We start from the raw sequence: 124,206 nt of genomic DNA on the forward strand, positions 1-124,206 counted from the left end.
TACATGAGTTACTGGCAACAGAGGGTCACACACTACAAGATCTTTCACATGGAGGGATCCCTAATGAGTATGACATGTAATGCACAGGTCAAACCACAACATGGGGTCTGGACTTGAACAAATGATGAGATATTTGGCTCCTGGGCACAGATATGCAGAGGGCCCCACCATCTCTTCTACGTAGTAGCGAGACACACAGACATTGTTGTGGTTTTGTGTCTCCTTGTGGTTGTTATGTGTCTCTTCGTGATCATTTTTGAGTCTCCTCCTCGCTGTTACGTGTTAATTTGACATTTGACATTATGCAAGGGAAGGTCAGTGGGCCCCCTGACACCTTTGACCCCTGCATAGCCCTGTGCCCAGGAACCCAGTCAGAAATCTACCCATGGGTCTGGGGAGATCTTAGTAGAATATATCAAAGTCAAAAAGTGACTAAGCAGCATTTTAGATAAGTTATTAGGCTAATAACATTGTATGCAATAGTCCACCTTCCACCTTGCCTTCTCTCTGTCACTCTCTGTCTCTCCCTCTCAAACACACACACACACACACACACACACACACACACACACACACAAACACTCACCTTGGAATGTGCAGCAGCACCATTTGTCTCTGTCCTTACCCCGTCTCTCACACTCTCATTGGCTTTAGCTTACTGACATAATGATATTTAGCATGCTAGATATCTAGGGAGCATCTGCAATGCTTCAGTGAGCCTCTCAGCTCACATGTTTGGACAGTTCCCACATAGCGTTCAAGCATCAATTTGCAAAAGTAGAATTGCTCAGTGTCAATGCTGATTTGCTTCTAATCTGGGGCTTTTGTTAGGGAGCTCCAAATAATGTCAGCAAGCGGAAAATCAGGTCTAAAGTTGTGTAGTGTGAACACAGTATTAGGATAGCAGCTCAAGGCTACATTAGCCACTATTAGCATAGCACACCCAAATTGCAGACCAAATTATTGGCAGCTGTCAGAGTTTACTAACACGGGCACCAGGTTTTAACAAGTATGAAAAATTTGTGGAGTAAAAAAATACTATATGTTATGATTCTTATTTATTTTTATTTTTTTAATTTGATCAACTTAAACTCATACAAAGCAGGGGAACTAATTAAGAGGGGCTCACAGCTCATTTTTTGCCTAGTGCCTTCTACTGGGTTAATCCGGCTTTGCTAAAAACAAAACAATCTCTCTTCTAGTGACTACAAAGCTGTTTAATTTACACGTCATCTTGTTTAGTGAGTTAGTTGTTGGAAGTTCACTGACCCCGAGCGAGTCATCAGCAGGCTGCAACATCAGGAAGAGATTGACGGGGTTCAGGTCAGACGATCAAGTCTGATGTGGGGAAAATCATTCACACAAGAAAAGAGGAAAGGAGGCCATGGCTGTGGCACCACACACCAGGAGCACTGCAAGATCAAGGAGGTGTCATGGGGAAGAAGGAAGGATTCATCAGCACATCAATCAATGGGTTTGACCTTTGGAAACCCCTGCACAGCTTCCTCATCAGAGTAACCTACGACACCCTGACCTGCATGCACCAGTGGTTCAGCAAAGGGGAGTGCTGAGCTGCCGCTCTCTTCACAATGCAGACCTTCAACACATCCTATCAGCAAAACAGACACGCTGTCTCAAGAGCGGTACAGCTGGTGATGTGTCCAGATACTGAAAAAGGAGACCAAGACACAAAATATGTAGGGAAGAGGTGAGCAAGAGGAAGAATGTGCATGCCCAAAATTATTTTCAGATGTTAGAAAGAGGAGGCATGCAAACAAGAAGAAGTGTCACTGAGGGGCTATTATTGTTGAAATTTCTACTTTTTATTGTGAGCACACAAACAACAGTGACTCTTAAGTAAAAAAAAGAAAAAAGAAAACACACACACCACTTCCTCAGGATAAGAGGGAACACTGGAAGTAGCTACATCAACATTCCTCTCCTGGGGAAATCACCACATCCCTCTGACATAGTTGTGTGGTCTTTGGCCACAAAGACGTCCCCATTGAGCTCATCCTAAGGCTCCCTGAAGAGGCAGCTGATTGCAAGCAGGCAGGCTGGAGGGCTGACAGGTATCCTGAGAATAACCGCAGCAGGGTGTTATCTCACCCACAGGAGAGTAGGTCAAGTACTGAGGTTAAAGGATCCAAACATTTATGAGTTGTCGTCCCCATGTGACAATTCTGCAGGAGCACAGTTGGAGGTGAAACAGACACCAGAGCCACATGAGACCTATATATCGCTCTGAGCTGTTGGAGGTATATTAGCGCTTGGTACTCTAAGTCACATTTCAACCCAAAGTTCTCAACTTTAGTCCCAAGGATGGCTTTTCAATTAACTTAAAGGTTCCCCCACCCTACTGTTACCTGTTTCCACCACAGCCTAAAGACACATTAAGATAAGGTAAATTAGTCCACTGGTGTATGAAAAGTCATATGACAGGTTGAGGGTAAACACACTCTGTGACCTGCAGTTCAGTGTGCTCGCGGGTTTCTTAAAAAAAAAAAACACCTAAAAAAAATACATCCTAGGTTTTGTCTCATGGTGATGACATTTACTGCTGTTGCGGCAAGCTGGATGTAATGAATGACACGCAAAGAAGAAAACTGAAACTAAGAGCATCTGTCGCCACAGTGAATCATCTGTTGATTGTCTGATGGTTATTTACTTGTGCTTTATGATGTAACTGCCATGACATAATCAAACAATCAACAGATGATTCACTGTGGCGACAGATGCTCTTAGTTTCATTTTCCTTCTTTGCGTGTCATTCATTACATCCAGCTTGCCGCATTGTGAAGACAATACAAAATAGCACAAAATACCATCTTAAGTCTTGTGTGTACTTTATCCTTCAGGGATTTATACTTCAGGATTTATCCTAGCTTTGTGTGAGCAGAGGAAATCTCCGCTCGTTGCTAGGCTAATTTATACAATGTAAAATGCCATAGGCTTGCGCTAATAACGTTAGCATGTTGTATTTGTTTGGAAACGTGTTTAGTATAAGACAGTTGTTTTGTCAGTGAACCTTGTGAGTTGTAATGGAGTTGAATTTGTAACGTTACCTTTGTTAAATGTTGCTGTTGTCCCTGGTTTTATAGGAGTAGGGGGAAAGTCCACTAGCTGCTAGGCTAATTTTTACCATGTAACATGCCATAGGCTTATGCTAAAAACATTAGCATGTTGCATTTGTGGGAAAAATGTGTCCAGCAAAAGACAAGTGCTTTGTCTGTGAATGCTGCGAATTATAATGAAGCCAATTTGTGTACTTGTGTTTGAAACTAAGCCATGTTAAATGTGTGTTTAATGTGTGTTTTGGGTGTGTTTTGAATCAACTAAACTTTACAGCACTTCACAGAAACTGTCAAATGGTGTTTTGGAGGTGTAACTGCAGAGTGACACAGACACACCACAAGTATAAATGCCCAAAACGGTGTAGCACAATCACCTCTCTCTGCCTTTTTCTAATGAGTCGAAAAGCTGACAACAAAGTGCAACTTCACTTATATGTTATCAAACAAAGAGAAATTTTCTCCTCTCATCCTGAAATGGTCCTAAATTAATAGCACTACCTTGTTTTATGAATGAAGTGGGACACGAGTTGAAGCAGCAGCACTGTATGTATTTGACCAATTAGCAACAGTCATCCCTGTAAACCCTTATCCAAGAGCTCCTGTACTGTGTGTGTGTGTAGAAAGTACCACACCACGATCAGGAACTTTTTTAGGGGGGTAAAAGTGGGTCCCCAGAACTCAATTTAGACCCTGGTTACTGCGGTCGAAATGCAATGAGTGTCTCAAAAAGTTCAGGAAAGTTCCTGCGGTCAAGAAGGGGCTCTGGTCTCACTAAATAAGGAAAAACATAAATCTAACTAAATTATGTACAAGATGTAAGAGAACTAGTAGTTTAAATCTTCTCATCTGTTCAAAATAAAATCTCAGACTGTGCCTTTAACTTGGCAGGAGTAACATCCCGTCTTCTTTGTGCTGTCTGAAAGAAAGTTGGTGTTATTTAAAAACATGCATTCTCTTTCACACTACGTTGTAGCCTATGTTTTATAACTGAACCATGACTTGCCCGGAGAACAGTGAATAAATCACGACAGCTGGGATGAACCACACAAAGTGATGTTATGTTTTAGCTGGATGAGTTTGTTTGTCATGTATGAAGTCAATGCCTCACGTAGAGCAGTAAAAGCATTTCCAAAACACATTCCACTGGAGCCTCTCACTTAAAACACATTATTGGAGGAATCCGGGGGCATGGAGGATGTTAAGTTGTGACATTATTTTGACAAGAGCCAAAGAAACTGAGGCACTGAGGCAAAACATTTTCTCTGTATTTAATATATATATATATCAAAACACATGTTACACATTACATTACCAAAGGAATGCCTGTTCTTGTAGACACATGTTCATGTCTCCAGTTTTTTTCTGATCGCAACATGAAATCTTTTCAGTGTAAAAGCTTACATGTGTAACCAATCACATAGCACAATGTGCTCTATGTCAGCGTATCAAAAGATTATGTTGTTCCCTACAACAGACAGTGAGGAAACTGTATAACTCAATGTTAATGAAACAGAAAACATCCGCTCTTGGTGTCAAGCTGTGGCACACACACACACACACACACACACACAAAGTAAAGCAATGTTTTCTGTTATTTGGTCCCTAATAAACACTTGGTTGGTACACACCACAGCTGCTGCTTACATGAGAGTACTGAAGCTATGCATTCATGTTATTTGGTCATAAAAGCTTGAGACGTCTGTGGCCTTCGTGCTGACACAGCAGGATTAATACCACATGGACATCCTTACTACTATTAGCACTGATGAATAATATAATAACAGCACAGTTACGTAATACTGTACGTTTTAAGAAGATGCTGGAGCTACATCTATCTGCTCTTTAAGCTCAGTAGTCCCAGCTGAAGCCCCCAGACAATGTTTGGCAATAATTAGAACCAAAAGAAAATGGACTTACATACGACCTGAATCATTGGCAAGCCCAACATCTCGGCCTTCTTTAAAGGAACAGCTGAACGTTTTGGAAATATGCTTGTTTGCTTTCTTGCAGAGAGTTAGATGAGTGGGTCAGTATAGCGCTACTCTTATGTTAGTATGCTGTGAATCTGCAGCCAGCATGCAATTATGTTAGTTTAACTTGGCGTAAAGACTGAAAGTCACTGTGTAAAGCCAAAATGTAATCCAGCACATAATCCTACCTAAAAAAGTTGTGTTTGTACTTATTGAGCAAACAAATATAATGTGTTATGTAAGAGCTTTGGATGAGTTCATAAACAGATTTTTTTGCCTTTTTGGCAAGCTCTCTTCAGTCCTTTTACTAAGCTGAGCGTATCAGCAGCTGGCTGTAGCTTCAGATTTATAAGAGTGGTATCTAACTTTGCAAAACTTCCAATAAAGTTGAACTATTCTTTTAACTTAACACAGAACACACGCTTTTTAGATCACTTACAAACATTTGCTGCAGGAGAGACTCAAAACTGATTTAAATAATTTGTCTGAAGGATTCAACTGACATGACATGAGGTTTTGATTAACAACGAGACAGCAGGACTGACACACTGAGCCAGTCAGTGGCTCGACTAAAATGACGAAGCAGCGTTGTATGAAGTTGAGCACTGAGCGGGCATCAGTGTGTGAAGACTTTGATTTACAAAAGAGGCAAAACAGTTAAAATGTACAGAATATAAATACAATTTCATATAAAAAAAAAAAAAGATTAACAATATTACGCTGATACTATCCATGTTCAATGCCTGTCAGATGTACACACCACACACACACACACACACACACACACACACACACAGAGTACACTCCTACATACACAGTACAAGCTATGATTTAACACATTTACAGCCACTGTTTTGGCTTTACAAATGAGCGACATTATTCATATAATTTCAGTTATGATAAAACTGCTTTCTAAGTGCTGTTATCAGTCCGGTAAATTTGACATTGGCTGGCTTTCAAGCTTTTCTACATGACTCAGGAAGATTTATGTACAAAGACTGCAGGATTGGCCTCTTCACTGCCAACTAATGTCAGACATGATGCTGATAGCGGACAAATTCTGATAAGAACAAATCAGTTTTAACATCAGTTTACATTGCATTATAGTCATTAGGATTTATAAACAGTGTTCAGGAAATGTTTTTTGAGTCTTGTAGGTTTCAGATCTGTGGTGGGTTGTCTACAGCTACAGCAGAGTATTCAGCCTCAGACATGTTGGACGCGTCGATGAGGCGTGCCAGGCCCGTCTTCGTGGAGTATTTAAAGATGAAGGCCTTCATGAGGTCATAGCGGTAGTTTCTGTTGATGAAGTTGTAGAGGATGGGGTTGAAACAGCAGTGAAGCAAGGACAGGCACTGGGTGAGGTGTAAGGCGACGTAGATCACATTCTCCAGGCCGCAAGTCAGAGGCACCAGGCCCAGCTGGGACAGGGCATCAACCAGGAGGACACCGTGGTAGGGCCCCCAGCAGCCCAGGAACACCACGATGTACGCCAGGATCACCCTGCGACTCACACGGCGCTCCTGCTCCACTGTGGAAGACGACGAAGAAGGAGAGGAGCGGGTGAAAGCATTGGCGAGCAGGGCATAGAATACTGCAATGACAGGGAAAGGGAGAACAAAGCCCAGCAGGATGAAGCTCAGCTGCACGCCCACCATCCACTCCCTGGGGTTTTCCTCTGGATACAGAGGCCTGCACAACATGGAGTCCCCATGTGTTGACTTCACAGTGCGCAGGAAGTAGGTGTCAGGCAGGGAGGCCACCAGAGCCAGAAGCCACACCCCTACACACGCTCCGTAGCGGATTAATTTCCTGCGCGCGCCTCCATCGCTGTCTCTGTGCTGCGTCACACTCAGGTAGCGGTCCACGCTCATGCAAGCCAGGAAGAAGATGCTGCTGAAGAGGTTGACGGAGAACATCAGGTGCGTGAGTTTACACGCCACCTCCCCGAAGGGCCAGTGGCCGTGCTGGGCCAGCGAGCTCACCCACACAGGCAGGGTGGCGCACACACACAGGTCTGCAACTGCCAGGTGGACGATGTACATGTGTGTCTCATGGCGAGGGGTGGAGACTCTCTGTGCACGGACATTCACCCAGAGGACCAGAGCGTTAGCAGCCAGGCCGATGATGAAGATAAAAGTGTAGAGGACACACATAGAGTAGAGCAGAGCGTTGCGGTTGAAAGCGGTGGCGCACACCATTGCATCCACACTCGATATGTTGCTGAAGCCTTCGGAGAAGTTGAGGTACCCCAGCGACTCCCACAGGTCCTCCAGCTCACTGGTGCTCAGACTCATTTTTCAGCGTTGGGAGAGGACCACTGGGAGGTAACACACACCACCTCTGACTGGGGTAGATCCTGTAAAAACATGACATCAACTCATCATTTCTTGCAGCGTACAAGATAAAAAACCAACAACTAAATGCTACCTTCTGGTATCATGTTTAAGAAGCACTTTTCTGGTTATAAAGCATGGCTTATTTTATCCATGTGGACTCATACTGCATGAGCTAATAAAACATAAAGCCGCTTGTGGTATGCCACCAGATCCTGAAGAATCTTAATGCGGTTAACTTGTTAAAACACTGCTTTCATGAGTTAATAGAGGCTCTCTGTTGCCGTGTCACAAACGTAGGAGTTCTCTGTGATTGATGTGCAGTCAGGGGGCAGTACAATAAATGTTTACATTAGCTCGACTAGCGCAGAGTGCAGATTAGACATAAGGAAGTGGGATCGAGAAATCCAAACAGGGTGTATTTCCGGAGCGTTCCGGGCATTCCGAGATAAAGCGTTGGTCAGGGTGGGAAACCTGATGCCATTTTAAAGAATGTTTTCCTTTAACATGCTTGTTATAGTAAAAAAAATCTCATGTTTCTCTTGTGCTCTTGAAGCAGAGGGTGAGAGAGGAGCTGTCACCACCCAGATGATCAAAGAAAAGGCTGCTACAATACGTCATTTTACAACATCTGAATCATATAACGCAGGAACACATGCGCACAATTTTAAATTCAGAGTACATTAAGGCTGTGAGTAAGGTGACTGAAGCAATATGCAAGATCACAGAGGTGTCTGGAGCAGCTTGGCATGCTAATAACCTGGCGTGATCCTTTTGAGCCTAAAGGGCCGCTGAAATGCACTCCCAATTTTTTTTTTTTTTTGTTGCTGTGATGTCTTTCTTAGCTCCCCTAACTGGCAGCCTGCCACAGTGTGAAAGATCAGAGGTGAAAGGTAATAGATCAAAACCAGAACACGAGTGGCTTAACCCCGCTGTTGCCCCCGACTGACTTGTACGCCCACAGAGTGAATTGTGTGCAGAGATCAGCAGGAGGCTTGACGCCTGCAAAATGGTCCGACCAAGGTTAAGACGGGGGTCACCGACCACTGGGTGACACAGCACGCCGGAAAGCAGTGAAATGTGACTGTGTCAGACATCTGTCTGAGATGGAGACTTGTGCTGTACACAGGATAATTGCCACAAAGTCACTGTGGATGATGAAAGAAAAAAGGCAAAGCCAAAATGTATACAAGGACACCTGGAACATATTAGGATGTGCAGCTGTCTGGTGTGTGTTATGTCTGCCTTTGGTATCTGTTATCAGTTTGCTTTTGTATCTCCATTTTATGCTACTTTATACTTCCACGCTGCCATATTTCAGGGGCAAACATTGTACTTTGAACATTTATTTGACAGATACATTACCGCTTAATGTGCAGGTTCAAATTTTATACACACAAAACACATAACTTGTAAAATATGATCAGCTGTTACATATTAAAATACCCAGTAGTATGCAGAGGTGCAGGACGTAGTCAGATATACTACTTAGCCTCAGTAAAAGTAGCAATACCCCAATAGTCATTATGCAGAATGGCCAGTTTCAGGATAATAATCATTGATGCATTCATGTGTACATCACTTTAAGCTTAGGGTAGTAAAAGGGAGTTACATTCTACTGCTGGGTAGCTTGTGAATATCTTGGATCTTATCATAACCTGTAATATGGAAATGTATCATTAATCTGAACCCATGTGTCTAGTTATCAATTTAATGTGGTGGAGTAAAAAGTAGAATATTTGCCTCTGAAATCTAGCGGAGTAGAAGTATAGCGGAAAATGGAAATGCACAAGTGAAAAAAGAGTTCCTCAAAAGTGTTCTTCAAGTGCAGTATTTGAGTTAAAGTACTGTTTTCACTTTGCAAAGTAGTTAAAATAAGCTCCATCAGCTGCAATATTACAGATCAATACAATACAAAATATACTGCAATATAAATTCAGATACACTGTGATAGAACATGGGCCAAAGAGGAATTCTACTTTGAAGGCATCTATCTATTAAAAACTTATGTGCTCATTTTAAATCCATGACACTGCAAATATTGCTACCTCTACTGAGCAAAGGATTTCCCACCACTGCCAGTGATAAAACACTTTCAAGACTTGTCAGAAATCTGACTACTTTCAATTATCTCAAGACACTGGAGAGCGCTGTTCATTCTAATGGAGGGATTGTCTATGCTGAGATAATCCCTCACAATGGTCACTGTCTAATTCCCTTATATTATATGGAAAATACCTGGAGGTGCCAGGTAGCCCCACAGGCTTCAAGCTAATTAACCTCTTAACACCCACACCATCAGATAACAGAGGCAGCACATGCAGCCCATCTCTCTCCCTCTTTCTGTCTCTCTGTGTCAGCTCAGCAGCATCCAGTTACAAATTAGCTGAAACAGCTTTTGTTACTCAATACACAGAAAATAAAAGCGACTGAAGGCGATTTTCATGTGCTAATGCAGAGAACAATAATGGTGCAGGTGCAGCGTGTTTGTCAGAGGTTTCTCCCGTCCGTCAGTCCCTGCCTACATGCTTCACTTTGGGGAGGATAAAAATCTTTGGCTTTCAGGCAAGGACATCAGGTTTCCGCGAAGATAACCACTTAAAGTCTTTCCTTGTGCGTCATTACGCACAAGTACCGAATCCAGTGAAAGGATCCCAGGCTGCTCCTGACGGCAAACACTCGCATTGTTGTCATTGTTGTGATATCGCGGGCTGGAAACACACTGGCCTTATCAGATGTCAGCTTGGTATACAGTGGTCTCACTTTGTGTTTGAGCGGGGAGGCAAATAAACAGTGAGACGCGCCGGGAAGATGGAGAACTACAAATAAAGTCACTTAAATGTGTTAGATGATGTAATATCTTTCAGTTTCTGTTCAGCAACTAAATTTAGCATATGCATCTATCCCGGTTTTGTATCTGGGATAATCGGAATCAATAAAGTTGTTACATTAAATTAAGCTCTTGTGTTTTCATACATGCAGTAAACGCAGATTAACGCAGGTATCGAGCATCTCTGAGACTTTCAAAGTGTTACAAAGCCGAGAAACTAACTGCACACTCGCTTCTCTTGCCCCACATAAGCTCATATAAGCATCTTACCTGTTTCTGACTCCTGCTCCCTCGCTGGTGTTTAAACAGCAGATTTGTTTTCGCTTAGTTTTCGGTGCTGGAGGATAACTTAAACTCCACTGCTGCTGCGGTGGTAGTAAACTTGTGTGCGCTTCCCTCCGCCTCCTTGAATGAATCTGAGCCTGTTCCTTGTTCTGCACTTGCTGATACTCAGGAGAGCTACGCCTCCAAGGCTGGTCTTAGCTATGCGTATTGACATGGCATCGCCTCGGGCGTTCAGTAAACAGCAGCAAGCAGCCAGTTTCGGCCAAGATCGAGTGGAAAAGGAATGCGTGGATGTTTGTTGCTTACGACGCCCCGTGTATAAAACATAATGCAACATTTTCACAATACTTAAGTTTGCATGTGTGACTTCATGCGAGTATATGGCTTGCAGGTCCACACGTCTATAACGTGGCATGCAGCCTATTGCAGTGCAAGTATAGGACAATATTACCAATGTATCATACAATGCATTTTAATAAAGTGGCTATCATGTGAGAAAAAAGCAATAACTTAATACTGCCTGTATACAAACTTGAGCAAAAGTACATCCCAAAGCTTTTTAAACGACTGTCCTACCTGTTTAATAAATGCTGCAAATACAGTATGTTCTGTAATGTAATTAAAATGTGTTTTAATGATTTACTGGCTGCTACATATAGCTCAAAATACATATATATGCATTCTAAATATTTTAATTGACCATTATACTTTATGTTGCCAGGTTTTATTAATTTATTTATTATTGGGGGGGGGGTTTAAAATTTATTTATCAAACATGCAGTCTATTCTACAGAAGCGTATTGCATTCACTTGACAAATAAAAAAAGCCCTGTTTTTCTCAGTATTTTTTTCTGTTTTTCTGGGCAATTTTTCCCTGTTTTTCATGGTAATATTTTCTGTTTTTCTGAGCAATTTTTCCCTGTTTTTCATGGTAATATTTTCTGTTTTTCTGAGTATTTTTCCCCCTGTTTTTTTGTGGTAATTTTTTTCTGTTTTTCGGAGAATTTTTTTTTTTGCGGTATTTTTTTTCTGTTTTTCGTGGTAATTTTTTTTTTCCTGAACGAGGAGACGATATACTTCAAAATCTCGCAAGAAGCTCCCACCTGGCACCTGCAAGTGACCCCTGCATCCATGGTGACTCCTGCTCATGGATGTATTTTGCATCCGTGCTCCTGCTCCTAGACAGTTTCAACCCAGGGGTCAATAAGGGTAAGGCACGTAATTAGTTACACACAGGGTATGATAATCTAGCTATGTTTTCGACTGCATACTTCTAGTGTAGGCCAATCGCTCAATGTAACAGGTTAGGTTGACAAACGTGTATGAGCATGATTTTACAACCTGTTACTAACCTAACCTGTTACACTGAGTGATTGGCCTACACTAGAAGTATGCAGTCGAAAACATAGCTAGATTATCATACCCTGTGTGTAACTAATTACGTGCCTTACCCTTATTGAACCCCTGGGTTGAAATTGTCTAGGAGCAGGAACATGGATGCAAAATACATCCATGAGCAGGAGTCATCATGGATGCAGGGGTCACTTGCAGGTGCCAGGTGGGAGTATATCGTCTCCTCGTTCAGGAAAAAAAATTACTCAGAAAAAACAGAAAATATTACCACGAAAAACAGAAAAGGAAATTACTGAGAAAAACTGAAAAAAATTACACAAAAAAACTAAAATTCTATATTAATATTATTATCATGATGACATTTTTGGGAAGGTGACTGTCATGTGCTGTGATGCAAAAATATTGTATATACAGACTTCAAAATAATGTACATTTTGGCACTTCCTGTTTAGGTGCTGCAAACGAAAAATGATTTTTTATGATTTGGTGACTATATACAGGGTAACAATACATAATAAAGGATGGTACATGATAATAAATCCATATAACATTCAAAATTACCATATGCTATTTTGTTTTTTTGTGGCATGCACATTATGTCTGTAACTTCCCCAGTCACACTCTTCATGTAAAGTATCTATAACACTTTATTATACAGCATAATATTCCATATTATCTGTAAGAAAAGCATATAGTGTAATGTATGAAATCAGTATAAAGTGGGCTGTAATCATGTAAACACAGTAGTAATATGATATATTGTATGCAAACTTGAGAAATTGTACAAAAAAATATTATACTTTTTCAACCTGCACTGATTTTTTTGCATGATTTGACCATTATTAAATAACGCCAACATTTAAACCACAATGTGCGGGATACATGTTTAATATAGGTAATGCACATTAACCACATTATACCGTTTTACAAGGGCGCCTCCTTTGACCCCGCCCCAGCCACCTAAATATGAAACCAGAGCTGCAGACAGTTGGTAAACCACATCCACTGTCTTCTGCTTCCACCGAAAGCCAACAAACGGGTTAAACCCAACACCCAGTGCCACAGAGGTAACTGAAAACACCCTCTGAATAACGACCAACACTAAAAACCACATTCATGACTTGGCTTAAATTTTCAATCTGACAGCACTCCCTGTTATTTGGAGTTATTCTGACCAACTTCAGGTGCAAAGTGGTCGATTGTTAATTCTTTTATTAATGCGATGCTTGTCCTAAAACTGAGAACAACATCAGCTGCAGGAGCCTTGTTGTTTCATTGTTGCTTGAGCATTGTTGTGCTGCATCCTCTGGAAGCAGCATGAAGCATTGTGGGAGACTCATGTGTTTACTGAGCCGTTGAAAGCTCACCTGCAACACTGGTGGCCTCACAGCTGCTCCCACCAGGGCAATTAACCCCAAGTTCAATACAAAGACAGAGTCACAAAAAGAAGGAGGAAACTGTGGACTTTATAAAAAGCATTCACATGAATTATGTTTGTCAAATAAGGATAATATACTTTGATTGAGCTCATTAGTGAAAATAATTCTTTCAAGGTCATGTCCAGTGATTGAAGTATTGACATAACCAGGTACAGTATGTCCGGCGTGTTTTCATAGGAAAAAGATATTGTTGACTCGTACAGGTCACCCCACTGAAGTTTGTTATGACTGTGTGCTCTGTATTCATTGATGAAATGCAGCCAGCAGGCTACTCTGACCTCATTAAAGAGCAAAGTAGTGAAGTCGGTTTCAATGAGGCTTTAAAGAGAGCTCCCACTACGCACGCATACCCATTGTCCTCCATATCAGGAGCATCAGGGGGGATTTGTAAGCCTTTCTGATAAGCATCCGTAGCCCAGCAGACTGCTGCCAACCTCTGCTCTGCAGTCCTCATTCACAGGGAGGCCGGGTTGGGAACAGCAGAGGTGTGTGTGAGTCAGTGAGTGTGTGTGTGTGTGTGTGTGAGAGAACCGGCCATCCGGCTCCCATATACTCGCTGCTATAAAAATGTTCTCAAAACGAATCTCAAAAGAACTGGATGAAACAGGATTACAGTTTGGGAACAATTAAAGTGATGTAATAGTTCAGCAACAAACATGAACATACAACAATAAGGATGCACCAAATAGCTTTAAATGCACAGTGCAAAATTAAATTAAGTGAAGTGAAATTAAATTGCAAAGTTTATTTCATTCCACAGTCTTCACCCAAAAACACCTTTAAACTTTACCTGAACTTGTTCAAAGCATGGACAACCTTCACATCACCCACTGATTTCTGGACTCCTGTTTTGAAGCCTTGAGAGTGTCATTTCGATCTGCCATCTTTGTTTTTTTGGAGCCGGAGGTGACCATATTTGGATGAGAGGGTGAATCTCTGGAGGAGCGAGGGGTGGATCTGACTCATAGACTCTTTTTCCACCAAAATTAGCACATATATGCAGGTTTTTTTAAACATCGGAAAACCCGCTAAAAATAATAAGCTATTCACCAGTGTGTCACGTTTGAAGTCACGAACAGGCCAGAAAACAGGTTAATAAACAGTTGACAGCAGCATGTAGGCCAGTGAAAATGTTACAGTGGTTACTTATCTCTGACTTACTCAGTCTCTATTTCAAACTCAGTGCGTTGCTTGGCATTTTGTGGCTGCCCAGCATTGCATCTCGCTGTCAAAGGGGCTAAAATTAGCTTGTGCACCCAGGTGTTGTATTTCCCTCACTGTTGATTGGAGCTGAGAAATACCCGTGACTGCCAGAGTCATTTCACTTGGGTGTGAATGCCGATGGTAAACTCTCTCATTACATACAAGCCAAACGTTAGTGGTTGGTAGTGGGTTTTTTGTGCAGTGGGGAAGGGGCTCTACACTGTAGCTACACCTCGCAGACAGCCTTGTGGCCATTAGAGGAAGTGCAGTTTATAGCACTTCAGCCCTGGTTGCTGCTTCGTTCAAAGTTAAGTTTTACTAAATATTATGTGACATACTTTACAACAATTCTTCTAAACACACTGAGAATTCATTCCAACATCAGCTCATTGCTTTGGTTTTACGGCAATTTTACAGATTCTCTGTCATCACTGAGTTGTTTCCAAAAGTAGCAGGTGGCTGTTTCCAGTGTTTAAAAAAAATCCACTGTACACTACTTGTGTTGCACCAATAAACAGACAGACAGAGTTATGCTTCCAGACATTTACCCCAGACGCTGGTGGAGCCAGAAGAAGTGAATGCTGGATTTTTATTTACCAGGCAGACACAAACACAACTTGACTGATGCCAGTGTTGCTCCTCATCTGCTGGATGTGTAAATAGGCAACTGTTTGCGAGCAAGTTAGCCATATAAACTTAAAAGGTGAAAGGTCAGTGTTGAGTTGACAGCTTGTTTCCCAAAGTAGCCAAAAAAATCAATCAGTTAATGCAGGTTTAATTATTTTAATTCCATTTTTCAGTACTGCGTTCCACCACTGGTGCATCTGTCTATGCTAAAAGACACCTACAGTTGCTCCACATGTGTTCATGAGGAGTTTAATTCGTCCACAGGTCAACACAAGTGTGACTACTACAGTTATTCCTACAGCTTCAGCTATTCCTACAGTTTTTAGACAAGGCCAGGTTTGTTGTAAACATTTTCACACACAAGATAAACAGAACGATCACGAGATAAGTAGCTGGAAAAGGGTCGGCGACTGCCAGAGGAAAACAGAGTGGCGATGACGTAAAAGAGTGAGACGGAGGGATGGGGGTGTTGGAGGGAAAAAAAAAGTTGAGGAAAACAGAGGAAGAAAGATTGAGAGAGTTATTCCTAATGACTGCTGTTCCTATTGTAGTCTAGGCCTGCATCACAGTGGGGGGTCTGACAGACACAATCTATTTTGGTGCAAATCTCCATTCAGAGGGTCCCTCTCCAATGCATTCTCAACCACATCTTTACCATCAACTGTCGCCCTCCCTCCTACTCTGAGGCGCCCTCTTTCATTTCTCTTCTCCCTTACATTCCTCCTTATGCGCTGCTCCTCTAACCTCACTCATCTTTCACTTAATTACTTATTCATTTGCAATTATCTTTCAGGAGGATGAGGGTCTGTGTGAGCGAAGCTGAAAGCAGAACTCACAAGGAGTGGATGGAGCCTGTGAAAGTAGTGTGTGAACATGAGGAAGCAATGGAGCTTTTTAAAATTCAAAGGACAAAAGATTGGCAGCTATTTGTTCAGTTGGGCTTTGTCTCTGGTTTTTCGAGCCAGCGTTTTGTCACCGATGATATTCGGCAAGCTTCGTGATGAGGTGATCTTTTGTGTTTCTGAGGGGATATGTTCATGCAGGTGCGTGTTTGGCACAAAGAGTGCGTCCCTGTCGGGGAATGTAGCAACCAAGGCATTCTTCATGTTGACAGAGCATCCCTCACACTAGCCCACGAATGTCAGTGAAACCTGAGAGCGGCTTCAATGTCAAACATGCAAAAAAGTGACAATATAGCAAGAGGCTTTGTGTTAAACAGGAATGTGAAATGAATAATTTCTTAAAACCGATTTTTTTGGCAATCTTGTGGTAGCAGAAACAGGATGTTCTGACATACTGTCATCTTTTAAGTTGATATGGTGAAACTTAGTGGGCCACAGAGTCATGTTAGCATGGAGTTGCATGGTGTAGCATCTGATGAATGTCAGTCCAAAGGCCCGTTTCCACTGCAGGAACTTCGGGGTAATTTTATGGGGCTGGGGCCGTTGGTGCGTGTCTCCACCGCAGGAACCACCCCCGAAGGACAGAGTTCCGGAACTTTTACAGGGGCTAAACAAGTCCCTGCCTCGGGGTAGGTACTCAGAACGGCCCCGAAAGACTCCTGGCTGGGGCTTGGGGTTTACTTGGTGCTGATTGGATATACTCAAGGAGGGATGTGACGTCAACAGAAAGCAAAATAGCCAGCATTTTTAAAACTCAGCAGACAAGGGTTAACTCGGTCATATAGCTTCCGCCGCCATGTAAAAAACCCTCAATAAATGGCCTGTGAAAAAAATATTTTTTCCAGCAGACCTGTTATAACATGATTGAGCTAGCAAAGGAGTTTTGTGTTGATATGTGTGGTATTTATTCAGTTTTGGGAAATCACAATGTCTAGAAAGCATCAGCTAACAGGGACAACTAACAGCAGCAGCAAAGCTAACATCAGGACGTCATCTCTTAAAAGCCTCCCGTTGTCGGATACAACATGAAACTACTCCAGTTAGCTTAATGATGTTGTAACTAAGACATCCGCTGGAAAAAATATTTTTTTCACGGGCCATTTAGTGAGTTATTACAGACACTGCTATCGGCTAATGTCGTCCCTACGTCGCCCCGGTCAAAATGGTCGCGCAACGATTACGTCACATCCAGAGCCCGTAACTTTATAGGAACGGAACCTTCCTCCGACTCCGCTCTCTCAGTGGAGACACGGCGGTTGAGAGGACCGAGTGAGAGGATGTTCCTGTAGTAGTTCCTGCCCCCCAAATAGTACCAGGAACTTCTTCAGTGAAAACGGGCCTCAATATTCACTCTAGCTTTCGGGCCTTTTTCACCCCTGCCTCACTTGGTTGAAATTTTTGGGCTCTCCATGTTGATCTGAAGCTTAATTACAGGTGTGTAACCTCTCTCGGGCCACAGTCTGGACCAAATACCCAGACTTTGGTCCGACGAAAAGAGGTGGCCTTGGTCCAGATTGAACTGAACTATGGTTTGTTTTTTTCTGGCGTGAAAACATTTCTTGGACGGCTTGGACTTTCAGACCAATTACAGAAAGTTCTGGCAGTCTATAGTCAAGCGATAAGAGTATTTTAGCAGCAGGGAGATTGATGGTGGCTGCACACAGAGCAGACAGGTGTTGGCGTTTAGAGCAGAGGAGAAATTAGCAGTGAAGTTGTTAAGTGACATTAAAGGCACAGTGTAGGTTTTAGTTTGTCCATGAACAATGCAAAATAACATAATGAGCCATGGTAGCAAATGGGAAGAGGAAGCGACATCTTTATAAAGACACTCCTATACTTAGACACTTTAAAATTATTTTTCGAGAGGATGAGAGAGAAGGGATGCGAGAGGTCAAGTATCCAGAGACGCCACTAATGTAGGTGATGATGACAGGATGTAGGTATGTCATGTATGATTTATTAGTGCGCTCATATAATTGCAGTGTGAAACAAAAACTAATCAAATCAAATGCATACAGTGAAAGAAAAATATTAACTTTGGTTTGGGCTTTCATGTGTAAAAAGGCCCTCATATCTGCATTTTTTGCTTCATACTAATTCCGAGGGAAATATCTATCGCTATCTTCATCACCTAGTGCTTAGCTGTTGTCTGCCATTTGGTGCTAAGCAGCAATGGGCTTTTTTATGGTAGAGTTTTGGCAACAAAAACACATGGTTAGATATAGGCAACAAAAGCACATGGTTGGGTTAAGAAAAAAAGAGCAGTGTCACCCAGCTCTCTAGGGTGACAGTTGGTGTTCGTTGGACCCATCCACCACCCCTCCCACTTTCACTGCCTTAACTGTCATTCTTGTCCCACTGCGGTTCCTCCTGACACCGCTGAGCACCGTTAAACTAAAACAGCGACACATCATGCCAAAATTAAAGGACGACTTTTTTCGCCAGTGTCTGATGCCGCAAGTCACTGCTCAAGCGCTGGATTTCAACGACGTCACAGTGAGACCAGGTTGAGGATACATATTCAGGGAACTATGAATGCTTGTGCAAAGTTTTGTGTCAATCCACACAGTAAAATGCTTTGTCATTCTTGAAGCATAGTAGAAAAGATATTTCATCATGAACTACAACTATCAACCTCATGTTGTTGCTAGAGGAAAAGTCAGGAGATCACCAAAGTCAGTAGGATTCATCCTGAAGGGACCTTGAATGTTTGCACATTTCATAGCAATCCATCCAGAGATATTTTGGTAGGTATGGGCCAAAGTGGTGGACCAGCCGACAGACAATGCCATCCCTAGAGCCATGCCACTAGCATGGCTAAAAAACACACCGATTATAGCAGCTTTAAAATCTTGCCTTTTACATATTTTTTCTCTGCCTGCCTTGCAAAGCTCTCTCTCTCTTTGTTCTTTTATTTTTTTTCGTCTCTTGCTCTGACCTCACTGAATCTGTCAGTGAATTCATGATTAGCTTTTGGCCATGACCGGCTGTGGCTCATACAGTCCATTGACTTCGTCCGTCATCTCTGCACGCAGCAGTAACTCAAATAGTGCATGTTTTGCTTTTTCTAAGCCTTTCAGGTTTCTGTTCACCCCACCCCCTAACCACTATTGCACACACACATCCACGTACTCACACACACATCATGTTCATGAATATGAGCCAGGTCATTGGGATCATGCAGAAGATGGGTTAAAGCTGAAGAAAAGTCTTGCCCCAGGGGACAGTGAGTGTCCAGTATGGATTAGTGAATGACAGAACCTGTCTACGGGCTGCACGAAAAGGTGTCCGTCTCAGTGTGTTCCCTGGGGGCTGTAGCTCTAATCTAGTAATCCTATCCTGACAATCCTGGTGTATGCTTCACAACACACTGCCTCTCCATGCTGCTGACATGGAGTTCACAGATAAGGTGGCTAACTTTCACCCCTATTGTCCTGTCACGCTGAATGAAAAATGGAACATCAGCACTGCTGGAATGCGCTGGTGTTTTGGAGGAGCCTGCAGTAATCGCCTCACCAGCTACATTATACCTGTAGGTGTTGGCTTGCTAGCCTATGGCTGTGCAGAAAAGCCTCAGTGTTGACACACTGTCACTGGGATCAGGTTCATGGTTTTACTTGAGTTTGAAACTTTGCATCAGTGGTAAACAGGCGTTTAACATAGACAAAGTGACGCTCCATTTGCAAACAAGAAATGTCAAGTTTTGTACGAGCGTGAGCACCAGGGTAAACCAAACACTGCAGGTTTTATTGGATGTAAACACAACTCCCCAGCACTCAAACAAGATGACGGAATAAATAATGTAGATAAACATGTTAGCAGAATGAGGCCTGACTCGCTTTAATGGGGAAAGATCTAAATGGAGATACACTGTAAATATCATGTCCTTTCGAAATGACCCTGCGGCACAAAATGATCTAAATCACCAGGGCAACATGTGATGGAAAATTACCTCAAGCCATTTTTCTCTGTCCCAGGTGGTTCTCATTCACGGTCTCCCCACCGATTGCATACACACAAGTGAACGTGGCACTGCGGGGGGATTACGGTCAGGATGTGGCAACCCAGGCAGCATCTGGAGTTAAGCCCTGTGCGCCTGGAGCTCCTGGTGAGGGGCACTCTCCCATTCATCTAGTCTTTCCTTACAGTCTCATCTGCAACCCTTAGCTTCAGCTACATCTATAACTCAGAGACAAAAACATATGAGGCCATTTGTAGTCTTTCATTGTTTACACTGATGTGTGACAGTAGGAGAAATCTCCAAGGGAGATGAATGAAACACAAACCATGAAGAAGATTGAATCAGAGATAGCAAGCGAAGAAGAGTCAACATGAGAGCACGGGATCAAACAGAAGTGAGGGACAGGATGTACTGTGTTCACCATGTGTCTGTTTCTCCCATCCCTCTGCAGGCTGTGGCGGAGATAGCGGAGATCTGCTTCTCATTAGAATATAGAAAAGGATTTAGAGAGGAGCATAATGGCTGACTGCAGTTTTAACCCTGTCACTCTGACGCCCCAAACCACCAAGAGCCTAGCCCGAACCTCCCAAGCACACTCAAACATTGGCTTGTAAATACGAAACAGCTTTGCTGCCTTATGTCAGCTTCCCAGTACCAGGCACTCCATACATCAGAGACCAAATGGAGGCCAATAGCCTCATGTCCATCCATTCATCAAACCCACGGTGGCAGGCCTTCCGTGTAAGAGTTTCAAAGTTGCACAGTGCAGACTTGCCTGGGCCCTGTCACTGAGTGAAGTGCATGTCAGGAGTCTGATTTGTGAAAGTGTTTACTTATATGTGGTAAAATACAGTCAGTTCCCCCAGAGGAATACGCCTTGAGTGCACGTTCAAATCCCTAATGAGCAAAAGATGTGTGAAAAGTCCCATTGTGGTAAATGTTTCCTGTGCATTTTCACACTGGTGAGAGGAGAAGACCAACACAAAAGAAGGATGGAGGTGAGGATGAAAAGAGCGAGGCATGAAAGACATATCCTGCAGAAGTTCATGAAAAGAGGAAGGAGGCGGTGATTGTTATTATTTTTTCACCCGTGTTATTCTGTCCTTTTTTGGATCCTGCATTAAGAGCTCCTTGGCTCTATTTGTGATTGTGTTCCTCCACAGCTGTTTTAGTCCACTGTTTCATATCATTTTTCTAACCAGCTGCTCAGGCTGTGATCACAAACAGAGAGCCATGGGAGATTTATCTTTGATGCACACACGCACACATTTTCAGATACTCGTTTACACCTGAAATTTATGAGAACAAAACCACTGAAATACTTTATCTTTTGTCCTGCCAAAGGTAGATCAACCTGAAATATTTTGTCTTAGGTATGGGAATTTAATCCCCGAAGTAAAACTATTTTAAAAATGTTTAAGAAATAAAAATGTAAAGGAGTGTTTTATTGGACCATCAATCTCATCATTTTTCTCTGCGACAAGGAGTGTGGGAACGTATCTATGTGCTGCAGGAGAAACTTGATTTAAGAGGCCACTGTGATTGGTCTTGTTTGGGGGATGATTGTACTCAGATGTCAGAGTGAATTCCCCAGTTTCATAATGATGGGGAACACACAATGGACACTCTGTGATACAAAGGTAAAGGGGGCAGCTAGAACCTCGGTTTAAGCATAAAGGGAAACGCCGGCGTAGTTCTTCATTACAAACCTTTCCTGCTGCCAATCTTAATATAACAGCCTTAAACTGTGCCTCACGTTTCCTCATGTATATGTGCACATGGACTCACTCTCTCACACTCTCTCACACACTCACATTCACACAGGCAAAGTTCAACAAGCTGTGGTTTTCGTTGAAGTATAATTGATTGGATTTTAATGTAGCCTCTGAAAGAAAAGAGGGTGGTGGATACACCAGTAAATAATTTTCCACATTTCTCAGCTGAGCTCTTTCTCTCCTGCATTTGCCATCTCTCTCTTTCTCTTTCTCTTTCTCTTCCTGTGTGTTTTGAGTCATAGTGTTTAATGGCTGGCCTGTTGTTAACCCTATGACATCTGGTGCAAACACAGGGACCCATTTACAGCCTAATCAAAACACCCAAAAGTCAACGAAGAACAATCAATCACATCTGGCTCAGCACTGCACACAAGAAATCATACCTTTATCTGCATATGCCTGTTTATACTTTTCATATTTTGGACTTAATTGATTTTCTAAAAGGAATAGTTTGACATTTTGTGAAAAATGCTTATTTGTTCTCCAAGAGTTAGATGAGAAGATCAATACCATGCTCATGTGTGTACAGTACATTAAGCTACCGCAAGCAGATGTTAGCTTATAGTTTGTTAGAGCAGGCTAGTTCAGTGGTTCCCAACATGGTGTGGCCATGGGGTCCAGATTTTTCCTTAGTCATTTGTTCAAAGTCCACACAGGTTCAAAATGAAACCTCTGTGCTGGAAATTCTCTGTACACACCTGACACATTCATGAGTCACTTACAGTCCTTTCAGAATGGACCAACAACCTACTTTTGGTCTGCGACCCACCAGTTGGGAACCCTCTGTTTCCAGTCTTTGTATAAAAGGGGCTCTACACTATTTTCAGAGCATAAATATGGCAGCAAACAGCTATTTGCTATGTAAAGATATAGTGGAGTAATGGTGTCCAGAAGTCACACTCAACTTGTGTGTGTTGTAATCCGAGCTTCTGTTTGCTGGCTCATGTGTATCCCACTGGATAGCTAATCAGTGCACTGTGCACTGTGCTTATATGGTGGTTAGCACTGATACTGGGACAGCAGGAAACCACCTGGAGAAACCGCTACCCAACAGCTAGATCAAAGTTGGAGGGTAGTTATGAACACTGCTCTTTTGGTCCTGCAAGTGTAATAAAAGTTGATTTCTTGCTGATCCTTGTGGAAGCTTTGATTTGAATGTTTGGGTGGGCTAAGTTGTGCGCACTTTGTTTTGAAGGTGAAGCTGTGGAGGAGCAAGGAGTGGATCTGACTAATAGACTGTAGCGGCACCTCGCAAACAGTCTGTCACTCCAGTGGTTCTGCCCTTAAATATGCGTAACTGTAAGCCTTGATAAAATGTAAACTGGGAAGTTATATAAAAATGTCATGAAGATGGAAATGGGGATTGACTTGCTTCTGGAGCCAGCCTCAAGTGGCCATTAGAGGAATTGCAGTTTTTGTCACTTCAGCATTGGCTTCATTCCAAAGCCCCAGAGGTGGCTGCTTTCTCTGACAGCACTGTTGCCTTTGTTAGCACTGTTAGCACTGTTAGCTGCTGGCCGGCAGCTATGCCACCTCCACGTTGAGAGCCTTGTGCAGACAACCTCTGAATCATATGTTCTGAATATTGCACAGAGTTCCTTTAAGCTAAGCCAACAGACATCAGTGTAGTGGCGCTTTTTTTCCTCGGAGAAACTTAGCTTTTACATTTAATTGAAGTTAAAGGTCGATGTTGATTAAAATCTCCAGGCCCACTCTTTGTCTAAACATTATACTGCTATTTTTTATCTGAGTGATTGTGTGTATTTGAGCTTTCAGTGAAGCAGGGCAGCTTTTCCGGCGACTCTGTCCCATATCTGGTATAAAACGGTGCCCACTTCCTCCCATTGAACCAGCCAAAAATGGCCTTCCCTGCAGCCATGGTGGGAGAACTGGGATGGACAATGGGAAAGCAGGATGGACACCAGATCAGAGACTGTGGTATAGCCCTAACATACATAAACACTCAATGCCCCCAAGCCCTGCAATACAAACATCAACTCTGTGGTTTTCTGTCTGGGACAATGACGCATATAGAAAAAGCAAACTCCAACAACTTCAAACTGACAATAGTAGGATTTGTGCATGTTACTGTGTAGATGTACTGATGCAGAGTCTGTGTATTTAAATTATAAGGATGAAGTTAATTAGTGCATAATGATTCACACATTTCAAACACTTTACACTCAGACATTATTTAAGCATACTGTCAGTGCAGCTCCTCTTATGTGGGAGGGTGAGCGTGTTTAGCAGAGAGGCCTTGATTCTTAGCACAAAAGAACAGTAATTAAATGTCTCACTTTGGTTACTGGAAACTCAGGATCGCTGCATTATTATTTTTTTTGTTTTGTTTTTGTCTTTCTTTCTTTCTCTTGACAGCAAAGTAAGGAAATGAACCGATCATGTTCTGGCTGCAGAGACAGGTGATTATGAAACTGAACCTGACTGAACATAAACAAACACGCCGTGACCTTGTGAAACCTCAGCTGTGAAACATGCACACTGCGGAGTCCCTACATGTCACAGGCTGTGGTCTGGACATCAGAGCACAAGGCCATTTCCGTAAGTGTGCCCCCCCATCTCCACCCCACCCCCTCAATCTCATTTCCTCCGTACCCAAACAAAAGCTGCCTCTCTGGGAAAAGTCCTCAGCCACTTATGTTTCAGTGTGGAGGCCAAACCTGCTTGCATACAGACTCTTTGGTCATCAGCGTGTCTGTAAACAAGGTACAGAGCACTTTAGCTTCAACAAGACGACATGCAAGATGACTGATTTGTTCAAAATAGTCAGTCCAAAACAAAGCATGCAGAAGCCCACCCAAACATTTGAATCAAAGCTTCCACAAGGATCAGCAAGAAATCAACTTTTATTACACTCGCAGAGGCAAATGAGTAGTGTTCATCACTAAGCTCCAGCTTTGATCTAGCTGTTGGGTAGGAGCGGTTTCCCCAGGTGGGTTCCCACTGTCAGGGCAAACTCCTTCTTTAGCAGGTTTCAAATGGACTTCAGCTGGAAACCCTTTCCCCATCAAAGCAGTCAGAGGAAGGGTGTTTCTCCCAAGAGGCCAAGCAGATCTCAGGGGTCAGAACGAGGATACTATTTTAGAGATGGGACAGAAATGTGTGCTAAGAGAGCTACAAAGGAGCTATACATAACATTGAACAGTTACAAGTTAGACCAATATGTTCAGCAAGGCAGGGTGTCATGATCTTTTGAGTTCGACTAAGAAGCCTACTGATGCATTTTGTCAAAAGACCAGAGTACGAAACTGAACAGAAAGACCTCGGAAAAGTGTTCACTTTAAGAAACTTCAGCGAACATTTAACCTGCTTGGCAGAGCCAAAAGTTATGAAGAGAAAAAAACTTTGCTCAGTGTTTAGTATACAAAAATATCAGCAGGAGCTTGATGGACGTCATGCGGCCTAACACTTACCACTCGTGCAGAAAATTGCCTGTAGCACTTCTGGTTGCCACAGTGACATGTACTGTGCATCGCCACTAACACTGAATAAGTCATAGGACAACTCAGAGGTGAACATTAACTACGACTGAAATATCATGGAAATGCTGACCACTTATTACAGGCAGTCCTTTAGCTTGATTTCTTGGCTTTACCTTTGTACATGCAAAACCCAGAACATGAACTCAGCAATTCAGCTCTTGACTGAATTGTTATCACACAATGCAATACACTCAACTCTTTTAAAAAAAAAAAAAAAAAAAAAAAAAAAAAAAAAGGGTGTTAAACAGCATCCAAAACAAGGCTAGAAGTGTTGCTTGAGCTGCAGTGTTGGAGGGTTACAGCAGATCGCACTAGATTTAAAGCGATGGTGTCCGCTCAGTTGCTGTTTGGGTGCACTTTAGCGTTTTTGGGTTTGCCTAGCTTGACAGAACTTGAGGTGCCTGATTACAAAAGAACAGTTAATATGGAATGAATTTGTTTTTGTATCAAAGACCATGTCAATTATGGCAGATTTTTAATCCTCACCTACAGTATGTATTGAATAATATATTCTGAACCAAGGTCAACTGTGGACATCAGTGAAATAAAAATCATCCATGTTCTTTCACAGCACACCAGCTATTGAGCCCTTCTGCAACTGCATATGAATTACCCCAGTGACATGATGCAATATGACCCCAATGACTTGTCTTTCACCTCCGCCCCAAGTGGTTCTTTGGCTCATAATCACAGGAACCTGTTTTGTTGCTATATGGCACCCATCTTCACCTTTGTCAAGTAGTGCCACACAACACTCCTTTAAAAAAAAAGTGAGCCTCAGGCCCCCTTGAATGATGCCAGATAATGATTTCTGTGATTAAGGGATTATTGGACAGGTTCTCATGTCCTCTCTCTAGGGGGCACTGAAATATACAAGGGGCAGGAGGTTGGCCACTGCTATGAATTAACCTCTGGAAACAGTTGTAGGCCATTTTAATGCCATGTTGTAAAATTCCCAGTAAGCAAAACCTCAAATACACAGGCTCAAAAGTTCTGTGTAACACAGAGCCAGCACCTTAAACTAAAAATAACTGCTGAGAAACATCAGCAGGTACATGCAGCCTTTATTTTCCACCACATAAAGACTTGCTTGACATTTAGACTCCAGCTTTAATTTGGTTGTTAGGTGGTAGTGCCTTTCCCAGGTGGATTCCCACAGTCAGTCCAAACTCCTTGGCAGCATGCTTCTCGTGGACCTCTGGCTTCAGCTGGTAACCCTTCTCCTTATCAAAGCAGTCCAAGGGAATAAAGGAAAGTGGTTTTTCGCCTAGGAGACCTTGCAGTCGTGTACGCCAGCCCTCCAGCATGGCGCCACGCACCTCAGGGGCAACATGAGACGGGGCCCAGAAGATCTGAGGAGCCAGAACCTGGAAGCCACAGTAGTGCAGGATGCCATTCTGGAAGGAGAAACACATTAGTGTTGATGTAGTCATTTGGAATGTTATGTTTGCCACCGTTAACAGCTAATTTAACGCTTGGTTAAACCCATTCATCCTGATGCAGTACCTGCAGGGGCCACAGTGTGACATTCATGTCTCCATTAATGCCATCAGCACTGAACATGGACTCCTGAGACCCAGTGGTGAAGGACAGCATGGCCATCTTGTCCTGGGAAGAAAGCCAACAAATTACAGGGAGGGGGAAAAAAAAAAAAACCCCTTTAAACCATAAAATGCAAACCTCTATTTTGACCTTTACCTTGAAGACTCCCTGGCTGTATCGCTTCTCTTGTGAGTAGGCAAAGCCCAGTGTGAGCACCCGATCCATCCAGCCCTTCATGATCGCAGGAACAGTAAACCAGTACATGGGGAACTGAAAAGTAGGGTTTAAAATTTAGTTTTACACAGAGGGCTTCACACAAACACATTAGTCACTCCGGCTCTACCTGGAAGATGATGAGGTCTGCCTCAGTGAGTTTGTGTTGCTCTTCGGTGAGGTCAGCAGATAGTTTTCCTTCCTCCCACGCCAGTTTGGTCTCTTCTGCGTAACGGAAATGATCCACATTCTTGACTTCTCCTGCAGTGACAAAATACATTCCTGTAAGTCTGAAGGCCAACTGAAAGCATTTTGTATGCCAGTGAGATATTTATATACACCATTGATGTCCTCAGCTGTAGCAGTGGCTTTAAACTTCATGGCGTATAGGTCAGATACTGCTACTGTGCAGCCCTGAGCTGTTAGAACCTCCACAGCAGCATTTTTGGCTGCAGCGTTAAATGAGCCAGAGCTCTGGTGGGCATACACGATCAACACTTTCTTTGCTGCTAAAACAAGAAATAAAGATTAGAGTTAACACACATTAGATCAGAAAGCTTGCGAGTGAAACACTGGTGCAATTTAGGAGCTCCAACCTTACACATACTGTCAAAACCCTCAGCAAATACAAGAGCACAGAGCTGCAAACTCACCCATTCTGAAGCAAGATGTCAAACTGTGAATGATGAGCTTTAAGTTAGCTGGTGTGTTGCTGGAAAGGGAAGCTCATCCCAGAGCAACACTCAGCACGCTGTTTAAATACACCAAGCCCTCTGGCTCATTTGCACTCTCACAGGTGCTGTCAATCAGTAATCAAGGTCATCAATCAGCTGGCATCTTCCAGGACTCATCAACATATCTACACATCTTTTATTGAGCTTGGACAGCATTTTTTAAAGGGGAGTGGAAAATATGTGCAACTAAAAGCCAAGAATATTTAGGTATGTATCAGTGAATCCAGCTGCAAAATCTTCCTGTTTTAACTACAGGATTAACTTACAATAACACTCCTGTATTTACACCATCTCATTCAAGGCAATGTCTGCTTTTCCCATTTTAGTCTAACCAGAAGGAGACAGAGATGATGCCTGTCTCCGTTTTTTGTGTCTTTTACACAGCGATCGTGTGGATATTTGAGAGCATGCGTGTCTGTCTGTGTCTGTCTGTGTGCAAGATGTTTGAAAATTGTGTGCCACTCCTGATGTCTTCCAACCACATGAAGCAGATGTGGCTGAGTGATCCTCTCACTCGACTGTTGCTGGTTTCCAGCTCTGTTTTCCTTTACATTACTTTCCTCTAAAGAAACAGTTGCCTGCGGTCGAGTCTGCTCACGAATGTTGCCCTGTAAAAAAAAAAAAAAATGGACTCAGCATTGGACATCAAAGGCGTGAGACATGAGCTGGCACACATCTGGGACCAAAATCACCCCCTAAGTCCCATCTATCCAGCCACTGTGGGGCGGTGGGGTTAATAAACAACTGCTACATATTAGCACATAGGCGCACATACATGTAAGCTACCTCATGAGTGAGACATATGGATGCACTTTGTCAGACTTCTTCCTGTTGTCTCCTTTTTCTCTCTCACTGACATTTTAAGTTTCAGAGGTCGGTAGGTATTTGTCACATTGCTACATGCATTGTTCAAATTCAAAATTATGAGGCATTCTGGTGTTTATGAGGCCTACTCCTTTCATGTCTGCGGCCTCTGTGTTTTTTACACCATCCCCACACCAGTGTTGGTCCTCGCTGTGCTTCACATTAAGCCTCTGGCCGCATTCCCTCTGTTGTGACGGGAAGGGATCATGTGTTTTGCCTGGAGGTGTGTTTTCACACTTTGTGATGTATTGAGCTACGTGATCCCAGACTGATTTGTTGCAACATTGCATGAAGTGCTCCCAAGTATGTTTCACACTTTCTACATGTGTCAGGTATTTGGCGTGTGCTGCTCGAGGCTTGACGGAACATCTGCAGCCCACCTTTAGGTGATGCTTTACACAAAACCACGGCCGTGCATTATAGAGTATATAGGGGCTTTAAGAAGGTACATACACATATTGTATGCACAGAGGTTTTAAGCTTGTTTGTCATTAAATAAATGCTGGATAATGATGTGAAAGTGTAGCCCACAGTGCCCTCATGTGGCTAATTTGGGGAATTACAGCTATTTGCTCAATATAATGCTCACATCTATTGCACTTACTGGATAAGTTGCTGCAGTATTCAGATGCTACAGAGGTAAAATATATTATTTTTTGGAAATAATATATTGGAAATATGACAAGCAGAACTCAGACTTATTTACCAAACTGGCCTATCAGGGGCCTTAAGGGTTTAAGAGGCCCTTAAACCAGAGCATCAGTTGGAAGTGAGTGTCGTTAACTTTGTTTTTATCTTATTTTAGTTTCCATTTTCCAAATATGTCACCTGGCAATGTTCCATGTAGTATCAAAATATTGTCTTTATTAAACTTCTGTTGCATGGAGAAATGTTGCTTTTTCTTTGTTTACACTGCTCTCTAATCATCTTATGCTTGTCATGTGCATATAATTACTGTGGAGGTGCAACCAGCAGCTCTCCAGCTCACTCTTTTGTGGCTTTTTGGTCAGTCAACAAAAATTTCTCCAGCATTTGTTGGCCACAGTTTTTCTGGCCTACGAGGCTGAAATTTGACTGCTGCAGCCATTGCGAATTCACACTTATTTCTTACAGCTGTTGAGTACATGCTTGGGCTGCAGAAGACTTACTATAAGTTGGTAAGGAAAACCTACAGGTTTCCTTTGAGGAGTCTAAAAATATGCTTCTATAGTATCCTGCAGTTCCTTGTATGATATCCATATCACTGTGGACTCTTTATCTTTGCAGCGTGAACAGAATACTAAGTTTAAGGTGCAGTGTTTGGTTAACCAATGAAATGTCACGATGCTGAGTGCCTTTTTTTTGCATCTGTGCCAAAGAGCTCATTACCCCAGGATCCATCCATTTTCTTCCTACTTTTCCCCACTAGATGGAGACAGTACCCAGTTTCCCTTCCAGCAGAGAGATTGATTTGATGCTGTTTATGGTTTAATCACAGTCGGTGAATATCTGCCAGAGCTTGAGGAGGTTAAGGCCAAAGTGAGTAACAGCCATCCAGATGGTGCGTCATGAATTGTGGCTGTATATTGGCAGAACAGAATCACTGTAAAGCATGCAAACTGCAACCTTTAGCAGATTAATGTCACGGATCTAATCACTGGAATGACCAGAAGCAAACAGAGCTCCAGGATTTACTGTGTGTGTACTTTTGGTGCACTATCAACACTGCTGCCTGACAGGGAGAGGAATTAAAAGTCATTCAAGTTGTTTCAGATGGAGGAAGTTTAGGTATGGCAGAGAGGGCTGTTAAATATCCTCAAAATATTTGCTGGACCAGACACTTCCTCACCTGTTTCACTGTCATCAAACACATTAATTATCAGATTATATAGATTATACATAGATATTGATTATATATATAGATCAGATAAATAACGAAAGCTGATCTTGAAGAAAATGTCACCATCCCCTGCTGCACTTTTTTTTCACTTAACTCTAGATAATAGTTGATAGTGAATTTATCATCAGTGCATGACAGGCAAAATCTCCAGCAAAGGAGTTATACAGTAGAGCAGCATACACCAGCAAGCGCCATCTTGCATCACCTGCAGGGAAGACGTTATCATTCATTATGACTTTGGCATGGCAGCAGCTTGTAAGGAAGTTTTAATGGGCCCCAGTGCACACTATTATGCATGTATTGTCCTGACACAAATACAGACTTGACATTGGACACCATCAATGCAAATATTACCCAACAATCATCATTAATAGATTTATAGCTTATGTAGAAAAAGCATATAATTTTGTTTTGGATAGCGACTGACTGTTAAAAAAAATAAAAAAGCAAACCAGCCTTTTTGAGGACATAAATAGCAAATGGCACCATTTTTATACTAGGAACATTCATTCTTCTGAATGAAGCGGTAACTAAGAGTGCTAACAAGCAGGAGTCTGTCACCTGTATGCATATAAATGACACTGCATGTATGCAGCCATTTGCCATGTTTAATTGTAGATAGCCTTGACGTCAGCTTGAAAGTCTGACTTTTTTTTGTTGTTGTTGCTGTTAAGGAATACCTCTCCCACAAAATTGCACTTTCTAAAATCAGTAAGCCATGCCATGTTATCTTGAATTTCTCACATGCTTCTATGGAAAAACCCAGAACATATTGATTTATTGATTGGTTGAGGACCACGGTTAACAACAGCAAAACTAGAGGAGAAATGTCTGTCTAACAAACTCTCGCACAACTCATGCAGGCTAATCCAAGTGTCTTTTATCCAATTGTATTCTCAGTATTTCCCAAAGACATGTATTTGTCACAGCAGTTACTGATCTCAAAGTGGATTATGATCATTTTCTGTAATCTTTCATACTGTGGGATGGGTAGAAACATCCCCAATGAGACAGTTTTCAGTTCTCAAAATCACAGAAAATGAAAATATGTTGTGAAGAAACTGAGACGGGATCAAAATAACACTTTCTTTAAAGAATATCAAAGTATTCAACTATGAAAATCTCAAGAGAAGAAAGTGCCATCTCATCTAATCTTTCTCTCACCTTCACTTCCTCCCACATTTGTGGAAGTCTGTATTTCGATTAACGTTAACATCTCACAGTGTGGATACTTTTACGACAGCTAAATATTTTTTATAAACTACTATGTCTGTATTTCACTTGGCCTGACTTGTGACCAGGTATTTTAATCAGTTTGTGCTCATATCAGACCAATAAACTGTCCTCCGTTCACTTATGAGGAACCAATAAGTGTCTGCTATAGCTGACAGCCATGACTGCAGAATCTCCTGACAACAGATGGTCACAGAATAAGGACAGATGCACGCATCTTCTGACAACAACAACAAAAAGGAAAGAAAATTTCCAAGTTGAAATAAGCAATCTGAAAATGTTGACACAACTTTGTGACTTTCATGACTTTGTGTCCTCCAGTTTGAATTCATTTTACAACGCTCCTTGACATGGGCAACATTTACCCTTTAACATATGCACTTACTGCTGTGCTTATGCTATAATTCAGTGGACCAGTTAATGCAACTTATAATTTCACTCTCTGCTCAACTTTTCATCTCCTCCGTCCTCGTCAGGATAATAAGTCACTTATTATGTTTGTCAGCCAAGTCGGGTTTCCTGAGTCAAAGCCCCTGAAGGCAACACGATCAAGTGATGTTCACTGAACTGTGACAGCGTCTAGCAGCAAAACACCGAGTTACATTGTTAACAGAGTGGATGACAGAGAAACCTTGTGTATATTTATTTAATGTCAAGCACAGGAATGCACTGAGATATGACTCACTGTTTCCAGAGTAAATTCTCAGACTGAAGTAAATCACTGTTTCCTCGCATTTGCATTAGCATGTCTTGCGCATCTCCACTGTCCATTAACTGTCCCTGAGGAGGTAGAAACAGGTGTCCTCTGAAATGTCTTATTGAAATGGCGGAAGGAGATAATACCTTGAATTTTAACTCACATAAAACCTTATACTGGCATTCCCTCGTGTTATTCTCAGGTGTCTAACAAATCCTTCCACTCTGCTTTTCCATTTAAGCTTCACTTCAGTCAATTATATTTTGTAAAGGGTCTGTTTACTGCCTCGTCCTGCTCCTCTGGGATGCTCTTTCTCTGACTTTACAGTTGGGAAATTCGTGCCCAGGCCTGAAAACAAAACAGAGCTGTGCCAGATTGGAAGTAAACCGATTAAAAAAAAAATGTTAAGGTGTCTAGATTGGTTGTTTATTATGATGTCAATAAACAGAAGACAAGGAGACAACTCCACTAAATTAGATCATGCTGTGGAAAAGCTTTTACCTTCATTTTACTTTTGCAAAGTGCATGGCAGAAACTTAGAACCACTTTTATTTCCTTGAAAGAACAGCTCCATTTGTATTAAAATATTAATCACTCATTTTCTGTCCTAATAGAAACTTTATTTTTCATATATGTTGTATGTTCTCCTATAGACAAATTACACACTTGCTGCAGGTAATTGTATTATTGTATATTGAGTTTTTGACCCTTGATTGGACAAAACAAGCAATTGGAGGACACTCCCTCAGGTTCTGGCAGCTCACAATGTGCAATTTTTTAATTTTCATTTATTTAAAAGACTAAATAGTTTATTAATTAATTAAAGCTGTGGTAGCTGGTTTTATATTGGTGTCACCTGGCAAATATTCTCTACTAACCTGTCAGCATTTTGTAATTCAACTGCAATTCCGAACCATCTCTCGGCCCTGTTTTCACAGCACAACATGTTTGGTCGTGGACTTTACATGTCGTGATACGATGTGCAAGGTGCCCTGGGTGCATCATTGGTTGCTGACGTTCTGGGACACCGTGTCAAGCTCTGCCTGTTACATGCATTGTCTGTTGTCAAAATACACTTCCATTTTCACAGGAAGTGTACCGTGTTCATACAGTCTCTTTCAAAATAAACGCACTATGTTAGCACGACACCGCAATATATATATTTTTTCCTTCAAAAACAAACGCATGTGGTTACATTTTGCACACTCATGCGTGGTTGGGTGCTACCGGGCACCGTTAAATAATAATGGCAAATGGCCTCATAGCATGCCGATGTGAAAGGACAGATTTTTTTGTCAGTTTCTGATGCTGAAAGTCAATGACCAAGTGCAGGATTTCGACAACTTCAGTGTGAGACTGTGCTGGTTTTCAGTAGCCTGGTTCCAGACCATAGACCCCGCTCACTCAACTGAGTAGGCTTGCATCTCTGGTCTGGCATACTAGAATGAATTTGCAATTTATCTCGTCCAAACGATGGACGGACCAATGAACGCCGGGGGTGGGGGCGGGTCTAGCGATTAGCCAATCAGCGCCGCACTGATGTTAAGCTGTACGCTGGTGGGTAACTGGTGAGGATAGCAACAACAGCGACCGCTACAGATCCTACAGACCACATTAACAATGCTATCGAGGTATTTCGCCACTACTCGCGTTAATGGAGGACCAAATCAAGGAAGCTGCTAAAGTGGATTTAATGGCGATGCAGCTGGGCGTGCACAATGACGGAGACATTTTAAACGGGCAATGCTTGCTTGTTTTCGGCACCCCCAAGGCATGGATACTAATGACGTCAGATTCTGGTTGAGTTGTTGATCTCTACTGATTGGTTAGGGAAAAATCAAATTCCCTCCCCCTTGTAAATCGCCTTCAGTGGAGGCGATGTCAGACTTAAGGTTCTGGGAGCTTCAGTCTGACACTCAGTCTAGATTTGCAGGCTTTAGAAAATCTAGCCTGTGACAGGAGACTTTGGCCACCCACAGGTCATTTCAGAGAGTGGGCGTTACAATTGGCTGCCTGACAATAGCAAATGTGCCTGCTCATCCTTTAGTAAAAGCCTGACTCAATGGCTGAAAATCCTGCAGAAAAAGTTGCTATTTCAGCACTGGCAACACCTGCCTACCCTGCAAAGCAACCCAAAAAAGGAAGATGGAAGGAAGGAAGATAGCGGCTAAGCCTAAACTTAAAGCCACTGAGGGGCTGCATAGCCAGGCTACTTACTTATTGATGCGTTCGCTGACCACTGCTCATCAGGTGAGACAAAGAGTTCACTTCTTCTTCTTCCTTGATGCATAATTTATTTATCACCACTATAGTCTTCAAAGAAAACCTTGCAAATGTTCACGAATCTGTGCTCATGAACTATTCAAACGTACAAATTTTCACCATTACATTGAGCACCATACACCTGACTTAACATGGCCCAGCTATGAGGTCAAAAACTATGTGTGCTCCCCCGTCTAGCAACACCTGTCCCTCATTGAATGGTTCCTATCTATATTGGCAGACACCCATGACAATACAGTGACCCCTACAGGACAAATTAGCAGCCTGCACACATTTTACACCATGGATTGCTCCTGTATGGACATTTTAATTAGTGAGTCTAAAAGAGTCTGACAGTGAACAAAACACATGTAACTATTAGCAAAGTATTTCAGGGATGTGGAGTAAATGTTGCTAATAGTTTAGCCTTCTGTTAAATGCAGCCAAGGGTTTGCGACTGCAGCTTTATTTTTGCGTTTATGTACAAAGCTAGAGCTTAAAATCACAGTATGTCATCTCAAAGGGCTTTACAGGCACTGTGCTTCAGTCAATAGCTGTAACCAAACAAGAATTTATTAATGACAATGACTGAGGGTGGTTGAATTTGCAACTCAAAGTCAGCCAGTGCAAACCACAGTGTCCAGAGGTCTGATCCTGGACTTCCCAGACTCCCCGCCAGATCAACAAACTTTCTGCTGCTTCCTTTCTGTTGCTGCCAGCGCACTGTGATGCCCAGCACTGGGGTTTGTACCGGATGGATTTGAGTTGCGACGGCCACATATTGAAGGTCCGCCTCCAGAGCTGCTGCCCGCTCTTCTCCTGGTAGTCTACAGCAGCAGGAAGTAAGGCGGAGGGACTGCGGAGTGTGCTAGCTTGCTAATTCTTGTCTCATTTATGGTTTGATAAGAGAGAGCAGGAAACAGCAGGAAACAGCCTACCCCAGCTTTAATCACCAGAATAATTAACAATGAAAATATTGTTTCTTGTTTGAGCCCTGACCCAATACGTCAACTTCTGTTCAACTTTAACTCAACAAATGCATTATTCATGTGACTGTAATTTATTATGAATGCTTTTTTTTATTGACTTTCTGGTGTGTCTCATCTTTCTTTAATAATGAATTAGAAAAGATGAAGCACTTTTGGAAGTTGTGCCAAAAGCCTGAAGAAATGCAGCAGAGTTCCTGTAATATCTCACCTCTCCTCCCCTTATCCGATCCTCTCTTCCTCCTCACCGCTGTAGCCATGGTGACAAAGCTCATCGATTAGATGTCATCCGATTCCAAAACAGCAGAAACAATATATGACAGCAGATGGTAAGCAGGCAGAGAGGAGAGCTGAGGGAGGGGACAGGAAAAATAGGGAGCAAATTAAGATTAAAGTACTTCAGCTCATTTGAATTTACAGTGTGTGATTTGTTGGTTACACATGAGGGTTACAGAAACTGGCAAATGAACACGACAGAAGGTAAAAGTGATAGAGGAAACGAGGAGGAACAGACAGTTGGAGCGAAACTTGCAGTAATAGTATCCAAACATAAACACACAAGATTAACACAAACTTTTCAACACTAAAAAACAGATCTTGCACAGAGTCTCGACATGAAGTTTGAACTAGAAAACACACTGAAAAACATTTAGCTTACATTTAGATTTCGTACATGCATGCTCATTTCCACACGTGCACGCATGAGCAGATGAGGAGGAGGAGATGAAAATGTGAGCTCTGTGGCTCTGGCCTTTAAACAGATGGTGTGTCCAGACTGAGACAGACAAGGAGTTAAACCCAGGAGAATTGGTGTAGAAAAGGGGGAGGAGAGGACACAAGAGAGGCGAGATGAAGTGTAGAAGGGCACAGAACATGACAGTCCTCCTGTAATATGTTCACAAGGAATTCGTCTGAAATCAAGTGGTTGTTTTTTTGTTTTTTTTTTGAGTGAAGGTCCAGTTTTAAGACCGCAGTACGGACTCATCTTGTTTATATTCTTGATGCATTTGGAAATGAAGTAGTTCATTAAAAATGTCTGGGTGGGGGTTAAAACCTTCAAGCAGAGCATCATTAGTCCTGGCCAGGTGTGAGAGCTTATCCTGTGTTAAGGTTCCGACAGATGTAGAGAGATCAGACATTATCTATTTATTAGACCTACTGTGATACTGTGAAGCGAGGCCGCAGTCAGAGCTGGAGCCTTTAGATAAAAGAGGTTTCTCCCAAAACTGAGATAATGAATGAAACAGGAATTTCAGAGAACAAACTGACTAATATGTGTGTCTCACCCTGAGTTTTTAATCGTGATTTTTATTTTTTTTATGTGTTTTTATTTTTATTTAAATTTTTATTTTCTTTTTATTATTTTGATTTTAATTCATATTAAATTTAAATTTAAATTTAAATTTAAATTTTAATTTAATTTTTAATTTAATTTTTAATTTAGTTAGTAGTGGATAGTGCTGGCGCCCCACATACAGAGGCATTGCCTCGCTGCAGCGGTCGAGGGGTTCGAGTCTGGCCTGCGACCCTTTGCTGCGTGTCAGTCCCCATTCTCTCTCTGTCTCCCCATTTCACACACTGTCCTGTCAATTAAAGACAAAAAGGCCAGAAAAATAATTTTAATTTTAATTTTAATTTTATTTATTTATTTATTTACTTGTTTATTCTGCATAGCTGCAGTATTTTCTTTGCTGTTTAGTAAAGGACAATTAATAAAGTTAGCCAAGACTGTCTTATTTCCATTGCTAAAAAATAATGTCAGCCCAAAGACAGAGGAAGAAAAAGATTTGGACTAATCAGACAAAAATCTTTTTTGGTGAAATAATGTGTGTGAATTAAAGACTTCTACTGTTGTTTACTCTGAATATAGTTTTCTTGGTTTTGTCGCTTATTTTCATTAATAACAAATGGCTCTGGACTTCATTTCAGCACCAGGAGCTGTCCATGCAACACCCAGCTGCATAGCTCTGTGTTATCGATGGTTAGATAGTAATACATTTACAATTTATATGATTATACTATATGTAAAGAAAAAGTTAAATGTTTTGATGGACAGAAAGGACGTCTTAATACTGGTAGTGGTTCATATTTCTCTTTGATCATTATAGTGTTTGAGGTCAAAGGAAAGGCCTGTCAGCAATACAGACAGACACTGATCATCATTGATTATGGCAAATGTATCGGCTCAAATAACTCATGACAGATTGCCTCATATCATCACATCCATTCATTTTCCCGGAAATTATACCTTACTGATGTTGAAGAAACTTCAGAGCTGATGCTTTAATAGATGAAGAAGGCCTCAGGAGACGTCAGTGGATCACACACAGTATTTCATGAAGACTCAGTCGAGGAGAATCCCAGAGTGTAACACAGTCAAGAGATCTTGCTCAGTTCCTGCATTTAACCCAAACAGTAATCCCTTGCAAATTACTCTACAGTCCCAAATTAGGTTTTTCTACAGTTACAGCTTTAAATAACAAGCACACTCGCCTGGCTCACTCTAAATCACCTTTACTGTCGCTAACAAAATGCACACATCTAAAAAGAGACTCTCGCCTGTTGAGCCTGGAGCATAGGGCAATCTATCGTCACCTTTACTTTGGGAGCTATGGCAACGGAGCCAGCGAGTTACCCTTATCCGGGCGGCTGTACTCCCTCCTCCACAACTGGGAGACAATAGATGGTATGCGTTTATAACAAAGGTCAAGTAGCCTGACCTCGAGGCCTCTTTTAGGCCTTCTGCTAACCCGACTGTTACCTTAAGCGTAACTATCATCCATTTCCTTTACTGACCGAGGCTAAAGGCTGTAACACAACAAAATTCCCTCACAGCTAGGAGCATGACAAACTGTAGATTCTGCATGAACAGATATTCTGTCATCTTAAAATGTGCCCTGATTATGATCCAACATCATATATTAGGTACACCTTGCTAGCACCAGGTTGGACTACTTGTTGCCTTCAGATCTGCCTACATTCTTGGTGCCATGGATTCAACAAGGTGCTGGAAACATTCCTCAGAGAATTTGGTCCAGATTGACATGATAGCATCACACAGTTGCCGCAGATTTGTCGGCTGCACATCCATGATGAGAATCTCCCGTTCCACCACATCCCAAAGGTGCTCTATTGGATTGAGATCTGGTGACTGTGGAGGCCATTGGATTGCAGTGAACTCGGAAACCAGTTTGAGATGACTTGAGATTTGTGACATGGTGTGTTATCCTGCTGGGGGCTTAGCCTGGACCTGTGTCGGGGGAGTCCGGGGGATCCTTCGATGTCACTTCTTCACAATACACAAGCCCTATTTTGATGCTTTTTATGGACTCTGGCACCCTACACTCAAAGTATAAAAAAATCCCAGTCTAAATCAATTAGAAAATTATTGGTGAGCCACCCTGCATTGTAAGTTGATTGCCATAAGTTGTCCTCTCTCAGAAGCTGTGCAAATACTAGTGTTCGCTAACAACATCTCTGAGAAATCATCCTCATCTTGTGATCTATCTCTCCTCCTGTGATGAGCAACGCATCCACCGTGGCATTTTCCCAGTCGACACAACAAGAAGCGGTCACATCTCACAGAGAATGATAATGATTTTACCCATATACCACGGGCTTCTCAATAACCACACATGCTCCCCACGCAGAGTTTACGGTGCCATTTCTAACAGCGTCTGAGGAAACATTTTCCACCGCCGGCACAGAGGTGGAGGCCCTTTGGTGATTTACTCACAGTCATTACATTAGTAATGATTAGCACTGACATTTCCCTCTGAGATATGAACGGATCAAAAACAAAATGTCAGAACAGGAACACCACACCAACACCAGCAGCCTACAAATACAAACTGAACCACAATATCAGGCTTTGCTCTCCTGTGGTACATAAACAGCACACATGTGTTGCAATAAAAGGCACTAGATTGAGTAGCCCTTATTAAACTTGGTGCCCATCTCTTTTTCCCTGCTTGGATAAATGAGGTTTTGACACACTCTCGCCTTAATTTTCCCACCCCTGTAACTCTATCAGCACTGGGCCCATTAAAGTGCTGCAAATGGCGAAGCATGTGCTCATGGTGAAATTAACAGCTTATGACCAAACTGGATGTTGTGCACTGTGGTTTACAGATTCCCAGCTACAGGCACACTGGGCTTTTAAAACTCTCATCAGCAGCTCAGTCTTCACAGATATGACCCAATCTTTCCTCAGACAAACAGTGCAATGAGCTGAGGACACATTTTCTTTCCATTTAGACACAGGTGCTCACTTGACCTTATACTAACAGGATCCAGGAAAGTATGGCATCATTGGAAGTAGTTTCACGACTATAATCAACTTACCTTCATCGACATTAAGGCTGCTAATAAGTTCACTGAGTTGTAACCTTTAGAGTGAAACATCCTCACTTCAAACACATCTAGCCCATAAAGCTCTACGTGCGTTTCATTTGCTGGGAATTAAGGTGAAAGCTGAGTGGAGTTTCAGACAACAAACGCTCATTATCCCGCTGTGTCGTCACTTTTATGGGGAGATAGGGGTGTGTTATCTTGTATCTTGCGCACAGCCAGGCGAGGTTGGAGAACCAGGCAGAGCAACAAGCCAGAGCGTCACTTGCTGCAGGATGTGATGCGCATCTGACACCATGACGGACAGGGACGAAGACGAGCGGGACTGCAGAGCTCTTTCTCCAGAGGTCAGACCAAACCCCATGTCCTGTTTTGAGGCACTTTGATCTATTTTTATTTTGAACTAAATCCAAACAAAAACAGGCTGATGGAGAGATAGCTTTACGCACAGGTACCTGCACTGACTTTAATATGTGCCACTCTTAAATCAGTTGTCTCTGTTTTCTGAATGTGCAAGGTAAGTTAAATTTCATGTTTAGCTACTTATGCATTTCTGCTCAGTCTTTGCTCTGCGGCGCAGTTTCGGGGGTTAAGCTGTTTAAATAGACTTAGCGTTTTGCAAGCGTAAAATGCGAAACTTGAAACATAATGGAATTCAAACACACACAAATTAAAACAGAAAATAAATCCTACCCTTTAAGCTCCTGCTCGTTTGAAGAAGGCACTCCATCTGCTAAATAAGAAGCTCGGCGCAGATAAAAGATTTTCCTTAAACAAAAAGGTAAAATTCTAAAAACATCTCCATCCATCTCCACAGATGAAGTGATTCCACCTGGCAGAATATGTTCACCTAGCCAACGCTTGTTTATTGCATTTTCAGCTGTTTTGTGATGACAAAAGCTACTGATAAATGGTTTTATAAGTCGAACTAGTTGTTGTAGTCTTAATATTGTTTCAGCACCTCGGACAGCGCTGATTTCTGCCAGCAGCAAGTGTGTAGATCCGCCACCAGGGGGCAGCACGAGCCCCTCATATTTCAGAGTCCTTTGTCCCTTATCTTTGCATTAAATCTAAATCTCGTTATTAAAGAGGTGGCAACCAGAGATGTAATGAGCACAAGCAGACTGTTATCATAATGGATTTCAACAGCTTAATTGTATATTTTCGAAATAGCCCATCATATTAATTCCTGTCTTATAAAATAATATATGTTGCAGGTAGTGTAAATCAAGCACAGACTAAATTAAAAGTTAAAAGTAAGCCACTGTCAGAGTTTAAAAGGTGGTTAAAGTTTGAGATCCTCCATCTACGTGAGATGCCATCAGTGGAGGAAGAACTCGGAACTTTTACTTTAATTCATTAAAACTAGTAATACCACACACAGTGTAAAAGTACTCACTCAAATACTCAATACTTAAGCCATGCCTTTGAAATGTTACTTTAATAAAAGTGCAAAAATATAATAAGAGAAATACAATATTATAAGAATATAATAAGAGGATGTAACTGCTTCACTGATTTGGATATGTGCTGTATATTGAGGTATTTGAAGGTACAAATAGCCCTTACACACTTATACCATTTCATTTCCACTGAATGTAACATCACATCTAGACTCTTAAACTATCAACATCGCATGTGTTTATATTGCCGTTTAAAAAAAAGGTGAAATAGCAGTGGTGACAAGGAGACATGTCTTTATTTAAGGATGTATATGATATTCAGTATATGATGTTGGATCATAATCAGGGCACATTTTAAGATGACAGAATATTTGTGAATTTTGCTTGTCTTTTTGATATAATAGCAGCGTCATTTAGCTTTTGATTATCGTTTGTGTTGATAACTTCTGTTTAGTGGCAGCTAAAGTTATCAAATAAATGTAGTGGAGAAGAACAAATATAATGTTTATGAATTAGAGGTATAAAGTAGCAGAAAATCAAAATAATCAAGTAAATACCTCAAAATTGCACTGTACACATCTGCCTTAAATAAATGCACTGATGCAGAGCACATTGTGCATGAAATAAAATTGCCTTGCCTAATAGTGGTATTGTATTTGTCCACATTAGTCATAAAGCTAAAACTGTATAATTTCCACGCATCTCTGGAAGTATTTTATTGACTTCTACTATTTTTTCTTCAGGATCTTTCCAGTCTGAGGTCAGAAGAATGATGCTCAGTCCTGACCAGCCTGAGTCCGACCTGCCCTGGGGACAAACAGACACAGAGACCCTTCTGGACACTTTCAATGTGCAGTGTGGGTCTGTGCCAGCTGAACCTAAGGATGGAGAGGGCAAGGCGCGCTCCTTGCACGTGCCCAACCTCAGCAGAGAGGAGAAGAGGAGGAGGAGGCGCGCCACAGCTAAATATCGATCAGCCCACGCCACCAGAGAGCGTGTCCGTGTGGTAGCCTTCAACATGGCCTTTGCAGAGCTGAGAAAACTGCTCCCAACACTTCCACCAGACAAGAAGCTGTCCAAGATTGAGATACTGCGACTGGCGATTTGTTACATCTCCTACCTCAACCATGTGCTGGATGTTTAGGACCAACGGGAGGACTGAGGCAGGATGTTTGGAGGAACGATACTGGATACTGATACCAGGAGATCTGAGGAATGCTCAAATAATAAGATTATAAGGTTCTATTAAACTAATATCACATTGCCGACTACTGTATACATACCAATTACAGTGATGTCACACTGATTTTTTTTATCATGGGAAACAGTTGCAGGACTACAGACACACTGTCATCTAAAAGATGAAAAGACGTATGTATTTGTGTCGCCAAACTACTAAAACATTGCAGTGCTTGACCGTTAATTTGCTGCCTTGTCTCTCAGTGTGACTTCCTGTTTGCACCAATTTGTAAATATATTTATTTCAATTACACAAAAAGGAATCTATTGGACTTTTTTTGTGCTTTCAGTGGTGCAATTCAGTCACAGCTTAAGTAGCATTTGAATTCCGTATGTTGAAAATAAACTGTGACAGCTAAGAAATTTTTAAGGAACCTGTTAGGTGCTGCTTTGATCTCAGTTATCGTACAGTATGTGTCTGATCTGATTTGTTGGCTTTATCAGTTTTATTTTACGTCCTCTAAAAGTTTTTTTGTTTCCCCTTTTTATTTCAAATAACACCATTAAAGGAGCAGTTTGTAAGATTTAGGTGGATTTAGTGACATCTAGTGGTGAGGATTGCACATTGCAACTGGCTGAGACTCTCCAAGTTAAGCCTGATTTATGGTCCTGCGTTAAATCAATGACGTCGCTACGTCGTAGGGTACGTGGCTACGCAGAAAGCTCGCCGTAGCCCCCGGCGTAGCCTGACGTGCACCTCCACAAAAATGTAACTACACGTTGAGGCGACGCAGACCCAGCACAGACCGAGAGGGCAGTGATTGGTTTGCTTGGTAGCAACGCATTTCCGGTTCCGTATTTCCAGATTTCGCCATCCCCGCCATCTTTAAACATCTTCTGTTGCGATGTAGATGTTGCAGTATTAAGGCCCATTTATGCTCAACGTTCAATACGGATACGGATACGGATACGGATATGGACCGATACGGACGGAGCCGTCTGTCCGTGCTCCGCGTTCATTTCTCTGTGACTGGAAAAGCCGGAAGCTAAACAAAGAATCAACTAGAGACGACGATAACCATTCAGGAAAGGAACGCAGCTTCCTACCGCTCTGGCGGTGAATTGCACCGCGACAAAATGGAGTGATGGAGAAGTTCGAAGGGTTCACGACGGCGTCACAGCAACGACGTAGGTACGCCGCAGGACCATAAATCAGGCTTTAGAATTCCTTCAGTGTTCATCTTTCAAGAGGTTTTTACCATCAGCCAAAATGTCTACTCCTCTCCACAACAAACAGATGTGTATACCAGTAAAAACACAAAATGCTAGCCCAGCACCTGCTTATGTGTGTTTACCTCTCTTATAACTTAAGATCCAGACATTCAGGAGGTGTTAACCATGAGCTAATTTAGTTGTAGAGGTCCCTTCCTCTCCAAAACAAACACACCCAGCGATTTAAACTTGTAAAAACACTGAATAAAGCAGTTTCACTTTTAAAAAAAATCAGTGTTTTCCCCATGCTACTTGTCACAGAAGGGCTGCTAACTACTTGGGTTGATTTGAAAATGCAAATGGATTGTCCTTTCTGGGCCACTGTAAAAACATGACAATGCAACATGGTGGACTCTGGACAAGGACCTGCTCCCTATGTAGATATCTATAGTTATTACATTCAATTTCTGCCAGTATATCTGCCTAATTCCTACACACTGGACCTTTAAGGGAAGCTACCACACAGGCTGTTCCTCAGCCTCAGGTTAGAGGTTTCTCTCCCTCTGGATGGGGCAGGTGTTTCTCCAGAAAAACCAAAACAACCACATTACAGCCACCCGTCTGCTCCCTCTCTTGGGACTCACATGCACATACATACAAATGAGACAGTAATGTGAGCGTATATACGTATATAACAACCACTTATCACTGTGGACAACAGTGGCCGTGAGAGTGGGCCAAATATACATTTTAAAATATTCTGTAAAACATTTTGGGTGATGTTAGATGTGCAAGATTGTCCTACAACCAGCAGCCCAGAGTCAAAGTCCGAATTTTTCATGACAAGTCTACGAATTTCTATTTTAAAAGGAAGTAGTTTTGATGATTTGATTACGATTACCAAGCGACATTATGAAAAGCAAACTGCCATTATATGTTCTGATGCTTCACATCAGCAGCGTCTGTAAAGCAGCACACTTGCCCTTTTTGTCATTTCAATTAGCCACATGAGAATATACATAATTTATGGTCACACTGAACATTTGAAGGCTTCCTCAGTGCTTTGACACACTGCCTCTGCTTTGCGCATTACCAAAATATGCCTTTTATATTTTTTAAATATGACATCAGGCAGTGGGCACGAGTTCCCGCATTTCCCTTTGATTTCTCCCTCCATTAGTCAGGAGCTGTCTGCGCTCCCTCTCCCGTCCCTTTATGAGAGTCTCTGCGGTGTAATGTGGCCCAAGGGGTTTGAGGTATTGTTCATGTCCACTCCAGCAGCAAGAGTGACAGCCCTTTGTCTACACACCGCACATTACACACACTACACACTTGGTCTACACACTGGATACAATAGGTATGTTGGGGAGTGGAGGCAGAGAGGCCGAGCCTAACATCAGATTTTAAGATAAATGGGGCAGGGAAAGTTGTAAAGGAGACGGTTATAAATATGCTGTGTAGTTTTATCCAATGTGGGTCAAATACTAGAACTAGGTGAGAACTGTAGGCTATTTAAGTCTACATGCAGCTCTGTCACACACCACAGGCTGTGTTTGGAAGGAGCAACACTGCCCTCTGATGGAGCCTCATCAAGGGAAGTTTAACTGTAAAAAAGTTTATCCTCTTTGCATAAATATATCATAGGAAATCCTGCACTTTTTTTGTTGGTAAAAGAGGCCTTTCCTAAAATATATTTGAGACACTTGTATGGGCATGTTTATCTGTAATGGTTGCATACTCTGCTGAGTCATTTTTAATATTGGTAGTACGTTTATCAACAGCAAAAATATATCAGAACATCTATTTAAAAACTCACACAATTCATGTAGCATAATCCAAGTGTCAGTTATCCAGTCATATGCTCAGTATTTCCCTAAAAAAGGGAACCCTTTCCAGCAGGGAACTGAGCTGAAAGTGAGACTTAATGTATCTACACTCTCATGAAAGCCAGACTCCACTGACAAAAACAGTAATTTTACCTTACTGAACAAGAGGAGCTGCTGGTCTACCACTGCCTCAATCAGTAATTTTGTTTGTAGTTGTGTGACTTTGATGTTTTAAAGGGTTAGTTTGCACTCGCCAAGGTCACACAATAACACCAAAAACCTAACTGATTGAGACAGCAGTAGATCAGCAGCTAATAAGCTTAGCAAGGTAAAATTATTGTTTTTGTCAGTGGAGTCTGGCTTTGAGGAGAGCATAGACTTTCCCTTTCTGTTTAGTTCTAAATACTAAGATTTTAGCAAAAATGCATGTGTTTGGGAAGTGCTGAGCATACAACTGGATAAATGAGACTTGGACTGTACTACCTTACCTGAATTGTATGTTTTTGATATTGTTTTCCTGTTGTTAAATACAGACCCCAATGACTTAAATTCATCAGGGATGTTGTCTGTTTTTGGACTCTTGCTTCGCCATGGAGACATGTAAGAAAAGCAAAGTTTTCTTCACAAATTCAACACAACACAGGGTGAGTAACTGTTATACAAATGGTCATTTGAAGTTAAGCATTCCTGTAATTTCATCTGGCATCTGAGGTGTAACAATATTTATGCCATCATTATGCCTACATCAGTTACAGTGGGTCCTAAGCCAAGTCATGGATGAAGGGGGAGTTATTTCCATTCAGATGATATTAAAGGTTATAGCTACATGTTTTTTGTGTGCCTTGAGTCATTGAAAACACTGCTTTTTTTTGCATTTAGCAGCTGCTCTGGAGCTTTTGATCATATCACATGAAGATCAGAAATAAATTTCAAGGCACAACATTGCTAAATTGTGTATGACTGATACTAATGACGCAAACATCTTTTAAACACTTAGGGAAGTGTTTATTTTCCCTACAAACTGCAACCTGTTACCACCGTGACCTATCTTGGCCTTTTTCCGAGGTGCAAAAGTGACTGTTTTCATTTTTAAAAAATGGTGTTGGTCCCTTAAATGTTGTCTCTGGCCAGAGATGGAATGTCCTAACTTAGCCAATTTGTCTGAATCACAAGGAATTTAGGGCAGATTTTGCCCTGCAGAGCCCAGAAGTGACACATCTTGACCCCTTACTGGCTTAGTTCTGCTCTAATATTGTTTGTCACCAAAGTTACAGAAACTACATTTCTTGGGTGACACTTATCAGGTGAGTAATATGGTAATCAAATGCAGGTGGGACCCTCTTCTCAAGACAGCCTCAAAATCAGGGGCCGCATTGATAAAGAGGTGCTCCTATTGACAAAATTGACGAAAGAAAATCCTTAGAATAATGACATCTTCTAAGAATTTCTCCTTAAAGTTAAGACTAGGTCCTGGTAAAGATAGAAGTTATTCATAAAGCATCTTAGCCCTAAAGGTGAAAAACTGTTAGGAGCAGAGAGGAGGGCTTTTAAGAGGCTTGGGAGTTTCTTAAGCAGAGGAGAAAATGGTGGAAACACACAGAGATAGGAGAAATATTCTCCAAACAATGAATGACAGTGGGGAAATGAAATGCCACAGATTAGATCATGCAGGAAAAATATTTGTGGTCGATCTCATTAGGGATACACACACATTTCCTGCCCGGTGCAATAAAGCTATGACGCCAGAAACAAAATGATCACAACACTAAGATATTTGGAACACTGGAAAAAATGCAACAGTGATGACTTGGGTCTGTTTTAATCTATCATCAGAAGAGTGATCGCACCAACAATGACAACACTTTCACATTCAGCAGTTCATTTGATTTCCACTGGGTGTCCACACCTTGCAGGCTCACAAAGGGGGTGTGTCTCTGACAACCAATCACATCTGTTGAAAGAATGCATCATACCTAGCGATGGGGTCAACCACACCTCCGCAGTAAGGTAAAAGTTTCTGCACGTCCTTGCTCAGAGTCGCTCTGAGAACTTTCCTAAATCACTCCTGAGCTAGGACTCCTCACTAAAATGGTTAGGCTAAGTTCGGAGCTCTCTGGGAGTACTCTCAGAATGTTTGTGAATGCAGTCCCAGGTACTGAAGCAGGACCCACCTTAAGGCTGTTATTATGTCAGGAGATACTTTGCTTTAGTAGTGTATACTCAACGTATTCCCAAAACAAAATTACAACAAAACAGCTGCCATACACTGAACTTGGCGATCTTGAGTTCCAGGGCACTTACCACGTTCTCAAATATTTCTTTTATTATTATCCACTTCATGCATCTACTTGTTTTTCCTTTTTGAAAAATCCAGACAATGAATATGCAGATTTCAGAAGTTAAAGTGCTGGACACAAGATGTCTGCTTCACAGAAAAGTCAGTTTTCTGTGTATGTGCATGACGGTTTTAAGTTTCCACATCATACATGTTTGAATTGCATTTTGGACCACACTGGCCTCCATATAGAGCTCTAGAGCAACTAGAGCTGGAGCTCACTGTGAGAACAGGTTCTTTGTTTACTAATGAATTTATGATCAGTGAGAAATATCTCAGATTGTTTAAATATGCTGATGAAATGGTCTTAGTTGGTCTTTAATAGCAAACAGATCCATCAGGTGTAGTTGCCCACCTGGCCCACACTACAGCCCTTCAAACATGGTGTCGCATCAGCAAATTAGAGATTAATGTGGCCAAGACTAAAGAATTGATGTACCCAACGATTGTTAAGAGTGTTCTACCTTTTCATCTTCCTGTCTGGTATGCTCACCTTACCTCTACATCCAAGAATAAACTCTCTAGGATTGTGACAATAGCAAGTTAAATAGTTGGCAAGCCACAGAAGCCCTTGACCCAGCTCTTTACAGGAAGGACAAGGAAGAAAGCGATCTACAGTATCTTAGCCATCTTGGCAGATAGCTCCCACCCTCTCTTTAGCCAGTTGGAGCTCTTCAGCTCCGGGAGGCACTATAGAGTCCAACCAAAGGAAAGGCAACCAAAAATGTATTTAAGAAGTCCCTCATCCCAAGTGCCATTGGTATCCTTGACTCAACAAAGTGACTGATGAGTTTTGAACCACAGACAGACAATGAGCTGATCTAACGTGTTAAAGTGTTTTGTCTTTTAAGGTGAGCACAGAGAAGCTTTCCCCCTTCAGCAGATGAATGTGATCTTCTGTTGTCAAACTCTGCACATACATCATTCGGCAAAGCAAAGCTCAAACATCCAAGTGACAATAAAACACATTTTTATACAGAGGGTGATCTTCAACTTTGATTCACAGGAAACATGCACCAACTTCCTGCTTCTGACAGGTCAACATCTCTCCTAAAGGACGACCTCTTGTGGGCTGCAGCTGAAAACACTCGTTTGATTGCACTTGAAGAGTATTGTACCTCCATGCTGCCTCTCTCTCTGGTGCTGGGAACCACAATGGCCAGGCTCGTATGAGGGAGCTGCCCCTGTCACTACAGCACCCTCAGCAGCAGCAGCAGCAGCGGCGGAGGCGACGGCGTCACCGAAACACTGACACCGAGGCGCAAGCGGAGGAATATGACACACATCTGAGAAAAGAAAGGTAGGTGAATGAACTGATCATCGCGATGCTGCGTTCATTACACCGTGTATACCCTTGCCAGAAGCCTGAGACGCAACCCCTCGCAGGAATTACTGATGAAGTTCAATGCTGCCGTCGTGGAAAAATGGTTTCCTCCTCATCAGACAGATGTAGCCTTTAGTCCTCCTTACCTATATTTATGTGGGGCTGATATTGCAGTTTATATTTATAAACTGCCTCAGTGTCTGTTATGTGTAGATAAATATATAGAATCATAATAATGCATGCATTATTTGATGTGATAGCAGCTTAGTGTGGTTAATGGTGATCAGGATGCGACTGAAACCAGATCTATTGTAACCGAAACTGCAGCTGTGTAACAGAGAAGTAACATCACATCCCATAGCTCCTCTCTCTCACACCCAGGAGCCTTTAAAATAAAGGGCGTATTGGATGCAGCAGGGTGATGGTGTGTATCGCCATCATCAGCAGCTGTCTGGAGAGCGCGCACAGGACACAGCTGGATGAGGTGTTACTATGACTGCTTCACGTGCCTCCTCTGACACTGCCCTCCTCACTAAGACTCATGATGCTGCAGTGAAACTGTGCAGCCCTATTTATTATTGATCAGAGCTGATAGGTCCTGTGCAGAGAGGTGTAAAGACACTGGCAGGTATGGCAACCCCTTGTATAAATGAGTCATCCCCCCCTGGAAGCTGTTCTCGCCACGGATGATCAAAAGAGAGTCCCAGCAATGCTTTTTGTCATTGTTCTCCTTTTAAAGCATGTTTTTCTGGCTGGCAGGGCAGAGTGCCACAAGAGCGGTGGAAAGTGGAGCTACCTTTAGGCTACAGAGGAGCATTAGGATCCTGCAAAGCTTGGATAGCACGCTGTAATGCATGATGCACTGTAGGGTAGTGTACTGTAGTGTATTTACAGGCATAAAAGCAGTGCTCTTAAAGTAGGAATGCACCGAGGTATATCTCTCACCACCTCGCTCCCTCTCCCTCTACTGTACTTTTATTTAGTTCCACATGAGCGGATCAGGGGGGACTAAGTTTGCATTCCAGAGAACTGTGTCAGGTCTTAACTTTCTCCTTTTACTGCGGGGTGTGTGTGTGCATGTGTGTGTGTGTGTAAGAGCAGCAGGGTGGGAGTGGCTGAGACTCTTTCCAGTCACTCAAAGGTCACAGGTTTGCTCTCTGAACATATCTGACAAATACCTTTGTGCCAAGAATCAGATGTCACAGCAAACAATGAAAGGAAAATACACAGGAAGCGAGCTCCTAATGAGGTCCGCTAAACAACAAAACATGACGTTTCCATGAGATTTTCATCTCTCTGCATCTTCGGCTCCATTCATGAGATTTTTAGTCAGTTAACAGGGATGTTTTGATATGTTAATCAGCAGCTGCTCCCCTGGGTTATCTGGAGTCCATGGAGGGATTGGAGATTGTTATCACTATAAATAACACTGGCACACAGTGTGTTTGATGTCAAAGAGGTCTTATGCAGCTTACTGGACTGTGTTACTCACATGTGTGTCTGTTTATGATTTATTTGCCACTTTCAAAGAATATTTCTTATCACACTAAAATAATAATAATAATAATATAATATAAGACCATCTTAACCAAGACCAGAAATGTATTGAGACTGACAAGACCAAGACTCTGAGGGGTTAAGACGAAGTCAAGACCAGACTAGTGCGAGTCCCACACTGCATGACACACTTACGATAAAATGTGAAACATGTAAACCAGGGGCACTTCTCAAATTGATCTGAAAGATCCACAGTGAAGATTCCTCTTTATTCATGTCTTTTATTGGGACATATGTGTTAATATAACACTACCATGAAGAATAAGATAATCAAATAGCATTGCAAAGGTGATTTTATGTCCTTTATTTTCTATGAGCAAAGAAATACGAACACTAAGGAGCTGAAATAAACTCAACCATCTTTATTCAACACACCAGACAATTTAGTGATATCCCCGCAGTTGTGGTAAAGTCTGCTTTCTCTGACAATGAGACAAGACCAAGTAAAAATGTGGTCGAGATGACGACTCCGAGACGAGGCCGAGATCTTAAAAAAGTGGTCTAATGTCCAGTTTCAAAACCAGGAGTGATCTCAGTTACTATAGCACTGCTATTTGTGGGTTTTCAAAGTCTCCCGTGATAGTAAATTGATCATTGTTGGCATTTGAACTGTTGTTTGGATGATACAAGTCATTTTAGGATGTTGCCTTGGGCTCTGGAAAACTGTGTCACTATAAATAACAGGGCATAGACCAAACAGATAATCAGTCACTAAAGAAAATAATCAGCAGATGAATCGGAAATGGAAATAATCATTAGTCGTGGCCCTAGAGTAATATCCGCTGTATATGTTGTAGATGAGGTTTTGTAGTTTGTAGATTGCTTTGAAAAAGGGAAATAAACTAACACAGCAGACTGCCAGCTGCTGCATCTGGCAGATTATGGCATAATGCCACCAGGGCAGGGCGCACATGAAGGAAGGAAGGCACAGGGGCTAATGGGTGTGAGGGAGGGCACAGATGCCATGGTAACCAGGCCTCAGCATGTGCTGTAGATGAGCTACGAGACTGATCCATGCCATTTAGGGTGCCAGCACTGCATCAGGCACTTCAACGGAATCTCATATTCCACACCTCTTTTCTCTGCCCAGATTGGAGGCCAAAGTCTTTGCAGCCAAGGACATGGAGCTAAAATCCCACATTCTTATCTTATGATTAATTGATGAGTTGAGTCAGCGGGGGGGAAATGCTGCAAAGAACCAAACCTATCGGATTCTACAGCTCTCCCCATGCACTCCCACACATATTTGCTGCGATGGTGCTGTCTTGTTATATTCTCCCTTTTGGATAAAGCAAAAAAATCCATGATACTATCCATGGGTGTAGTTACAGTAGCTCCCACTGTGCCACAGCCTCCATCCACTAAACAAACACGTTAATGAGTGTTTGTTTTACATTAGTGTCACTTTCTGCCCTTGTGAATCTCTTCCTGGTGCAGCCAACCAGAACGGTCTACTGTGAGGCTACTACGCCTCACTAGAGAACCCATTTTCCACGCAGAGTCCCTCACAGGGGACTACTGCATTTTTTGGATGGACCGACTCAAAATAAGCGTGCAGCCGCTCATCTCAGATGCACCTTGTTATGCTTTATTCATAGTTATCCGTTGGTTTGTAACTGATAGTTTTTCTTACCCCGTGGCTGCGATTTTCCACATGGCCTGGTTCACTATGCCTCTTCATGCTCGCCTCGTGGATGAGTGGCTTCTCAGAGGAATCATCTTGGCCCACATACCACTGCCACGCGTTCAGAGATCAGCACTCAGGGGGTTAACAGCTTTTATTCAAATCATTGGCTTATTCATTTAACCGTACTGGCGCTGGATGTGGTGAGAAGCCATTGTTTGCTCTTTGTGCCCTCTCACTGTGCCACCCCCCACACTCACCCTCTCATACACAAATTTACTCTCAGCGGGGGTGATTGATTATTGCTGCTAGATGGGGCCTCCTGCTCCTGCCTCCGGTGTTGCCAAGGCAACAGTGGACGCTCCAGATGTGGGGTAGAGATGAGAGATATGACTTTCTCTCTGTCAAAACTCTGGTTTGTGTTTAAAAATTGATGCTGCAACATCAGCTTTGATGCTGCGAGTGGAGTGCACCAGTATGTTCGAGTACAATATTTATTGAAGCCCTGCGTATATGTACAACCCTGCCTCGTTCAGCATATGTTCCCCTGCTCTCAATAGCATACATGGCTGTATCAGTGGAGACTGATGTCCTATGCATTTTGTCACCACGCCATCATTTGCAAATTCTAGCTCCTGTCTGACACATGTGATCCCACAGACAGACAGTGGTGATGTTATTACATCATTTATATGCATTGTATGACACTCCTTAATGGAAAATCTGTGGTTTCTCATATGCGCTGTCCACAAGTCTCATGATGGGTAATGGAAGGAGAGAAAAACATTCAGCCCTGTCTGCATCATCTTAATGGAAATCAGCTACATTGTGTCTTCCTCTAAACATCGTTTTCAGAGCATGATCTCAACGCCACTGCGAGGATTCACATCCTAATATGCTGATTGGACTATTTCACTGTTTATATGCACCATTGGCTCCAGAGATAACAAATAGCCTGTAAATGACAGGAGAAGAAGGAGAGTAATTCCGGTTAGTAAGATGAGACTGGGCTGTGGATGTTGATTGGCAGGCGGTTGTCAGGACAACAGCTGGGAGACAGACAGAGTGTAGATTGAGGTCTAAATGAACGGTCATGCATGGTGAAGCCCTGAGACATCCCTGTGCATTACACAGCATACATTAGGGCCCAGAGAGTGAGTCTGGTAGATTCAGGGTGCTTTTTATTATGCTTACATGTTTCCTCACTTCCCCTCATCCATGTCTCATCCTCACATCTTGGCTCCTTCCAGCAAGGATGTGACAGAGAGATGTGAAGAACAGAGGTGTGGGATACACCAGTGTAAGCTCCTCTCTCTGAACTCCTCGTCTCCTCGAGATGCATTTAAGGGATTGAAAGATGTTTGGCAGAGGGAGGACGATTTCTGGGTCACGGGAGGAGAGAGAGCTCAAGGAAGCATAAGTTAGTATAATGAAAATCACCTCAATCTGATCTTCATCATGACCTAAACAGGAATGACAGGATGGAGAGGTAGTTCACAAACAACTAAGATATTAATTATTTAATATTAAGACCACATTTTGTAAATACTTTCAACAGGCCATGGCAACACTAGGGTAATTTCCTTGTTTTATTTATTGATTTATGTATATATTTTATGGATGTATTGGCTTTAGCAACCAGAGTTACATTGTGTACAGTGGGTATTTTCTAAGTGGACTGCAGTATTTCTTATTTGGCTTGAGCACTTTCTATAAGATGCTATGTTTACTTGTCATTCTGCTCTCAATATTGTTTCAGTTATCACATTTGGAGCACATACCTTATCATATCTTCATATCTTGCTGCAGGCATGTTGTTCTTTCTGTGAGCCGATGCAGAAGTTTGTGTCACCCTGGTACCCTTGTCAAAAAGCATATGGAATTTTTTCATTGGATTTTGGATTATTGCAGAAAATAAGCTCTGCTGCAAACAAACATTTGTGATACTTGCACATTTGTTCAGCAAGATAATCTTCACAAATGAACATCACTGTTGTGATTTTTATAGCATAAATGTAATCACCAGAAGTAAAAAGCTAACGTCAGGCTACAAACTAACTACACCACAGTCGCATGACTTCACCGTCACCTCCACAACTAGGCAGGGAAGCCATGATCGGCGTGATGATGTTCTGTAGTCTCATTTAGCCACTTTCTTGAGACACCTAAATGCTTCAAAATTCATGAGTGGGGTATTTACTGATGCATTTTATGTCATAGTACAAAACAAAATCTCTGAAGCTTGTGTTAACCACAGACCTTATTTCAGGCATCTAACAAAAAACCCATTGACATCAGGACTCATTCTTGGAGCATTCTATAGTGCTAGTTGAAACTGGTTGCACGGGCCTCTGTTTTCTCCAAGTGGTTAACTCCGGTGCTGACAAATGAAGCATCAAAATGCTTCATTTGAAACACCAAAATCCCCAAAACTGCAGTTCCTCCAATGGCCACTTGAGGCTGGCTCCAAGAGTGAGTCAATCCCCGCAGACCCCTTAAAATGCCCACCTTCACAGCAGATAAAAACATGTTTACAGCTTGGTACAAAAACTGTTTAGGTCTCTAAAGTTAATTTCCACATTCATGACAAGTGTACAGGGTGTTACTTTTTATATAAGTCACCGATTTGGCCAAATATGGTCTCCTCGGTTCACCTCTGGCTCCAAACTTTCAAGATGGCAGCCAAAATGCCAAACACAAGGCTTTAAAACGGTAGTCCACAAACAAATGGGTGACGTAATGATACAGTCTGTGGTTCCCTCCCTGAAGCTCCTGCAGCATGTCTGTAGGACTCTGATGTAATCTATATTTACCCAGGAAGTCTCCTGAGATGCATTATTTTTTTTACAAGAGAGAGACCAGGACAGAGTGACATCATTAAGGCACAGTCACATAAAACACACACACACATACATAATTGATTTAAGAGGCTTAAAGGAAAGAGCTTGACTATTTAAAACAATGACTTCATGAAACATGTGAATGTGGCATTTGATTGTGTGGTTTAACGGCAGTGTTTCCAAATAAAGTTTGTCTTATAAATTATTCCAAGCCCAGTGTGCAGAGGACAAAAAACATTATCCGTCCATTACAGCTGTTAGAGGCAGAAAAGGCCATTTTACAGAGGAATAGACTGTCCATACCCTTGTGATGGATAATCTTGTGTATCTGTCTGCCCTGTCTGTGCTGAAGTACAGATAATGAAAATAGATGATGACTGTAATATTTTGAGTACTGATCATTCTGCTCTCTCACTCTGTGCAGATATATACTGCCAGACAAATGTATCTGATGCATTATCTGTTAGACATTGCAAGTTTTCTCACCCTCTGTCTCTCTATCTCTCAGGTCAATGTGGCTACTAAAGCAACTCTCTGGGGTAGTTGTCAGTCGTAGTGGATTCCTGAGCCTCGTCTCTATAGCAACCCATTCCTCCTCCTGAGTACTGCTGCCAACTTACCCTCTCTGCCACACGACGAATCTCTCCTCATCCCCCTGGCCAATCGCCGACTCTGAACTGCGTTGGAATGGACACCGAGTCGACCCACTCAGGCTACTCCTATCACTCCAGCCGCTCGGGGAGATCAAACCGACATGGGTATGCTTCCCGTCTGTCTGCCTTTCCATCTGACTGTATGCCTCTCCACTGTAGCTGTCTATTTCTCCCCTCCCATGGCATTGATTACTGCTAGATCACTTGCTGCATCTCTCCGAACACCTTCTGCTATATAAAGACTTCAGTGTACACTGAGTTTGTTGTGTTTGTATCTAGTTTAAGCTGGCCACGTGCTGGTTGTAGCCAAATACATCAGACGAGAGACTATGAGAGAGACAGAGGAGAGAACAAGCTAGAGATTGAGACAGAGCTTGTGGATTAGGGTCGTCACAGCTGAGTGGCTCTAACCTATTTCAGTGATTCACTCAGTCTATCCTGCAAATGAGTCTTTTGATTCCCATCCTGTCCACTCCTCAATATTCTTTTCCCTCCCTTTCAACCAGCTTTTTGCCAAGTAGGCCTGCAACTAGCAATATCTTTCATTATCAAATAATATGCCTGTTATTGTCTCTATGTGTTGAATAATCAACTGGCCTATAAAGTGTCCCCAGAGTCAACTGTGACATATTCAGATGTCTTAATTTGAGAGAAATAATCCAAAATCCAATATATACCAACGCCGTACATTTTGGAGGGGACACAAGGGACACGCTCCCCTCCATATGTAGAACATGTGCATTTGTGCCCACCCAGTAGAGTCGAACCCGGACCACTGTGGCAACAGCCTTGTACATGGGGCGCCTGCTCTACCACTAAGCCACCGATGCCCCACTCCTAAATGATTTAAATGAAAAAATATTATCATAATTGTTTCCCATTAATTTTCTGTCAATTGAGTTATTGTTTCAGAAAATTTAAGAGCTGATATTTTGATTCTCTGGTCATTTATCAAGCAAAAATGCAGAACATTTGCTGGCTCCAGCTCTTCAAATATGGACATTTTCAGATCTTAAATATCCAGTTTTCTTTTACATATATGAGTAATGAACTAAGTAAACAGAACATTTTGTGGTTGTGGTTGTTGGTCGGACAAAACAGCTTGGGCTTTAAAGAGTTTCCAACATTTCATAGACAAAACAGTTAATAAATCATCTACATATTAATCAATAGCACATTTTTCTGCATGAGAATATGTTTTATGTGTCTATATTACTTTTGTGCTATTGTTTGTGTTCACTGTGTGTTTCTTCACCTTCAGGGATCGAAGTCGTGAGCGGCACAAGGCCAGCAGCAGCAAAGACAGCAGTCGCTCTGAGAGGTCCGTGGTCATTAACCCCCCTGACACGCCCTCCCAGGACTCCCCCGTTCACAATGGAGAGCCGCTGCCAGGCGAGCCCACGCCAGCAGCAGATCAGGGAGATGAGGCCCAGGTATTTTTCCATGGCAGTGTACAGGAAACTGTTCACGCGACAAAAATGGGATGTCTAAACTGTGAAGGAATGCAGGCTGGGTTTTTTCTTTTTTCTTTTTTTTTTTTTTTTTTAGAGAAGTCATTTAACCTTTAGAATAAATCAGAAGGCCCAGTAATCCAGCTACAGTATGAACTCGGCACCATGACCTTATAAACTCGTCCTCACAGCAGCTGGCTGCCCATCGCCACAGTGCCTGACACATAATAACAATGGTGACAAGGGATCAAATAGGTCAGAGGATTAGTATCCCTCTTGTAGGCCCAGGCGGATTTGTACGGACAGCACTGTGTTACAGCGTGAGTGTGTGTGTCTGTGTGATACTGGGTATAACTGTCATGCCTGGTCGCTTTGAAAGCAGAGCAAATTGGTACCAGGCATTCCATAAAGCTGATTTTGCTGAGCTCTGCAAGCAAAATAGGTTTTTAAGTAGACACAGGGAAGCACAATGCTGTATTGCAGCTCAAAGGCAGAATGGATACTTAGCTAAGTCAGTGCTGCAGGGATTAAAGATGCACTCTCATCGTGATCATTATTTAAAGTAGTTTGACAAATACATTTATTCGAGATAGATGAGAGGATCAATTATAGTCTCATGTCTGTCTGCTGTTATAGCCAACAGTTGGTTATCTTAGCTTAGCACAAAGACTGGAAACCAGCCTGACTCTGTCCAAAGGTTTAAAGAAATCCTCATACCAGCCCCTCCAAAATCCACTATTTAACATGTCATATCTCATTTTAATCTGAACAAAAACCAAAGTGGAAAAACCAGTGTGTTGTTTTATGGGGCGTTGTGTGCCAGACTGTTTCCTTTTTTACCCAGAGCAGGACTTCCTGGAGTCCTGTTGTCACTGTGGGATTTTGAAATACAGCCCCACATAAAACAGCAACTTGTTGGGTTAACATTTTGGGTTTGTGCTTATCAAACAATCAAGATATTACATGTTGATCAGTGAGCTATCAAGGTGCTGGTAGTCATTTTTCTTTAGCTTTTGGACAAAGCCCAGCAAACTGTTTACACTTTTAATGCTAAGCTAATTGTCTCCGGGCCCCAGCTTCATATTTAGCAGACAGATATGAGACTGGTGTCGATCTTCTTGTCTAAGTAAGAAGAAACTATTTTGCAAGACAGGAAATGAACGCATTTCCCAGAAACTGTATAATAGATGGACAATATGACAGCTCCCTAAAAATGAAGCCAAATTATCTTGATTGCCCCCTGCTGGCTGGCTGCAGTAAAGGTCAGAAACCCGCCCTCTTCATATTAGCAGATGGAACATAGTAAAGTACACATCAAGTTAATTTGTCCTAAAGATGGGTTCGGACATTTTAGGTTCTAGGTTCATATCAAACTGTTGTAAGTTTAAATTTTCATTTTTCTTATATATTTGGTTTTAATTAGCTAGATGCAAAAAGAGGGGGTGTGACATCATGATTGACTACTATGTGTGCTATTCAGTATGCTTGCAATCAGTGGTGCTACGTCGCAAAAGGTGTATAGGCGAGAACTTGAAACCAATTCGATCTCTACTGCTCAGACTTCAAATGACGTTACCAGCGTATGATGGCAACAGCCACGTCCAGGATATTTTGGCTTCATTATTATACAGTCTATGGTATTTCCCAAAATATCAGACTATTCCTGTCAGTGCAGATGGGCAGCAATGAAAGTTAAAGAAAGCTGGGCAAGAAGCACAAAGACGACCACAGAAGGGGAAAAAAGACTTATATTCAGTATGTTGCTCTTTAGAGAGAACTCTGCCTTGGGCTGCCTTTACATGCTCTCTGACCTACTTGATATCTATAGTAAATAGAGAGCATTTTGTCATTGTGTATGTACTGAGGGTTTGTGTGTACAAGCAAAATGTGGAGTGGCAGAATCCTGTCTGCAAAACATGCACCATAGAGTATTTTTTTAATGTGATTAGGATACGATCATGTCCTCAGCCAGACTTCTTGACAGTTTCTCAGAGGTCTGACCTATTTTGCTGTCTCTACTCAGCATCCCCTTCTGGCTGGGCAGCCACATTCCACGATGTCATGTGATTGTCAGCTTGTTGCTTACATCCATTGTCCGCAGTGTAAGGTAATCTGCCATTGTAGTCCATTATTGCCCTCCAGACAAATGCGTCCAAATGGCACAACACCACCACCGTCAGTACCACCGAAGTCCAGCTTTTTTGGAGGAGCTCTGCTAGATGGGGGAGCGAATACTGTAACACTAACAGGCTCCAGAGCAGAGAGACATTCTCAGAGACACAGATTAGCCTTAGCACCCAGCCAAACGCCACTTTGAGGAAAGCTGATATGAATAATCCTCCATGTTTACACGCATGCCTATGACATAAGGATACGGTCTTGGACCACAGCTACTCTGTGTGTGTGTGTGTGTGTGTGTGTGTGTGTGTGTGTGTGTGTGTGTGTGTGTGTGTGAGTGAGTCATAGAGAGAACGCCAAGTCTGTTACTGAGACTGTCCATGCTGCTTTGTGAGACATGTGACTTTGTGCCAGAAGGCAGTGGCTTCAATTCACAATGTTAGCTCTAGCAACACTAAAGCGTATGGGGAGAAGCACATACTCTTGTTTGGTGTCTCACACTTCTTTGCCCTTTTCATTGAATAGATATACACTCACAGCTTTTTATGTAATGTAAAAACAAACATCACAATTGGAGTAAATTGTAGGAAACCTGCCAGGCCTTTTAAACCAATGCCATTTGTTTTTGTCCCGTAGCTCCCGATGACTCACTTCAGCACATACACAGTGACACTAATACGCTCACAAACACACCAACGTGTGAATGTCATTTTAACCTCCACCCAGGCCATTGGGGCTTAGCCATTGTGTTTTGTAGCTGGCAGACTGTTTGGTGTGTGTATGTGTGAGTGTGTGTGAACGGTGCTAATCAGTATGTTGTTGTGTAGTCCTAACTGTAGGCCTAACTATAATCCATATTCACCCCCTTCCAGATGAAACACTGCCAAGGAAGCAGCAGCAGTCGTGTTGCCCCCTCTCTCCTGTAACCTCTCTCTGTGGCATTCTCTCTCTGTTACTCTTTCTCCTCGCTTTACTGTATGTAGAGATCAGACCTGATTAGTGTAGCATTAATCTTTGGGATTAATCCCCTGAGACTTAATGGCTGGTTTTAGTGTATTAGCTTGGTGAGACACTGTTTCTCTCACTAGATGAGACATCAGCATAAAAGCTTGTCTGTATAAATGCCTCGACAGAGGAATTGTTAAAGGTTCTAGATCCGACATTCACAGCGTTAATATATGAGCAAACGACTATTTGCTATGTAAAGGTATAGTGGAGTAATGGCATCTTGAGCAGAGAGTAAAATCACGCTCCCTCTGTGTGTGTTTTAAGGCAAGTCTCTCTGTGGTTTGTTGTGGTAGTAGATCCAGCTGCATGTGCATGTTAGTGCATGTGAGTCCTGTGTGTGTATCCCACTGGCTTGCTAATTGCCGGCAATCTGCACTTCAGTCATACGGCGCTTACCATTGATATGGGGATAGCATCATCGCAGAAGCGTAGCACCCACCCTCTGGTTCCTCCCCAGGTTAACACTGTTGGCTCTGTCAGCACTGTTGCACTAGCACAGCTACTTACTAGCTGCTGGCCCATGTTGAGAACCATGCATTGACAACTTGAATCAGACTCTGAATCATATAGATACACTACAGAGTTCCTATAAGGTGAATTAAAGGCCCAGTGTGTAAGATTTAAGGGGATAGAGGCACCTAGCAGTGAGGATTGCAGATGCAGCCAGCTGAAACTTATGGTTAGATTTCCCTCAGTGTTCATTGTTCAGGAGGTTTTTACCAGTTGCCAAATTATCCACAGAGGTCTCTTCCTCTCCAAAACAAATGGACCTGGTGATTTAAACCGGTAAAATCCCTGAATAAAGCTGTTTCATGTTACAAAGCAGTGTTTCTCCTACAGCGTTCAGCTTGTCAGAGAGGAGCTGCTAGCCAAGCACCTGCTAATCTGTGCTCACCTTTTTTCTCTGACAATGTAAGATCCACATGTTCAGAGGGTTTTTACCAGGAGCCGAATTATCCACAGAGGTCTTCTACTCTCCAAAAAAAAAAAAAAATGGACCCACTGATTTAAAGCAGTAAAAACACTAAATAAAGCAGATTCACGCTAAAAAAATAAATGTTTTTTCCGACACTGACTAAACATGATCGGCCCTATCTGGTACCAGTGGTTGGTTTGTCCATTCTCGGCTACTGTAGAAACACGGTAGTGCAACATGGTCATCTCCATGACAAGGACCTGCTCCCTTTGTAGACATTCTCATTCTAACATACTTATTATATTATATTCCATTTCTGCCAGTATATCCCCCCAAAAATCCTGCACACTGGACCTTTAATATTTTGATTAAAGAATGCTGATTTTTATTTTCCTGAACTGTTGGGTTACTAATAACATAAGGTGGCTCTGTTGTATTCAAGTGAGCCAGCATGCATAATACCAGGACATCCATTTTATTATTTAGACTTGTGCTTTCCCTGCTGCGATGTGTCAAAATGACTTCCTTGAAAAAGCCCTATTGCATGTAGTTAAACCTTTGACACCTACTAGGTGTCAATTTTGGTCATTTTTATAAAATACAGGAAAATAAAATAAGTCAAATTTCGTCTACTACCTCCTCTTTTTAACCAGTAAATACAAAACTGTGCCTGATAGCTGACATCTGGTGATGGGTGATACAGACAGTCTGGTTTCTCCTGAGCTCTATAATCACCCGTTCTGTGTTTAAATACAGCTGAACTGAAGATTAAGTAGCTTTCATGTGCATATTTTTCTGCTTCTGTTGTGAGACAACAGAACAATAAAATGCTAATCTCATGTTGGTGCATTAATACAGCCTATTAAAATAATTAACAATATTTCCAGTGCCCGTGACAGAACAGTCAAATCGTTATTTTGAGATTGTGAAAATCCACATTGTTCATATTACGTATTACGTATGGCAAAAGTCAACAAGTCAGCCATCAATGTCAATTGAAATGTTGATGTATGTCCACTTAGTTTTGCGGTGTGTCCTTCACCATAAGAACTACTCAACATTTGTCGCCTGTTTCCTAACTTGTGTCTTGAATTTGGTCGTCCAGTCTTCTGGTTTTTGAATGAGAAATACAGACCACCCCCTGCTGGTATGGAGGGTTATTTCTGTTCACACAGGGGCAGAACATACATGTTAGTTGGCCGTTGGCTGTACTCTCTGTGCTGTGTTCAAGTGCATGTTTTTGGCAAGACACAACAGTCATCTTTTGCCGACACTAGTTCTTTGGTGTCAGTTTTGTACGTCTGGACATTTATTTAATGTGATAAACAAAAGTTTAATGTGGACAGAGGGCCAAATATGAGTAAAATTCTTATTTACACAATGCATACTCTTAAAGACACAGGTCTATGCACAAATAGCAACCAAGCAATCTCTATTTGCCTCTGAATATTGTGTAATGCTGTCAACAGCTCCAGAACAGGTGAATAAATGGGCCTTAAGTGGAGAATGTAAAGTCAACTGCTGTTTCCACGGTAAAGAATGAACTGTCAAGCTAATGGGATATTGTTTTTCTGTTCCCACTTGTGCCGCTCTCTCACGAAAGTGTGGAATGACGTTGATTGTTCACAGACCCTGCTCCAGAGGTTGGACCCTATTATATGAGTCGGCTTAAGGGAGAAAGAAAGGGAGCAAAGGAGGAGAGATGTGTGAGAAATGGGATCGCATACTAAATGGAGTTGACACTGCACTTACATAGCTAACCTCTGGCCTCACACATTAGTCTGGCAGACAGTATTAAATGCTGCCTCTACATCACTCCCTCCTCTTTTCTTACTTATATCTCACACCTTAACCACTGCTAACCCCCCCCCCACACACACACACACACACGCACACACACACACACACACACACACACACACACACTTTCCCTCCCTCTCCTCTGCTCACGCTCATTCATCTTCTGGCTCCTGTTGGCATCCCCTCCTCCAGCATTTAATTAGCTGTGAATGGTAATGGAGGGCAGAATTCGAATTTATGCACCACGTTCATGCTGCATTTTCCTGATTGGAAATATGCAATGTCAATTTCATATTCCACATATAGCAGCAGGGTTCAGTTAATCTGCCAAAGTTAGCTATATTAACTTATTAATAGGCACGGTTTACAGTGGGATACACAGGTGAGAATTAATGTGACCGTCTTCTGTCTGGTTTCCCAGCAGCTTCATTCGGCCCATATGGCTCCAGTTTGAGGCTTTACCGATTGTTTGATGTGCCTAGGTGTGTGTGTGCACACGTGTGTGAAGCCACAAAAGCTTATCTGTTCAGCTTGTCTTTTTTTGTCGGAGCCCTCATCCCATTCTCTGCAGCTGCTGCTCCTGTGATTGGTTGTACACGGAGAGATATACAATGCAGTGACACTCTGGGGAACAATGAATGGCTAATTATATGAATTAATGACAAGCACACAAAAATTTAAATACCTCTTTAGAGCAGACTTGTCATTAATTTATACTCCTTGTCTCTCTTTCTTGGAATGATTTATGCTTAAAATGACCCTGTTGGCTAGAAAGAAAAAAAATGACTCTAATTTGCGATGATGGGCTTGGAAAGCTCCAGCTTTGTTGTTGTGAGTCATTGTGCGTATGTGTGTGTGTCTGTGTGTGTGTGCACGCATATGTCGGCATCTCCCTGCCAACATGAACGTTACAGCACTCCCCAACCTGTCATCTTACATTACTTCAATGGGACTTTGAAGGCCTGTCATAATGAGGCAAAACTCCAAGAAAATGAAACATCTCTAAATAGCATGAAGGATGTGCTGTGTGTGCACGGTGCATAAAATCTATGACTGCTCGGGAGTAAAATAGGATAATGGAGACATTGTTGGCTGTCAGATTCCGGTTTATATTCTTCGGTTGATTTGCCAATTTTCTATGAATTTTAGCCTGATTTGTCTAATATGTCAGCTATTTCAAAATGACACAAAGACATCTCTTTCAGCTACCTCTTGTGGTATCGAGGAATGTAGATAGTTGTGGTTTTCTTTGCCCAGGTTAGAAGATATCTGTCTCCTCTACCCTTGTACAGTACAGGTGAACAGAATTTGTGAGAAAATGACATATACAGCTGCATTAATAGGGAGACCAGGTGTCCCACTTTGTGCAGTGCTGCACAGCTTTTTATCCCTTTCTAGATGATGTCCCGCATTTTGATTGGCTCTGGTTTTCAAAAGTCGAACCACTGCTTTTCTAAAATCTGTCTTTTTTATCTAACGGCTGTAAAGAAAGCAGGAAGGCTGTCATCACAGGCCGTGTTTGATGTCAATCAAACTGCGCACATGTGGGTCAAGTGCAGGTGAACCTGTCAGCTTCATATACACAAAGCCCAACAGTCACCACAGAGTTACAAGATATGCAGATTTAGGCAGAGTATGATGGAAAGTACCACAAAGAAAACAAAATGCAGTTTGAACAAAGGAGATTGTCAAATAGTTTTGGGGGAAATTTGCTTATTTATTTTATTTTTCAGTGTCACGTTGGAGTAGGGGAATACGACATGAAGTGACACAAGAAGAACAGAAGTGTTTATATTTTACATTAGACATTATATGAACATTTTTAGTCTACCTCTCAGCATTGTTCCACACAAACTACTCTTTGTCTCATGTTTGGTTTGTTGGGATCTGGTCACCCTATGCACTGGCTGATGTTTTTACATTTTCAGTGCAACAGTAACTATATGTAATGTGAAAGGGGTCGCTCTTAGAGACAAACCACAGAAAATGATCACCCAGATTTGTGCCCCTCAGCTGTATGAAGCCTTTTAGCATCTTGCAGGTCATTGTTTTTGTTTTTTCATCCACCTTTTCCAGATGCAGCAGGAAACTGTTTTCAGCATGAAATATAGGCGAATACCTCACTTCCTGTTGGATTAAGGTCAGGGGATTCAGTCAGTGATTTGTAGGTCTTGATGAGATGAACAAGCCAGTTTTGGTTTGACCTTTCTACGACATTCCTACAGGCCGCAGAGGCCATTTTAGTGTGCCTAGGTGGCGCTAGAGAGCCCATTTTTGGCACTTTAGGAGTTCATTTTTCATGTTATCTAATTTTTCGCCAGTCCTGACATGCGTGCCAATTTTGGTGAGTTTTTGAGCATGTTTAGGGGGTCAAATTGGAGCTCAAAGAGGCGGCGGGAGAAAGAAAGAAGAAACGAGGCCAAGGTCCCTAAATATCATCATATTATTTTAGGGCCATATCACCCACCCCCTAACCTGTACAAATAACAAACTGTAAACTCAAGAATGCCTTGAGAGAATTTCTTTAAATGTGGTACAAACACTTAATTGGACACAATGATGAACTGATTAGATTTTGGTGGTCAAAGGTCAAGGTCACTGTGACCTCATCCATCACATTCTCATAAACACAATATCTCAAGATTACTTTGGGGGAATTTCTTGGCACAAACATCTACTTGAACTGATTAGATTTTGGTGTTTGAAGGTCAAAGGACGAGGTTGCTGTGACCTCACAAAACATTATCCCTGGCCATAACTAAAGAATTTATCCACTAATTGTGACAAATTTCACACAGATATCTAATGATGAGGTGATGACATTTTATTCAAAAGGTCAAGGGTCAACTTCACTGTGACATCATAATGTTTTCAGGTCATTACTCAACACTGTACCTCAGGAACAGAAGGCAAGACGTGGTTGGATACTTAATTGGTGACATCTTGGGAGTTCACTTTGAAACTGTGCTGATTGTATAGACTTTCTGTGCTGCTGTGTGATTTGGGTAAATCAACCCTTTAAGAGCCAGCACAGACAATCCAACAGATTCAAAAATACATCCATGGCTTGAGTGTACCCTCACTTAATGTTCCTTCTTTTGTCCCTCAGGATGATAACTGGGGGGAAACCACCACCGCGGTGACGGGCACCTCAGAGCTGAGTATCTCTCAAGAGGAAGTTGTTGGACTAGGGAAGGGAATGCAGGACCGGACCCAAGGCTTCCGCCGTTATCTTCCCCTGGCTGTGGGCTCATGTGTGGGGCTGCTGGTGCTGGCCACGCCCCTGGCCTTCCTGCTTCTTCCAGCTGTAATGTGGCCAGACAGGCTGCAGGCTTGTGGTGCAGCCTGCGAGGGCCTCTTCCTCTCCATCGCCTTTAAACTCCTCATCCTCTTGTTGGCCATGTGGGCCTTGTTTCTTAAGCCAGGCCGTGCGAGCCTGCCCAGAGTGTGTGTGTACCGTGCCTTCCTCACCACACTTACACTCCTGCTCACCATGTCTTATTGGCTCTTCTATGGGGTCCGGATCCTCGATGCACAGGTGACTTTGAGACTATTAAAAGTATTTTTATGGCTCCAAAGATGAGAAATATTATCTGAGGTTTTCATCCAGCAATGTTTTCACTGAACCTGTGATGTGTTCTGAGCAGGACGAGGATTACCATGGGATCGTCCAGTTTGCTGTGTCCCTCGTGGACTCCCAGCTGTTTGTCCACTACCTGGCCGTGGTGCTGCTGCAGCTCCGCCACCTCCAGCCCTGCTACAGCGTGTGTGTCATCCGCTCCACAGACGGAGAGACACGTCACTACAACATAGGACAGCTTAGGTACGAAAACACTGTTATTAAACTCCTCTGTGAGCTTCATATACCTCCTTATGAGGAAAAGAAGAAACTCTAATTACAAGCATATTAGAATGAATTAGAATTACATATGAATACGACCTTTCTATACAGTACACATTGAGACACACACACACACACACACACACACACACTAGAACTTGGTCACAGTAATTGGAGGCCAGTGTCCACAGGGAAGACTGGCACAGGCAGTAATTGAGTTACTCATCAGCCTCCTCGTCTAGCTAGCTCAAGGCGAGCTATTCTCAGAGTTTCGGGGGAGGGATGACAAAGTGTCAGACACAGGCGCTCGTCCTACGGCTGCCTCACTTTGTTTCTGTGCTGATCGAGAGTGTGACTACAACAGGGCTGGGAGACAACTGCGGTCATTAGATAAGGTTTGTGTGATGAGGCTAAAAGCTTAATGGGCTTATAATTTACATGGAGGTTAAAACCTGGACAGGAGGCAGAAACAGACTAAGAATAAACACTATAATAATAGCTTCTAAACACTTAAAGGGGAACCTCACCAATTTTACACATCAAAGTCTGTTTGCAGGTTAGGGCTGGGCGACATGGCAAAAAATATGATCATGCCAGTTTTTTCCATATTGATCGATATCAAGTAGCATTGTGGGTAAGGTAGGCATGTTGTGACAAAGAAGAATGGGAATAAAAAAGGTAATATCTCAGGTTCTGATGCCTCAATTCAGATCCCTTTTAACTGTCCATCATGAGTGAGACATTGTGCAATAGTAAATAGGTGAGGTACACGTTTAATTGAAGCAACATTTTAATTACACACCCTTGTCAGGCTTCATCATGCAAAAATAAAAAAAAGCAGATCAACAGAACCTCTTCTGTTTGTCTAAAAACTCAATGTTCAGTAGATGAAAGGACATCATTCATTTTTTTATATAAGTCAGCCATGATGTAAATTATATTTCTTCTGTCTTTCACTCTCTCTCTCTCTCTCTCTCTCTCTCTCATCTCACAGCATTCAGAAGGCCGCTCTGTCCATTCTGGAGTATTACTACAGAGATTTCCCACTCCATAACCCAGCCCTTCTCTCTGCCTCTAAGCACCGAGCTGCCAAACACCTGGCTGGGTTAAAGGTCTACAACGTGGACGGTGAGTCGCCTCATCTGTCCCAAAAATAACCCTCTATATTTTATAACATTTGTTTTGATGTCCCTCCTAGTGTTTCATTGGTTCCCAAGGGCCAGTTTTATTTAGTCTACACTTGACAGTTTCGCGTATATGAAGACTGATATATTTTGTTTTGACTTAGCCCCGGGCTGAGTCTGAACTAAATAGCCGTGTTTCCATGGTAACAGTCAGTGACACCTGCTGACCAGCGGCAACAAACAATAAGAAAGGGGGAAATCGTGGCTCAGAAGTAGTGAGCCTTGCCACATTAAGAAGCCACATGTCAGCTCTGCTACGGGCACATTTAATATTGGGCAAGTTTTTGTGTTGTTACACACCTCACTGGATTTTTCAGGTGAAGAGCTCTTGTAACAGTTGAATTTTCCCAGAAGTAAAACAACAGTTCTGAGGGAGTTAGTGTGAAGTGTTGTTACTGTGTTACAGCAAATAAGTCTTACTTAAGATAGTCAAGAACTTGACAGCTTTGTGCAACAGACTAATGGTAAACGGACCTGCACTTTTACAGCACCTTTCCAGTCTTCTGGCCCCTCAAAGCGCTTTTAACACTACATGACATATTCACACACTGGTCACCCAGGCTACCATTCAAGGTGCAACCTGCTACTTAGCCTAAATCTACTGAGCTTAAACGCACTCACACACCAATGGGACAGCCATCAGGAGCAATTTGGGACTCAGTATCTTGCCCAAGGATACTGCAACATGCCACCTGGAGGAAGCCGGGAACAAACCACTGATCTTCTAATTAGTCGACAAGTTGCTCTACTAGTCTGATTATTTGTAATATCTAAGTCACAGTCAAAGTCCGTCTGTGTGAAACAGGTCCCTGTTTAAAGTTATACTTTGCTGATTTTCAACCAGCTTTGTATCAAGACAATGTGGGTAGTATGTGTAAATGAACTATGGTAAATTTCCCTCCATCTTACCAGAGCACAACTCTCCCTGCTAATTTCCCAGCTCTTCCAGCTCACTTTCAGCTCAGATTTTCACTGGCTCTATGGCTGTTGTTGAAACTACAGATTGTACAAAGCTTTTGATTTCCTCGTCCATCTTCATCCCAACCCTCACCTATGGTCATGAGCTCTGAGTAGTGATCGAAAGAATGAGATTGTGAATATAAGCGGCCAAAATGAGTTTCCTACATGGGGTGGCTGGGCTCAGCCTTAGAGATAGGGTAAGGAGCTTTGACATCTGTAGGGAGCTCAGAGTAAAGACGCTGCTCCTTCGCGTCAAAAGGGGGTCAGTTGAGGTGGTTTGGGCATCTAATCAGGATGCCTCCTGGGCAACTCCCATTAGAAGTGGTCCGGGCACGTCCCACTGGTAGGAGGCCCCATGGTAGACCCAGAACACACTAAAGGGATTACATATCTCATCAGGTTTGGGAACGCCTTGGGGTCCCCCAGGAGGAGCTAGAAAGTGTTGTTGGGGAGAACGATGTTGGGGTGCTTTACTTGGCCTGCTGCCCCAGCTACCCAGCCTCGGATAGGCGGATGAAGATGGATGGATGCCACCACAGACAAAGAGTATGGAAGCAGATCAAGAGAGAGAACCACCCCTCTCTCTGTCTCTCAAATTGCAATCAAACTGTAAAACTAGGCAGTGCTGATCAAATATAGACCAAGATTATGTTACTGTATTGCCTGTTTCTAGCCTAAAATGTCTTCAGAAACATACTTTGGTGCACTGTTTGACTGTAATATGAGAATGTATGAACAGGAAATGGGTGCCACACTGTTTCCTGTATTGTGAGAATAGAGGCTGAAAAAACTGAGATCAAACAGTAAAACGAGGCAGTGCTGATCAAACATAAACCAAGATTTCATAACTGCACTTCTTTTACTTTCCTGTTTAATTTATTGCTTCGGTGAGGCGCATTGCATTCTGGTAGTTGTAGGTTTTCTACCTCTTGTGCAAACACAAATGCCACAGCCCTTTTTTCTGTTTTCTTTTTCTTTGTTTGTTTTTTTTTGGTCCTGTAGCACCATTTCCAGGATAGTTTTATAAAAAAGACCATCATCCCAGTCGTACAATATTTCTTTAACTATGTCCCATGCTGCTACTGCTTTCTTGTTGTGACGTTTTCTTTTCCATCTCCATCTCTTCCACCATCAGCTTTTAAGAACAAACTGAGAAAATATCTTTTGGACAGTAAGTACAGATAAAAGTCGTCAACATCACTGTACGCAGCACTTTATCACAGGAAGCCGCTGATTTCACGGCTCAGCTCACTCCATCTTTACTGCACTCTGAAGCCTCCGTCCCTGACATAATGTATATATTGCATCAGTGGCGAGCACTCCTACTACACACACACACACACACACACGCACACAGTGCTCTTGATATATAGCCTCTCAGCACCCGCACACACACATCCTGTGATGCCACATATTGCACTCTTTCCTGCAGTTAAAAGGGTCCTCCACTCACCACCCATAGATCCCCCACCTGCTACACAGCACAGTGGATTTGATGATCTATGGGCGGGATGCAGTGTGGGTTATGGTGTCCTCATAGCACCTCCCATCCACCCCACCCCCCCCTTTCCCTATCAAAGTGCAGCGGAGAGGCCTCTAGGGGGCCGTGGAATTTCAAGCCTTAAATAATTCATCAGAGTAACGCTCATTCCTCACATACTCCCACATCTCTCCTTCCTCCCGCTCAGCCCGTCTCCAGCTCGGCTCGCTCTCACTTTCCTTTTTTTTTTTTCTCCCCTTCTTTCTTTTCATTTTTCACTCAATTCAACCCCCACCCGCCTCCCCTTCTCTCCTTCTCATTCACAGTCACTCAAAGTCTCTCTTCTCATAGCATGAATATGTAGGACAGAAAGTTAAAGAGGCCGGTGTTTACTTGTATTTTCAGTGGAAAATATCTACAATGCTCTGTGTGCAAATTATCTGATGGCATTCTCTCCATAGCACACACAAGGATAGCTTTTCATCCATGTTTTACTGCTGCATTCAGCATCTCTTCCTCACCTGCACACACATATGCGCACATATGCAGATCAGATTATTAATGATTTACATCCTCACCTGACCTGCAGCGTTTAGTCTCCACAACCTCCCCCCAAACTCTGCTGATCTTCATTAATATGGACAGACCCTACTCCCCCTCAATAAAGCCCCAAGAACTCTAATGTGCTGCCGTACAAGCTGCATTAGCTTTATGGGTTTGTCACAGTAACCAGTGAATTCACACATCAGGCAAGAAGTGTGGCCTTTGATGTGTAAAATGATGAATATTTAAAACACCCTGCAATATAAAGGTTTGTGCATCAGACTTTCCGAGGAGAAGATGCTGTCTCTTTTCTCAGTGCTATAATTAACATTCTCTGTGACTGAGATACATGATCTGGCAGGGTGCCCTAGATAAGTAACAAAGATTAACATACACTCCTCTCAAGTCTTTCTCAAACCTATAAAATACATGATACTGACCAAAGAGGTTGATTCATATTTGTACTCCTTCACTGATGTGTAAGATCTTAGCTCTCCTCCCGTCTGACCTTTTCTGTCCGTGATTCAGATTGAGATACAGCCCATTAATCAGAGTCAGAGACCCCAGTGAGGTCAGAGGCTATTTCCCTCTGCTCAAAATGATATAACCAATTTGCCTCTGTCCTCGCCTTTCGGTCCAGCCCCTGGGAACACAGCAGGAGCGCAGCCTGGTAATGGGAATCAGTCACGGGCCATGGTTGCAGCTGCCGGTAAACGCAAAGACAGCGCCCACAATGAGCTTTACTACGAAGAGGCCGACTATGAGAGGAGGGTCCGGAAACGTAGAGCCAGGTGAGTCAAAGAAACAATCGACAGCATGTCAGAGGGCAACTTAATGATCATAGACCCTTTCATAACTGCAGCTCCATATGTAGATGTGAGTGCAATTTTGCTCATTGGTCTGAATGCATATCTCATTTTGCCTCCATAAGGTTTACTATGCAGGATTTCCCCTAAATAACAATATAGTGGTGGGCCTAAAGTATAGATTCATACAAAAATAATCCCACTCAGTCATCGCTTATGACCCACTATAAGTGTGTTAGTGTATTTGTCTCCAGAGACTCTGCCCTCTGCCTGTATTTCCTTATGTTCTTCTTATTTTGCTGTGCACACATCCAAGAGAGAGCTATTGCAAAGCACAGCAAGCAAGGTCAAATGCCAAGTGAAGGGAATCTGGGGTTGGCTTTCACTTTCTCTGGCGTTATTGTGTACAGACATTCATTCATTTTCTGTAACCACTTATCCTGTTGGGGGTCACAAGGGGGCTGGAGCCTATCCCAGCTGACACTGGGCAAGAGGCGGGGTACACCCTGGACAGGTCACCAGACTATCACAGGGCTGACACATAGAGACAGACAATCACTCAGAGTCACCAATTAACCTGCAAGTCTTTGGGGGGGGGGACCGGGTGCCCCAAGAACACCCACGCTGACATGGGGAGAACATGCAGACTCCGCACAGAAGGGCTCCCCCACCCTGGGTTTGAACCCCCCTCGGATTCAAAAACCCAGGGATCTCTTATAATCCAGTATAAACAGGAGGAATAATTACAGCAAACCTGTGTTAATGTACGTATGGGCACCTTAACAGAGGCTTGAAAAACTGTCCACCTATCCTTTGAGAGTACTGTCATAAACTTGAAGCTTAATTATCATCTCTGACCCATAAAGAAAATGAAATCAGTTTAATAAACAGGAAACATTGTAACCTGCCAATTATAACTGCAAACTGCAAATTATGTTGCTGAGAAGATTCTTGTCCTGTCAGATTAGTCTATAAAATGTATTTTCCCCCCTCATGGTTCAGGGCAAAAGAACTGACTGACTGAAAGACAAAAGGCCATTACTTTAACAGATGATAGATGAAGCCAGTGATATCATGTACTCAACAGTCACACTGGTAGAGTAAGGAGTAAAGTCAGAGCTGACAGTGAGCTAATTACTGTGTGTTTACTCCCTCTGTGTCAGGCTGGTGGTGGCTGTGGAGGAGGCCTTCACACACGTCCGGCGAATGAAGAAAGAGGATGAGCGCGCAGCACCGTCTGACATCATGGATGTGCGTGAAGCAGCTCTGGCCATTTTTCCCTCAATGGCCCGGGCCCTGCAGAAGTACCTCCGCACCACAAGGAGGCAGCACTGCCACAGCATGGAGAGCATCCAGAAGCACCTGGCTTTTTGCCTCGTCAATAACATGAGCCCTAAGGTGAGTGTGGCTTTGGACCTGGAATTAGATACTGTGTTATATAATATTTAAAACCACAGGAGTCAGTTTTTTTATACTTCATGTATATCAGATATTATAACATACTAAATGTCATTGCTTTAATCTGGGGACACAATCAAACAGTGCCACTTCTGTATTGAGGGTGTCTGCAGCTCCTAAAAAGTCAAAAAAAACAATGAAGTCTTGAATTTATGAAGTCTTAATTGCCACAAAGATTATATCTAATTTCATTTATCCGTCTTTCAATTTCTTTTAGTCAAAATTAGTCCATCTCTTCCATGTGAAAACCTACATTTCTGACATTACAAATCTTTAAATCTACCACTTAGTCTAACACTGTAGCTGAATCCAAACATTCACCCTCTGAACTTGCAGACTGAGCCCTCACAGACCTCAGTTGTCCATAGTGTGACGTATTTTCTGTCATCATGTAAAGTCTGCGGGGGCAGAGACTGTAAGCAGCTGATAGACAGCCCCAAGACTGTTTTACTTGTTGCTGTGGAAACATTCAACTATCCTTGCTGTCATATCCATATATATGTTATGTAAGCTGATGAACAGTGCCTTCTAATCTGCCCCTGCAGATAACAAGATATAAATTCCATGTATAGCCTTTTTTGTGTTTTAATACATCTCTACATAACAGGTGTTCAAAAACAGAAATATTTGTTACCAAGGGTAGGACTATAACTCAATAAATTGGGTATTACTAACTTTAGAAGGCTGTCCTTTGTGTTTTTCGGACATTTTTTAGCCAATTACACTGCACAGCCTGATAGGCTGCAATAATAAAATGTATTTTCAGTCCCTCTACAGCCTGTACTTCAACATATCCCTGTATCATGATGTGGTTGAATATTATTTCTGGCCTTCACAATTCAATTAACATTTTGATAGACCTATCAATACTATCAGTAACTATTTTACATGTTCATACTTTTTTTTCGGCAATTGAAAAACCCACAATGTCACCTCCATATTGCAGTTAATTGTGGGTTATTAAATCAATGAAGTCTGCACACCAAGCGGACTCCCTGGAAGTCTGCAGAAAGTCCGTGTGAGGCCCCTTGTGGACTGGTTGAATTGTGGATTTGGACAGCCCTAAGCACTCCCAGACTTCCAGGGAATGTGCCTGCAAAGTCTGCGAGTCTGGAAGTACGGTGAAGTGCGGTGAAGACTGGACATTTGGATTCAGCCTGTCTTTTTACTTTATACTTACCTGTTGGCAAAATGTAGATTAAGCTAACTCACTCTAATACCTACATAAAACCTACCTCTGCACTGTACTACATGTACTGTATACTACTTACCTTTATACTTACCCGTGGTGGTTGAATGAGAAAAATGTGATTTGTGCAAAAAGTCAGTCTTAAATTCGGATAAAAATCATCTTTAAAAGTAAGTGTCTGATACCTGTTTAAACTCCTGTTTCACTCAGAATGCAATACGCTTGAAATATCATTTTAACCTTTCAATAAATTTAAAATAAATTTCTTATCTTGGTGACTTAATACTATCACTGGCTGTTTCTGTGTATCCAGGCCTTCCTTGAGGCCTACCTGGCCCCTGGTCCGACCCTGCAGTACGGCCCCGAGCGCTGGATGGCCGACCAGTGGACTTTGGTCAGCGAGGCTTCCGTCACCAGCGGCATAAAGGAGGGCTCAGAGTTCCTGCTGAGGTGTCTTGACTTTAGCTTAGCTGTGACCGTCAAGGCCATCCCATACATCCGACTGACTGAGGAGTACATCGACCCCAAGTCTCACAAGTTTCTACTGCTGCTCCAATCAGAAACCTCAGTTTAACACAGCGGACCGATGCCGCTGACTCTGGACTCACAGGACTGTTATCTGACTGAATTTTTTCAACAACAAAAAAAAACTTTTTGTACTGTTTTTTGTACTTCTGTTTATCTAATGTGCTCACATAGAGTATCTTTGTGTCCTCTTCTTTGTCCTGAGGGAATATGCTTGGATTTCTCTGTCCTGACGTCTGCAGAACATGGTTCAGGTATTCCTCTATGCACAACAGATGACCCCTCACACATTCTCTCCTTCCTTTTGCATGTGCCGGTGTGTGCCTGCGTGGGAGAGTTCTTGATTATAGGAGGAGTGTGTGTGATTTAGGATGAAAAGGCATGTGTGTTGTGAGTGTTGTGTACACTCGGGATCTGTCTCGACCTGTCTCTTCTTTCTCCTTAGCGTTACTATAGTAACCAGGACATTTGATAGAACCTGAACCCCTGCTCTTTTTCAGTCTTCGATTATTTAACTGTCCCGTGTTACAGATGTATGTACAGTATTTATGTGTGAATATACTTTATCCCTCCAGACTTTTTATATCAAAATTGTGCATTGCTTGTATGATTTTTTTTTTACCTTGTCAAAGATTTTTTTTTTACCTTGTCAGTCTGCGCTGTATTTGTAGAGATGACTGGACTGTAAATAGATGACGATATGTTTGCAAATGTCAAATCACTGAAATCTCCTGGACTGAATGCCAGCCACAGTACAGCTGAATATAGATGGTCTAGCCAATAGATTGTGAACGAACACATGCGACTACTTATTATGTATGTACAGTTAAGTGTGTGCAGTGTACACTGATTTTTTTTGTAGGCTAGCAGAGAGATTAAATGTTCGGATGGCTATGAGGTTCATGTGGTTGACCTTTTAAATCTCGTGTCAACTTTGTGCCCCTGATTTTCAACTTAACTCTTCATGTGGAGGGTGCAGTTTTGCAGCATTTGTCTGCGTAATGTCTCGTCTCCTGGACCATCAGGTGACACAAAACCTAGAGGAATATTAATTCAGCAACTTAAAAGATTTCACTCAAATTTCTAGTCACTTATCTCATGTTTGCAACTATTTAAACAAGTGTAGAAGTTAAATAATTTAGTGTTAATTAGCTCAACCCAGTGTCAGTATTTCTGCTGTCAGTATTTTGTCTCAGTGTCACTCTACTGCCACCTATCTGCAGCTACTGGAACAGCAACACTGCCTTGAGCTTCACTCAAACTGTTGATTTGTATGAATATTTGATCTGTGCTTTTACAACCTTTTGTATTTATGAAACCTGTCATGTTGTAAATTTATATTTACACGAGTGTTACTGTGGTCACTGACAGTGTAGTTTGTTTAGGCTTTTAGAGTGCTGATGGTTGTACATAGCTCTTGACTACACATGTGCCTCAGTTATACATTCTTGGGATGTGTTCAGCATACATGTGTAGTGTTTTTTTTAAGTGTGTGCAAGTGTGTGTGTGGATGTGTGTGAGAGAGAGTGAAGAAAGGAGACCGAAAGGGAACTTAATGAAGAAAAGAGATTGCTTTCCCAAATGCTTTGTCCCGGTTTTCTTTTATACAACAGAACACGTAAAACCACAGCAGCTGTGTCAAAGTCACATTTGTAAAAAAAATAATAAATATTTGTATCGACCTTTTCAACTCATTTGATTGTTGTATTTTTATGCAGCAATAACTGATAAGTGGGACACCTTGTATCCTTTATTAAAGGGACAGTTCACCCCAAAATCAAGAAAGCCTCCTCTTAGTGCTAAAAAACCTCTCCTGTTGTTTAAAATTGTGTTTTTATTTCACTGTGTGCAGAAGGAGACAAGAAGAGAGCAATGAGTTACAAAAGAAAAGACGACACAGCAAAGCAAAGTGAAACTACAGGAATGCAAGAGAAGAAGAGCAACACAAAGAATTAGCATCGTAATGAGCTTTCCAGAGTCAATCCAGTGGTGTAACGACAGTATTATCTCCCCGTGCAGCTGCTGCCTGGCCCATTAATTCAGGTGAGAAATAAAGCCGATGGAGATAGAGCAAGTGATGAGAGATGAAAAGAGATTAGAGGTTTGCTATTGAAAATGGAGGCTGATCAGCATGTGGTTTTACAATTTCAAAGCTGTAACCCCCCGGGCAGAAAATACACCGAGGTAAACCGAACATTGAATCTTAAGTTGTATTACCTGAAAGGGCGCTGGAGAATGAAAGCAAAGAGAAATGCAAACACATATTTACCACCCAGTTTGGTTTATGGACACTGAGGACAATGAGCCACAACATATGTAATGGAAGAGATTATAAGTAAAAGAGATTAGGTTTTGAAAGTGCTGCTCAGCGGTTGAGGAAGTACTCAGATCCTTCATTTAAATAAAATTACCAGTACAACAATGTAAAGATGCTTCTGTACAAGTAAGTCCTGCATTCAACATTTCACTCAAGTAAAAGTGCAAGTGTATTATTGGCAAAATGTAATTAAAGTGTAAAAGTAAACTATTTATTCTGGCAGATATCACATAGAGGGTTCTCAACATGACAGATCAGGTAAGAGAAGAAACGAGAACGTCCTGCTGCATAATGTTTTACTTATATTTTAGACTCCAGTCTTTACTCTGAAATAATAAGGAGCTTTATCACCCTGAGGTGAACATTGATATTTGTAACTTCAGTTCCTCGCCAGAAAGGGCTATCTGACAGCAAGATAAAGCAAAAGCAAGTGGCCCTTTGGTAGGTGACTAAAAATTAACCAACTGAGGCAACATTTGCGTCGCTTGTGAAACAGCAGCCTCACCCATCAGCTGTGTTGTGAACTTCATGTAGACAATTTCTGTATTTGCAGTGCTTCTTCTAAATGTTGCTCACGTGTCATCATATTGGTGAAGATGTTTCTTTATTTGCTCGAGTAGAGTCTGTTTGCATTTGTTTTCATAAATTGCAGTGCATTGTGCTTTTAGGGCCACCATAATAATGTGGAGTAGTCCAGAAACTTAAGTCCATATATTCTTTATTTTAAAACCTAAAACCCATTCCAGGCTTATTTACATTGTCAAAAAAGACATTTTGGATATTAAATAGATTTATTAATGTCAGCAGAAATATTCAGTACAAATCTGACATTGTTTTATTTGTGAAAAGTCATTTTACTGTACAGTAGTTTATCTGAAATCCATGTTGAACTCAGCCTGAAGAAAAACACAGAAGAGTCAACACTTACTAGCATTAGGCTAGTTTGCTAGGCTAGATTACTCATCGTCATCATCATCATCATCGTCATCATCGTCGTCGTCGTCGTCATCGTCGTCGTCATCGTCATCATCGTCATTGTCGTCATCGTCGTCATCGTCGTCGTCATCATCGTCATCGTCATCATCATCATCGTCGTCATCTTTATTGTCATCATCGTCGTCATCGTCGTCGTCATCATCATCATCATCCTCAGTGTTAACTTTGCCAGAGAGAACATCCTCGATCCAGTCCTCCAGCTCCTCTGCAGTGGGCAGATCTTCCTCGTCGTCCATCTCCATCCACACGCTGTCGGCCTGCTCACAGACACACCGACAGAGTGGACAAACACTGTCAGGACAAACTCAACACAACACTCTTATCGCGTCAGACAGGGTGCCAGAGTGACTCACATCTGTGACATTGACAACTCCGATCTGTGGTCTGAACAGGTCCACCTTGAAGGTCTTCTCCCAGTAGGGGATCAGCTGAAAGGGGTCACCAACAAAAAACAACAAAAAATACCATTAGACATGCAGCATGTAGCTAAACATTTCTCCATGATTTCTTTTTTATTTGACAGCTCACCAGGGGGAAGTCGTCAGGGTCGATCCAGACGATGCTGAGGTCAGGTAGGTGGGTGTTGTCTCTTGCCACCTCCTTCAGGATCTCCAAGAACTCGTAACCATCTGGAAGTATTTGCGCATAACATCGAGTTATAAAAAACTCTGCAGCTGAAATATTTGAAGAAATAGTTTGACAATTTTGGAAATACACTTATTCCTTTCTTCCCAGGAGTTAGATGAGAGTAATGGCACCATTCTCATGTTTGTAAATGAAATACTAGACTACAGCCAGCTGTCAGTTGCCTCGGCTTAGCACTAGAAGAGGAACAGTTAGCCTGGCTCTGTCCAAAGGTAACAAAATCTGCCTACCAGCACCTCTACTCTAAAGCTTACTAATAAAAAATAAAGACTGAAGAAAAATAACTGTTCACCCAGCACATTGATCATGGCTCTCTGTTTCTCAGTTTTGTGCAGTGACTTTTTAAGTGTTTCACCCTGTTTCCAGTCTTTGTGCTAAGCTAACCTAACTCCCTGTTGGCTCTTGGAAGTAGACACCATGACATCAACCACTGGTCTGTGGCTTTGAAGCCTATGGTTTGGCATTTTGATTGTCGCCATTTTAGATTTTGGAACCAGAAGTGACCAGAGGTGATCATATTTGGACAAGAGGGTGGAGTTTGGGAGGAGTGAGGGGTAGATCTGACCTAATATACCTAGCACACAGCTCACTCCAAGTAGCCAGGCACAGCCACAGTTGCCATGAATGTTGAAATTAGCTGTAGAGACCAAAACTGTTTTTGCACCAGGCTGTTTACATGTTTATTTCTATTGTTCAGTTGGGCATTTTATGGGGATTGACTCGCTTCTGGAGCCAGCCTCAAGTGGCCAATTGAGGAACTGCATGTGTGTGCACTTCTGCCTTGGCTTCATTTTTCAACCCTGCAGTTTGCGGCTCAGTACAAACATAAGTTCACTCAAAGTAAAATTGAAATGATTGCTATGAAACCTTTACATTTGTTGCCTTTCAGTTTTTGTGTTGACTTATAATTTATTCAAAAGCATGTTTTATGGCCATTGTCATTACATTATTAGATTTTTAAGATAACATCTTAATATTCTTATTATTAAATGTTTTGTTTGCTCTGCATTCTATTGTATTAGTTTGTCTTTGTTCTATTTATTAGTGTTTTATCTGGTTTATAGACTGCTGCAAGGACAACATTTTTTGTAGACCAACTCTGAAATTAGCATTCCCCTGGTTCCCTCGACAAAAAGCCAGTGGGATTTTTTTCCAGTGGATTTTGGATTGGAGCAGAAAATAAGCTCTGTGGCAAACAAGTTTATACTTACTGTTTTGTTCAGCAAGATAATATTCACAAATAAACACTATTTTATGATTTTTAAAACATACATGCAATTGCCAGAAGTACAAAAGCTAATGTAAGGCTATAAACTAACTACAATATGGTCACATGAGCATGGGCATGATGATGTTCTGTAGTCTCATTTAGCCACTTGTTAGCAACTGCATTTTTAAGACACATAAAGGCTCACTTGTATGACAAGTGCTAAATATATAAAGTTTGATTTATTACCTGAATGTCACACAAGAGTTATCAAGCCATTTGCTGTAAATCTCCAGTGTTTATATGTTCTACAGATTGATGTTTATCCCCTCCAAAATAAAACAGTGGCACTGCATATAGCAAACCCTTACCGGGGTCCTCCTCCTCTGCAAAAGCCACAATGTGGATGCCCTCTATGTCATCCTCCTTCAGAGAGGAAGACAAGTATAAAGGTCATGTTACTAAAAGTGTCTGGGAAAACTAAATTTAAACTTGTTAATGTCTACAGCCAGACAATCACTCACCCAGGTCTCAAACATATCTTCTGCGCGCAGCTTTCTCAGAGTAGGTCTGACAGCAGAGAAAACACATGAAAGGTGAGAGTAAATATTTATAAAATAGACCTAAAGTAAAAGACAAAAACAAAACTGTGTGTTTACCGTCTGTGTTCGGTTATAAATTCTACCAGCTCCTCCTCAGAGTGAGGTTTGCCCGGGATGGTGACTGGCTCCTCCATGAAGGGCTCATAGAAATCCACCTCGTTCAGCTTCAGTGTCAGCTCCTTGGCCACCTGAAGCAACAAAGCACGGATCAGTCAAGAAAAATGAGGCATCGGCTTACTTGTTTGTTTGTTTGTTTGTTACTTACAGATTTCTCAAATGTGGCAAAGAACTTAATGTAGGGCTGGAACTGCTCTGCAGCCTCTTTAAATGCTTCGTAGTCTGGGGATGAAAGAGGGCAGGGAGAAAGAAGGAATTAATATACAGTGTTATTAGACTGTATTGTGTTGTAAGCAACAGGATTTAGCTCTACTCGTGTTTTCCTAGTGACACATCTGTTTGTGCTTCCTCTGGCTGTTGTATACATGACATTTGCACATAAGGGAGCGGAAATAGCTGAACTTTGACCTCCACTTAATACTCCCACAGTTGGTCAGACGGGATGTAGCTGTAGCTCATCACCACAAGTATACTACTCTAGATTCAGTTCTTCCACGGCATGTGAGATGGGAGCAGGCAGTGGCAGCTGTGTGTGCAACAGTGGTAAAAATGGATCTGTAAATCCCGTGGAGATGAGGGGGTTAAAATGCACTTGTGTTATAATGGAAGGCATGAGCCACGGAGAGCCCATCACAGACTCAGCTAACAAGAGTTGTGTTCAGACAGCAAAACATTTTACAAACATGTATCACACACTCACGCTCAGAGTCCTCGTTCTTGAAGTAACCGATGAGGCGGATGTCTTCCTCCATCCTATCAAAGGCTCTCAGCTCCAAAGCATTTCCTATCAACTCCACCGGCTCCTCTAACAGCTACAGCCATGCAGACAGAGAGAGAAGCAACAGAGTAAGCTTGACGAGACTGGTGTTGATTGGTGCTAGCAGCTGGGAATCTCCTCTTAAATCAGGCTACTCACGTCCAATAAGAACTCCACCAGAATGTTAGCCGAGAGCAAGCCGTCAAACTCAATCACCCGATCGGCCTTGAAGACATACACACTGCCCTCCTCCTCCAGGCCTGTGATTGAGGGCAAACAACTTTCAGGATTTTGCTGCAAGTATCAATCAGATATGTGATGCTGTATTCATATACTCACCCAGTTTCTTTGCCACCTTTACATCTTTGTGCGAGTCGACCATTCCAAACCCAATGTCTTTCTCCTCCATAACCTGAGCTACAAGCTGCAGCCAAAAGAAAGAGATCATGATGGACTAAATGCTACGAACAAGACAGATCACATAAGACAAATATCCGTTTCCGTTCTGAGCTCTGAGAACAAAAAGTCCCAGATCAGTTGAAATATTCATCGAGGCAGCTTTTGTGAATTAAATAAATAATGGGAGCTTGACTGCAGGTTTGGTTAAGGTCTTAAGAATCCCAAAGTTGGCAATATGACAGAGGTGCTCAAGCTGCAGGAGCCACAGAGACACGGTTACATAATCACCCAGGCTGCCTTGTTCTAAATATAACCAAAGCTACAGTATATAATTGTTGTGGCAATTGTTCTGTGAAGTACAGTAGGTGAGAAAAGTGAGATCCTCCTGCCACGAATAGAACAAGGTTGTCCACTCTATGATTAATGTGTTGATCAGACATAGATTTCATGGGGGATGCAGGGGACATGTCTCCCTCAATATTTACAATGTGCAAAGTAAGTAGTAAAGATGGAGAGGACTTTCATTTTGCTGAAAATAAAGAAATTACTGCAATAAAAGCTCAAACTGATGCAGGAAATTACACCAGAATGCAGGATATTAAATGTCTGACGCTCAAAATTTCCTGCTCCAGCTTCATTTGGGTCCCCCATCCCACCCCCTCAACGTTTAAACTAAACCTACACCCTTGTCTTCAGTGCACAGAGACAAGCTTTGTTTGTATAAAGTTAAAGGTGTCCTGTGGAGTTTTGACCGCTATGCAACGGCCCAGTCGCCAAAAGAAAATGTTGGCATTGTACGTTTCTGCAAATCATGGACACCTTCAATTTGTATGCTTCATATCATGTGTCATATCAACATTTCTACAAGGTAAGTGGCGTAGTTCTGATTATATGCATATGAGCTGACTTTGTCGTCAGGAGGTGAGGGGGATGGTCGATGGGTTGAGACCTTGGTGAGATGGCTGCCAAGCTGCAAACCAGTGTTTGAGACCGACAAACAAAACTAGCATTTTTAGCCGTGATGGTGCCCCCCAAACCACACAGACCATATCTGGACAAGAGGCCGGCACTGTGGAGGAGCGACGGGTGGATCTGACTCAGGACAGTATCGGTTTCTCAGTCTTTATGTGTTTGCTTCTTTCCAGTCTTTATGCTAAGCTAACTCCCTGTTAGCTCTTGGAGGTAGACACCGTGACATCAGCCATTGGTTTGTGGCTTTGAAGTTTCTGGTTTTGGCATTTTGATTGTCACCATCTTAGATTTTGGGAGCCAGAAGTGACCAGAGGTGATCACATTTGGACAAGAGGGTGGAGTTCAGGAGGAGCGAGGGGTAGATCTGACCTAATACACTGGCAAACAACCTGTCATTCAAAGCAGCCTGCCCTTAATTTTGCATAACTTTAAGCCTTGATAAAAAAAAAAAAATTAACTTCCCTGTGTAGTCGTGAAGGAGAAAGTAGCTATAGAGACTGAAACTTTTTTGTTGTACCACTGTAAAGTTGGCCATTTTGACATTATCAGGACTGACTTGCTTCTGGAGCCAGCCTCAAGTGGTTGTTCAAAGAGCTGCAGGGTTTTTTGGCACTTCAGCGTTTGCGTCATTTTTCAGCCCTGGAGGTCGCAGCTTGGTCCTGCCATCCGTTTCACGCTATTCCACTGATCTACAGTTGGTGGCACCAACAAACCCAACAATGCACCAACAATGGCAGTGCAGAATTAAATTGCACCTTTGAGTTTTTTCCGCTAACAAAGATGAAGTCAGCAGATCTCAATCAGGTTGTAAGGCTGCTAAACCACTGCAAGTTCTAAATATTTGGGACAAATCAGCAAATATGTCAAATATTATGTGACCTTTAAGAAGTTCATCATTGCGCACAGTAACTGTATGTGAGTGCCTGACTCTGTAGCAACATGGCCCACCTGTGCTGTGTCAAATAAGTGAGGCTAATATCAGGACTGCATGACTGGGCTCGGATTACCTTCAGCAGATCAGAGAGCAACTCACCCTCAGCCATGTGTAACATGAGACAGGGCACAGTGCACACTGTTCCCTACTGTATGGGATTCTAACAAAGAGATTAATTTAGTCTATCAATTAGACGTCAGGCACCAGCTGTTTGACTGAGCCTGAATGCAAAATACGTCCAAGCTGTTTTAGATTGGCTTTCACCCCCCAACAAAGACTACCAAAATACTGCAACAGAGGAGAAAGTAGCTGTGCCCTTCAGATGTATCGCTCTAAAACATAATACACATGAGCTCTTGGTCTGTTTCTGCCATTGGAGGGGAACCACAGGGAGAATTAGGGTGATGTATTTATAAGGAGACAGAAGTGCACATTGAATTAAGCCGATGAAATACAGTGGGTACAGATACACATTGACCTTGACTAAACTCACACATGCAAAGATTAAGACGGAAAGATTTGGAGTTTTATATCTCACCAGCTGGCTCTCTGATTATTTAGGCACTGATATGGAGTTATTATACTCTAAATCTTTTATATGTGTCTGGTTTATTGAACTATTAGTGTCCTTTCCTTCATAACACTGCCACCAAAACAAACCATGTCCTTTCCATTTTCTCTCTTTCCTCCATTTCCTGTAGTGACAACCTTTTTTAAACATTTCAAATTTGATCCATGCTCTTCTTCCTCTGTCCTGTCTCTTAAATGCACCCCAGCACCTCTTCTGTACCTGCTTTTCCCCTCTTCTTAATACTTTACCTCCAGCACCAGCTCAGTCATGTGGTGTTTTTTCTGCAGCTCCTTGTTGTCTGGTATGGGTCCATGGTAGAACAAGCACACCATGCTGTGCTTCTTCAAGGCTTTCTTGTAGTTTTTGTCATTGATGTCCAGGACGCGGTCTTTCCCGTCATACTGTGGGAACTCCAGGCCCTTCTCGGCCGGGGCCAGAGGCACAAAGCTCAGACAGGAGAGCAGGAACAAGCACAGGGACAGCATGGTGCGGAGCTACCACACACCCCCGAGTTTGGGTTCAGTTTCACGGTATAAAACTGCACAATCAAAAAGGTCACCTAAGCCCTTTAAAAGAGGAAGGGGAGTGTAGGAAATGCTGCAGAAAAGTTTTGCAGATAAAAGTTGGTCCGTCAGCAACACTTCTCAAGCATCCCACGTATTGCAGAGAAATCCAACTTCTAAAAGCATCCTCAGGACCTTGCAACTGTTTCTCCCCGTGAGCACTCCTTCAAGCCTTCTCTCTTCAGACACAAAGGCAAAAGAGGAGCACTGTCGGGCCTGTGAGGTGCTGGGGGAGTGGATACCATACATAGCAGCGCTCCTCTCCCACTTCTTGTGCAGGACAGGCCCATTTTTAGGAGACCAGTTGTTTGAAAGCTAAAAATAAAGCTGCAAGTGAGAAAGAGAGATAGCACCGGGGGATTTAATAGTGAGTACAGTTCTTGCTCTCTGTGATGTCTCTTTGAGGGAGTCGGGGATGTGGGAGGAGGGAGTTGAGCCCCGGAGATTTGAAGGGTTCAGTTATTTTGAGGTGTTTAAGTCTGTAAGGACCAAAAACACAGTGGATGTTTGGTTTGGTGCAAGAGCAGAGAATGATGGTGTATTTTAAGTGACAGCAACAGGTGTGCAAAGGGCAGCTCTAATAATCTGTGTGTGGTGGTTGCTCTGCAGATGTGATCTCATGAGTTTAGCATGTGCATTGGACCATGAAGTGTATATATTATATTCTATAAAAACATGTTGGTTGTGCCTTCTTGGTTTCTAAACAACGTTCCTAATTTCACTCTTCACAAACCTGCACACTGGCTCAAAGATCTTCCTCTTCAACTCTGTATTTAGTCTTCACCCTCACCATTTTTACAACACTGACAAAGACGCAGCAGCTGCACCTCTATTTTTGCCTTCCTCTTTAGTCTTCTTCACCTCCATTCTGAAGTACAATAGTTCTCTAGCTGCTTAAGAAGGAGCCTCTTCTGCCCTCTGCAGGTGAAAACAAAGTATGACCTGCTTAATTAAGACATGCAGGGATTCCCAAACAGAGGTACTTGTATCCCAGTGGGTATTTTCCACAGTTTCAAGGGGATGTGTGAATTATGCCGTATCTCAGCTTTTAAGAAAAAATATAATCAGTGTTCGGGAAGCTACTTTGAAAGCACAGCTTTGTGAGGTACCAATCTGTTCACACTGAAAGAAGCTGAACTACAGGAAAAAAGACAGAGTTGACGGTGGTATCAAATTATAACAAAATATAATACAAAAAGTCACATGCCAGCATAAAATGCCACTCACTTGAGTTTACAAGTGTCATTAAAAGTGTTATACACATGCGGTGGTGTCATAGTGAGGGAGGGGAACTGATTACACAGCACTCCAATGGTATGGGGGCCCTTGAAAACCCAGGAATGAAAAGTATTTTGAGCCAAGTCAGTGACTGATTATGCTGCTGGTGCACAAGCATACTCCTGTCATGTGTCATGTCTTTCCCCAAGAAAGGGAAATAAGGGTTCCAATAAAGAAAAGAAAGAAAGAAAGAAAGAAAGAAAGAAAGAAAGAAAGAAAGAAAGAAAGAAAGAAAGCAAACTAACTTTGTAATAAAAAAAAATTTGAAAGGTGTGTGACAGATACACAGATCAAGAGAGGAAGGGCGGAGGGGACCACAGAGACTGCTGCACCCCTGCATAGATAAGAAAAAAATGAAAATAAAAATAAATAAAATACCCCACTGTTTATGACAATGTCCATCAGTCAGACACCTGCTTTTTAAAAACCAGAGTCCAGGAGGAGATATTGCGCCAAGCCAGATTGCCCAGCTAGTCAGGTAACTTCTAAAATAGCATGCAACAACTTCTCTGAACATTTGCTTCCCTTTATGGCAGATAATTGTGTAGTTTCAGTAGTTAACTACACAAAATATGGCAAAAAAGTAACTGCTACTAGTTGAATCACTCTGCAAATATGAGTGTAGTTGAAAGATCAGCAAGCTCCTGCAACATGTAGTTAAAATACTAGTTTATATACATATAGTTTATTATTACCCAACACTATGGAAGCGAATCGTGACTAATATTTAAATTAAAATGTATTTGCAGAAATGCTTTTTCATTTTAAGAATGTGGCTGCATTATTTGACTCATAAATAAAATTAATCATCAATCATCCTATTTGCATTTTAATTTTCTTCTTCAAGACTGCTCATTCTTTTACTTAATTAAAATGAAAAAGAAAAAGTCATTTGAGATTTCATTTTCAAAATATGCCCCAGCAAATAGATACCAAAATTCAATTTGAAATGTAAAATTTGAAAATTAAAATGCATTTGCAGAAGTGCTTTTTCATTTTAAGAATGTGGCTGCATTATTTCACTCATAAAATAAAATGTATGGCACATTTTATGCCATAATCAAAAAGAAAACAAAGAAGACATTGCTATTTCATTTTCGTGGTCTGCCCTGCAAAATAGTGACCATAATTCGAAAATGATTTGGCAATCTGAGCGGCGCAGGAGAGTGACGTCAGGAGCCGCTCTTCTTCAGCTGGTGCTACCCATCTAATACAGCAGGGGGCGGTGTGCACATTTGATATATGGATGCATCACAGATCATGGCGCTCCCTGAGATTGTGCTTTCTAAACATCGTAATTTCCCAAGACTGAATAAATACCACACATAGCAACACAAAACTGCTTTGCTAGCTCAGTCATGTTGTAACTAAGATATCTGCTGGAAAAGATAATTTTTTCATGGACTGTTCATTGAGGATACGGAGTTAATACGTCCGCTGACTTGACAGTCATTTAAACTGGTAGCAGGTGCCGTGTCTCTCAGTGTTGGTAGGCACTAGGGTTGCTACGGGTTACCTGCACAGCTGTGGGCGTAGGTGGTGATCAGTCACATGTAGGTTAGATAGGGGAGTCACAGTTGATCAGTGTTATGGAACGAGAATCAGGGGAGGCCACACAGTTTTTCAACCATGTCTGTGTGTGTGTCGAGTGAATGGGTTTTCGTTATAATTGTACTATTTTTGTCTTTTTGCACGAGCTCGTTTTAAGTCTTCTTTACACTCGGCTTTTTGTAGGTGTTTTTAACGTTTTTGTAAGTCAGTGAAGTGTTCAAAGCGTACCATGGAGGACCTCATGTTTGTACACCAACATGAGTTAAAAATGGCTTCGGATTCCCTCAACTGGCATTTTTGTAGTTGGATTGCCGATACACTCAGCTTGAGTTTATACTATGTGGACATTGTGATTTCCCAAAACTAAATAATAGTCCAGCAACTTTTCCGGAGGAAACCCCATGACATTGACACGTTAAATAATTTTCATACATACTGCCTTGGTTTGATTCTAACCCATACAATATGGTTGTCGAATATATGGAGTACCTATTGACATCAGTGTGTAATAAGCCTGGCGGCCATAGCTAACAAGCTGCAGTCAACAAAGACCCTTGTAAACTTGTATACGTTTCATAGATATATTTACACTACTATTAATTGAGCTTTCAGCATGATCTTGATCATGATAGAAATTAAATTGTATCATGCCATCTTGCTGTTCTGCATTAAATTGTTAAGCAAAAAAAATCCATTGATCTATATCTATATCTATATTATCTATATATATTTAATATCAATAAATCATTGCATACATAAGTAATCATCTTAAATATTTAGGCTAATATAATTTAGATCTGCCCTGTATAAGTGTGTGTATATTGCACTGAATGAGTGTTTGGTGCGAAGATGTTATTACCGCTTGTCATAAGAAAACACAATGCGCTCACTTGTAAGGTCCTCTTCACACCTAACACTCATTCAGTGCGCTATACACACACTTTTACAGGGCAGATCTAAATTATATTAGGCAGCTTTGTATGTATGAAAATTATTTAACGTGTCAATATCACAGAGTTTCCTACGGAAAAGTTGCTGGACTGTGTGGTATTTATTCAGTTTTGGGAAATCACGATGTCTACAAAGTATAAGCTTTAAGTACAAGTATAAGCTGCTACCAGTTTAAATGACTGTCAAGTCAGCGGACGTATTAACTCCTTATCTTCAATGAACATCTTCATCTTCTAACCGCTTCATCCTCTTGAGGGTCGCGGGGGGGCTGGAGCGAGAGGCAGGGTACACCCTGGACAGGTCGCCAGACTATCGCAGGGCTGACACATAGAGACAAACAACCATTCACGCTCACATTCACACCTACGGACAATTTAGAGTCACCAATTAACCTAGTCCCCAATCTGCATGTCTTTGGACTGTGGGAGGAAGCCGGAGTGCCCGGAGAGAACCCACGCTGACACGGGGAGAACATGCAAACTCCACACAGAAGGGCTCCCATGCCCGGGATCGAACCGGCAACCCTCTTGCTGTGAGGCGAGAGTGCTAACCACCACACCACCGTGCCGCCCCTCTTCAATGAACAGTCCATGAAAAAAATATTTTTTCCAGCAGATATCTTAGTTACAACATGATTGAGCTAGCAAAGCAGTTTTGTGTTGCTATGTGTGGTATTTATTCAGTCTTGGGAAATTACGATGTTTAGAAAGCACAATCTCAGGGAGCGCCACGATCTGTGATGCATCCATATATCAAATGTGCACACCGCCCCCTGCCGTATTAGATGGGTAGCACCAGCTGAAGAAGAGCGGCTCCTGACGTCACTCTCCTGCGCCGCTCAGATTGCCAAATCATTTTCGAATTCTGGTCACTATTTTGCAGGGCAGACCACGAAAATGAAATAGCAATGTCTTCTTTATTTTCTTTTTGATTATGGCATAAAATGTGCAGTCTTGAAGAAGAAAATGCAAATGCAATAGGATGATTGATTATTCATTTTATTTATGAGTGAAATAATGCAGCCACATTCTTAAAATGAAAAAGCACTTCTGCAAATGCATTTTAATTTTCAAATTTTACATTTCAAATTGAATTTTGGTATCTATTTGCTGGGGCATATTTTGAAAATGAAATCTCAAATGACTTTTTCTTTTTCATTTTAATTAAGTAAAAGAATGAGCAGTCTTGAAGAAGAAAATTAAAATGCAAATAGGATGATTGATGATTAATTTTATTTATGAGTCAAATAATGCAGCCACATTCTTAAAATGAAAAAGCATTTCTGCAAATACATTTTAATTTAAATATTAGTCATGATTCGCTTCCATATTTAAGTGTCCAAGACAGTGAGTGAGACAATACCAGGGCCCTTGAACTGAAGAAAAAATGGAATTCAGCCCTTTTAAATATTATTATATTATGATCACTATGAAACTTTATAGTGACAACATTCACTTTTATATAATCAGCAGTGTTAAATAACATCAAAATCTTAATTAATTTAGGCAAGGCAAGACAGCTTTATTTGTACAGCACATTTCATACACAAGGGCAATATAAAGTGATTTACAGAGGATACAGACAAGAGTAATGAGGAAAAAAATGTATATTATATAAAAGGTCAAATTACTTACTAAATGATTTACAATTTTTTTTAAATCACTATTAAAAATGGCAAAAGTGCAGACAAGAGGCACAAAGATAAAGAGATTATTTAAATTTGAGTGAGTAGGCAGCGTAAAAAAAGAAATGTTTATAGGTTTGACCTAAAAGTGGTCAGAGTCGGGGCTTGTCTAACAACACTGTGCTGCATGATAACAAAACGCTGCTTCACTGTGTTTTGCTCTGACCTTTGGGACGGTCAGTAGGCCAGCCCCAAATGTCCCCAGGGTCCTAGAAGGTTCATATGTCACAAACATGTCAGAGAACGAGCACATTTGGAGGATCACAGGTGGTGTCAGTAACAGGGTACTTGAGTTCATCTGACAGGCCTATGGCAAAAAGGTATTATTGATGTTAGTCTGTAGTGTTATAATGTCTATAATATCTAGAGGTTTAAAGAGCTAAGCACAAGTTAGATGTACAATATTGAGTAGACTTTATTATTCTGATTAGCAACAGCAAGTCATGTGATTAAATTAAAAAATAAATATAATTGTAATCCCTTACAGAGGAAAAAAAATGTGATTAAATTACAGTTGCTAATCAAAATGTTTGTGATTACAAAGGGATTACACCTATTATTTTCTATAAAAAGCTTCTGAATATAATGTTCATTCTGTTGCTTTGCATACGGTGACTGACACCTGGCCCCACTGTCTCGGCCGTACCTGATGATAACGATGATCTGCTGTGAATCTTGCATTATCTAGCTCCATAGTTGGTGACAACGTCACCCTGTTGAGCAGTCCATTCCTCCTTGATGTACTGGTGGTAGGGGTCATTAGAGTGCTCCCCCCTCTTGGATTTGACTGTGCTCACCAGGATGGCCACAATAATGAAGGCCAGCATGCCGATCATCACTGCCAGATACCAGATGACGTTCCTGAAGTTCTCCTCAGCCAGAGTCTTATCCAGAGCGTCGGCTGCAGCTGTCGCATTACGCCTCCAGCTGTCCAGGTAATGGCTCAAAGCACTGGTCAGGGAGTTCTCCAGGTGAAGAGTCAGGTTGGACCAATCAGATGCACTCATCTAGTTGGAGGAAATATGAAGAACTATTTGCTGCTATTTCTAAAAAGTTTAAGACATATTACACTTGTCTATGAAGCATCCAAATTCAGAGCTGTGTAAACTCAGTTCTGCAGCATGCATAAGAGAGGAAAAAGTAGATTTAAAGTAACCCAACAACTATGGGTAAACAAATAATGCACACATTTCACTGGAAAATTTCACACTGTAAGTATTTCTCTGCAGCAGTAGACAAAAGTCATGACTAAATAAGCAACGATTAAGATAAAGAAAAAACAACCGTAGCTCTTATTAGTCAGGAATTTAAAGGGATAGTTCATAGTTTTTTTTTTAAGAGGGGTTGTATGGGGTACTTATCCATAGACAGTATATAATTTACAATAGCTATCACCTGGCACGCCCCCAGTTTGGAGAAGCAGGCTGGAGTCCGACATGGAGGCTAAGCAGTCTACTGCTGAGAAGGGGTTAGACAAAACATATATATTTTAACCGCCTAAAAAAGTCCCACCTAAAAAAGTCTATATCAGTTCCAGTGTACTCTGAATATTTTTACAGCTTTACCCTAATGTTAGACATTGATTTCCAACAGGAAATGACAATCTGGTCTCACTCCAAGGTTGTCGAAATCCAACAAATACAGACTTTAACCTGGGAGTCGATGTTCTCGTCCCATAAGATTACAAAGCCAAACCCTGTTATTTTTCTTAACCCAACCATATGCTTTTGTTGCCTAAACCTAACCAGGTGCGTTAGTTGTTAACGGCAAAAAAACATTCATTCATGGTGTTTTACTGTGTGTTTATAATTTAAGAGAATTTCCTGTGTAAATGGAAGTGTATTTTGAAAGAAGACAATGCATGCAACAGGCAGAAGTTGACACGGCGTCCCAGAATGTCAACATCCAATGCACCAAGGGTACCTTTCAAGTCATATCTGGACATGTAAAGTCCGTGACCAAACGTTGATATGTGACAAGGTTGGAGTGAGAATGTGTTGGAAATGGAGCAGTTATATCGCTCTCTTCAAAGCCAGACTCCGTTAAGAAAAACAATGATTTAACATTGCTGCACAGAAGAGCTGTTGGTCTACCCCTGCCTCAATCTGTTAGTTAGCTTGTGTTATTGTGTGACTTTGGCATTTAAAAGGGTCAGTTCAGATTCACCAAAGTCACACAATAACACAAACCAACTAACTGATCAAAACAGCGGTACACCAGCAGCTCCTGTGTACAGCGAGTTAAAATTACTGGGTTTGTCAATGGAGTCGTGGCTTTGACAAGAGCAAAGATGGAGAACTGTAGCCGTCAAAACTGGCTATCTGACAGAAAGCTAAAGCTGTGAAAATACTCTAAATATAGCATACCCTTCAACTGATACTTATCTTTTAGTTTTGTTGCTTACCCCTTCACAGCAGGAGATTCAAACTGGGGGCACACTGACTATCATCTACTGTATGTAATACTGACTATGGATAAGTACGTCAGACAACCTAACTTCAAAAAATCCAAACTAACATTCTTTAACATTCAAAAACGCAGCTAATCTGCTTCATCAGGACTCTGTAGGCTTCAGGGCCTTTAAGCTGTGTGCTGTAATTTAGTGACTACAGCAAACACTGCTAAAAAAGGTGGATCATATTGCTTTGAAGGCCAGTAAGGAACATCAGCTGAATCTGGAAATCAGTACTGTGTTATGAGTCTCTAAAGCTGCATGCAACAAGTAATCAAGCTTTTAAAAAAAAAGCCAAATAATCAGTACCTAAGCTGATATTTGATTGCTTCAAAATAATTTTGCCTACCAAATTACACCCATTTAAGCGCAGTTCTACAGCCAAGAGAACGTGACAAACAGGATCAGCAGCCTTAAATCATATCATCGTTTACCTAAACAGAAATGAAAAATACAGTATTTTTCATTTTACGGTACCAACCTTCTGCCAGGTTTTCAAAGGCCGCATCATGATATTGGTCACCTTGGCATGAAAATGTGAAAAATAAAGAGGAACTGAGAGAGACAGCAGCTGGTTACAGTAAGAATCAAAGTCATTAACTCATAGAAACAGTCGACCACTGCTCATACTGTGTTTACTTTTTTAATCTTTTCTGCTTGGCTGAACCGTGTGTGTTCACTTATTGTGTGTGTGGGTGAGAAGGAAAGTTACTGGGGCATGACCTTGACGATGTTAGGCATACAAAGTGCTGGTATTTCCTCTTTCTGATAAGGAAAAGTTAAGAGCTGAAAGTCGTTTTAACCTGACACACCCATACATGCAAAAGACATTAATATATGCATTAAAATCCAAATAACAGCATCAAATACAGAGCAGGAAATTAGATACTATGGTTTGAGAGAGGCTGGTTCGTGTGTTTATTCACTTGTAATTCCCCATCTGCCCACACAGAGGGAGCTCACTGCAAGGGCACATAGACAGTCCATAATATATTTGCTGTAGCTCTCCCTAGATGGCAGCAAAATGAAATACATCTTAGACTCATATACACATGCAGTCATGTATTTTTCAGTGAAATGTGAAATGTCTGCCGTGGGGACACAAACATGTGATTTGCATTTGAGTTCAACTGAGGTATCAGTGTCAGTCACAAAGCTGCACCCTGAAGTCATAAAGATACATTGTCTTGCTCAAAGACACTTCAGTGTGTTATCTGTCTGGCAAGAATGCTTGAAACAGGATCCTACTTGCTGTCTCTCCCCCTCAGAGCCACACTGCTGGAGCAGATGACTCCCACCATCTCTGATCAGTCTGGGATCATTTATGTTTTTCTGTGCAGCGCCAGCGGGTGGATGCTTTGCCGGCTTTCTGCTCTGTAAAGTGAGACAAGAGAATAGGGGGGACAGTATGTGGAAAGAGCATAAGCACAAAGAAACACATACATAAACGCAGAAAACTGGAGCTGAAAATGAGCCTGTAACAGGTGAAAAAGCAGCCTAAAGGAAAGGGAAAGGATGACAAAGGGGTACAGAAAAGCCCCTTATCTGACGTGCAATATATCTTGCAAATTTTTAAACTGTTCTATGCAAAAAAAATCTCATGCAAAACGTACCTTATGGAAATCAAAATTTGCATGTGCATATGTGGTTAAGTGAGTTTTTTGTCCACGTTGATGTTTCACAATTTAGAATTAAAAAAAGAATCTGGAATTTTTCCGTTGGCTCAGTGTGATGAAAGAAGAACGTTACAACACAATGTGTGTTGAAATAGACTGACACCAGGAGACCAGCACATCTGATGCTTTCCACAATAAAAGCAAGAGATTCTGTATCAACCTGAACAGCTTTGTTTTCTTTCCCACATTATGTATTAAGTAAAATAACCCAGAACAGTAAACTGTAGACAAATCTTTAACTATAAAATAAATCTTAAATATCATTATACAGTGCAGCTGCATGCAAAAGTTTGGGCACCCACAGTGAAAATTTAGTTTACTGTGAAAAGTAAGTAGAAGATGAACTGATCTCCAAATGGCATGAGGTTAAAGACGACACAGATTACTTAATAATTCAATATTTTCCAGTTTCAAAAAAACAAAAAAAAGGACCTGAAGCAAAAGTTTGGGTGCTCTGCATGATCAATACTTAGTTGCGACCCCTTTGGCAAGTATCACAGCTTCCAAACGCTTTTTGTAACCAGCTAAGAGTCTTTCAATTGTTGTTTGGGGAATTTCCACCTGTTCTTCATTGCAAAGGGCTTCTAGTTATGTGAGATTCTTGGGCCATCTTGCATGCACTGCTCTTCTAAGGTCAATCCAAAGATTTTTATTGCTGTTTACAGGTAGGTCAGGTGACTGTAAGAGCCTCTCTGCAAAACCTTCAGCTTGCGCCGGTTGAGGTCGTCCATTGTGGATTTCGAGGTGTGTTTAGGATCATTGTCCTGTTGTAGAAGCCATCCTCTCTTCATCTTCAGCTTTGTTTTTACAGATGGTGTGATGTTTGCTTCGAGAATTTGCTGGAATTTAACAAAATCCATTCTTCCCTCTACCCGTGAAATGTTCCTCATGTCACTGGCTGCAACACAAGCCCAAAGCATGATTGATCCACACCCATGTTTAACAGAGGACAGGTATTCTTTTTTATCTTTTTATGCTCATTGTGTCCAGAAAGTCATATTTTAACTTCATCAGTAGAACAGTGCGCCACCACTCCAGAGTCTGCTAAATCTTCCTGCAGGTCTTTTGCAGTCAAACGGGTGTTTTGATTTGCCTTTCTAGCAATCCTAGGAGCAGCTCTCTTGGAAAGTTTTCTTGGTCTTCCAGACCTCAGTTTGACCTCTGCACTTCATGTTAACTGCCATTTCTCAATCACATCATAAACTGATGAAACAACTACCTGAAAACACTTTGCTATCTTTTTACAGCCTCCTCCTGCTTTGTGGCCATCAGTTATTTTAGTTTTCCGAGTGCTAAGCAGCTGTTTAGAGGAGCCCATGACTGCTGACTGTTGGGACAAGGTTTCAAGAAGCAGAGTATTTATAAAGCTTTTAAATTTGCATCAAATGGCCTTTCTTAACAATGACTGTGAACAAGCCAGAGCCCTAACAAATTACTTAAAGTCTGAAACTCTGTTAAAAGTTGTCTGAGAGCTCAAATGTCTTGGGGTGCCCAAACTTTTGCATGTCACTCCTTTCCTTTTTTCACTCTAAAATCATACAAAACAAAAAACAATAGACTAATCTTGCTTAAAATGTTGAAAAGCATGTTTCATCTTCATGCCTTTTGGAGACCAGCTCATCTTCTACTTACTTATCTATTCACAGTATAAGAGATTTTGTCTATGGGTACCCCATATGTGCATGCCACTGTATATACATTTAATGCAATAAGGCAATAAGTAGCCTATATAAAGATGGATGACATGTCTCCACTTCCTCCCACTGTACAAAAATGAAGCCAAAATATCTCGGACAGGGCCGCTGCCATCTTGTGCTGGTGATGACATATTTAGCCAGAGTCTGTGCAGTAGTGATCTCCATGGTATTGAGTTCCTGCTGTCCAACCAGTCGCAAGCAGCACCACTGATCGTGGGCAATTGAATAGCACATATAGCTATCAATTATTACTTCAACCCTCCTTTTAATAGCACCAAATAACTAATTACCCCAAAATTATCAGAAAAACAAACACTTGGGCATACATCAGTGTGACAGGAACTATCTAAAGTGATAGAAACCATCTTTGGGAAAAGTGTATTTGACATATTCTTTGATTTTTTTAATGTGGCCCTGGAGGTGGCCATGTTTATGACCCTTATGACCTTTTGTAGCCAGCCAACAGGGGAAGACAGAGGTGTATTGGAATGGAAATGTATTTTCTTGGCTCCCTCTTGGATGTGCGCTGCTTTCAGTCTGGTACCTGGGGATACATTTATGTCCCAATCTCACCTGTGCACTGTGCCCAGGAGCGCACTGAACTTAGTAAAATATGAAGAAAGCCAGGGTCTTTTTTAGGGAAATCCTACATGGTATACCTTTAAATGCATATCTTTGTGCTACCCTGTTTAGGTCACATTGTCTCACCTGGCTCCATCACTATGTTTGCAGATAATGAAGTTTGAATATTCTTAACTTTCTATTAAATGAACTAGAAATTACAGAGACTGTTATAAATATAATGGATTAGCATGTACAATACCAACATGTGATCAAGGAAAATATGCAGAAAGGTTAAGATTCAAATATTAATTAACTCCAAGTACATCAAAAATATTGTGATGTTCAGGTGCTGCTGGGTGTAAACAAGCTAAGGACAGCAAAGCTATGACTGAAATAGCCAAAGGCCATCAGACATCATCACAAGCCTGGCTGAATTAAACATCAGGGGTCAGACATGAACCAGAACAGCAACAGAAACCCCAAGACAAGTTTGACATATGCAGAGCAGAGGGCAGTGCCACTGGAGCCGGTGAACCATAAACCATAACCCTGATAGGCTCAAATGTTACATAAATGCTGAAATGCAGATTCACACATATTGACCAGATATGCTGTGTTCACTTTTTATGCACACATAAGCAGGAACATGCTCATATGAATCATGTTCTGTTACCTCACATGTTAGTGTGTGAATGTACTTGTTCATTCATGGACTGAGGACACGATTATATAAACAAGTAAAAATTAATATGATGTTCAGTTCAGTTCATTTATTGGTCTCCTTAGAGAAATTTGTCTTGGAGCTAGGGGTCAGCATACACATACATACTGATAATAATGACTGATTTAAAATTATAATAATTGTCTTCCTGTTAAATCAGATATGTTTAGTACAGTCTGGGGTGTCTGAAGAGCCTGTTCAACTGCTCCTCAGTCAATCCCATGGCAGCAACTCAATGCATTTAGGCATGTAGACGTGGTCAAGACGACTTGCTGAAGTTCAAACCAACCAAGGTCTGCAGAAGACCATCTCTGAACCAACAACACACCAACACACATCCAACCCTGAAGCAGATGGGCTACAGCAGCAGAAGACCACACCAGGTGCCAGTCCTGGTGTGGTCTTCTGCTGCTGTAGAAGAAAAAGACCACACCAGGTGCCACTCCTGTTAGCTAACAACAGGAAACTGAGGCTACAATTCACACAGGCTCACCAAAACTGGACAATAGAAGATTGGAAAAATGTTGCCTGGTCTGATGAGTCTGGATTTCTGCTGCCACATTCAGATGGTAGGGTCATAAACAACATGAAAGCATGGATCCATCCTGCCTTGTATCAAGGGTTCAGGCTGCTGGTGGTGTAATGGTGTGGGGGATATTTTCTTGGCACACTTTGGGCCCCTTAGTACCAACTGAGCATGGTTTAAACACCACAGCCTACCTGAGTATTGTTGCTGACCGTGTCCATCCCTTTATGACCACAGTGTACCCATCTTCTGATGGCTACTTCCAGCAGGATAACGAACCATATCACAAAGCTCAAATCATCTCAAACTAGTTTCTTGAACATGACAATGAGTTCACTGTACTCCAATGGCCTCCACAGTCACCAGATTTCAATCCAATAGAGCACCTTTGGGATGTGGTGGAACGGGAGATTCACATCATGGATGTGCAGCCGACACATCTGCAGCAACTGTGTGATGCTATCATATCAATATGGACTAAAATCTCTGAGGAGTGTTTCCAGCACCTTGTTGAATCTATGCCACAAATAATTAAGGCAGTTCTAAAGGCAAAAGGATGTCCAACCTGGCACTAGCAAGGTGTACCTAATAAAGGGGCCATTGAGTGTACATTAGACTACATTTGAGACTCCAACATCTTTAAGTAATTTGGAATAATTCATTTAAAATGAATTTTTACTTTCTTCCCGTGGTTCTCAAACTGTGGGACAAGCACCCTAGGGGGACATAGAGCCACTGCAGGTGAGGCATGGATGAAATGAGAATGATTTTTTTAATAGAGAATAGGGAAAATAAACAACAAACTATTGCTCTCTTGCCAATGCTATCATGCTGACTATTATTTCAGTAAAATTCCAAATGGATCCACGGATTTATTAGTTGTTTTCCAATAGTTGTTAATGATTGATAACTGATAATGTTAGAAGAAGAATTTTGGTCATGCTCGGGCAAGAAAACAAGAAGGATGGAAACACTGCACCCTTTTGACGTGCCTACAGTCACATGTTATTAAGGGGCCACGTGTGAAATGTGGTCAGGATTGTTTTTCTCTTTATACATTATGACCTGCAAGAATGAGACCTGTTGATAAAGTTTGCTTCATTACTCATACACTAAGGTCACTGTTTATCAGCAGTTCACGTGTGATAGTATCAGCTGTGCTGTTACTTTGTCACTAATAAACAAACTTGTTGTCATTGGTCAGTTTGTCCCAGACGAGAGAAGGCCCGATCAGTGGATGCTTCATTGATTCTCATTCATTATGTTGCGGCCCTAGACACTATTCTTTCCGCTGTTATTACTAAGGGAGGTAAATATTGCCTTTCGCCATTGAAGCCTTATTCCATGGATTAATGGAAGAATACCAGGCATGCCGCCATAGTTTAGTCAGGGCTGTGAATGGAGAATGACAGGAATGCATTGACTATGTGTTTGTGGTATATTTGAAAGGTCACTTCGCATTCCCTACATGGCTGCTTCCGTTGTCATCCCAATAAGGAAGAAAAACAAAAACATTACATTCAAACCTGCTATAGCAAAAAAAGAGGAAAAAGTAACTTGTGATAAAGAAGAGTCAGAAAAAATAGTGATTTCATCCTTTAATTGCGATATTCTGGAGATAATTCAAAATACTAACAAAACACAAAACAGAAACAATGATGTCTATATATTAAACTGAATTAAATTGAACTTAATATACTTTATTTTAGATATTTGAAAAATAAAATAAGACAACATGTATGTGCAAAAAAAACAAATAACATACAACAGACTTTCAATAAGTAACATAAATTAACATTTTATGTATGAAAAGAAGTAATAAGAAGTTAAGAGCTTGTCTAATCCTATCTCTATTCCATACTTATCCATCACCACTCAGTCAGTCTCATAAACCAACTCTCATCTCCAGTGTCCATCCAAAGCACCCCAGGCGTCCCTCTCCTCAGCAACACTTTTCAGCTCAGGCCAGATGAGATATGTAATCCCTCCAGTGTGTTCTCGGTCTGCCCTGGGGCCTTCCATCAATGGGAAGAAGACCTTGGTGAAACGGATATATTTTGACTTTGAGAATTAAGTAACTGTGTTTACAGCAGTGTTCAGATCAAATCTGTGTATCATATTGGCCCCCAGTACCTGACAGAACTGCTTGGGTGAGCTTCACTACCAGCGCAAGAGTCACATCCAGTCAACAGCAAAGGATTCTGAGATGTAGGATCCCAATTTCACCCAAAAAGGCTGTGTTCAAGAGCAGCTTCTGTAGTATTAACGTGCCACTTTAGGAAACCCGCTGAGGCCTACAAGCTTTCAAATGTAAGTGTTGACTGTGCTGAGTGTTCCTGCTGTTTAATTTGTACCCAGGGCTCCCTGTAATGGAGTACTGATACTGAGCAGATAATCCTGGTCGGAGTGATGGGAAATTTGCATTGCTCTGTGACAGAGAAGTAAGCAGGCCTGACACACATTTTCTCCACCTCTGAACTGCCTTACTGCCACTTAGCCTCAATCAAACCCAGTTGTTGTATGAATGGTACTGCCTCACTGTTGTGAAAGGCATATGGAGCTATAAAGGCACTCTTGCATGTGTCTCATAAACCCAATTGCCACATCCTCCGCTGCTTAACAAGATGCAATGTGCACACCCCTGGATGAAGGGGAACAGCCTTTACCTCGCCTCCACAGGTAAGGACTTTGGTCTTTGTTTACAGTCTAATGTATTGTCAGACAGTCATCAATCCTACCACGGTTCACAGACTTTGACCCCAAACATCCCACATCCTGTACCATTTGATTAGTATGCCATGTTGGAAGCAGGACAGCATGTCAGGAAGCACTGCCAGTGGAGATCAGTTCTGGCCATGAATAAACTTTGTTTTGCATCCCTGCCAAAAGATTACAACCCTGAAAGATCACTGCCAACATTAACACACTATCAATAAGATGTAATTAAAGACTAAATAGGTTGTGTTTAAGTTGTTCAAGCCACTCTTAAGAAAGAACAATTTGGACACGTCACTAGTGAACAGTAACAGGCCAGTATCAAACCACCTCTTTTTAATTAAAATAATTGATGCACTGTTTTTCAACAGCAGAACAAATTCTTGGCACTAAACAACTGTTTTGATATTTTCCAGTCAGGTTTTTGACCACACCACAGCACCAAGACTGCTTTTGTTGAGGTTTTCAATGTCATCTTCTAGTGGCAGAATTTCAGTTTGAAAACTGGGTGGAACTTTCTGGCACAGTATTAACTTGGTTTAATCAATACTTAGAGTGTAAGGACTACTTTGTGTCTACAGGTAATCAAACATCTTTGCTGACAACAATGTCACGTGGAGTTCCCCAAGGCTCCATTGCGGGGCCTCTTCCATTTCACATCTACATACTTCCATTGGCTCAGATAATGGAAAACAACAAAATGTGTTACCATAATTATAGTATCACCTTTACAATATCTCAAAGATTAAAAGACTTATGTCTCAGCGGGATCAGGATCAGACGATGTGGAAAGATGAAGAGGTTTACTCTCTCCGCCTTAGGCGTTCCACGTACACGCATAGAAGAGGCTTTCTGCGTAGGCCCGAGGAAAGGAAGAGAGGCCCCAGAACAGAGCCACACTGCAAAATATAATACTGTAAATGTAAATAAAGTTTTCTTTGACTAAAATGTTCCTGACTGAACTACTATTGGTTTATAAAGCTCTGAATGGTTTAGAGTCTAAATGCATTTCTAATCTTCTGTTACCATATGAACCATCCAGACCTCTCAGGTCATCTGGGACTCAGGTCCCCAGATACATAGAGAAGCAGCTTTCAGTTTTTATACACCATATATCTCAAACTAACTCCCAGAAAACTGCAGGTCTGCTGTAACACTCAGTTCCTTTATATCAAAACTGAAGACTATTCTGTTTGCCGCTGCCTTTTATTATATCAAATAATTATTAATTTCTTACACTGCTCTGCAACTTTTATTCTTGTGTTTTACACCTGCCTTTTTCTATTTTAGCTTGTTTTTATCAGGCAAACAAATGGCATCTTCAGAGTCCATCTAATACTGATATGGTATTATGCTAGAGATGGTTGTGTATTCTAAGAAATGTACCTCTATATCTGTAAGTATGTGACTTATGCGGTTTTTTGGCAGGTCTTAATATTTAGATCAAATTTGCAAGCCTGTATGAAAAATAACTATACAATAAATAATTACACTCATATGAAATTACAACAATTTAAAAATATTTCTTATGTATGTTACACAATAGCTATTGACAGATTTTAATGCAAACAGCCTTATTAACCCCATCTAATAATATCATCATTCTGATGCTGTGCAGCTATTTGGAGCATTTGTTTCAGGCTATTGTTCCTGTTTTCATGGTCCAAAATAGACAATGAACAAAGCATGGCCTGGATGCCAGTACTTTTCCACAAGGACAATATCATTACTTTCCTCCAGTATAGAGAGAGGGTATGAGTCGGGTGGGGGTTAGTGGAGGAGTAGGCAAAGCATGTAAAAGACGTGGAATGATGAGTGACAAAGAAAATTCACACTAGTTTGAATTACAGCGCTGTCAAACCCAAAGTGTGTGTTGTGTCTTACAGTGGTGGTGTAAACACCAATGACAGAGAGCTGAGCCGCTTTGATACAATCAGAGGGGAAACACAAACACAGTTTATTGTGCACGAGTACAGTATCTGTTAGATGAGTTCTATTACCTGAGACCTATCCACCTGCACAACTTAGCGTTCCCTTTGTTAAATGTGACTGTTGTCCGTGGCTTCATATGAGTAGAGGAAAAAGTCCACTAGCCGCTATACAATGTAAAATGCCATAGGCTTGTGCTAAAAACATTAACATATTGTATTTTTGGGAAAAGTGAGTCCAGCAAAAGACTAGTGTTTGTCTGTGAATGCTGCGAGTTATAGTGAAGCCAGTTGTGTTTGAAATGGTCTCTATTAAGCCAAGTTTAATGTGTGTTTTGAATCAGCTAAACTTCATAACACGTCACAGAAACCCTGCAGCCGACTGGTTTTTTGGAAGTGTAACTGCAGAGTGACACTGACTGACCACTGCACACCCCTAATGCTCAAAATAATGTAGGGTTTGCAGAGAGCTAACGCACAATTATAAGCTGCCCTACCTTCATTATCAGACTCAAATATATTTTGTGGCTCCAGACAGATTTTTTTTTCTCTTTTTCACTTATTTTGGCAAACAATAGGTCTAGTAAAGTTTGCTGACCCCTGGTCCAGTCCCATCATCAAGTCAAAACTAGAATTTGGTGCTATTTGCTAATTAGCAAATGTTGGCATGTAACCTTGCTAAATTAAAACATGTACACATACTTTCCACTACTGAGAATAGGTGCACTGATGCCATAGGATCAGTAACTTTTCAGGGACAGAGAAGACATGGAGCAGCTCAGAAACATTACAGTGATCCACTTAATCAGTGACTTGACACATGCTTGAAGGCACGCAACCTTAAGCAGAGGTGAATTAAGTCCATCTTGTTTAAAAAAAAAGTTAGTCATTAACACAGACTAAAAAATGCACAATCACATCTTCCTGCACAGGTAAATGTGACACTATCAAGAGATGAATGTGCTCTTCCTAAGATTAAGTGAGGAGCTGAAGGTGGGGTTTTTCAGGTGACACTACAAGCTTTCCATTTAGCAAATTAATGATAAAGTTATTTATTCACCTGCCTCAGTCAAGGCACCTGCTAAAAACCTGTCAGGAAAAGTAGGCCAAGGTCATTTGTTCAATTTGGTCCCAACTGCTACCCACACACACTCTCTCCTTTGGAGTGTGCGTGCTACATTTTAACTCGCTGTGATGAGGAGTCATAGCACATCAGTGACATGACATTTCATGGTCTGCAAACGCCACAACAGTGTTGGCTGTGTCGCTCTTAAAAACACAGTGTATTTGTAAACACATTATCTAACCATATGAATCATTATATTGCTTGCATCTCTGCTTCCTAAAAAAAAAAAGAATAAAATCTTAAAGTACAGGTTCACAGATTAACTCCACTTTTACTCACTCGTGTAAAATTACAGAGATGTGAGAAAACTGAGGATAGAGGAATGTATGGGCCTAAACTGGTAAGAAGTGGAGATTTGTAAGCCACTGATCCTGGCTTTTTGATTGGCTGCAAGAAGCCTGAAATCACCCAATGCTCTTTTGGCTCTGAGCAGATTAATAAGGCCGTGCTGGGGTTTATGTAACCCTTGGTCAACAACAAGCCCCCAAAACATATATTGTAAACACTGCATGGGAGGGTGGGTTTGTTGCAGCCCAAGCCTGGTATGAATTCCTTCATATCTCTTTAGAGGTTTGAAGACATCTAATCACATGCAGGAAAAAGCTGCAGAATATCACTGACACATAATGCAGTCATTCAGGAGTTGTAATAACCAACATAACCACAAGTGATTAATTGCGAAGTTGGGTCCATGACTAATCATTTTGCTCTCTCATTAGAACAGATGTTGAGATGTCTTTGGAGCCAGCTGATGACCACATGATCAAAAAGGAATGTTTCTGGGGTTGTAATTCTCTTTAGTCCACCACAAGTCAACAAGTTACGTGACTTTACAAGAAAAAAAACTTTAAAAGGGCGCTTTGTTTCATTATTGTTTAGCAAAACTGACTTTATGGGAGAAACACTGTAAATTGGTTATTTCTTTGTAAGGCTCCACTGCAAAACTGTCTTGTTACCTCTGCTTTCTGGTTGTATTTGAATGCATTGCTTATAATGTCATGTCTCAGGGCATATTAACTTTAGCTGTATCTATTGTTCACACTGAACTGAATGCAAATGGAATGAAGCTGTGCTTTCAGTCACACTTACAACTGCTTTTCTTAAGGTTAAATATGTATAATGGGCATCCACGTTTAAACTGGATGTTATTTTTGTACACTGGTCCCCTGAAAAAGAGATACTGATCTCAATGAGACTACCTGTTTAAATAAAAGATTAAAATTAAAAATTAAGAAATGCCCCTCCCTTATCTCCTCTGTCACATGATGAATAATGAGAACACATTTGTCATTTTGTCTCCACAGAAATTTTATTTCCAGTCTCTAAAAATAAAATCCATAAAAATAACAATGTATATTCTCTCTGAAAGAAAGAAAGATATTTAAAGCTCTTTCCCATACAGCAATCATCCATCGTCAATCCTCCATGTGTTATGCATCATTTATGCCTGACATTAATAAGGACTGGCCTGTCACATTATGACACTGGCGTTGTGGACTGAGGTCTTTCAACACTGTTGTAAAAATTCCGAAAAACACATAAAAGACAATTTTTTTTTAATTTAATTTTTTGTAGTCTGGAGGTCGGGGTGTTGAGATAATGATCAGTCCAGAAGGCCAGCAATTTTGAAACGTGAATGTGTACCCTGAAAATGTACTACATAACAAAAGCTGTTTTATCACATGGCTTTAAACAAACGTGGTAATCACTGCACGACATTTTCAGGACGTAAAACTGAATTCTTTGTTTTTTATTTTTATTTTTTTTCACTTTAGCATTGCACACTAAGACACATTTGGTAAGAGGTTTATAAAAGATGCACTTCAAACAAGATTAAATGCACCGCAGTGCCCTAAAGGTACATTGACACACAGTAGATACACAAGAGATAGCCTGCGATAGAAGACATGTATATTGTAGGTGATCCAATGAGCCCTGAATTGTAGGTTAACATAATGCAACAGACTCAACTTTTCAACAATGTGAAACATAAAATGAGATATGCATAAAACATAAATTGATACAGAATCATGAGCATTGGTACTTGTGGCTTATTGTTATGATACAACAGTAGTGCATAAAAAGTATATAGTATATTTTTATATATATATATATATATATATATATATAAAACATTTTCAAAAATAGTAGTACAGCTCCTGTTGTGTATGGGATTTAGACATTAGTGACAACAAATTGAATAGCCGATCAAAATAAACACGTACCATACTATATTACGTTTGGCTATTTCTTCTCTTCAGATGAAAAAAAAAATATATAAATAGAAAAAAAAAGTTAGCTTCTAATGTTGTGCTTCTTCTTTTTATTTCCTGTGCTGCAAAAAAAACATACATATTCTAAATGCCAGATATTTACACAATACCTCCAGTGGGCTGATTTTGATAACCGCCATAAACATAATGGTGATATGTAACAGCAGCAGAGAAGCAATGTCTCTTAGCACTTGATGTTAGATGTTGTTTAACAAATTTCACAATGGTCCCCTTATTAACAGAGAGTTAGATATCACCTCTACCTGTTCTCTCCAGCAAAATAAAATGGACATGTAATAGGTAATTTGCTAATAACCTTAAAATTACAGTCAAGGGCACAATAAAACTTAAATAGTAATCACATACTCAAAGTTCTGGTAAAATAATGAAGTAATAATAAAGTGTTCAGCGGCAGAAACTTGTACAAAACTGTCATGGACCATAACTGAAAATAGTGTTTGACTTATTACAAAAATATGTATGCTGCACCAGCAACTACGCCTACAGTCACTGTCAACAAAAATGGGGGGGAAGCTTAAATCACAGAATACAATTATTTTTCACAAAACAAAAAAAGACAAGTGCATATGTCAAATAAGGCAAATATTAAATTCACTAAGAGTACAACAACTCTACCACCCCAGTAAATATACTGAATGCAGGATTAACAACAGGCGCTGTACAAAATGAACACGCAAGTGCCAAATAAGCTTCATAGTCATTAAGGAGTATAACTGTTTTCATGTGGAGAAGCTTCAATCATTTAAAAAAATGATTAGAATAAGCTTTGACTCATGTTAGAGAGCTACAAAAGACAACTGTAAATATTACAGACAGAGCTTCTCAAATCGTTGAAAATTCAATTGTTTCTTTGTAACAGCCCCCCTCCCCCTTCACGCACACACACACACGCACATTACCTCCACCTTAATAAAAGCCCCCACATCAGTCCCTGTTAGTTCAGTGCAGAGTTCAACTACAATGAGAAATAAACAAACATTAAGATGCCCACAGAGCAGACGAACAGCAGACCCATGTTGAGGAGTATTTTAACTTTAGGGGGCTCGTACAGCATCTGTGCAATGATTTCATCCTCCTGCACTACTTTTTGCTGAGCACTCTGTGAGCTGTCCTTATATGCGCAAAACCAGTTCAGTAAACGCATACACCTGCTACTCTCCCCATTAACATGGCAGCTTTCCTCTTTGACCACCTCCATCCTTCCATTACTAAATCGTTCTGCAGGGGTGGTGGCAGGGGATGCTTCCGTACTAGGAGTTGCTGGGTCATGGTCAGTGGATGGGACCAGGAGTTTAACATCTGCCCCATCCAAACACCTCTCCATTCTGACGTCTCGGGGCAATTCTTTATGGAGACTTCCATCGCCATTACAACAGCTCTCTTCAGTCAGCCTGTACGTTTCCTTTGGGTCCTTTGTAGGAACCTTTTCAATGTTGCGGAGCCCCCAGAATGTGGTGGTGCGGACCTGCTCATCATCTGGTGGAGAGGTGCAGAGACTGACCACCACCGCCACCAACCCTGAAATCCAGAACAGCCCAGCGGCAAAATACATGTAGTGAATATTAACAATGAAGGAAGGTCTATCATCAGGCTGGTCACAGCGAGGCTGACGGTAGATAAAAGCTAGGATCAGTCGTAGGGTACCGAGTGTAAAACCTGTCATGCCGCCGCAAAATGCGCCTGTCTCATTACACCGTTTCCAGAACACACCCAACAGGAAGAGGGCAGCGATTGGTGGAGTGAGGTAGCCCGCAACTTCTTGGATGTAGAGGTATGTCTGTCCACCTTGCATTTCAATAATAACAGGGACCCAGGCAATGCTGATGACCACCATGAGCACAACAAACATGCGGCCCACAATCAGCAGCTCACGCTGAGATGCCTTCCTTCGAACATTTTTGTAGATGTCCAGTGTGAAGATGGTGCTGGCACTGTTGAAGATGGAGTCTAGATCACTCATCAGGGCAGCGATCATGACTGCCATCATCAGACCTCTGAGACCCACGGGCATCACTGCCATGACCAAACGAGGATAGGCAATGTTTGAGCAGCCAGCCTGAGAACCGCACACAGCCATGCAGTGTTCTGGCCCAATGCAGGCGATCTCATCCGCAAACATGATACGGGAAATCATTCCTGGAATGACTATTACAAACATGGGCAGGATCTTGAGAAATCCAGCCATGAGTGTAGAGCCCTTTGCGTGAGCGATGTTCTTTGCTGCTAGTACTCTCTGAACAATAACCTGATCTGCACACCAGTACCAGATAGATGCAGGGGTCTGGCCAAGAATGAAGCCTGGCCATGGGATGTCTTCGTCCAGGGGACCTCGAAGGATGCGTAGCGAGTTTGGTTTAGGCTCAATGCGGCAGGAATTGGAGTAGGTGAAGTTTCCAGTGGCCATTATAGCAGTAACATTGGGAACTGCCTGCATGTACTTAGCTCTGACACCCTCTAGCCCACCAACTTTGATTAGGCTGAGGATGGTTAAGGTTAGGGCTCCACCAATCATCAACACCGCCTGAAGTGCATCCGTGTACAGTACTGCCACCAATCCACCAGTGACAGTGAGCAGTGCAGTCATACTGATGAGCAGGACAATAGACACATAAAGGTTCCACCCCAGGGACTCCTGAATGAAGAGAGCTCCAGCATACAAGTCCACAGACAGCTTGGTAAAAATGTAAAGTAATACAGACAAGAGAGCAAAGTAAACCTTTAGCCTGTTGCCACCGTAGCGTTTCGACAGGTACTCCGGCATCGTGTACACTCCCGAGTGTATATACACGGGAATAAACACCCAGCCAAGCAGCTGCAGAAGTAGAAGTGCATTAAATTCCCAAGCTCCAACAGCAAAACCACTCGCTGCTCCTGACCCAGCAAGGCCTATGAAATGTTCACTGCCAATGTTGCTGACGAAGAGTGATGCGCCTATCACAATCCACGTCATGGAGCGGCCAGCCAGGAAGTAGCCTCTCACAGTGCTGCGATTGGCTTTCCACATGGCAAAAAAACCAATGGCTAGCACCAGGACAAAATACAGTGCTACCACCACTATGTCCGCTGCTTCCATTCCAGGACCCATTTTCACAGATAACTCGAAAAAATCTCCTGGAAATAAACCTCACAGCTATACAAATCCTTACGAATAGTTACTTATCAAAAAGGGAACAATGGAAAAGCTCTGCTTTGGTTTGCTGTCTGGATGGAAGCTGTAGTATCCACCGTCAGGTCAAATTCACTAGGTGTGCTTCGGAGTGGTTTATCCACCGGCACTGAGGTCGTTCTAGATTTAAAGGAGGATGTTGTAGGCCTCTGGTCTAGAAAAGCCTAGAGTTAACATTCCTGCAAGACAGCAGAGAAAGCAAAGAAAAACATCTCATTAGAGCCTTGATTTAAGAGGGAAAAACACCCAACACACACGCCTGAAAGTTTACAACAGCCTCTCTGAAATCAGGACAGAAAAACAAACTGTTTAGTTTACATAAAAGAAATGAAAGAAATGGTAAAAACTGGCATAGTGCCCTATAAAGCACATGAAGTGTGCATTTTTGTTCCAGCACCTCTCCTTGGATTTAGCTGGCCTATTACTTCCCTCCTTAATCTTAATAACACAAAGATCTCAAGCCTCTAAGAACTTCAAAGGAAACTTAATAACATTATATAAGAAATCAAGAGAAGTCAAGAAGGGACAAAAACACGTAGCCAAAGACTATGAAGTTCCTACACTACCTAATATGTGGCCTGACTAATATCATCTTCAAAATCTTGCATTTCTTTAAGGTAACAAACATGCCTACACATAGGAAGTCTGTAGTATTTTTGGAAAAGGCAGCTAAAATTGTGGAATTCTATTTCATGGTTAAAGCCATGACTAAAGATGGAGTAAGAGGGACGCAATGGGACATCGCCTAAAAACAAAAAATAGAACAGATTCAAAATGTCATCCTCTAATTTAAGTATACCACATCTTAATCTATGCACACACACCTACATGTGTAACACTGTTGTAACCAAATCCAAACCTAAACTCTAGCCTAGAAGTGGAAAAAAAACAACCTAAACCCTAGCCTAGAACTGAAAAACAACCTAAACCCTAGCCTAGAACTGAAAAAATCCTAAATCCAAGCCTAGAACTGAAAAACAACCTAAACCCTAGCCTAGAACTGAAAAAACTAAACCCAAGCCTAGAACTGGAAAAACTAAACCCTAGTCTAGAACTGAAAAAAACTAAACCCTTGCCTAGAACTGGAAAAACAACCTAAACCCTAGCCTAGAATTGAAAAAACAACCTAAACTCTTAGCCTAGAACTGAAACAAGAACCTAAACCTGAACCTAGAAGTGAAAAAAATCCTAAACCCTAGCCTAGAACTTAAAAAACACCCTCAACCCTAAACTAGAAGTAGAAAAAAACAACCTAAACCCCAGCTTAGAAGTGGAAAACACAACCTAAAGCCCCTGCTTAGAATTGAAAAAACTACCTCAACCCTAGCCTAGAACTTAAAAAAAACCACCCTCAACCCTAGCCTAGAAGTAGAAAAAAAACAAACAAACTAAAGCCCAGCTTAGAATTGAAAAAACACCCTCAATCCTAGCCTAGAACTTAAAAAAAACAATCTCAACCCTAGCCTAGAAGTGGAAAACAACCTAGTCCCCAGTTTAGAATTGGAAAAAAACAATCTAAACCCTAGCCTGGAACTGGAAAAAACAACCTAAACCTTAGCCTAGAAGTATAAAAAACTACCTAAACCCTAACCTAGAACTTACAAAACACCCTCAACCCTAGCCTAGAAGTGGACAACAACCTAATCCCCAGCTTAGAATTGAAAAAACAACCTAAACCCAAGCCTAGAACTGAAAAAACTAAACCCAAGCCTAGAACTGAAAAAAACCTAAACCCTAGCCTAGAACTGAAACAAGAACCTAAACCCGAGCCTAGAAGTGGAAAAAAAATCCTAAACCCTAGCCTAGAACTTAAAAAACACCCTCAACCCTAAACTAGAAGTAGAAAAAAACCCCCTAAACCCCAGCTTAGAAGTGGAAAACACAACCTAAAGCCCAGCTTAGAATTGAAAAAACACCCTCAACCCTAGCCTAGAAGTGGACAACAACCTAATCCCCAGCTTAGAATTGAAAAAACAACCTAAACCCAAGCCTAGAACTGAAAAAACTAAACCCAAGCCTAGAACTGAAAAAAACCTAAACCCTAGCCTAGAATTGAAAAAACAACCTAAACCCGTATCCTAGAACTGAAACAAGAACCTAAACCCGAGCCTAGAACTTAAAAAACACCCTCAACCCTAAACTAGAAGTAGAAAAAAAACCCCTAAACCCCAGCTTAGAAGTGGAAAACACAACCTAAAGCCCAGCTTAGAATTGAAAAAACACCCTCAATCCTAGCCTAGAACTTAAAAAAAACACCCTCAACCCTAGTCTAGAAGTGGGAAAAAAAACCTAAACCCCAGCTTAGAATTGAAAAATCAACGTAAATCCAAGCCTAGAACTGTGAGAAAAAAAACAACCTAAACCCTAGCCTAGAAGTAGAAAAAAAAAAACAACCTAAACGCCAGCTTAGAACTGAAAAAACTACCTAAACCCTAACCTAGAACTTGAAAAACACCTTCAACTCTAGCCTAGAACTTTAAAAACACCCTCAACCCTAGCCTAGAAGTGGAAAAAACCTAAACTCCAGCTTGGAATTGGAAAAAAACAATCTAAACCCTAGCCTAGAACTGGAAAAAACAACCTAAACCCTAGCCTAGAAGTATTAAAAAACAACCTAAAACTCATCTTAGAACTGAAAAAAATCCTAAACCCTAGCCTAGAATTTAAAAAGCACTCTCAACCCTTGCCTAGAAGTGGAAAAAACAACCTAAACCCTAGCCTAGAAGTATTAAAAAACAACCTAAACCCTAACCTAGAAGTATTAAAAAACAACCTAAAACTCAGCTTAGAACTGAAAAAAATCCTAAACCCTAGCCTAGAATTTAAAAAGCACTCTCAACCCTTGCCTAGAAGTGGAAAAAACAACCTAAACCCAAGCCTAGCAGTAGCTTCCTCAGCTTAGAAGTGAAACCACAGACTTAAATTTTGTTAATCTGCATATCCTAATTCAACAGATTCATAGATGTAATGACAGTGAGGTGTTTCAAATTGAATCCACATGTCAGCAAAAAGTAATATGCATGATGATGCTTGAGCACATCTGTTTTGTGTCAACCTGGCAAACACATACTCGTACAATTTTGGATTTGTCTGGCTTCTCTTGAGCTTTCAGCCTTCCATGCATGGTAGAAAATAACCCCACACGTTTGTGTCCACAACCAGGCTTTATGCATAACCATCCCTCTCAATAAAAGAAGTCTTTGTTTTTCATTTTTACCATCTCATCATCATCAAGGGTTGCACTCCATGTGTTCACCATACACTGTCCAGGAGACTCTGGCTCTGAAATACAGTAATGCCATTAAACAGATTTATATACTTTAATTTGCAAAGTTATATAATGATGGATTCAAACATCATCACTGCCATTCTATTTAAGTGCCTCTTTATAGAGCCACCCAGGCTACTGCCAGAATATCAAAATGTATGGTGCTGCCAGTGCCACTAACTTTAGCCCAGGCTGATACCTATAATTGGGTTAAACAAAAATAGCAAGTGCAATTTTTATATACTTCCCCTCTCTGCAACAACTTACTGACTCAAGCAAAGCCAACAACTATGTTCTATCACTAGTGATGAAACCTGAGTTCTGCTAAACATTCAAAAGCAAAGAGAGATGCCGAGTCAAACGGGCTGTGACATGCATGTATTCCACAGAAGTTATTCAACTAAATGTTTCCACAGCTGAGTCCAATGCAATGTGTATTTTAAAGTTCCGCTCCAAGCACTGATCAAACCCTTAAACACTCATCTCTCTCATCTTATCACAACAAAAGAAATCCTCTCACAGGCTTGGAAATTTCCTTTTTATTTCGTTCACCTGCCACTTTGGCTGGTAAATTCCAAAATGTACCAGTCACTCAACAGATTACCAACTGTTTTTCGCTGGTGTGGGAAACAAACTGGCAGCCACATGCATATTTTACCAGCATTTGGGTGGTGTCTGGTGCTAAATTCCACCACGGCTTCATACCTTGAAATGGCTTCGATGTTACCCTACACCTTTGCGTCATTTAGTATGAATGGATGTATGAATATGCAAATTGATTCCCACCTCTATCTCCACCCACCCCTCAGTCACTTGAGCAAACCTGCTGACCTTCAAACTCTGCTCATCGCTCTCTAAAATTTTACAAACTGGTAATAGATAGCATGTGCATCATCAGTGCATCATGGGCACCATGAATGCCACCCATGGTTTTAAGAAATACAGACAACCCAGAGTGTTTTTTCCGTAGTGTGCAGCTATGATAGATTCAACCTTTCTCCAGTGCTGGCACAAACAAGGTGTGAGAATAGGTCTGGCTGTGTGATACTAACTAATAAGTGACACCTACAAATTGGATCAAACTGATGTGAATTAAACAGTGACAGCACTTCTAAACACTAAAAGAGAACTATTTTCAAAACCCATACATCGTATTTCTGTGGTCTAAGACAGTCCAAAAATTTTAATTAAAATGAACTTCTCTCTCCCACATCTAAAAGCTGAAGTGCTAAATCTCAAATTTGTGATGTCATAGGGTATAAATGACATACATAAACTGGAAAAGATGACACAGAGAGCACCTAGGGAAATGTTCTGAGTATTTTCTGTTTTAAAAACTGAGAACACTACACAGAATAAAGTTCATTTGGGTTTGAAGAACAGTGTGGGTCCACAAATTCAGGTTTCCATTCCCTGTCTATGGAGCAGCTCCAGACTATACTTGACGACATCATAAGTTTGAGACTTACTTTTCTGGTTTCTGGCTTTGAGAGAGAGTTGCTCATGTTTACAATTATTGATTAGACTTTTCTCAGCCTTGTAAATAACATATTGGAATTCTTAATTTAAGTGGTGTTCCCCTTTAAAGCTCATTTAAGTCTAGCAAACCTTCTCCAGCATGAAACCACAAACAGATGAAGTTGACTAATTAACCTGAATTAACACAGTAATAACGCCTCAAGTAACAGAAACTACTAGAAACCTAGTTAAGAAATCTGATTACACAGGTCTAACATCTTATCAGCTTCGGAGCTGTAATCTGAAACAATCTAGAAACCACTGCCCACACAAGTAAATACAAACTTCCCCAAACAATTAAAGCCAAACTAATGGTGTTTGCACAGCTGGAATAAATTTCAAATGAATCCTACTCTTGCACAGATCCACATGGCTCAAATGGAGACACTGAATGCTTACCCCTCTTTGCTTCCAATAACAATAATGAACACAATATTAAACCCAGGCTGACGCCATGATAAAAATAGGGGGCATAATAAATGAATGGTGCACTGAACAATGCAGCTTTAATTAATGGCCAAGTGTGGCTGACAGCCTGGGACCACCTCTGTGAATACAAAGCAGAGGTGTCACCGGTCCACGGTCAGGATGTGGTGCACAGATGCACCTATGAGGCGTGTGGAAATTTCTAGAACAGTCACTCTGGCTGCAAAGCGCTGCGCATCTTCAAGGAGCTTGTACTCATTATTATCTCTCTAACATGCACTGGAGGATCCATATTAAAACATGCACCACAGCAGGAAAGTCTGGCAAAAGGTATAACGTTACTAAAGTATTTGAAGTATTTCTTCCTGGCTGACGTCAACAGTAACTGTCAGCTAAGACATTTGACACAGATAATCAATGGGACATCAACTGTCATAACCGAAAACACAGCTGCACGAGCCTAACACTGACATAAAATCATGTACTTTCAATGAAGGCAAAGCCACTGAAGTGCACAGGTAGTCCACACACACAAAGACTCAATGGCTTCATTGTTTAAACACACATAAACACTAAAGAAATACCTTATAGGCTAGTGTTAGCATTACAGCTAATGATGCTAAAGCGGCATTCAGGGCAGCAGGGAGATGTGAATGATAAAAAGAGATGACTCCTTCCTGAAGAACACCCGCAGGATAGGTGCGTCCCCGTAGCCACAACCGTGCACCTCCGTCAGGGTGTTGTTTTGAGGTCAGCAGCCCGGTTTCTCGTCCGTGCTTTTCCGCTATACATCAGCCGTGATGCCCGCCAGACAATGCTGCCTGTCCTCCTTATAACGCACCCGTTCAATCCAGTCCACGCCCCACATCACACGTGTAACACACCCGTGAGCTGTTCGGAGGCAAAAACCACAACTGGAAATGACTCCGGCTAAGTACTCTTGTATTAACCTACTCTATATGTTTATATAAACTTAATAATAAGGACACAATTTATGTTTTATTGTCACTCAAAATGGGAAGCCTCCAGTCAGTGAACACACCCCCCTCCAACAGCTTCTTATAATTGCGGAAGAGAGTTTACCACACAGTTCCCCACTTAAATAACCATGAAATTACACTTAGAAATTGTGCCAAACTAATACGAAGCCTTTATAAACATTGCAATGCTTTACTGCAAATTAAGACATGTAAATATGTGTATATCTGCACCACAGTTTACAGTATCAAACATTGCCTTATCATTTCAGCAATCTTCTCCAGCAGATAACCACAAACAGATATAAAGTTGACTAATTAACCTGAAATAAAGCTGTATTGTGTCATGGAAACAACCAGAAACCCTGCCCTGCTCTATCTGATCACACAAGTCTTAACTTCTAATCTGATTTTAGGGTTACAACCTGAAACAATCTAGAAACTGTTGCTTCTTTTTACTTTTTATTTCATATTTTCAGACATTTTTTTCCTGCAACCTCCCCTAAAATGGAATTTCATCTCGTATGCCAATATTATTGCCCATAAGAGACACAAGTATGCAGACTTATCTTTTGCAAGCACACATGTTTTCATTTTTCAAGTGACCTGGCACAGATGAGGCTATTCATTGGAAAGCATCAGGCAAGTGATCAAGAGGAAATGGTTGTCATTTTAGAGCAATGGGGGGGAAACGCACTGTTCATAGCCTACCACCATTACCACCTAATATATGGGAGCTATTGTTCAATCAGGGGTAAGCCATATTATAATTTAGTCTATGAAAAATAAGTGGTCTATTAAATATATGAAAGAGGGAAGCAATGGACGTCAGTAGTTCTTATCAGACAGCAACACTTCATTGCAGAGTGGGCAGCTGAAAAAAAGATTTAGATAAAAAATGAATGTGTACGTGGGATGACGGTGAGTGGCTCCACATTTGGAACCCGATCAAATATTTCAGTTTACTAACGTGTGCATCTGTGACAAAATGTTGCACAATTTTTCTGCTATACACGCTTGAACATGTAAGATATGGCACCATTTACTGGATGCACTTCATTCTAACATGAAAGCCCTCCAGTAAATGTGATCCTGTGTGTGCCAATCTGATAGACCTGCACTGACACCTTTAAAAATATCACAATCACTTCTAGTAGTAGCAACAGTAGCCACTACTACTACTACTACTAATAAAAAAATATGGCATGATTTAAAATGACACACAAAAACATGCCACACCATAAACAGCAACACAATTGTAATAAACATAATTTTTTATAATCACATCCATATCAAAACAATCATCATAGTAACTGTCAGTCTCAGCGGTCACATACATGGTTGACTTCCAACAAAACATCCTGCAAAACAGACACAGCTATGCATACTACAGGGGGAGGGAAAGAGAGTAAATTTCCACTCACTCCTCTAGACAATATTTTGGAAAATTCCATTTCGTGAAAAACTCCATTTCCCAGGAAACCTTGCGCGTCTGTGTGACGTGTCTGTCGAGCGACAGCGGGTCAGGCGAGGAGAAATGGCTGCGCCTGAGCTGGGAGAATGAATGAATTCATTGTTTGTGTTGCATCGCTTTGCATTTCTCCTTTTTGTTTCTCGGAATTTCGTTTTGTATTATTTTTAAGGATTATCGTGCCTCCAAATGCGTTTATTTTTGAAAAAAAAAAATACACTCGTTCATTAACGCTTCTTCATAAACAGCCGACACATGAACCACCGATGTGTCATCCACACCACTATACAGGCTATTGACCCTATATGAAAAAATAAATTAATCAGCCTATAATATATCGGGAGGTATTCAACAATAAGATATGAAGAACAGCATAAACATGTAAGCAGGTACATTAAAGTAGGCTATAACCTGAACATTACAGGGTGTCCACAGGTCCTTAGAAAGTCTTTGGTCTTAAGTGTTACAGTGAGGCCTTAAAAGTCATTAAATAGTCTTTGTATTTATGAAAACGAGTAAAGCCTTTCTATGTGAAAGTCCACATATCTGATGTAACAAATCTTTAAAAACTATAATACTGTAATTTTACTTCATGCTTGCACTTACCTGTTGGCAAAATGTTGACTGACTTAACTCACTCTAATAACCATATTCCTACATAACTCTTACCTCTGCACAAGACCACATATAAACTACTTAGCTGCAATGCTTACCAGCGATGCTTGTCCAAAAAATTTGGTTAAAAGGTGTCTTGAATGGGTCTTAAAAAGCATTATATTTAACTGTCTGATACCTGGAGACACCCTGCAATAACATAAAGCCGACTTATATTCATAAATAATATATTGTCTATAAAAGCCCAACAATGTGAGTGTATCCTGCACTCGACCTTTTTGACTCAACGTTTGTCACAAATCAGGGTATAAGCTAATAACAGTGGCAAACAAAAAAGTATAAATACATTTTTTTATTATGTGAATTAGGACAGTTTTGTGTTTGGTAGGCTGTGGTATAATCCTCTACATGATATTATTCTGTGATAATCACCAAAGCATTCATTCTTTAAGCTTCATATTCATTAAAAATCCAGAAATCACATATGTCACAATACAAAAATAAATGAAACAGGAATATGCTATGGATACAGGTATACAGGGTATGCCCACTTTTTTCTGACCATTTACAGCAGGGGTGTCCAACATACGACCTGGGGGCCAGAACCTGACCCAAAAAGATGCAGAAAAATTGGTCCTCGCTTTTGTTACCTCTAGGCTGGATTACTGTAACTCTCTATTATCAGGTAGCTCTAGTAAGTCCTTAAAAACTCTCCAGAATGCAGCAGCATGTGTACTAACAGGAACTAAAAAATAAGATCTTATTTCTCCTGTTTCAGCTTCTTTGCACTGGCTCCCTGTAAAATCCAGAATTGAGCCCTGAATGGTCAAGCTCTGTCATATCTTAGAGAGCTCATAGTGCCATATTATCCCACCAGAACACTGCCCTCTGAGAATGCAGGGTTACTCGTGGTCCCTCAAGTCTCCCAAAGTAGATCAGGAGCCAGAGCCTTCAGCTATCAGGCTCCTCTCCTGTGGAATCATCTTCCTGTTGCGGTCCAGGAGGCAGACACCGTCTCCACATTTAAGACTAGACTTAAGACTTTCCTCTTTGATAAAGCTTATAGTTAGGACTGGCTCAGACTCGGCTTGTACCAGCCCCTAGTTAGGCTGTCTTAGGCCTAGTCTACCAGGGGACCCCCTATAATACACCGGCCACCTTCTCTCTCTCTCTCTCTCTCTCTCTCTCGTGTCCTGTTACTGCATCTTGCTAACTCGGCTGTACTGCATGTCACTAACTTGGCTTCTTCTCCGGAGCCTTTGTGCTCCACTGTCTCTCAGGTTAACTTATATTGCAGCGGTGCCTGGATAGTGTGACGTGTGTGGTTGTGCTGCTGCCGTGGTCCTGCCAGATGCCTTCTGCTACTGCTGTCATCATTAGTCACACTTCTACTGTTACTATACATATGATTATTGTCACATATGTACACTGTCAAATATTAATATATACTTTCAACATATTGTACCACAACAGCTAGAATTATAATTATAATATTGTTACTTTCATTAATGTTGTTGTAAGCTACTGTCATTACTGTCTGTCCTGCATCTCTCTCTCTCTCTCTCTCTCTCTCTCTCTCTCTTTCTGTCTCATTGTGACATACGGATTACTGTTAATTTATCATGTTGATCTGTTTTGTACGACATCTATTGCATGTCTGTCCATCCTGGAAGAGGGATCCCTCCTCAGTTGCTCTTCCTGAGGTTTCTACTGTTTATTTTCCCCGTTAAAGGAGTTTTTTGGGGAGTTTTTCCTTATCCGCTGTGAGGGTCCTAAGGACAGAGGGACGTCGTGTGGAGCCCTCTGAGGCAAACTGTGATTTGAGATATTGGGCTTTATAAATAAAATTGATTGACTGATTGAACCAGCCCACCAAAGGGTCCTGTCCATCCCACTGGATGACTTTGCACGTCTAATGTTGATGCACTTGTAAGGCTAAGAGGTTTGCAGGAGCACTTGAAACAGTGAGTAGATACTTCATGTAAAATGCTGCCTCAGGGGTTTTTCCATCCCGACCAGAATACAGCTCTCTGAAATAACAATAAATACTTACTGTGGTCATATTTAAAGATATTGAACATTGTGACAAAATATGCAGCAGCTTCAGTACAAAAGAATCTGTATCAGACTTCTATGTGAAAACAATGTTGGTGGAACCCTGCTGCTGAGGCACTGACAAAACTTCACATTGTAAATGGTTTGTAAGGCAGGTTTGAACCTGCTTCTTTAATAACGTCCGGTAAAAAATGTGAAGGCGTCATCATTTATCGGTTATTATGCAACAGTTTTACTGATCCAGTTCACTTGAGATCAAATTGAACTGTATGTGGCCCATGAACTAAAATAAGATTGACACCCCTGATTCACAGAATTCCCACCTATCAGCCAAAAGGTCATAGGTGATAATACCCACCTCCCTCTCATCAACCTCATCAACTACAACTACGCCAATGTAGCAATCATAAAAACAATTTTAAATTCGATCTCCGTGGTTATCAAAGTTTTTCGACAACCTCGCAGTGCTTATTAAAAGGAAGAGTATAGACAGTGTTGCTGATCAAACATACATGCCAGTGAGCTATGGTTTCCCATCATGCAGTTAGGGTTGAGCAACTGCAGCGCCAGGCTCTAACAACTGTTGCCACTTTAATCTTTCAAGATCACTGTCCATATCAGCCTGATGCAACCGACTGTCATGCACTGTACAGTGTGTTATTGTGTAATTCTGTGCAGGTCTATATCATCTCTTAATGATCTGAGGTGACTCACTTTCCTGTTTACTTTGGCCTGTATTTGTTTTGTCATCCCAGTCATGAGACCAGACATGTTGATTACAATTAGCGTTCGACAACTGAGTTTCATAGTGAGCTACGATGAGAATTTGTGATAAAATGGCAGTTTGGTTTAAGCCTGGTGCCTTGCAGGTTATTCATAAGCAGGCATAACATAAGTGCAGAGATATGAAATGCACATCATTTATTTGTATTACATTGGAATGCAACTCAAGTGTAAATTGGGAGCAAATAAAAAGCATTGGTATTTAACGTCAATTATTTTGTCACTCTTTGTTTGCTCAAACTATTTCATATATAAATACAGAAAGATCTCTGCTGTCACAGTACTGCTAACATGATCTTTTCAGTTGCTGCATCATTGAGATCATTACAGCTATTCAAACCTGAGAAGTTTGTACATGTCAAACTAGTTTAAAACCTTCCATCAACACAAAATGGTCAAATTTCTCATTCCATTACAACAAATATTACTGCAAATTTAAAATGTGGAGTTGGACTGACCATTAAGTAGCAGTTCATTTTTTCTATTATTGGTTTGCTTCCCATTCAGGTTTATGAAGTGAAAGGCCGCAAAGCCACAGCTCTCTGTAGAACAGTGGCTGGCTCCACTCTCGGTCAGTTATTTTTATCTGTCTATTTTCTCTTATGTGTGAACTGGTCAGTGGTCAGCCCTGTGGCTTTTTTCTGCTCACATATCTGATACAACTATGTGGCTACTTAACATAACCAATGCCTTGTTCTATTTTTAGAAAAGATTCATTCATTTAAAATTGACGTCAGTTTTTTTTTTCAGTCTAGTATGTATAGATTCATATACACTTAATTTGCAATAGCATGCTCTCAACTTATACATTAAGGTGAAATGGACATGCATTAAAGCAGGCCTTGGAGTGTAGCATCTTGGCAAATCAGTCTAGTCTAATCAGTTTAGTTGAGAACAGGTTACCTGTTTTTCTGACAGTTGCACATCGGGAAACAACGATGTCAAACTCGTGTCTATGCCGTTGAACACTTGCAAAAAGACGGTCCAAAGCATGGCTTCATTTCACGAAGACAGATGAAAACAGTGCTACTTGTAATGTCTGTTAAATGATCATTTAAAGTAAGGGTGGAAACACCAGGAATATGCTGAAACATTTTTCTCGGCAACATGGGTTTAAACTCCAGGAATGCCATGTATTTAACCCTCTACACACGAGTACCAGTATTACAGAGTCCATTACAGAGGTTAAATGTCCTGCTATAATAACATTAGCGCTATGTAGGCAGACTTAGCAGATTTTTGCTTGGACTTACAGTTTAACAGTGGAGCTTTTGCACACCTGTGTCACATGCATGCCCTTTTTTTTTTACTCTGTTTCTATGTTAAGATTTATAGATAGTAAAACAGTTGCGCTGATGCTGAAAGCCCATTGAGGGTCTACTTTTTTCCCCCACACAGAAGAATGATCAGGAATCAAGAAGTGAAACGATAAAGAATCGGACCAATTGGCAGAATCAATTATGGAATTGGTATAAAAAAAATCCTATCAGGTTCCATCTTTAACAGCAAGTGAGCTTACAACCTTGTTGAGGCACAGAGCTCCTGCAGGTCATAAACCTGCAGAGAGCTGACCTTGTAGGACATGATGACCTTCTTTTAAAATACATATGGTTGCGTAACTCTTCTGCAAAGTCTTCCTGGAATAAAAGTGCTGTCAGACGAGTCTGTCTTACTGATTTTTTTTTCCCCCAAATTGCAACACCACAACGTTTTTTATTTGATAGAACTTGTTCAGAGCTTAATGAACGCCTGAGGGCTGAATCGTCATCTGAATAAATAAGAAATGCGTATGGAGAGTGTGAGACACTTGTTTCCTACTTTTAAGAACGTATTCAGCAAATGTAAGATAATGATTGCTGTGCCCCTGCTCTCACGTCACCTCTCATGATGTTAATGCTATGTACAAATTCCCTCCCATTCAAGGACTGGGGGAAAGAGAGTAAATGAGAGAAGGGGGGAATGGGATAAGTCTAACATCATGTTTACCCCTGCCTTCTTTCTCAGTGAGATGGGGCTTTATTCTCATCAGTAATAACCATCTATTATGATTGCCTTTGGAAGACTTACGGCTGTGATTACTATTCAGAAGTAATCCCCACAGAGTAATTTAGGGACAAACTTCAGAAGGATAAGGGCTTATGTGCAGGAAAGTACCTCGTTGTCTTGTTGTTAGTGCCAACAATGCATGTGTAAGAGACTTATGAGACAAAAGTCAAAAATCCAGAGTCCATAGAACCCTGGTTACATCTGTAAATCTCTTGATTGAAAACCACAGTGCTGAGCCATTATCCTCATAAGTTTATCATTGAATATAGGCTGTAAGCTTGAGTGAGAGAGAATACCTAAATCCTGGGTTTTGTGCATGGATGAATTTTGCAAAATTTCAAGTGAGTTACCTTTATAACCCCTGAGATATGTTTGTTTCAATATAACATGTTGCTGTAGAGACACCTACATGCTCAAATGCATGTAACTGGCACATCGAAGAATTAGCGCAGTCTGTGCGAACATGTACAAAGATTAAGACAACCGGTTTTAAATATTATTGAATTTAAAAACAAATGAAGAACTTGTCACAACAAGCTCTGTCTTACAGCTCCTCCTTGCCTTTTCACAAAACGTTATTGAAATCTGTGAAATCTAGTTTTTGAGATATTTCTTTAACTAATAGAAAAACAGACAGACAAGTGGGGGAAACAACCCCCTCGGCGGAGGTAACAATAAACCCATTGTTTCCTTCCCTCCCTTTTGTCCGACTTGGTTGTGGCTGATTAGAAACACCAGTGTACTGTTATACCGCACTCTTCATGTGTACAGTATACACACATGACCACAGCTCCCCCCTTGTGTTGCAAAGCACATTAGGCAAAGCCACACTGTCTTTGAGTAAACTGACAAACACAAACATGTTGAAGTTGAGTAACAAGTCTCATAGGGCTCAGTGTGTGTGTATGTGTTAGTAAATCCTGAATTACACTTTACTGTGCTTTATAAGTGGCCACATGGTGGCGCCATCCACATTAGAACCTGACATGCTCTGCCTTGGCCTATATGGTTTTGCCTTTCTAAATTTCAGCGAAACATTTCAAGTAGTTTTTTTTTAACAATATTGTCTTTAATAATAGTCAGAAAAGCAGGGTTGAAGACATCAACCTTTCCTTGACTTAAACTCTGTCTCTTCTAGTAGAGCAAACGTCATCCACAATTCTTCTCCAGCACTCTCCATTATGTGCTACTTCCTCCAGTTCCATCCATGTATACATTTCCTTTGCCTCTGGGTGTGTTCTTAATCATGCAGCTGCCCTTTAAAAGTACATACTGTGGCATGCATTATGCACACAGTTGGGACATACTACTTCCTCACAACATTACACCCTGAACTTTGACCCTCTTACTCATATATCCGTTACCGTGGAGATAAGACAAAAGATGGAGGT

At 41.4% G+C, this 124,206-nt stretch overlaps 7 protein-coding genes across 10 annotated transcripts; 2 read left to right on the forward strand and 5 right to left on the reverse strand.

Annotated features, from left to right (window-relative positions):
• Positions 1 to 4,325: 4,325 nt before the first annotated feature.
• Positions 4,326 to 10,641, reverse strand: LOC125899946 (atypical chemokine receptor 3-like). The gene is made up of 2 exons (XM_049594626.1): positions 10,481 to 10,641; positions 4,326 to 7,403 (listed from the first exon to the last, which is right to left on the reverse strand). Exon 2 carries the CDS (start codon positions 7,339 to 7,341, stop codon positions 6,205 to 6,207), a length of 1,137 nt encoding a protein of 378 aa, XP_049450583.1. The 5' UTR covers positions 7,342 to 7,403; positions 10,481 to 10,641; the 3' UTR covers positions 4,326 to 6,204.
• A 15,466-nt stretch (positions 10,642 to 26,107) lies between these two features.
• LOC125899708 (NAD(P)H dehydrogenase [quinone] 1-like) lies at positions 26,108 to 27,797 on the reverse strand. 2 transcript variants are annotated; one of them, XM_049594185.1, is made up of 6 exons: positions 27,664 to 27,797; positions 27,352 to 27,516; positions 27,141 to 27,271; positions 26,954 to 27,067; positions 26,762 to 26,863; positions 26,108 to 26,652 (listed from the first exon to the last, which is right to left on the reverse strand). In XM_049594185.1, exons 1-6 carry the CDS (start codon positions 27,665 to 27,667, stop codon positions 26,353 to 26,355), a joined length of 816 nt encoding a protein of 271 aa, XP_049450142.1. In that variant the 5' UTR covers positions 27,668 to 27,797; the 3' UTR covers positions 26,108 to 26,352. The 2 variants fall into 2 exon arrangements, with proteins under 2 accessions (XP_049450142.1, XP_049450140.1); XM_049594183.1 differs by having other exon boundaries at positions 26,111 to 26,652; positions 27,352 to 27,519; positions 27,664 to 27,766.
• A 12,358-nt stretch (positions 27,798 to 40,155) lies between these two features.
• LOC125899709 (helix-loop-helix protein 2-like) lies at positions 40,156 to 42,830 on the forward strand. The gene is made up of 2 exons (XM_049594186.1): positions 40,156 to 40,362; positions 42,162 to 42,830. Exon 2 carries the CDS (start codon positions 42,188 to 42,190, stop codon positions 42,560 to 42,562), a length of 375 nt encoding a protein of 124 aa, XP_049450143.1. The 5' UTR covers positions 40,156 to 40,362; positions 42,162 to 42,187; the 3' UTR covers positions 42,563 to 42,830.
• Positions 42,831 to 49,054: 6,224 nt separating this feature from the next.
• Positions 49,055 to 76,924, forward strand: LOC125900010 (vang-like protein 1). The gene is made up of 9 exons (XM_049594745.1): positions 49,055 to 49,270; positions 55,824 to 56,073; positions 57,230 to 57,401; positions 66,371 to 66,799; positions 66,909 to 67,084; positions 68,097 to 68,230; positions 71,910 to 72,060; positions 73,239 to 73,473; positions 75,036 to 76,924. Exons 2-9 carry the CDS (start codon positions 56,003 to 56,005, stop codon positions 75,294 to 75,296), a joined length of 1,629 nt encoding a protein of 542 aa, XP_049450702.1. The 5' UTR covers positions 49,055 to 49,270; positions 55,824 to 56,002; the 3' UTR covers positions 75,297 to 76,924.
• A 1,341-nt stretch (positions 76,925 to 78,265) lies between these two features.
• On the reverse strand, positions 78,266 to 85,563 carry casq2 (calsequestrin 2). The gene is made up of 11 exons (XM_049594817.1): positions 85,013 to 85,563; positions 82,228 to 82,312; positions 82,048 to 82,148; positions 81,832 to 81,943; positions 81,280 to 81,353; positions 81,072 to 81,202; positions 80,937 to 80,982; positions 80,784 to 80,838; positions 79,089 to 79,189; positions 78,914 to 78,988; positions 78,266 to 78,817 (listed from the first exon to the last, which is right to left on the reverse strand). The coding sequence occupies exons 1-11, from the start codon at positions 85,247 to 85,249 to the stop codon at positions 78,521 to 78,523; spliced, it is 1,314 nt and encodes a 437-aa protein (XP_049450774.1). The 5' UTR covers positions 85,250 to 85,563; the 3' UTR covers positions 78,266 to 78,520.
• Positions 85,564 to 90,132: 4,569 nt separating this feature from the next.
• Positions 90,133 to 93,871, reverse strand: LOC125899722 (potassium voltage-gated channel subfamily E member 2-like). Of its 2 annotated transcripts, XM_049594210.1 has the most exons (3): positions 93,725 to 93,871; positions 91,438 to 91,798; positions 90,133 to 91,098 (listed from the first exon to the last, which is right to left on the reverse strand). In XM_049594210.1, exons 1-2 carry the CDS (start codon positions 93,752 to 93,754, stop codon positions 91,472 to 91,474), a joined length of 357 nt encoding a protein of 118 aa, XP_049450167.1. In that variant the 5' UTR covers positions 93,755 to 93,871; the 3' UTR covers positions 90,133 to 91,098; positions 91,438 to 91,471. The 2 variants fall into 2 exon arrangements, with proteins under 2 accessions (XP_049450167.1, XP_049450166.1); XM_049594209.1 differs by having other exon boundaries at positions 90,133 to 91,798.
• An 11,621-nt stretch (positions 93,872 to 105,492) lies between these two features.
• Positions 105,493 to 115,785, reverse strand: slc5a3b (solute carrier family 5 member 3b). 2 transcript variants are annotated; one of them, XM_049594079.1, is made up of 3 exons: positions 115,453 to 115,785; positions 112,874 to 112,938; positions 105,493 to 109,835 (listed from the first exon to the last, which is right to left on the reverse strand). In XM_049594079.1, exon 3 carries the CDS (start codon positions 109,573 to 109,575, stop codon positions 107,446 to 107,448), a length of 2,130 nt encoding a protein of 709 aa, XP_049450036.1. In that variant the 5' UTR covers positions 109,576 to 109,835; positions 112,874 to 112,938; positions 115,453 to 115,785; the 3' UTR covers positions 105,493 to 107,445. The 2 variants fall into 2 exon arrangements, with proteins under 2 accessions (XP_049450036.1, XP_049450037.1); XM_049594080.1 differs by lacking the exon at positions 112,874 to 112,938.
• Positions 115,786 to 124,206: the final 8,421 nt, after the last annotated feature.

The sequence above is a fragment of the Epinephelus fuscoguttatus genome, linkage group LG13, assembly GCF_011397635.1.
Source record: "Epinephelus fuscoguttatus linkage group LG13, E.fuscoguttatus.final_Chr_v1".
NCBI classification, from domain to species: domain Eukaryota; kingdom Metazoa; phylum Chordata; class Actinopteri; order Perciformes; family Serranidae; genus Epinephelus; species Epinephelus fuscoguttatus.

Coding starts and splice junctions, on each gene's coding strand:
- LOC125899722 (XM_049594210.1), bottom strand. CDS start 93,754: ATGATGCGGCCTTTGAAAACCTGGCAGAAG. Junction 91,799..93,724: donor CTTTGAAAACCTGGCAGAAG/GTTGGTACCGTA, acceptor TCCTCCAACTAG/ATGAGTGCATCTGATTGGTC.
- LOC125899708 (XM_049594183.1), bottom strand. Junction 27,068..27,140: donor CAGACCTCATCATCTTCCAG/GTAGAGCCGGAG, acceptor CCTACTTTTCAG/TTCCCCATGTACTGGTTTAC. Junction 26,864..26,953: donor ACAGCCAGGGAGTCTTCAAG/GTAAAGGTCAAA, acceptor CTTTCTTCCCAG/GACAAGATGGCCATGCTGTC.
- LOC125899946 (XM_049594626.1), bottom strand. CDS start 7,341: ATGAGTCTGAGCACCAGTGAGCTGGAGGACCTGTGGGAGTCGCTGGGG.
- slc5a3b (XM_049594080.1), bottom strand. CDS start 109,575: ATGGGTCCTGGAATGGAAGCAGCGGACATAGTGGTGGTAGCACTGTAT.
- LOC125899709 (XM_049594186.1), top strand. CDS start 42,188: ATGATGCTCAGTCCTGACCAGCCTGAGTCCGACCTGCCCTGGGGACAA.
- LOC125900010 (XM_049594745.1), top strand. CDS start 56,003: ATGGACACCGAGTCGACCCACTCAGGCTACTCCTATCACTCCAGCCGC. Junction 56,074..57,229: donor GGGAGATCAAACCGACATGG/GTATGCTTCCCG, acceptor CTTCACCTTCAG/GGATCGAAGTCGTGAGCGGC. Junction 57,402..66,370: donor ATCAGGGAGATGAGGCCCAG/GTATTTTTCCAT, acceptor TTTGTCCCTCAG/GATGATAACTGGGGGGAAAC.
- casq2 (XM_049594817.1), bottom strand. CDS start 85,249: ATGCTGTCCCTGTGCTTGTTCCTGCTCTCCTGTCTGAGCTTTGTGCCT. Junction 82,313..85,012: donor TGACTGAGCTGGTGCTGGAG/GTAAAGTATTAA, acceptor TTTTGGCTGCAG/CTTGTAGCTCAGGTTATGGA. Junction 80,839..80,936: donor AAGATATGTTTGAGACCTGG/GTGAGTGATTGT, acceptor TCCTCTCTGAAG/GAGGATGACATAGAGGGCAT.